Source organism: Ursus arctos, unplaced genomic scaffold, assembly GCF_023065955.2.
Source record: "Ursus arctos isolate Adak ecotype North America unplaced genomic scaffold, UrsArc2.0 scaffold_4, whole genome shotgun sequence".
NCBI lineage: Eukaryota > Metazoa > Chordata > Mammalia > Carnivora > Ursidae > Ursus > Ursus arctos.
Genome location: NW_026623056.1, coordinates 25,274,561 through 25,416,621, shown reverse-complemented (window position 1 = coordinate 25,416,621; position 142,061 = coordinate 25,274,561). Strand labels below are relative to the sequence as shown.

General features: G+C 48.3%; 3 protein-coding genes across 4 annotated transcripts; 2 read left to right on the top strand and 1 right to left on the bottom strand.

The window, feature by feature from the left end:
• Nucleotides 1-49,396: 49,396 nt before the first annotated feature.
• On the bottom strand, nt 49,397-52,597 carry FAM43A (family with sequence similarity 43 member A). The gene has a single exon (XM_026496200.4). It carries the CDS (start codon nt 51,598-51,600, stop codon nt 50,320-50,322), a length of 1,281 nt encoding a protein of 426 aa, XP_026351985.2. The 5' UTR covers nt 51,601-52,597; the 3' UTR covers nt 49,397-50,319.
• Nucleotides 52,598-65,425: 12,828 nt separating this feature from the next.
• On the top strand, nt 65,426-98,401 carry LSG1 (large 60S subunit nuclear export GTPase 1). The gene is made up of 14 exons (XM_026496227.4): nt 65,426-65,575; nt 67,069-67,195; nt 72,187-72,307; nt 72,487-72,573; nt 73,094-73,180; nt 77,049-77,109; nt 78,389-78,565; nt 82,379-82,795; nt 85,742-85,843; nt 85,986-86,129; nt 87,679-87,802; nt 90,448-90,527; nt 92,075-92,248; nt 95,195-98,401. Exons 1-14 carry the CDS (start codon nt 65,477-65,479, stop codon nt 95,372-95,374), a joined length of 1,980 nt encoding a protein of 659 aa, XP_026352012.2. The 5' UTR covers nt 65,426-65,476; the 3' UTR covers nt 95,375-98,401.
• Nucleotides 98,402-106,526: 8,125 nt separating this feature from the next.
• On the top strand, nt 106,527-138,971 carry TMEM44 (transmembrane protein 44). 2 transcript variants are annotated; one of them, XM_026496235.4, is made up of 11 exons: nt 106,527-106,886; nt 109,349-109,475; nt 111,266-111,359; nt 112,460-112,626; nt 112,818-112,904; nt 116,643-116,813; nt 118,362-118,490; nt 120,434-120,538; nt 125,231-125,389; nt 133,967-133,999; nt 136,906-138,971. In XM_026496235.4, exons 1-11 carry the CDS (start codon nt 106,744-106,746, stop codon nt 137,071-137,073), a joined length of 1,383 nt encoding a protein of 460 aa, XP_026352020.2. In that variant the 5' UTR covers nt 106,527-106,743; the 3' UTR covers nt 137,074-138,971. The 2 variants fall into 2 exon arrangements, with proteins under 2 accessions (XP_026352020.2, XP_026352036.2); XM_026496251.4 differs by lacking the exon at nt 133,967-133,999.
• The last annotated feature ends 3,090 nt before the right edge of the window (nt 138,972-142,061 follow it).

The following is a 142,061-nucleotide window of genomic DNA, read 5'->3' as shown; positions in this document are numbered from 1 at the left end:
CTTTATTGCTCTTGGGTAAGGGCTGCTTCTTTCTGAATGAGTAAAAATTCGACCATGCTGAGAATCACTTGCTCTGAAAAGCATCTACCAAGCGTGGGCATGGGTCCCCTTCAACGATAATCATTGCATACAGTCTTATGAAAGTCAGGTTCTTTATCTCTCCCAGACAGAAATAATGACTGCAATAAATTAAAGTCAGCTTGTTTTAAACCAACAAATAGCATGGCTGACAATAGAAGTGTAAATATGATTACGGTTAATGGATTTTTTTTCTGCTTTGCTCCATTTCAGCTCATTAGACTTTTCACTAATAAAGGGCTGGCCAGCATTGCTCACTAATTGCTCTCCAATTAAATCAGGGACCAGGCCCCTGCCTTCTCTGCAGACCTCAGTCCCTAGGAGTTCTGAGCATCTAATAATGCTCAGGAAACACTCGGTGGCCGCTTGATAGAAAAACACCAACGAGGCAGCCGAACTAGGCAGTGTCCTCTACATTCCGGCTGGAGATGTGAGTCCCCACGGAGCACCGCCCAAGAGCTAACCCCGGGCAGCGCTTCATACCTGGCGAGGAGCTTTGCCATGCATTCCTCACTCACAGTATGGCGAGGCACAGGTGAAGGGAGTGGTGTCCCTATTTTCATGATGAGAAAACTGAGGCTCAGGGAGGTGAGGGGGCTGTTGCAGAATCAGTGGGTCCCATGGGTGCAAGGACTCTAAACCAAGTGTTTCCATTCCCTGGTCTTGATTCTTTTCTCCTGCACCACCTCCACTTCAGCTAGCTTATTCTCTCGTTTCATTATTCGCTCATCAATTGATTTGATAAATGCTGGCTAAGCACACCTACTTTCGACACAGCACAACATAGGCACTGGGGCACCAATGGTGAGCAAGGCAAAGTCTCTGCTTCCATCAGGCGTGTAGTCCAGAGGGAGAGATGGCAATAAATATCTAAACAATTATATAAATAGGATTTGGCGTAATGGCAAGTGCTGTAATGGGATGGAGAATGGCCAGGGTTGTTGGGGCAGGGAGGTAAAGAGGGGGCCCCTTAGCTAGGATGGCTGGGAAAGGCTTCTCTGAGAAGGTGATATTAGAGCTGGGACCTTAGTAATGATGACAGGGAGCCAGTCATTTAAAGATCTGGGGAAAAGCATCCCAGGAAGAGACTACAGAGGGTGCAAAGGCCCTGAGGCAGAAGTAGGAATAGGCTGTTCATGTTAGAGTGACAGAAAGGCCAGTTAGAGTGGAGCATCTCGAGCAAGGGAGAGAATGGAAGGGACAAGAAGGTGTAAGGCCTTGTAAGCCATAATATAGTCTAAACAGGCACTGTATTAGCTGCCTCAGTACAGAGGTGAACAAAACGGGTACGGGCCCCACCCTTCCATGAATGGCTAGCCCCAAGGCTCTGTGAACCCGCTGAGCTTGATGTCAATATTGCCTCTGCCCCTGCATCGAGGCAACCCTGGAACCACTCTAATTCTCTTGCTGGCAGGATTGCCTGAGGGATGTGGTATACCTGGGAAGAGTTAAGAGAGGGAAATCTGGGATTCCCAGAATCTCTGTTGGATTCAGTCTGCAACCTGCCCATCCCTTCTACCCATCACCTGTGGATCCTGGAACTGGAGGAGGAATTGCCTAGAAGTCCACAATTCCTTCACGTGGTTCTCCCACCTCCCTCACCACTTCCAACCCAGAGCCACCTGAAGCCACACACCCTGGCCAGCCTCAAGGGAGGGTACCAAGAAGCAAATAGCATCCCCGGGGGCCTAAGTCTTTTTGCAGCATCAGATGGACAGGTGCACTGACAAGGAAAAGACCTGCAGCATGAAAGTGATTGTTTCCCCAAATTGAAAACAAATTCTCCTGAAATACAGGAAGCATGTCCAGGAGTCAACCCCGTTAAATTAGAAGAACAGCTTACTCTGTGTCCTTTTCAGTTCGAAACTTTAACTGGGACCCAGTGAGAGTACCCCCAAGTCATGGCAAGGACGGATAGGTGAGAGGGAAAGAAGAAATTCTTTTATAACTCTGCCCTTTCCATCTTCTACCCCCCATACTGGCCTAGTCACTCTTTCACTCACTCTCTCTCTCTCTCTCTCTCTCTCACATACACACACACACACACACACACACACACACACACACACACACTTACTTTTCATTCCATTCTCTCTGGATTGCTGTGGGCATGTGCTGTCCCTCCCCCGACCCCATCCCTGCATCAAACCAAAGACCATGTTTACTCATAGGCTGACCTTTGGGAAAACAGACATCCTGAACTTGCTTCCTAAACTTCCTATTATGCATAAAGAACACATTGTCCTTTCAAAGCCAGGACTGAGACCTAATATTTGTCCCATGCATCACCACACTGTGTGGCTACCATGAATGTGGACAGACTGTAAGCAGCCTTGCAGCGCCCTCAAGGATCTGAAGCCACTTCTGCTCTGGCTGGACACTTCCAAGCTGAGAGTCCACATTTCTTGTTGACTGAGGAGCTTGGGTCAGCCCTGTGAAGCCACCAGCGGGCCCGAAGGCAGCTCTCAATACGGCGCTCCTCTGCTAGGGAGCCACTTGCGGGCAACACGCATGTCCACCCCAGGGGGTGGAAGGGCTCATACAGCAGATGTACTTCCCACGGCACTATTCTAACTAGCAGCTACAAGTCGTTGTCCAGACGTGCATCTTAAAACCATAGTACCACCTAAAAAGTCAGAAGCAGAACAAGGTGGGAAAACACAAAATCATGTACAGCCATTAAAACGATACCCATCTAAACAACAATGCACCTTATACGAGAATATGTACACATAACAAAGACAAATGTCAACCGTTTTAGAGCGTGCTGTGTGTGGATGGGGAAATGAGAGTAAATAAGTAAAACCGAGAGGACTTTGTAGGGACCAATGATGATAAGGGGTCATGAACCAGAGAGCGCGATAAACTCTACCCTCCCCCGGAGGTCAGAAAAATGAAAAGGAAAGTCACAAATCTCTGAGCTGGTCTTGGTTGACATTTCCAACCTCAGCGGCCACTTCCCATTCAAGTCACATAGGATGCCCTGCTCTACACAACACTGCTGGCTCCTGGCCTCTGCTGATGCTGCCAGGTCTACCCCGCCGCTCAAAGCCCAACCCTCCTGCCACCTGCTCAGGCTCTCCCACCTCTCTGGCAGCCATGCACTTGCTCCGCATCACCCTGCAGGCGTGGTCAGCGTGCCTGGAAGCGTGTCCTTATCAGTAGGAAGTGCTCCCGATGGAGCCCCGAGGGTAGGGCTGCTCTTTTCCCGTGCGGCCCTGGCGCTCTGTGCCTCTGGCCATCTGTACTCCTGGATTGCAAGTCATGCCTTCCAAGGACTCCCTTGAAAGGACTGACCCAGGAGAAGCCCTTTCTCTCCACAGAGGCACAATACTTCCCCAGGAAACTTATCACAGAGAAGAGGCACATAGATGTTTAGTGACTGGCTATGTGATAAAACCGATTCCACGAGCCCTTCTACAGTGAAGCCCCCAGCCCTGTCTTCCCATGCCCAAGACAGCTCTCTGGGGACCCCTTTCCTACCTGCGAGCCCAAGGCACGGCCCGCTTCCCTCTCCCCTTTAAAACTACCTCCACCCCTTTATCTTCTGGGCCTGCCTGTGGAAGCCACTTCCCTGTTACTCCTGACATCCCACCCCACCCCAGATGCCAGGCACCTCATCGGAGCCCACGGAGAGTCCCACGCACATGAAGGGGCTGAGTTGGGCATTTTAGGAAGCAGTGAAAGCGCCCTTCCTTGGCTTCAGCGCGTATGCAGTCAGTAAACAAATATTTCTAAGCACCTGTTCTGTGCTCAGTGCTAGTCTTAGGTTTGAGGATTGACAAAGACATCCCCCCCACCTCTGACTTCTTTCTTTTTCTCTGCATCGTCCAATTTTAGCAAAAATCCTGCCAAGTCAGCTTAGCTAAAATCCCCCATCCTCCGTGTCTGGTTACTCTTGATATCTAATCAGAGTCCTTACTGTGATATTGTGATTGATAATAGAAATATATAGATGGTCTTCATTCCTGTTGCTGGCACAGTGCACCTCAAATTCTTGGAATTTCCTAAGTGATAAGAGTGATAAAGGTATCTTATTATGCATAACAAACCTTTCCAGCCACTGAGTTTATGTCAGTGAGGTAACTTTCAGAAAGCATCTAAGGGTGGGGACCAGTTGCCAGGGGAACCAACCACGTGATTGGAGGTTTGGAACTTTCAGTCCTTGCTACCCCCATCCCCGCCACATCTCCAGGGAGGGGAGAAGGCCTGGAGGTTGAATCATTCACTGATGGCCGATGTTTACTAAATCGTGACTATGTCATGAAGTGTCCATAAAACCCCAACAGAACAGGGTTCAGAGAGCTTCCAAGTTGGTGAGCACGTGGAGTACTGAGAGCGGGCATGGAGGGTCCTCCCCCGTCCCCACACCTTGCCCTGTGCCCCTCTTCCATCTGGCTGTCCCTGACTTATATCTTTTTATAATACACAGCTAAGGTAGCAAGCACGATGTTTTTTCTGAGTTCTGTGAGCTGCTCTAGCAAAGGAGGGGGTCCTTCCATGATTTACAGCCAGTCAGTCAGAAGCATGGGTGACAACCAGGGCTTATGAGTGGCATCTGGTGTGGAGGGCAGTCTTGTGGGACTGAGGCCCTACCCTGTGGAATCTGATGCTATCTCTGGATAGAGTGTGAGAACTGAGATCAATTGCAGGACACTCACCTGGTGTCAGAGAATTACATGGGGGAGGGAGGATCCCACACACTGAAATTGGTGATCAGAATTCTACTCATCCCCCACCAGCCCTCAGGTGATATCTGATCACCCCGGTCTCCCATCAGCAAGAACCCTCTTAGGTCAGTTAAACAGAACCCCCCACTATCCCTGATGTTTCCTCTTAGGAATTTTCTATCCACGGATCCCCTCGCTGCTCATGGCTATGAATTCCCACTTACCCGTGCTGTATTTGGAGTTGAGCCCAATCTCTCTCCCCCACTGCAAAACCCCATTGCAGTGGTCCCTACACTTATCGCAATGGTCCCTCTGGATAAGATCTGCCCTGTCTTCTTTAACAGATGCCATTGAATAGTTTTTTCTCCAATAGGATAGATGGTTAATAAGAGCAGGCGAGACCTGTCCTCGGAGGGCTGATGAATAATCCACTACTCCCTACACGAGGGTGCCCCTCCCACCCACTCTCCAAAGACAAGATGCGAATTCTACCAAATTCTATTTCCATTCTCCTGGGGCCTGTGCGGCGCTGGCAGCAGAGGCAAGCGGCTGGCTGGGACCCAGCTGCTCAGTGCAGCCCTGCCAGGACTAGTGTAGAAGGGCCTGGCTCCCAACCAGGGTGGCGTCTGCTGCGAGTTTGGAGCCCAGCATACTCTAATTGTCCCGCGGCCTTGTGGCACTTACAGCCCATCAATTGAATCTCTCTGAAAAAGCGACTCCTGTGTTTATTGGTTTCCTGCCCTGGATTTGGGTCACTAGAATTTTCCTTAAGGATGGAAGAGCTCAAAGAACTGGATGTGGATGTCTCTCGCGTGCCAGGACCTGAGAAGCAGGGGAAAGCTGGACCAGTGCCTGCCCTGCCACTCACTGCCCATCTGCCTTTCTGAATGGCACTGGCCTTTTCTAAGCCCTTGCACAAGATGTTGGGGACCCTCCCCCAGGCAGATATCACTACACTGCTGTGTAGCCACAGCCGAACCCCCTCCCTCTCTGGGCTGATATCCTATCTAAGTATTTCTTGGACAGATGAAATCACAGATGCAAAGGGGCTTTTTAAGCCTGAAAAAATGTAAGGTCCTGTGGGAACTCTCTGTACCTCCATTTGATTTTGCTATGAAACTCAAACTTATCTTTTAAAAAAATGGCCTATTAAAAAACAGACAAAAATATTAGGCCTTATGGTGAACCCTAGGCAAGGAGTAGAGCCCTAAATTCTACTGAAAGCTCTTATCTCTTCGGTGTGGCCTTGGGAAGTGTGGAAACTTCTCTGAGCCTTAGTTCCCCCGTTCCACCCACTGTGACTACTATGAAAGTCAAACTAACGGGTTTTAAATATTGAGTTAGGGACACCTGGGTGGCTCAGTCAGTTAAGCACCTACCTTGGGCTGGGCCCATAATCCCAAGGTTCTGGGATTGAGTTCCACATCCGGCTCCCTGCTCAGCAGGGAGTCTGCTTCTCCCTCTCCCTCTGCCTCTTCCCCTGCTTGTGCTCTCTCTCTCTCAAATAAATAAATAAATCTTTAAAATATTGAGTTAATTATAGAGCAATGCCCCTCCGTGAGGGCTTCTTGTTAATATCTGTTGTTTCCTAAAGAAACCGTACTGAAGGCTGACCAGTGAGTCCCAAGCTGGCAGAAATTGTGCAGCTCTTAGGGAAGCCCTAGAGACAGTATGAACAGTTGTCTCCCAGGCACTGAAAACTTAGCATGTTCAAAGGTGAACAGGAGGAGGAGAAGGAGACAGAGGAGGAGGAGAAGAGGAGGGGAATCCAAAAAAATAGGAGAAGCGGAAGGGAAAGAAAGAGGAGGGGGAGGAGGGGAAGGAGGAACAAGGCAGAGAAGAAAAGCAGAAGCAGATACAGAAGCAGCAGAAAGGGGAGAAGGAGCCACAGAAGAAGCCGCAGAGGCAGCAGGAAAAGAAATGGAGGAAGAGAAAAGACGAGGAGGAGGGGACGCAGCAGTGAAGGAGCAGAAGGGGAAGCGACAGGAGCAGGATAAAAAGCAGAAACAGAAGCCATGCAAGTTAACACAGCAGAAAGACCAGGAGCAGACGTAGGATAGGAAGAAGAAAAGCAGAAGCAGAAAAAACGAAAGTAGGGGACGAGAAGCAGAAGGAGAAGCACAGGCAGAAAGAAAGAAGTGAAAGAATGGGGCGGGAAGAAAGGAGAAAAGAGAGCAGGAAGCAGAGAGGGAGAGAAGGTGGAAGTAGCAAAAGTGGAAGAGAAGCAGCAGCAGCAGAAGCAGAAGCAGCAAAAAGCCAAAACCAAAGCCAAGAAAGGAGAAGCTGAAGCTAAACCAAAAGTGGCACAAGGAAGGCAGGAGAAGGAGAAAGAAGAAAAAGCAGAAGGCGAAGTGGACGCACATGTGGCAGAAGCGGCATAGCCAGGAAAAGCAGAAGCCCGAGTAAAAGAAGCAGGGAGGGGAGAGGAGAGGAAAAAGAGGGAAGCGGAGGGGGGAGAGAAGAGGGGGAGGCAGGAAGGGGGAGAGGGGAGGGAGGAGGGGGAAGGACGAGGGGAGAGAGGGGAGAGGAAGGAGGAGGTAGAGGGAATGCAGAGGGAGGAGGGGGAGGCAGGGGGAGAGGGGAGGGAAGAGAGGGAGGGAGAAGAGGGGAGGGAGAAGGGGATAGGGGAGGGAGGAAGGGAGAGGGGAGGAGGAGGGGGAGGGAGGAGGTGGGAGGGAGAAGGGGATAGGGAAGGGAGAAGGGGAGAGGGGAGGAGGAGGGGGGAGGGAGGAGGTCGGAGGGAGAAGGGGATAGGGAAGGGAGAAGGGGAGAGGGGAGGAGAAGGGGGGAGGGAGGAGGGGGGAGGGATGAGGGGGGAGAGGGGAAGGAGGAGGGGGGAGGGGGAGGGAGGGAGGAGGGGAGAGGGGAGGGAGGAGAGGGAGGCAGAGGGGAATGCAGAGGGAGGAGGAGGAAGCAGGGGGTGGAGAGGAGTGGAAGTAGCAGCAATGGAAGGAGGAGGGCAGCCGGGGAAGGGGAAGCAGAAGCAGACCAAGTAACTGGGGGCGGGGGCGGGGGGGGGGGGAAGCAGCAGTGCAAAAAGCAGAAGTCAGTACAGCCGAAGGAGAAACTACAGCCCACCCACCCGGCAGGAGCAGAACCCGGAGCGGCAGCAGCTGAAGCAGAGGCTGGGTGTCCGTGGAAGATTATGGAAGACAGGACACAGAGCCGGCCGCTATGAGCTGGCCGCTCTCCCAACAGCAGTTTCCCCCTTGAGACAAATGAGGCAGGTGACCCAGTGAGATGCTCTTGCAATTCTAATAGTTTGGGCCCTGAAGATGAGACTGCACCCCCGCCCCGCAGGACATGCACCCCCCCCACCCCATTGGAAAGGAGAATGAAGGAATGCACTTCGGTCTGCACAGACGTGGGGGAGACGCAGCCCCTCCCTTTCCTGAGCTCATGGTCTGAGGCAGGACCACACTAAGGGTCAGGCCAGGGGCAGAGAGTGAGGAAACATCAGAGAGGCTTTAGAAAGAGATGAAGTTCGAGTTCAGAGTCAACGGGTAGAGGTGGAATTAAATAGCGGAATTGGGGTGGGGAGGAAGGGCTCCCCTCCCAGGAAAAAAGGTGCTCCAGGCTCTCGGCTTCAGCCAGGCTGGTGGCCGGCTCCAGGCACCGGCTGTTTATGCCCAGGGCTGAGGATAAAAGGCATCAGACTAGGGGACCCCGGCAAGCCCCTGCCCACGGAACAGTTCCTCCTCCAGGCAAGAGGCCCATGATGCGGAGGTCAGGCCTGTCCTAACGCGGACAGATGGCCACCTCGCCGACTAGAAATGCCTGTGATGTGACCACCTCCAGACACTGGAGGACGAGGTTCCGGGGAAGAGATAGAGCTGGGCTGGCCAGTAACCCCGTAGCGTCCCCAGTCTTCTGAGGGGTTGCTGCTGCTGGGAAGCCAGCCAGGATTGAGGGTGGCCTCCGAATCTAATGAGGATATACAGCCTGTCCCCAGAGCAGATGCTGTCCAGACTAAGTGAGAGTCAGGCTCTGAGCAGAGAATCTCAGGCCCTGTGAGAAGACAAGAGAGGGTGAGCGTCCCTCAGGCCTCCCCCATTTACCCCAAAAACCCCAGCTCTCGTTTCCTGAACACAGCCCTAGCCATGGCCTGCGATGATGCCCCCTCCCGAAAAGCATGGCAGCGCCCCAACCCCAGGGGCGATCATGTGATAAGGCAGCGTCTGCATGGACTGAGGGCTTCCCCTTCCCCTTCCCTTCAGGCCACCACAAACCCCACCACAAACCCCAGTACACAGTGTGAGATCAGAGGGTTTCTTGTGGTGGCGAGGGGAATCAGGGGAAAGATGGGCTGGGGAGTTAGGGAGTTCCAAGAAGCAATGGGGTCTGTCGCAAGGGGACATTTCAAGCGATGGTGAAAGTTGGAGTCAATGGGGAAATCAGAGACGATAAGAAAGGACAGAAGGAAAAACCTCAGCCCTGCTAATACTGAAAGCTTCCAAAGTCTGAGAAATACTAGTTGGAAAATGCCTGATGATGTGTTTCTCTCCACAGCATCCCACGACGTGCTGGGCACGGGGAGAAGGTACTAAAAAGCAGCACACTGTGATGGATTAGAACACCGGTTCAGCAACCAGGGAGCCACTCTGAACTTGAGTCTCATCATCTATCAAGTTACCCACGGTTGTATGTGAATGGCTTAGAGCAGTCCTGGTGACTGCTCAATAACCCCTAGTTATTATATTATTATAGGAAGCATGTATAAACGTCTGCTAATGGACTGATTAGAAAAATTCTATTAAAGCCTGAGTGGGCAGTAACAATATATTCTGAGCTCCTCAAAGGTGAAGGTATTCAGGGAGGCAGAGCTCGTCTGCTTCGACATGATGGCAAGAGGAACTGCGACCATTTTCCTAAACCAGTCTTGTCCTTGAGCCTTACTCACTTTGGACGAAACAACAACCACTACTAACCTTGTATGCACTGAGTTGTCTCCAAGTTTGCGATTAAGTGACGTTTCAAGTCACTTAATGGCAGTCAAGCTGTCTGTCCCACCCGTCCCAGGCTGGAGCATCTTTGGAAAATACTTTGAGAGCAGCAGATGAAAGAAATGGTTACGGTGATAATGCTAAGTGAAATAAGTCAAGCAGAGAAAGACAACTATCATATGATTTCTCTCATCTATGGAACATAAGAACTAGGATGATCGGTAGGGGAAGAAAGGGATAAAGAAAGGGGGGGTAATCAGAAGGGGGAATGAAACATGAGAGACTATGGACTATGAGAAACAAACTGAGGGCCACAGAGGGGAGGGGGGTGGGGGAATGGGATAGACTGGTGATGGGTAGTAAGGAGGGCACGTATTGCATGGTGCACTGGGTGTTATACGCAACTAATGAATCATCGAACTTTACATCAGAAACCAGGGATGTACTGTATGGTGACTAACATAATATAATAAAAAAACATTAAAAAAAAAAAAAGAAATGGTTACGGTGTAGGAGGATCAAGGCTCCGAGGCTTCTTTGAGCAAGAAAGGAAGGAGGCCCAGCTCCTGTGCATTACACAGTCATGATTCTTGAGGTCCCCCGACTCACCTTCCCTGGCCAGGGAGCCAATCCAACGTTTTCTTCGGACGTTGAAATGTCAGCTAGCCATGATGGAGAGAAGGGATCTCCCCAGACTCTCTCAAATCGGTCTGTTCCTCTCCATCTCCACCGCCACTACCCTGGCCTAAGGGGCTGTTTTGGCTCTTCTGGAAGAGACTTCTTGGAAGTCTCATATCCACAGTGGACAGACAGATCTTTTTTTTATTATTATTGTTATTTGGTTTTATTTAAATTCAAATTAGTTAACATAGAGTGTATTATTAATTTCAGGGTAGAATTTAGTGATTCATCAGTTGCATACCACACCCAGCGATCACCACATCACGTGCCCACCTTAATGCCCATCCCCCAGTTACCCCATCCCCCCACCACCTCCCCTCCTGCAACCCTCAGTTTGTTCTCTATAGTTAAGAGTCTCTTATAGTTTGTTTCCTTCTCTGTTATTATCCTATTTTATTTTTCATGCAACTCTGATCGTGGCAGATCCCTGCTTGAGATTTCCACTGCCCTTAAATAAAAGGCAACCATTTTCCTGTGCTCCCACAGACACTTCCACATGGTTTGACGTTGCCTCCCCTCAGCCCCTCTCTTGCCCAGCCCCCTGCACTCCAGCCACACAGGCTCTCCTTCATTTCTTAAGCACACCAAACCCCTCGTGGCCTCAGGGACTTTACACAGTTATTCCCTCTGTTGGGAACATTCCCCCCAACACACACCATTCCTACCCTTCACCTCCACCCACCCCTGCTCTTCTTTGGGGAAGTCTCCCAGACTTCCCTAGACTAGATTAGGTCTCCAGGCCCCAAGTGCTCATCATACCCTATGTTTCCCTTCATATCATATCTCCCGATATCCGGCAGGAGCCTGGAAATACATGAATGCAAATGATTTAATAAATTTAATAAATTACGTGAATGATTTTCATTTTCTAGGCAGCCAGGGGGTTAAAAAGCCCCATTGCAAAACGATTAGAGCATGGGAATTGTATCCAGAGATCTGCCTCTCAGTCCCACTCCCTTCCAATCAGCGCTATGACCTTAAGCAAGTCTCTTCCCATTTGGGGACGCAGAGTCCTTAGGGCGATACCAAGGAGTTTGGGCCATTTGGTCTCTCAGGGCCCTCTCTGCTGGGCCCACGGTTTTGAGTTGCTGAGAGCGCGGATTGTGGACTCCTCCTCCCGCAGGCAGACATCGGACCCAGCAGTGACATGGTAGGAAGTGGAGGTGAGCTTGAATACCGCTAGTGAAACAAACTCTCCTGCTCCCTCCGTTGCCGAAACCCTTGCACTTGACAGTGACTTTCACAACCAGAGCCAAGGGAATACTTTGTCACCTGTAGTTTAATTTTCGGTTCCATTACTAAAACTGGTGACTGAAACTTTCCATTTCCTCTTGAAACAGCCAGAAACTGGGCACAGCTCACCACAGCCTGTTCCAAAGGCTTAATGCACAGTCTATAGGTCATGTCTTTAAACTAACACAGGCAGTCTTTCAAATAAGCCGTTCACAGTGTGTGATGCTGTGTTCAAAAATAAATAAGGGCATCTTGGGCTCATGAGCTTGGGGATCTCCTTTCTGCCCTGGGATATATCCCTTCCCCACTTCACTTTCATTCCTTCTGAGTTCCGTCCGTAGATCTCCAGAGTTAGAATGACTAGCCTTCTTAGGCTCAGGACACAAAGTAATAATTATTCCCGCTTTGTTTCCACAGTACCAGCCCGCGTCTCGAATTTGCCCACTTTATTTCCAAACACGATTTAAATGCAACAGCGAGAAAATAGACTAGTTCAAGAGGATCAGATAGGAACCCGATTCCAGTCACTCTCTGGACAAGACATTTTCTCTCCACAATGCAGAGGCCCTCGAAAGGTGCACGTTCCCACACAACATGTTTTCTGTGCCAGCGGAACAGTCTCTTTGTGGAGAACTAATTGTATGTGCATTCACTCTTGTTGAGATTACCCTCCAAGAAGCCTGGCAGACTGCCGGGGACCCCAGCCTCTGGGGCTGACACTGGGGTAGGGACTTCTCAGTGACTCAGAATCTGAGAGGCTGGTGTTCGCACAGCCTTCCTGCTGAAAGCTTCTCTTTGCTGTGAACACGACTCAAGAAGTCATCACAGTGCGGAGCAGTGTACCGCGGACAACGAGCTCTTCGCTTCCTGCGAAGTCACCCCATTGTCACTCTCAGGGCACCTTTTTGCACTGGGGCACATCAAATTAGCTTGAGAACAAGATCGTGGCCTGTGGCCCAGCCCTGGATTGTGAGCACACTTAAGGGCAACAACCGGACACAGCTCCTGCCACGTGGTCATTCATACTTCAAAGGATCAGCCCCCTCTCTGGAGGGTCCTCAGGCATTTGAAGACAAGTTCCATGTAATCAGGCTCATAAAAGCTCTTCCAGCTTAATTAATTAGCTCCAGGTAACTTGTCTAGAAGGCCTGAACACAAAAGAAAATTAAAATACATCCCAAAGTGGTGTTACTCTCCATCCCTTGTTGAACAGAGTAAAGAAACGTGGACATTTCCATGAAAGCGATAGCCGTTTAGATTTTAATCAGAGCAGTAACTGAAATTCTGAATATCTCCACTGTACACTAGGGAGAATGGAGAATAGTTTCTCGGTTGAAAATCTCTGTTGCCAAATTTCTATAGGATCACCGTGGGGGGGGGCAATAATCCGTGATGTTGCGACAGCTAGTCTCCTCCCAGCACACATCAAACACTGACGTTCATCTCTCAGATCTGAATGGTTCCTGGCCGCGTACGAATAGCTCGGTCCCGGGAGGACACCAAGAGACAGACCGGTGAGTAACATACGCCGGGTCAAGCAGCTAATTGGGGCGCCGGCTCTTAGTTGCCACCTGGGGTTACTCCATTACCAAGCTGATTGACATCCACGTCCCTTGTGGTAAAGTGAGGTTTTGAGAGGGAAAAGGAGCACAAAATGATTAAAACAAGCCAAAAAAAAAAAAAAAGTTAAGTGTTTGTTCACTGGCTTAGTCTCTTTGAATGTGGCTTTGGAAAATGGTTTAGTCAGCATTTTTCCTACCAATGGTTTATTTTCCTACCTCTAACATTTCAGGTGTTGACAAGAATAGGAGAGAGTTTTAGAACACTGGAAGTTCTTGGCTGATGTTACAGCCCACCTCGAAACAGAAAGCCCCAGTACAGGGGCGCCTGGGTGGCGTCATCAGCTAAGCGTCCTGCTCTGGATTCTGGCTCAGGTCCTGATCTCAGGGTCTTAGGATCGTGCTCTGCCCTCGGCATGGAGTCTGACATGCTCTCTCTCCCTCTCTCTCTGCTCCTCCCCCTGCTCACATGCCGGGCTCTCTGTCTCTCTCTCTCAAATTAACAAATAAATAAAATCTTAAAAAAAAAAAAAAAAAAGAACCACTTGGGATGCCTGGTTGGCTCAGTCGCTTAAGCATCTGCCTTCGGCTCAGGTCATGATGTCAGGGTCCTGGGATCGAGCCCAGCATCAGGCTCCCTGCTCAGCGGGGAGCCTGCTTCTCCTTCTCCCTCTGTCTCCCGACTTGTGCTCTCACTCCCTCTGTCAGATAAATAAATAAATAAATAAAATATTTTAAAAAAAAACCCACAAGAAAGCCTCAGTACAGTCCAGGTTTCTCCAGTCCCCTCCTCCTCCTCCTGCTTCTCTCGCTCTCTCTTTCTCTCTCTCTCTTTCCCCTCTCCACACAGACACAAGATCATTCAGCCAGAAGGAGTTTGGGGAGAAGACAGATAAGCCAGCAGACTTTTAGGTGCCTTTCACATTTCCCTTTCAATGAACTTAAGTAAAACATCTGTCATTTTCGGCATATGGCCCAGAGAGTCACCTGCTAATCCCAGGGGTCTAGCAGGGGCTCTTTAGCTGATGCAAAGTGCGAGGAGACTGGAATGAGCAGGTGATTTGTACTCCCACAGAGATGGATCACTTGGTAATACATAGGGTTTCCATCTGTAATGTGCAGGAGACAAACACTTAAAACTCTAAGTGTTCTTTTTATAAAATAATAACAAAACAGGAAAATAAAGAGCTAAGCCCTCACAGCACGAGTAATTTCAAAATAGTGCAAATTCATCCACTGTTTTTCAAAAATCCTAACAGTAGCAGTCCACAGACACAAACACCCCTCCCACCTGCTTTCAGGAAACCCTACCGATGGCAGAGAAGAAGCCGAAGGAGGGAGGGTTTGTCAAAGAAGATGCAGGGAGGCCAGTTAGAAGTTAAGGCAAACCCTCCAGCCGTGTTGTACCGTGCACTCTGCCATGCCCGGTACCCTCCAGCACCCACGCTCTCCCTGACTCTCTCCCTCTCCCACTCATCTCTTCTTCGACAGATCATTTCAACAGATTTCAGTAAGAAAGAAACAATCCCTCCTCTTTCCAAGGTGGAGGGTAGGGGAGAATTGTCCTCAAGAATGCAGGATTCACTTTGTCAGTTTGCGGTGGTTGTGATAAATTGTGAACACTCCCAAACGAATGATTAAAAAAAAATTCTTAATCAAGGGGAGGTATCAGTCAGTAAACACACACTTCTTGTATGTCCACGCATCACGGCAGCGAACAAGGCTAGGGCATAGCCGCTGTGCCGGCCCCGGGTGACACCCTGGCTCATTCTCTTACTGGAAGCCATTGGGCAAGTTATCTCATCTCTTGGGGCATCCAATTCCTCATCTGTAAAATGGGGATAATAGATGATAGATAGATAGATAGATAGATAGATAGATAGATAGATAGATAGATAGAATGGGGATAGTAATAGTACCTCTTTCCAAATGTTGTTGGGAGGACTGAAAGAGGTCATTCCTGTAAGAGCAACTAGTCACACATGGCCCCAAGTATCTTTTTTGAGATATCATACACGATATGGGATGGGGACAGGAGGTGCATATCTATAAAGATTCTCAGAATAACAAAGCCCATGTCCTAGCTCCCCTGAAATGGAGTCAGTTCATTTCTGAACATCAAGGGTCCCTATCCTAGGGACTTCTGGGGAGAGCTTGGGGAGCAAGTGTTCACCCCTTCCGTGGCTTATGGACAGAAATTTGTATCATCAGGATGGGTTGGAGCAGCCCTGCTCTGGACCAGTCCTTACAGGGAAAGTTGCAGGTGCATGAAGTGCTTGCCGTGTTGAATTGCCTTCTTTTAGTCCCATGGTCCGTGATGGAAAACTGGACTCTCTATACTTGAAAGGCGTCTGAGGCCATGAGGGAAAGAGACGTGCACCTGTGCCGGAACAGCGGTGACTTCATAAGGAGTTCGCTCCTCTGTCTCCCAAGTGCTTACCAGCAGAGTTCAAATCCCAGCTCTGTCACCTCCTGTGGAAACCTGAACAGGTTATTCATCCTCTTTGAACTTATTTTCCCGTCTGAAAAATAGAGTTGGTCCTGCCTGCCTTGAAGCATTGCTATAAAGACTAGACGTAATAGATACTGTGGGCACGAGACACGTGGAAACGTATCACACACCGCGCACAGTTGCGCATACTTAATAACAATAGCGCTCATTATGCAACCTGGAATGGCATGTGATCATTCCTGGGTCAGAGAGGACAGTTTTCTCATGGGAATCCTAAGAGGTATTTGGCCCATGCGAGCCTGGAACTGAGGAGACCTGGAGGAAGCACCCACTTATTTGCCGTGTGACTTCACTCAAGTTGCTTGCCCGGCCTGAGTGTCAGGCTTCTCATATGAAAATGAAGGGGCTGGACAAATCCTCTCGGAGTTCTTGGAGCTCAGAGACTTGAATAGTGTGGCTCCGGTGTCTAGAATTACGCTCCTGGGCTGGTTGCATAACAGAAGATATGCAGCCCTGAAATATATGACCCAGCGCCCCACTCTTGGGTACACACCCAGCAGGAAGACGTACACGTGCGCAACCGTGCGTGCAAGCACGTGCCTCCCGGGGCTATTCGTAAGAGCCAGAAGCCAAAAACAAACTAAATGTTGAGCCACCATAGAATGGGTACATAACTGTGGTGTCTTCGCGCAATGGAATACTGCATGGCAAAGGCAACGAGCTTCGACCACTACTACACGCTAACAAAGGGAAGGGGGCGCAGAAATACAATGTGAGCCAGAGAAGTCAGACATGAAAGAGTGCCCACTGTGTGTTTCCATTTACACAAAGTTCAAAACCAGGCAAAACGAATCCATGATGTTAGAAGTCAAGACCACCGTTCCGTTTCGGGAACAACTGCAGGGGATCAGAGGGGAGTTTCAGGGGTGCCGGTAAAGCACTGTTTATTGATACACGTGTGTTTGCTTTGAAAACACGTAGAGCTTATACACGTACGGTTTGTGTGTGCGTACATACACGTACAGATGTGATAGAGTTCAATAAAAAGTTTACGTAAAAGTACGCACAGAAACATCATCGGTCTCCAGGGTTCCCAATTTTTATTTCCTCCTCTGTGTGAGACACTGTCCTGGGGAAGGAGTGCATACACGGACAAATGAAAAGACAGAGCATCTACCATCCAAGAGTGCACGGCTCTGAGGGAAGACAGATGAGTAAACAAAAAATTACAATGTGGGTTTGAGCTGGTGAATGTGGGAACCCGGAGAGACAGAGGAGTGACGCTGGAACTGGGTCTTGAAGAGCACTCCAGGCAGAGAAAACCATGTGTGTAAATGCAGACTGGGGAGGAGGATTGAGAAGGCTCAAGCATGGATGAGGAAGGAGATATGGACTTAATGGACTCTGTAATATAGGGCACCATAGGGAGTCACCGAAAGGTCTTGAAGCAGCTGAGATCTTCCAAAAGCACCCCCCATCACATCATCGTACCTACTTTTATCTTCCAGTCTTAGGCATGAGCTGTCCTCTCCAGGCACAGACCGGCCTCCTCCACACTTACCCTCAGCCCCATTCCCTCTCCCCTACCCAAGAACAGGGCTGCAGCAATGCTCCTTCTCTCGCGGGCATCATCAACATTTTCTCTTTATCGAGCCTTTGACATTAGCACACAATTATGCAATTAGGTCTCCGTTCTAAGAACAAAAGGGGCACTCAACCTCATTTTTCCCTCCAGCTACCTTCCCTTCTTTCTCTGTAGGGCAAAACTCCTAAAAACATTGTTTATGCTTAACACTTCCACTTCCCACCCTTCCCTTCTCTAGTAAACATACTTCAGTTGCGCCTTCACCCCCAGAACTCCCGCAAAAGAATGATCTCCACACGGCCCCACCCAGTAGCTGGTTCTCCAGTCTCTGCCTTGCTTGACCTTCGAGCAGCATAGACTTAGTCAATGGCTCCTCCTCAAAGCACTCTCTTTACTTGGCTACCAGGGCACTCTGCTGGCTTTCCTCTTATGTTACACCCTGCTCTTTCTCAATCTTTGCTGGCTCCTCCTCTTTTCTGGATTTCTTTGTGTTGAAGTTGCCCCAAAGCTCAGTCTTTGGATCCCGTCTCTATACTTATTATCCTGGTGATCTCATTCATTTCCACGCTTTTAAATTCCATCCATAAGCTGATGACTCCCAGATTTATATCTGTGGTCTGTTTCTCACCTGACTTCCAGACCCATAAATCCAACTGCTACTGACATCTCCCACTTGGATAGTTAGCAGGCATCTGAAACTGAGCTCATGACCAGTCCCTCAGACCTGCTCCTCATACAGTCACCGTCATCTCAAAATGGCCACTCCATCCTCCCAGGTCCCCTGGTCAGAATGGTCCTCCTGACTCTTCTCTCATACAATACATCCAATCTGTCAGCATCACACCACTGAACGGTAGAAAGGAAGATGTAGAACGATAATGTCATGCGCAGCTTTCTGAAGGAGTGCTGAGCACGAGCCTGGACATGAGGGCTAGACCTTGACCGTTGCTCTCTGAAACAGGGTGTGGCCTCTTGCACTATAACACCTCACAAATAACAAAGTTCTTCACTATGAATGAAAAAAATGGAATAATTGGTAGTAGAGAGCAATCATTCAGCGGGAGATGGAAAGGATCGTGCAGATCTTAGTTAAACTAAACGCTTCACTTTATTAGGGAACCCCTCTATTGGAACTCCTCACCAAAGGTCACTAGGCTCCGTACCATACACTTAATCTCCAACACGGGCATATAGCTGTTCAGAGAAGGAACAGCACTTCCTATGACTAGTATAAGACCTATTGGCTAACCCAGGGTGCTTGTCTGTCAAAAAAGGGGGGTAAACAGAAGGGGGAATGAACCATGAGAGACTATGGACTCTGGGAAACAAACTGAGGGCTTCAGAGAGGAGGGGGTGGGGGAATGGGATAGGCTGGTGATGGGTAGTAAGGAGGGCACGTATTGCATGGTGCACTGGGTGTTATATGCAACTAATGAATCATCGAAATTTACATCAGAAACCAGGGGATGTACTGTATGGTGACTAACATAATATAATAAAAAATTATTATATTAAAAAAGGGACTAACAAAAACCATATGATTTCACTCATATGCTCATATGTGGAATCTGGGAACAAAACAAACAAGGAAGCAAACAGAAAACAGAAATAGACCCATAAATACAGAGAACAAACTGATGGTCATCAGAGGGGAGGGGAGTGGGAGAAGAGCAAAATGGGCAAAGGGGAGGTACAGGCTTCCAGTAATGGAATTAGTAAATCACAGGGATGAAAGGTCCAGCATGGGGAATAGCGCCAACGGTACTGTAATAGCATTATATGGTGACAGGTGGTAGCTGCATTTGAGGTGAGCACAGTATAATGTATAGAGAAGTTGAATCACTACATTACACCCGAAACTAATATAATATTGTGTGTCAACTATACTCAAATAAAAAAATTTTTTATTCTAAGATGATCTTAACAAATGCTTGGCATTCATGCTTCCATTCCCTTCCCGCATGTGCTCTAAGACATTACTAATCCATCTTGCTACTCTTTACCTCTCATCATAGATTTGATTTCAGAGCTCCTTTCAACCCACAGCCTAAGCTAAGCAATCACCACTAATTGATCTATTAGCTTTGGCAAACAAGATTAAACCTGATTATCCTCCCTTGTCTTGTCCTTGACAAGTATCTGTATAGTCACATATACATACTCAAAAATGAAAAAAGAAATTATAACAGTAATGCTATGCCATGAAAGTTAGGCTCAAAACCCACCCACCTCTAGGATGGGGGGTATTTCCACCCAACACTCATCTCTCCCTCAAACTATTCACATACCCTCTAATAGTTCATGTGAGGATGGGCAACTCCCACTGTCTGTGAAAGTCTATTTCTGAAAATCATGTTATAAGTGGGCTGTATTTTCTTATAATAACAATAGAATCATTGGAGGTTGTGCTTCTTTTTTTTTTTTTAAATATTTTATTTATTTATTCGACAGAAATAGAGACAGCCAGCGAGAGAGGGAACACAAGCAGGGGGAGTGGGAGAGGAAGAAGCAGGCTCATAGTGGAGGAGCCTGATGTGGGGCTCGATCCCGTAACGCCAGGATCACGCCCTGAGCCAAAGGCAGACGCTTAACCACTGTGCCACCCAGGCGCCCCTGGAGGTTGTGCTTCTGATTAAGAAGTTGGCAGTAAATAAATCACAAAGATGATCAACAGTATGTCATTCGAAGTTATCCAACAACAGCCTCTTATAATTAATTAAAGTGCAAAACTTTAACGTCCCTTAAAATGGGCCTCATATAGTACACGTACGGGTGAGTCAGTGTTTATGAAGTGCTCATGGACCACGTAAAAGCATCCAGCTCTCCTGAATCACCAGTTAACCCATCTAAAATGCACACAGGAACTTCAATAAATGGTAATTAACTTCTTAATTTAAAGAATTGGGTTTGCCTTCTTAGGAATTAAGAAGGCTTTGGGGGATAAGTTGGATGATCCAGATTTCTTTGGAGAAGAAAAGAAGCTGCCGAGGAAAATCTGAACCATGGCTTTCTCTTTTTCTTAAAGAGACATCATTGCCCAATGTTTCTTGAAGCCTTCTTTGTGCCAGGCGTGATGCTGAGGGCTCCAACAAGCAAAATGATTCAAACTCATTCCACTGACCTCAGAGCTGCACTGTGGGACCATTCTTTCCAAGAAAGCTGTTGCATTGGCTGAATATTTGCAGACCTTACTAGAGAGTTTGAGTATAGCCTGGATGTCACCTTTTTCCCCCCTTAGATTTATCTATTTATTTGTTTGAGAGGCAGAGAGAGAGAGCATGAGCCGGGGGGAGGAGCAGAGGGAGAGTGAGAAGCAGACTCCCAGCTGAGCAGGGAGCCCGATGCTGGGCTCGATCCCAGGACCTTGAGATCATGACCTGAGTCAAAAGCAGATGCTTAACTGACTGAGCCACCCAGGTGCCCCTGGATGTCACCTTTTGTTTAACTTCTTTGCTCTCTTTAATATATATTTTAATATTTTTACTAATTGTCCTTGATTTGCAGTAATACAGTAAACCAATCATCTGGAATCTACAGGTGCTTCTGTTAGTGCTTCTCAACCCTAACTGCACGTCAGAATCACGAAGGGAACCTTCCCAAAATGCTGATGCCTGGCAGCACCCCAGACTCCTTAAATCAGAAACTCTGGGGTGGGAACCAGGCATCAGGACTTTTAGAGCTCCCAGGTGCTTCTCATGAGTCCAGGTGAAAAGCAGGCAGGTATCCTTCCTTGCCACTCAGTAAAGACCTTTCCCAGGGCTATTGGATTCTGTCAGCTGCATTCTCTAAGAAGAGCCTTGTTTTCCCCACGGAAAAGTGGTAGTTTTTCAGTCTAGAGGTATCAGTTAATATGGTAATCAGGTAACAGGAGAAAGCCTTCATGGATGTTGCGTATTCTTGACTTCAGCCGCCACGTTCTGTTTGGGTTCCTTTTTCTCACCGCTGAATGACAGGCACATTCCACCCACATCAAGTCCTTAACACAAGGGTCTCCGAAGAAGGTAAGACGAGTGTCGGTCCAAATTCCACCCCAAATTCCCTTATTACTTTTGTAGGGTTGCTGTAACAAAGTATCATAAATAGGGGGACTTAAATCAACAAGCTTATTCTCATAGTGATTCTCTCATAAGCTGGAAGTCCAAGAGGAAGGTGTCAGCAGGGCCACACTTCCCCAAAGACTCTAGGGGAGAATGCATGCCTCGCCCAGCTTGTGAGGTTGCCGTGTCCCTGCTCCCTGGCTCCCAGCTGTGCCCCCTACCCTCCCCTGCCCCCAACATCATGTGCCCTCTTCTCTCCCTGTGTCTTCACATGGCTGTCTTATAAGGACAGCAGCCATTGGATTTGGGGCCCACCCTCATCCAGTATGACCCCACCTTCACTAACTACATTGGCAAAGACCCTATTGTCAAATAAGGTCACATTCCCAAATTCCAGGCGGACCTGAATTTGGGGGACACACAATTGAAGCCAGGACACCTCATAAACTACTCATGGGTATTCTTTCATTCCTAGGATGCAGGCAGTGGAAACATTTTATCCCAGTCTACCTGTACGTCTAGCTGGTAATTAACCCTTCTCGAGGATATTAGAAAGGAAACCATCTGCCCATAGCAAAAGAAAACAATTTAGCTAATTAGGTTGGCCTTTTAAATGTTTTTAAGACAGAGAAATGAAAAGGGCAAGTATTATGCTTGTATTTTTCAGGTCTTATGCCACATTTTTAGTCATTTTGCTAGTTCCATGGTTGTTAAGAAACAGCAAACATGTAATATTTAAAGTGTAATCAACTCATTTTTTTCTCCTAATGAAGCTTGACAGACTATAACACACACACACTCACACGGAAGACCTGAACAGCAAACTCCTAGGATTGTTCAAATTTAACATTATAGGGACGCCCGGGTGGCCAAGTCAGTTAAGCATCTGCCTTTGGCTCAGGTCATGATCCCAGGGTCCTAGGATCGAGCGGACTCCTTACTGAGAGGCAAGTCGGCTTCTCCCTCTTCCTCTGTGATCTCTCTCGCTTTTGCTCTCTTTCAAACAAACAAATAAAATCTTTAAAAAAATTGAACATTGTAACTATTGATTTGGATGGCCACGGAAGCTCCAAGGGGAGCCCAGGCTGACGGTCAGACTTTGTAGGAATTCCTGCGAGGTGATCATTCAACACAGCTGCTTCTACTTCACTGGTAACTTTCTTCCACAAAATCTGAGGCAGGTTTCAGCCAGCGCTGTTGCTTATGGCGCTCTTTAGCCACATGCCCTACGTGTATTTGCAAAATTAAATGGTGTTAGGCTTTGAAGAATGAAAAGAGGCATTTATAAAACCCCAAAAGTCCCCAAAGTTCCTGGGCTGACCTAGAGGTCTGGGTTTGGGAATTCATTATTCCCACTCCCATTTCTTCCTGTCATTTGAGCTGTCGCCTGAGAGATGTCACAGCCCATACGTGCTTCCTTCTGTGAAATGAGGCCCATGATCCCTGGCTATGGAACATCAGGGGAGCTGGAAGAGCAGCCCGGAGAGGTCAGCTTATTGTCACCCCCAAGTCGCACTGGCCCTGTGCTCAGAAAGGCAGCAGGCAGGAGCAGATCAGAGATGGAAAACGGACAGCAGTCAAGAGTCAACAATAAGGATGCAGGCCCTGGAGTGGGACATCCTCGGTTCAAATTTTAGATTCATTGTGGGGAGGGAGGGAGCTACGTAACTTCTCTGTCTGCTCATCTGTACGAGGAGAATGACCGTGCCTGCTCTGTGAGTTGTGCAGAAGTGATGGGACAGTGAGTGTAGCAGAGCACCCAACACATAGGAAGCACTTAGCAAAGGCCAGCAGGTCTTAGGAGTACATGAGCCAAAATGAAGTAGAAACACTCCTTGAATACAGATTCTTCACTGCCGGCTTTACCTAGCTGGCTCCGATATCGGCTGTTTATTTCAGGTCCGTGGCAAAGCAAAGGTGAGCCCTATAGGCAGCCAGGTACCCAGGTCCCAGGACAGGCAGAACAGAAATACACATCAGGTCTCGGAGGAAACCTCAGTTTGCCCTTCGGGGCAGCTTAGGCGTGACTTCTGTCCTGCCTACCACACCGGTTATCCAACGTAGAAGTTAAGGAAGGACTCTGCAAAGGACCTGTAAATTATTAGATGTTTTCTAAGAAAGAATTTGGGAAATGGCAAAAATGAAGGGGTGGTCATTTCTTCCCACTGTTACGATGACAGGAAGCATCCTAAGGAGGGAAGGAGCCCAAGAGAAAGTTGTGTTGCTTATAGAGATCAGTCTTAACATGGACTTCAGGATCGACTGCCTGGGGTAGGCATGGTGAGATAAAGAAAATACAGTGCCTGCCCCCTCCCCAGACTACTTGAATCGCATTCTGTGGGGTAGGCTGTGGCTTGGGGCAAGGAGTTTGGGGCAGGAAGGCTGTTTGGGGGCTTGGGTTGTTGTTTTTCTTAGCTCCCTAGGGGGTTCTAAGGTTTTTTACCAGGTTGAGAGCCACTGTTAGAAAGTCTTTTCCAGAGCTGGAGGCTGGGGCTTGGGCTGTTCTGTCTGAGCCAGAGCTTCCAGAGATTACCTGGGGGAAAGGAGTTTGGGAGGAGAGAGGAACAGGGGAAGGAAGAGAGGAAGTAGTTTGGTGGGAAGAAAGAAATGATCTAAAGCTGAAAGGCCGGCCAACGTTAATTGCTGAATTTGACCCTAGGAAAAGGTAATGTGTTGTGTCTTGTGCAGACACTGTGCTTGGAACCTTGACAAGTGAGACATTATGCAATCGTGACATCATGCCAACCCCGTGGGGCAGGCATCCCTGCCCCATTTACCAGAGGAAGAAAGGGAGGTCCAGAGAGGTGACATGGTTTGCCTAAAGGCATCTGGCTACTGGCTGGCTGAGCTGGGATCCCAGATCAGGTCACCTGATCCCAAGACCTGACAGGAGCACTGGTGAGAAAGGCCCGGCTTGGATTTTCTTGGAATGTTGGCACTGACCTGGACTGGACTCATGTCTGGGAGGAATAAAGAAGATGAGACAGACAGATGAGTAAGTACGTGAAACCAGGACACTGGAGACCCAAACACCTGGGAAAGCCTAAGGAAGATAAAATAATCAGGATCTCCAGGCCTCCGAGATTTCCCCGCCCCTTGGCAGGAGGTGGGCATGAACTTGCGCTGCTCTTGCACAAGACCCTGGAGTCCAAAGGCTGTGGGCACCCAAGGAGAGGCACGGGGGCAGAAGTACACCCATGCAAAGGTGGTCAGGAGCCGACTCTCGCTACTGAGAGCTGCAATTCCCACGCAGCGAGCAGCACGTCCCCTCCGAGGAGCTGCCAGATAGGACTTGGAAACAAGAAGGGGAAAGAAGTGTGAAGAAGCGCAGCACGCGCTGGCGGGCGGGGCGGGGAGTGTGCACCAAGCAGGACGGCATCGGGGCTCCGGTGCAGCCGGTGTGACCACATGGCTTCCCAGGGCTCACCAGCCCGCCTCTCCATGCTTCCCTTGCCTGTCTCGCTCTCAGAGCATCCTGCGTTGGTGTCCTACTTTCTCTCTGTTACTCTATTTTCTTTTTAATGAAATATTCCCAAAAGGCAGGAGTGTATAGGGAATAATATAATTTGTGCCCACCACCATGCTTTGTCAAATCCTAACATTCTTTTCCATATTTGCTTCGGATGTATTTTTTTTTTTTTAAGATTTTATTTATTTATTTGACAGAGAGAGAGAGCACAAGCAGGAAGAGCAGCAGGGAGAGGGAGAAGCAGGTGCCCCAGGATCAGGGAACAGATCTGGGTCCTGGGATCGCGACCTGAGCCAAAGGCCCATGCGCTTAACCAACTGAGGCCCCCAGGCGCCCTCAGATGTATTTTTTTTAAAAGCAAAACCTCTCCGATACCTTTAAGCCTCCGTGTAGCCCTCCCTGATTTCTTTTCCCTTCCTCTGATCCCAAGGGAAACCACTCTTCAGAATTTGATGTTTATTATTCACCTGCGTGACTTTTTACCTTCACCACATGTAGACATCCATAAATAATCAGTGGTATTTTCACATATTTTTAACTTAATCTTGCTGGAATCCTACTGTAGACTTAATAAAACTGATATAATGTTAATAGATTATAATAACAAATTTTATATAAAATAACTAAATAGGTACATAATATATGGAATATGATTTTTAAATACATATTAATATGGATGAAATCAAACAGCTGCTTTATTTTTTGCTAACGCTACTGATTTGGGATTCATCTATGTTAACGTTAATTCATTTATTTGGATGCTGTATAGTATCTTATTGTATGAAAATACTATAATTTATGTATCCTTTGATGGACAGGCAGTTTTTCCACTTTTTTTTCCAATGTTCCAATTTTTTTTACTGTTGCAAACAGTGGCGGAATGAGTATTCAAGCTTACGTGTGGATTTGTCCAGGCTGTATACCTGGGAGTGGAATTGCTGGGTCAGGGGGAATGTATATCCTTCGCTTCTTTTCAGCCTCTTAGACCTACTCCTTGCTATCACGAGGATCTCCCCAGACAGGATAAGATCAGGAACCGAGGGGCACTCCCGAACTCCTGTAATCAAGAATAGGATCCAGAAATGCAACCCACTCCGACAGAAAGTGCTAGACGTGAGCACGCAGTCCATTTGAGTGTCCACTCTGAGCTAGGCTGCGCGCGCTGGCTGTGTGAGCCGGGGCGTCCGGCCCAGATGATCTCAAGGAGCCGAGGAAGGCAAGCTCCTGGGCGGAGAAAGAAGCCTGAAGTGGCCCCACCAGCTGTGTTTGGGGGTCCAACCTCAAACGGACAACTGCCCTGCCTTTATTTTTTCCCTTTAAAATACTTAACTTCATTTTCCCCTATCAAAGTAATATGTACTCTTGACATCAACTTTAGACATTTTAGAAAAATATTTTTACATTAGTCATGCAAAATTTCACTCTTCAGAGACCTTCACTATTCACATGTTAACCTATTTCTCTTGTCTTTTTTCTTAGCATTTTCCCCTTACATATATATTCTATTGTACTCCGATTTTTAACCTAATATTGTATTAACTTCCATATTGTTAACACACTATAAACATAATTTTAATTTATTCAGATTATTTTATCTTTTACTTAGTGTTTTATTATCTACCTAATAATTCCTATATATTGGATATTCAGATTATTTCTAATTTCTATTTGCACAATTAAAACACAGTGGGCATCTTTGGGGATAAATATTTGATGGCCTTTCAGATCCTTAAGAGAGAATCTTAGAAGTGTAATTCTTAGAAGGGCAAAGGGCATTTTTTAGGCTTTTGATAGGTATTACTGAACTGTTCTAAAGAGACAACCATATTGCAGGCCCACTAACAGTGTTTAGACTGCCCGGCTGACCCACCTTCACCCGGTCAGCTAATTGTAAGCTCTCCTTACACCAGGCTCAGATGTGGAAGGAAAGAGAACCTTTAAATGCTGGCAGGTTTGGTGGAGAAGAACATTTGGCATCCTCCCAAACAGTGTGTATTAAGCTGCTTCCTTCCATGAGAACCAATAAGACAGTAAAATGGATGAATCATACTGTGGGAAAGTCAGTCTCCAGAATGAGGTCCCTTATATATAGTAGACAATTGAAAGAGGCCACTGGGACAGAAGATGTGCTATTTAAATGTCCTTAGGTTGAAAGCAACAACAACAACAGTAAAAAGACTCTGGCTAATTTCTGCAAAACAGAGAGGACTTTGCTGGAAGGATACTGGGGTCAAAGGGCTGTTGGGCAGGTTGTGCACTGTACAACTCAGACCAGGGGGAATCATTCATGTCATCTAGGTGAATGGCACTTCTGAGAGTTGTACAGTTCACTGCCTACACAACCATATTCAGCAGCCCTACTGGAATATCTGCTAAACAGTATTTCTCAAATTATCTGTGCTGAAGGACCAGGTTTATTATTATTTTTGTTGTCAAAATCCATCGTAGATCAACACTTGGGTAAATTAAATAAATGTAAATCACTACAAAAATGAAATACCACTTGGTGTCTCAGTAGTGTCAATTACAACAAAAGTTCCTAAATGCTCAGTTTCTGAATTTATCTCACGTTAGACGGGTAATACATAGTTTGGGAAACAGCACTGGCCCACAAACCACACTTTGATTACACTCTGAGTAGTACTTACATAGATTATCCAAATGCACAGAAGTGGGAATGGAATGAGAAGTCCAGAACAAGTAGAACCGAGAAGTCAGTCTCCCAGCCTCTCCCACGTGGTTTCCTCTCTGCCTGTTGGTGCTATTAAATCTCACAGCAGAACGGCTTTCTCCAGATGGTAAAACGCATACCAACTCACAGCTCTTTACATTTTATGCTTTATGGCCTCAATCAGCAGAGAAAGAATTATTGGTTCCCAAATCCAAAAATTCCACGGAAGAGGCTTAGTGGCCAAGCCTGGGTCTGGGGCTCACTCCTCTGGCTAGAAGGTGTGTCATTTGTGGCCAAGGGGTAGGACACATAAGAAAATACCAGCTCCTTTGGGGACCATGCAAATGGTGCTGGGAGCAGTTCTTAGAAGAAGGGTACAGTGTTCCCAAAATAAGTGAATGTGCCAGGCAGATAAAACAGTAGGCTTCCAATTATTTGGTCTCTGTTTTCCTGTATCTATATTCTACTGCATTCTTCTTCTGAAATGTATTTCCCCCCATATAAAGGACTGATTAACAAATAAATGTGGGAGAAACTACAGATTTCAGCACCCTCACAGAAATTCAGAAGACATGTTAGTATGTATATTAAAGGCTCTGAGAAGTCCTACAAGAAGGACACCTGTTTAACTGTGTTTAATCCAGTGTTTCCTGAGCTCATTTGATCACTGAAACCTTTTTCAGTGTAACATCCAGTAACACCCATGGCTTAGTGTTTCAGGAACACATTTTGGGAGAGCACTTCTAGGTGATGGAAGTTCTCCAGAAAGATATGACTCAAATCCTTAAAAAACAAGAAAGCAAACAAACAAAAAGAACTTTAAAACAAACCAAAGAGGTGAGTATTTACAGAAACTGGTAAATTATTCGCAAAGAGTCATTTTATAACAGAAGTTAAACACCATCCTAGCTCCCAGTTTGTAGGCTCAGAGTTTTGTACACTCAACCTTATTAACACGGGGTACACCTCTGCAACTCCAGACCTTCCTCTCTGGGACATTCCTTTCCCAGGGCAACGTCCCAGGTTGTTCAGAACCCTTTTCATGTGATGTCTGGTGCCCTGCCTCCTTCGAGGTAAGGTGTACCTTTATACCATTATGTGGTTGGTCACTGTGGTTTGCAAAACCAACTTAGTGGCATGGGGCGTCTGTTCTACCCCGTGTGCTTGTATAATAAAAGGCCCCACTGGGGTGAGCAACACACTTGAGAGCAGCGTTAACAACACCCCACATCTGGGGAAGCTTGGAGGTGGGGCCCATATTAATAAGTAGAATGAAGGCCTTCTCCTCTTTAAGGAGAGATGAGAATCTTATCCCAGATCACGCAGCTGGATTACCAGCACAACTCAAGGACAGAGGAAGCCACCTGGGCGATCAGGATCAGAGGGCAGAATATAGGTTGGCCACCAAGTCTGGAAACCCAGGCAAATATATCATCAGAGGGTTGAGAGGTATTATAATGATATTGATTGATGTTATAGTGTATGTATGATAAAATATTATCTGCGTTTCCAGACTTTGTGGCCAAGTGGCCAAAGCCAGTAGTTATATTAAGCAGTGACTAATGTCAGGAGGCACTGTTCTAAATGCTTCACCTGAATTAGCTGATTTAATTCTCACAACAACCCTGTGAAATGGGTACTTTCGGTCATTCTCAGGGGAATAGGTGAGGAAGCAGGCACACAGGGATTCAGTACCTGGCCCATTGGCGGGCAGTGGAGCTGAGCTTTGAGCCCAGAAGGCCTCACTCTAGACTGCAAACTCGTACCCAGCACACAGCAGCTGCCCCCCACCCCCCACCTCCCATTCCCTGGAGGCCCACGTACCGTGCTTTGCTGAAAAGCCATCAGTAAGCAGGGTTCTTTTTTTTTTTTTTTATAATGATTTTTTATTATATTATGTTAGTCACCATACAGTACATCCCCAGTTTCCGATGTAAGGCTCGATGATTCATTAGTTGTGTATAACACCCAGTGCACCATGCAATATGTGCCCTCCTTACTACCCATCACCAGGCTATCCCATTCCCCCACCCCCTTCCCCTCTGAAGCCCTCAGTTTGTTTCTCATAGTCCATAGTCTCTCATGTTTCATTCCCCCTTCTGATTACCCCCCCTTTCTTTATCCCTTTCTTCCCCTACTGATCATTCTAGTTCTTATGTTCCATAGATGAGAGAAATCATATGATAGTTGTCTTTCTCTGCTTGACTTATTTCACTTAGCATTATCTCCTCCAGTGCCGTCCATGTTGTAGCAAATGTTGAGAACTCGTTCTTTCTGATTGCTGAGTAATATTCCATTGTATATATGGACCACAACTTCTTAATCCAGTCATCTGTTGAAGGGCATCTCGGCTCCTTCCACGATTTAGCTATTGTGGACATTGCTGCTGTGAACATTGGTGTGCATATGGCCCTTCTCTTCACTACGTCTGTATCTTTGGGGTAAACACCCAGTAGTGCAATGGCTGGATCATAGGGTAGCTCAATTTTTAACTTTTTAAGGGACCTCCACACTGTTTTCCAGAGTGGCTATACCAACTTGCATTCCCACCAACAATGTAGGAGGGATCCCCTTTCTCCACATCCTCTCCAACAATTGTTGTCTCTTGCCTTGTCTATTTTTGCCATTCTAACTGGCGTAAGGTGGTATCTCAGTGTGGTTTTGATTTGAATTTCCTTGATGGCTAATGATTTTGAACATTTTTTCATGTGTCTGTTAGCCATTTGTATGTCTTCATTGGAAAAGTGTCTGTTCATATCTTCTGCCCATTTTTTGATTTGTTTATTTGTTTCTCGTGTATTGAGTTTGAGAAGTTCTTTGTAGATCTTGGATACCAGTCCTTTATCTGTAGTGTCATTTGCAAATATCTTCTCCCATTCCGTGAGCTGCCTCTTAGTTTTTCTGACTGTTTCCTTGACTGTGCAGAAACTTTTAATCTTGATGAAGTCCCATAAATTCATTTTATCTTTTGTTTCTCTTGCCTTTGGGGATGTATCATGAAAAAGGTTAGTAAGCAGGGTTCTCTATCTTGCTTGCTTTTTTTTTTAACCACCGGTGGCATAGGAACAATCATCGTAACTGACATCCATATCGTTCTTTGTGGTTCGGTCCTCATCACAAGCCATTATGGCAAACCAGGCAGAAATTACAGTTCCACTTACGGATGAGAAAGCCGAGCCTCTACCCAGATCCCTACCTACCAAACGGCCGAATCAAGTCCTCTGACTTCAAGAGTCCCAGGGGCTTCACTCGTTTCCTGTGTTGGGTTCTGTGGTAGCCAACATCTAAGATGGTCCCAATGATCCCTGCCTCTTGTGCCGTCCTCCCCCGTACTGAATGAGACTCACTCGTGTAACCACTAAGATGTTGGGGAAATGGGGGTGACTTCTGAAGTTAAGCCATAAAAGATGTTGGAGCTTCTGCTCTGATCTCTCTGGACCGCTCACTCGGGAGGAAGCTCGCTGCCGCGTCGCGAGGATGCTCCAGCAGCCCCACAGAGGTGTCCCCAGCGAGGAGCTGGAGCCCCTGGCCCGCACCAGCACAAACGTGCCAGCCATGGGAGTGAGCCCCATGCAAGGGGGGCCACCAGCCCCCGCCAGCTGAGTGCAGCCCTGGCTGACATCTTCGCAATTTCACGAGACCCTGTGATGGTTAATTGTACACGTGTCAGTTTGACCAGCCATAGGGTGCCGAAATCAGACATTATTTCTAGACGTGTCTATGAAGGTGTTTCTGGATGGGATTAGCATTTGGATCGGTGGACTCAGTAAAATATTCTCCTCTTCCCTGCATGGCTGGACTAATCCCATCCATCGAGGGCTGGAATAGAACAAAAGACGGAGGAAGGAGGAGCTCACCCCTTTTTCTCCTGCCTCACTACTTGAGCCAGAATGTCTCATCTCATCTTCTCCTGCCCTCAGCCTGGGATTGACACCCTTGGCTCCCCTGATGCTCAAGCCTTTGGACTCACACTGAGCTACACGGCCAGCCTTCCCAGGGCTCCAGCCTGTAGACAATAGACTGTGGGACTTACTATCCTCCATAGTCGTGTGAGCCGACTCCTCACAATAAACCATGATTTCTATACTACATTCCTATGTGATGCTATTCATTCTGTCCTATATTCAGAGTGTATGTGTACTATTGCTTCTGTTTCTCTGGGAAACGCTGACTAGTACAGACCTCAGGCCAAATCCACCTGCTAAATCGCTCCTGAAATCCTCACAAAAACTAGGAGATAATGTTTTTGTTGCTGTAAGTCATTTTTAACTGTTTTCTTTTTGTTAGGTTTGGGGGAAATTTCTTCTGCAGCTCTCCATAACTAATACAAGTTCCAACTCCAAAGCTCTGGTGCGATGAGGGTCACTAACCAGCTGTGATCTTGAGAACGTCTCTGAAGCACTCACTTGGACTCCGTTTCCTCCCCTACTAAATAATAATCTAGGAAAATCTGAGTCATCTTAAAGTAACTAACCAACCATGACAACTGGATTCAGGGAATGCTATCAAGATGAACTTCCGGCACAAATAGGCCAGTGCATGACAAACCTGCATCATACACTGCATTTAGGGAACATTCCATTTGTCTATCTGATCTATCAACTCATAAAGATCTAATTCAGGACCCTGCTAACAACCGCCCACAAATGGTCACCAAGCATCTCTTCAGTCCCCCGCTCTGTGCTGAGGCTCTCCAGAAATAGGTGGATCTTTGCTCACACTGTGTGGTCCACTGAAAATGCCTTCCCTACCCTCCACCTCCCCAAACCCATCCCTTGCCCAAGGCCCATCTCAGATGCCTCTGACACAGGACTCTGGACCACCCACAGCAGGAGAAGCTGCAGGTGTCTCGGCAATGGTGGGTTGGTAAATGTTGAACAACCAGCTCTCTGGGGAGAAAAGGCCATGATCTGCCCTCTTTCTTGATTTCTGTGGCATTGACACTCCTCCCACAGCCGGTTTAAAGCTCCCAACATGGCAGCCCTGAGTGCACACCTGGGAGGGGACTCACACTGTGAGCCTACTCGGGCAATACGGGCTGGCCCCAGGGCCCCCCTGCATTTTGGACGCCTCCCCTTCCCTGACTGTCCTCTTGATCATTTTGGAGTGTCCCTGAGACCTGCCCCCCGCCCCCATCCCCAGCATCTCTCCCTCAGCCCAGGCCTTCTTCATCTCCTGCCTGGACTACAGGGACAGCCTCCTCCCTGTTCTCTCTGCCTGCAGACGCTCCTCACTCCCATCCCTCCTCCCTGCCACCACTGAGCGAGCACTCCTATACTGTCACCTCATGGCCCCATGCTGCCTATCCTCAAAGTCCTTCAAACCCATGAGTTTCAATGGAAAGGTCAAAGTTGTTGAATATACAAGCTCTCTATGACCTGACCTCTGTCTACACACACACACACACACACACACACACACACACACACAACCCCAAAGCACTTCTCTGATGAACCATGGTGCTCTTCATGCCCCTGATATTCCTACAGCCTAAAATGCCTTCTCTCCAGTCACAACTCCCACTTCCTCCTCTGGGCTCATCAGCATCATCCTCTTTCTGCAGCCCCTATGTCTCCACATTCTTATGCTGTTTTATTGAGAACTCAGTGGAGTTCTCAATTTCATGGGAAATCATGGCCGATTCTGTGGACCTCTGCCTTTCTCTCCCCTCTCAAAGCCACAAGCTCCTGGAGGGCAGAACCCTAGAGTAAGTCTCCTACTCTTCAGTGCCTGGCGCCATGTCCTGGCCTGATGGGAAAGCCTCTCTGGGTCTGGAGGGGGGTGGCACCAGGAAGTCAATGGGGTGGGGCAGTGGGAATGGGCACAGCCAAGGACCTCTCCCACCAAAGCCTAGGATGGCTCCCGGCAAACAGGGGTATAGGTTGCTGAGGCCAGGGGGTGTGGAAGGAAGAGACTGAGAACTGTCGGTAGTGGCTGAGGCTCCCAAGACCCCACCCCTATCTGTTCTCCCCATCCCTCTTCCTGGCTGGACCGAATGCCCCACTCTTCCTAGTTAAAACCCCATCTCTTAGGCTCTGTGTCTTTTCTGTTGTTTTAAATTGAATAATTATGGGTTCAAAATAGCCACTGGACCACATGTTAAAGGCTCTGGTCCAGGCCTGACCCCAAGGGTGGAGGGCAGCCACTCCCCTTTCCCCCAAAACATTCAAACCTAGGTCATGGATCACATAGACAGTGTCTTGGATTTTAGGTAGTTTCCTTAAAATAATTGCAAAAACAAAAAAACAAAACAAAAAAACCCCTCACCCTTGGCATGTCAGCTCTGCTCCAATTACTAAGAGACCAGTTTCTTTACTCCGGCTGGTTTTCCATCTGAAAAAGGAAGTTAGTGACCAGGTGATCACTAATACCTTTGACACCGTGATTCCAAGTCAGTTCCCCCTCTCTGTGTCATAACTTTCTCATCCGTAAAATGGGAATAATAGTATCCACCCCTCTCAGAAGGCTGTTGAATATCAAATGAGATAATGGATATAAAAATACCATTGTAGGGATGCCCAGGTGGTTCACCAGGTTAAGCGTCTGGACTCTTGATTTCAGCTCAGGTCGTGATCTCAGCATTGTGAGACTGAGCCCCGTGTGGGGCTCCATGCTGGGAGCGGAGCCTGCCGTAAGATTCCCTCTCTCTCCCTCTCATTCTTCCCCTCACCCACTCTCTCCCTCCCTCTCAATAAATAAACAAATAAATAAATAAATAAAACAAAGTAAAAAAAATAAAAAAAAATTAAATACCATTGTAGCTATATTTATTAGTTATTATTTGGGAAAGTTAATTATTGCGCTAAAAGTCCTTTATAAACATTCCTGATTTAACTAAATTTTAACATGACCATAGTCATCTCAGAAATGTTAATTTAGAAGAAACACAAGAGGGGCGCCTGGGTGGCACAGCGGTTAAGCGTCTGCCTTCGGCTCAGGGCGTGATCCCGGTGTTGTGGGATCGAGCCCCACATCAGGCTCTTCCGCTATGAGCCTGCTTCTTCCTCTCCCACTCCCCCTGCTTGTGTTCCCTCTCTCGCTGGCTGTCTCTATCTCTGTCGAATAAATAAATAAAATCTTTAAAAAAAAAAAAAAGAAGAAACACAAGAATACATTAAAGTATTCTTCCCATCGTTGGGCAAGTGCAGAGATGAGACACCCACTGCATCTAACACCGCCGACCAAGCCTGTGTGGGCAGCAGCATTACTGCATTTTTATTCCCCAAGATCTACACGGAGGCCTGGCCATTAGAATCCAGGCATGTCTGTTTATCCTAAGGCTTGTCCCGAATGTTCAGTCAGCCTTTTAACAGAGCTGCTGAAGAGAATTAAAGTAACTCGTGCCTGTTTGCCTTTCCCAGGTAGAGCATAACTAGGTCACTCTAAGTATTTCAGAACATCCTCTTTCCATCATCGTCATTTTATGGCTGGTGGAGTTATTATTCAGCCCTTCGGAAGCAAGGCCTAGGTTCAGAAGTAAGACAGGTCTCACTCTGATCTTGGCGATCGTGGCCACGCTCTGCCCGCGGCATGCCCTTCGTCCCCAGGTCTCCAAGCACAATAAAAGTCTAATTAGGAAATCTTTATAGTGTCCTTGCGAACTGGTACTCCTGGAGTGGTTGAAGCCAGGGACGGCAGGGGTGACACCATGGCACTCCACAGCTTTGGCCTGAAAATTACTGCTGACCATTCTCTCAAGCTGCCAACCGAAGAATGACGCTCGCTTTAATTTTGCTTTGTAGATGGGCGCAGAAGCTCTTGTTAGTGAATACCTGTGAGTAGATCGCCATTGGCTCAAGCCTCCCTGAGCCCCTGGCCACCCAGGCCCTTCCTCTGGAATCCCTCCGCCCTCACACCCATGATTTGAGGAGTTCCGTTTCTCTTACAGTCATTCCAACTGACGTTCAGAATAAGAAGTTGAATTCTAAGCAGCTCACTTTTTCATCAGTGCATGGTTGCTTGATCTGCAAAGGTAGACAGGAACGGACAGCCAGATGACCGATCTACAGGTGACCATCTTTTTTTTTTTTTTTTAAAGAATTTATTTATTTATTTGACAGAGAGAGAGACAGCCAGCGAGAGAGGGATCACAAGCAGGGGGAGTGGGAGAGGAAGAAGCAGGCTCATAGCGGAGGAGCCCGATGTGGGGCTCGATCCCGTAACGCCGGGATCATGCCCTGAGCCGAAGGCAGAAGCCCAACCGCTGTGCCACCCAGGCGCCCCTACAGGTGACCATCTTATCTCACAACAGCGTAAAAACCCGTGCTGGCGGAAGGTACTGAGTACGGTAGAATGACTTACTTCTCCCCACCACCCCAACGCAAGAGTAAGGCAGGGCCGGAAGTCCTCTGACTAGCAAAGAAGAAACATCCTCTTGGGATTGGGAAGGCAGCTCGTTAGAAAAGAGGCATGAGAGCAGAACCCACTGGTGCTTCTGTGATGGGACCAAATACCATTATTAATAAGAAAATATTATTATTATTGCAAAAGCTTTGATATTTGCCAATCAATTTACAGATGAAAAAACGTGCCATTCTCATGATTGACATCCTGCTGATATAGCCATACAGGCTGGTGAAATACTGAATTGTTTCCATATCTGTTGGTAAACAGTCACTGAACCAAGCTTCCCTGAGCTCCTTCTTCTTGTGTCACCCTGGCTGTCCAGCCCCCTCCTCTGGAATCCCCCTGAAACACACACCTGTCCAAGACCCAGCAATCAAAGACTCAACATTTGGCCCAACAGGGGCCCCCAGGACGTGTGCTAGGCCAGTGCTGTGGCCCATGGCCATTCCAATGGGTGGGTGAACGTGCCACACTGGTTGTTAGATATTTTAAGACCTCCCCTGCCCATCTGCACTGAGATATTTAGGATGGACCAGCCTTTGGGGTTCTTGCACTCTGCGCCCCACGCTCTGCTCTCTGGCTCTGCGGCAGCCCCAGTCTGGGAACACAAGTCAGGTGGCTCCAGAAAACCACCGGGCAAATGCTGAGTACCTGGTCAGGCCCTTTAACTGTGAGGGAGGAGTGGGAAATGTCCCCGGGGACTAGCACTTAAAAGTGGCCTTCCCCCTCAGCTGTGCCCCAAAGCCTCGGGTTGGGTGCCTCTTAAAAACCAGAAATAATAACACATCACAGCCACATGGGCAAGTCCCCAACCTGCCATCTGCATCCATTTCCCTCTGTTCAATCCAATGGAGAGAGATAATAACCTATCTTCGGCTTAATTAACATCTGGGCCCGCTGCTGGGAGATTCCCAAACCCACGTCTCCCTGTAATTGCAAACCTTTATTCATTTGGGCACTTTGATGAGAGCCTCCTAATGGGAGCTGTGGCCCCAACCCCACCCACAGCCTCTCCCTTGCCAGCTGCCCACCTCCCCTCCGCCTTCCCCCCTACCGGCCCCTCTCTATCACTCTGTTTCCTGCCAACTCTCAGGACCCCAGTGTCCCTTGCCCCTAATGCCTCTGTCCTGTGCCATTCTGTGCTTTGAGAGCACTCTGAATCTGGAGACTGGGGCAGCAGTCCAGATCTGCCCATTACTGAGTCCGCCACCGTGAGACACCTGCACTTGAAGTGCCCAGCACTTTGCCTTGCATGCAGTAGGTGCTAAACACTTGTCGGCAGTCTTCCTTTCTCCTCCATTCTACTCTTTAATCCCCAGTCTCTCATCTGGAAATTGAGTGATTAATGCTTCCCCTGCCTGCCTCCCTGAGTGGTAATGAGCATCAGGAGAGAACGTGGCTAAAAACTTCCTCTATAAGTTAGATAAGTACCACACAGAAGGGCAGTCTTCTCGGGAGAGGGGGTTAGATCATGGCCAGACATGCCTCCTGCGGAGACAGTCCGTGGTGGAGCCACCCCAGGCCAGGGTCTGGCCTCCCACAGTGCAGATCTTGAGGAAATACTGGGTCTCCATCCCCAAGAAGGTTGGGGGAAGCAGCACTCCCAGGAATTAGCTAGAAAAGGACAGAGCAGCCTCAGCCACCATGGGGCCCAACCTGCCTGAGACCCAACCCAAGCCTGCCCTTCAGGTCCCTCCATGTGAAAATTCCTCACCTTTGTATCACACTTTTCCACAAAAAGTGGCTCCTCGTCTTGACAGTCTTTGAATTGCACAATGCCATAAGGGAGCAGTAGGATCCCTATTTATAAACGAGGGCGCTAGACCTCAGCAAATTGACCTTCTTTGTGCAAGGTTACACAGGGAGCCTTGTAGAAGGGGGTGCAAGCCCAGGCCTCTGAGTTGGAATCCGGTGCTTCTCCCCAGTAGTGGTTACTTCCAGCAAAGACACAACTTATCGCCTTTCTCTTCCTCTTTCTTTTCTTCCTTCCTTTCTTCTTTTTTTTCCCCTTGGTAATAGTACATTTATTCAACTATTTGCAGGTTTATCCCTGAACTTATCAAAGAATAATGACTAAGAAACTAATACCATATTCCATTAGCACCTGTAACAGTAAATTTCCAAAAAATCCTGTTAGGGGTGCCTCGGCGGCTCGGTTGTTAAGCGTCTACCTTTGGCTCAGGTCGTGATCCCAGGGTCCTGGGATCGAGCCCTGCATCAAGCTCCGCGTCGGGCTCCCTGCTCGGCGGGAGTCTGCTTGGGGCTCTCTCCCTCTCCCTCTGCCGTTCCCCCTACTCGTGCTTTCTCTCTCTCTCTAAAATAAACAAATCTTTAAGAAAAATAAAATTAGATCAAGGGTGCCTGGATGGTTAAGCCTCTGACTCCTGGCTTCAGCTCAGGTTGTGATCTCAGGGTCATGAGATCAAGCCCTGGGTCAGGCTCTGCGTTCAACATGGAGTCTGCTTCAGATTTTCTCTCCCTCCCCTTCAGCCCCTCCCGCTCATGCTCTCTCTCTCTCAAATATATAAATAAAATCTTTTTTAAAAAAATAAAATAAAATTAGATTAGGGTATTATAAACGTAGCATGCTAATAAACAAACAAACAAAAAAAACCCACAATCCCACCAGTACAGTATAGTATAAAGTAAAAGTTCCCCTATCCTGCCCATCCCCTGGGCCAGCGTGCAGACTTGGCTGGCCCTCTCTCAGACCTCCGGCGGGGGCTTGGAATTCCCAGAACACGCAGCCACCACTCACACATCTGGCCAGGTCGCCCTCTCCCCTGGAAAGCAGAGCTGTCCCTCTCCCCAGTGTCTGGGCTCTCTGGTGGGAGGGGCTGAGCCCTCCGTGGGGGAGAAGAACCCAGGCATCCCCCCTCAGGTGGCCGGAAGTGAGTGGAAAAGGAGCCTCCTGGCAGGGCTTCTGCTCTGCCCTGCACTTGGGGAAGAGGGAGCCCACCCACTCTCCCCAGTCTCACAGGAAGTGTCACAGACTGCAGGGAGGCAAATCTGAGGAGAACTTTTCAAGAACCAGAGCGGCCCCTCCAGGTGGGGGGGTGTCTCAAGAGAGATCTGCTCCCGAAGATGGCGGGAATTCCCAGACCCCCTACCTAGGAGACAGCCCACCTCAAACGTTTCGTTTAGTCTTGAGCAAATGTTTGCAGCATCTGTGTCTGAAAAGTTACTTGAGCTGTGGGTCCTGAACTATTCAAAGCGGCCCTTAGGACCAGGTGCCAACTGAATGATGCATGCCTTCACAAACTTTTCTAAAGAGCAATTTCCCCTTGATCCTCCTAAGGTCTTTGCTCAAATAAACCTGAGCTAAGCTGCATTTCCCAGCTGCTCTTGCAGTTCCACGTAGCTGTGAGCCGAGTTCTGGCCAATGTGACATGGTCAGAAGTGGTGTGTGTCACCTCTAGGCCTGCCCATTAAAATCTCGAAAAGATCACCCACGCTCTTTCTCTGTCTGCTGGAGAACCTTGTCTGGCAGAAGCAGACAACCCAGAGAGACTTCCGAGGCACTGGCGTAGGGGGTCAGCAAACGTTTTCTGTGATGGGCCAGATAGTAAATATTTTAGGCTGTGGGCTATGCGGTCTTTGTTGCGAGTACACATCTGTGCTGTTGTCATACAAAGTCGCCATAGATCATACGTAAATGAAAGAGCGAGATTGTGTTCCAATAAAACTTCAGATACAAATACAGCCAGCAGGCCCATTGTGGCCAACTCCCACTCTAGAAAATGGTGGAGTCACAACACAGACAGAGCCTGGGCCCCTGACTGATGGTTTGACCACCAAGACTATTCATTCAGAACAGTGCATAGGGGAGAAATAAACTCTTCCGATGTTAAGCCAGTGAGTATGGGATTTGTTAAAGCAGCTAGAATTCTTTACCCTATTTAATTATGCCCACCATACTCCATTACTTCTGGTTGCCAAGTTCATGGGTCAGGAAATAGACCAATGAGAAAGAAAACCCAAATATTATTCTGGCCTTTAGAAGTACAGGGCTGGAGAGAGGTTGCAGGTAGGAGATCTGCAAACACATCCTCCAACCACCTCCTCCCTCAAAAACAAAACAAACACAAAAAAAGTTCTAGAAAACTATGCTTCCTCCAGAACCTAGATCAGGCGAGGTTTTATGACTCAATCAGAGCCTTTGAGGAGACCACCTTGATGATTGAAGAGAACGATCATCTCTTATGTGAAGCCCTCTGTGACTACCCCCTTCCCTTGGATGGATTGGCGTGGGTGGGCTCCCCGTCCTCTGTGTTCCCTCAATACTTTACACATAAACGGACCATACCTCTTTTGATATTGGATAGATATCACATGCTTTGGTCTTTTCCACTGGATCATGAGCTCCATGAGGGCAAAGACTGCTTGTGGTTTCCATCCTCGTTTCCTTCTTGTTTCCCACCCCCATCTCCCCACCTCACCTCCACAATCAGCACAGTACTTGGCATACAATAGATGCATTATAAATGCACACAGTAGATACATTATAAGTATTTCTTCAGTGAGGGAGAGAACAGGAATGAATGAATGAATGAATGAATGAATGAATGAATGAAGACCTGTGAAGGTTAAGGTCAAAATTACCTGGGTAATAGGTGGGGAAACTATATAGTTTATCATCCAAACTAGGACACTTTGAGAGTGGAGAGTGGCTCTGCTATAATTATGTGTGACCTCAGGCGTAACTGGGACCGTCCTGAGCAAACAAGAATCAATGGCCATCCCAGCAGTAGGCTTCTTTGGATCAAGGTCTCCAGCAATATAGAGCATTCTTAAAGGAATTTGAAGACTTCTGTTAGGTTAAGGACCTTTTAAGATTAAAAAGAAACAAAAAGGAAAACTCAAGAGTACAATGGAAAGGAAAGAGTGATGTGATTTGAAGTTTTTCTTGGCAGGAATGTGGGAGGGTCAACATAGCTCTCTCACTGCGCTATGAGTTTTCACCGATCATTTCACAGCAATGCCAACCGCACCAGCTTGAGTTCACAATACAGCTCATACCCTTGAGCAGAGTCCCAGGCATACCCGCAGGAACATGGACACACACAGACTCACACAGACACACAGACACACACACACAGACACACACACACACACACACCAGTTCCATCAGGACAAGAGGGTCCTAAGTATTCCTGTGTGTACTCTATCTACATAGAGTGTTTCCAATAAAAACCTAGAACCTCCACACTTCTTTTTTTTATTGGATTTTATTTACTTATTTGAGAGTGTGAGCGAGAGAGAGAACATGAGTAGGGGCCGAGGGAGGGGGAGAAGCAGACCCCCCTATTGAGCAGGGAGCCTGACATGGGGCTCCATCCCAGGACCCCAGGATCGTGACCTGAGCCCAAGACAGGTGCTTAACCTCCTGAGCCACCCAAGCACCCTGCACCTCCACATTTGTACATAACAGTCTAAAGAATTACTTTAAGAGGACTGTGGCCACTTCCGAAACATCTATCTGAGAGGTGAATTAAATTATGATTACAAATATTTGTGGAAAGTTTTTGGGAAAGGGGTGTGCGTGTGAGCGCACACATGAGCCCGAGTATAGAATACTAATCATAGTCGAAATACTGCTCCGGGCTGATAATCACATGCTGACAAACGAATCCCATTACAAAGAACAAATAAAAACCCGGCCAGAGAGCACAGGCAGCTGCCGTGCCCTCCTGTCACACCTGATGGAAGAGATTGGGCTGGAGACAGAGCCACACAGTACATGAGGATATCTAGAGCTTCAGACGGAAAGTTAGCCCATGATCTTTCCACATAAAGCCTGCCGATTCGGTACCCACCTACTGTTTCCTATTCTTAATAGATTACTTCTCGTTTTGCCTGTTTTCCCTCCTTGGGTCCTGGAATATGTTTCATGGAAAATGTTCCTGCCCATGACACATTTGCACTAGGGGGGAGCCCCCCTGAGGCTCACTCCTCCCAACTGTGTTATTACAATCTGGATATTCCAGTAGCAACCACTCCTTTCCTGTACTACACTTGACGAGACACCTGCTCATCCAATTTTTAGATTTTGAACCTCAAAACAATCGGAGAGAAAGTTTAGATATTCCTATCTCCATTTCACAGAAAGGACTGGCCCCAAAAGGAGACTTGCTCAAGATCAAAGAGCTACTATACATGGGGCGCCTGGGTGGCACAGTTGTTAAGCGTCTGCCTTCGGCTCGGGGCGTGATCCCGGCGTTCTGGGATGGAGCCCCACGTCAGGCTCCTCCGCTGGGAGCCTGCTTCTTCCTCTCCCACTCCCCCTGCTTGTGTTCCCTCTCTCACTAGCTGTCTCTCTCTCTGTCAAATAAATAAATAAAATCTTAAAAAAAAAAAAAAAAAAAAGAGCTACTACACAGGAAAACCGGGGCTGGACCCGAATCTCAAGTCCGGTTCTCTTTCAGCCATACCTTATAGCCCTGTGCACAGGAATACTGCCTGCCATCCACCCTAGCCACCCAATCCCACATCTGTCAGATAACATCGGACATTGGCTCAGACCTGGGCCAACAAATGGAATGGCGGAGACAGAGCGTAAAACTCAAATCTCTTTTGACTTCAGCAGTGTGAACATCTCCCAACAGGTCTGACCTGCCACGGACTCTGGGAGCTTTCTTCCATGGCAACAACTGCTGCAGGTATGAGAGGAAGGGCCCCCCAGACCCTGGAGTGTCTACACATCGCTTGTGGACAAGCATTGTGTGGTTTGGTCTGAGCACAGGCAGGAGCACCTGATCACGTGGTGCTCTTTTACAGAGATGAGCTCCTCTGCCGGAAACCAGGTGGTGAACGGTTTTCCCTGGGAATCGGGGGCACTGGGGGCAAGTTGGCATGCAAAGGCTAAGACAAGTTTCTCTACAGAGGAGGCCTTGGGGGAGGACAGACAGCAGCCATAAATAAGGAACCGCTGATGCTTTGGCAGTTCTGTAGACGGTACCTGGGAGTCATTCTCAAGCCCTGACCTGGAACACAGAAGGGAGAGTGTGCTGATGCAGGACCCTGTGGCCCTCCCCACCCATCCTCCTTGAACTCACATGACCTTGGAAATATCACTTTCTCTTTTTCTGTTGAGCAGTTCAGCTGCCAGAGTGGAACCTTCACGAACATGGCTTATGGTGTCAGAACACTTGTAATGGGAAGAGAGGTACTCCCTGCACCAAAATATTGCTTCCTGCCTCCTTCCATCATGGTGCCCAAAATGCCCTTCTTATTTGCCATCTTATATCTCAAAGGCTTTGAATAGTCAAGAGTCCCCTATTAAAATGTTAATTCCCTAAAAACGCCATTTAGGTAAGAGACATCCACTGTAGGCTGAGGACCAATAGCTTGAGAAGACAAAATTGCGGACCTTACCGCTTGCAAGAAGGAGGGGAGCCCTGCACTTCGGGCGCACACCATGGGCCCATCGCACCAAGGAAGGGGGACTCCCCACATGACTGTTGTGAGTTTCTAAAAGAGGGCAGTGTGGTGTCTTGGAAAGAGATTGGGGGAAAGTAGAAGCCGGCTATAAGCTCTGCTCCCTGTGACACCCGTCCCTTCCCTGTCTTGGGCCTCAGTCTCCTCATCTGTAAAAGGAAGGGACTGAGCTGGAGGAGTGCTAATGCTCTGTCTGGCTCTTAGGCTCTCAGGGCTGGGGAGTGAAGGAGACCTTGGCGTGAGCTGGAGACCCTTTGAGTGGATGGTTGGCTAGTCCTGGAACAGAGAGGAAGGAGAATCCCCAACAGGCAGCTAAGAAGAAACTCTCCTAGGAGAAGGATCTAGAATTGGGGTGGGTCCTGGCGCGGGGAGTAGCCTGCCACTAGGGGAGGTGGGGAAGCATGCCCCAGGTTATCAACTCCCTCTTATTCCCAGACTTGCTGCAGGTGGGTCCTGGTCTCTGTCGTTAGGAGAACAAGCACCCTACTGCCAGGTGCCCTCATGGCCTTTGATCAGATGCCTGGGCTCTGCCAAGTTTCTCTTAATAGTGGCTGGGCTGCTTCCAAATGTAACTGATTTCAGCCCAAAAGACACAGGGAAAAGAGTATAGGAGTCAGGAGACCTGAATTCTGGCCCCATCTTGCTGAGTGATCGATCTTGGGCAAGTCCTTTCATGGTCCCTTACCTGCCCCTAACCTGGTCCTTAGATTCAATGTGGGTCCCCAGCTCAGGACCCACTGTAACCTCCAAGCTTTGAGGTAGTGAAAGGGCTGCCTAACAGGCAAGTTCTGCTCTGGCTTGGTCAAGAACACCTCCACATTAAACTCCAGAGGGTGGATCAGGCCACAGGGGGTTCCAAAGATAAGCCCTGGTCCCCAAAGCCCCAGGTCAGAGGTTTCTTCTATTCTGTCCCACTAGGGGAAGGAGGAAGGCAGAAACACACTTGAACTTAACCTTTGCTTCTTCTTCAGTTCAGAGCATTAATGCTGAAAGTCTTGCTCTTATATAATCTAACACACCCATTTTACTCATGAGGATCCTGAGGCTAGAGGGGGGAAGTGACTTGATTAGGTTAATGCGGAGGGATTCCTGGTCAGTTCAAGGTCTGCATCCAAGGCTCTTCCTGAAGGCTTTCTGCCACACCACATTCTTTGAGCCTTCATTTGACTCAAATTAGAGGGATTGGGGTCATAACCTTGCGGCTGAGAGGAGCAAGAATGGGACTCCAACTCCATGGCAGAGCCAATTTCAAATAAACCATCCTTCTCCAAACCAGAACCACCCCTCCCTAGGAAGGTCAAGGAAGTTCCAAGGAAACTCTTGGGAATTGAATCTACCTCCTGTAGAGATGAAGAGTCAGTTGAACCCCAATCTTCCCTCCTTTCCAAACATATGTCCTCAAAACCTTGAGGGGCGCCTAGGTGGCTCAGTCGGTTAAGCATCTGACTCTTGATTTCAGCTCAGGTCATGATCTCAAGGTCATGATCTCAGGGTCATGAGATCGAGCCCCACGTCAGGCTTCTTGCTGGGCCTGGAACCTGCTTAAGATTCTCTCTCTCCCTCTGCCCCTCCCTCCCACCTCAAGCCCACTCTCTGTCTCTTTCTCTGTCTCTCTCTCAAAACAAAAAAGAACACCAACAAAAACCAAAAAACCTTGACTCCTCCGTCCAGGTAATGCCCTTGAGCTTTTCCAGACCTATTCTCCCAGCCTGAAGTAGAATCACTCCTTACTCGTCCCATAGTGTTTCCTGAGTACCAACTAGGTGCAAGTTTCTGTGTTAAGTTTGGTGAATCAGAGACGCCTGGAGACACATGCCTGTCCTTGGAGTATTCAGCCAACCAGGAAAGACACGGATGATTAATAATCATGATGCAATGGGAAGAGCTCCCCCACCCTCAAACTAGACCTGCTCTTCTAGGGTGAGATCTTGCCAGACCAGATCTCAGGACAGAAGCAAGAGGAGACCAGGTTCCTCTGGGGGCCGCCACCCCACCCACCAGGAGCATTCTTGCTAGGAAGGCATCACCTGCCCTTTCTACCTCCAACATCAGGCAGCTAGTAGATACTCATTCACACTTGGTGGCAGGAGTGACATGTTTCGTAAGAATGGCATGACAGGTATTTATCATCAAGCATCTACCATGCATGAAATGTAGAGGTACAAAAGAAGGGGGGATCAAAGAGAAATTCAACTGCCAGTTTCTGCCATCCCAAAGCTAAAAATCTGGTTGTAAGCCATAAGAACGGGAGGAGTGTGAAAAGAGCTCGGGTTTTAGAGTTTGGCCCCTTGGGGTCTTGGGCCCTCTTGTGTAACCTTGCGCATGACATCACCCCTCTATGGCTCAGTTTGTTCATCTGTAAATGGGGGACAGGGCCAGCGCATGACCAGGGATTGCAGGATTAGTGCTGACTGATGACGGCGTGTTTGATTTGTTTGTGCTTAAAGTTTGGGCTTTCTTTTCTTTTAGGTCTGAGCTAGGCTTGTGAGAAGGAGAAGAAACGAAGACAGGATCGGGTGGGGAGCTGGGCCATCAGAGAAGCCAGAGGGAAATGATGCCTCACAGGAGGACATGGGATGGGACAGAGATGAGGAGGGGACGCAGAAGGGTTACCCTCTGTTGGGGTTAGGAACTGGTGCCACTGAACAGGCCTAGAGAAGGGAGGGAATGGGTGCCAAGTTCCAGGGCCCACCTAGCCATTCAAGCCACCAATATGGTGGTCATTCAGGGTTGCTCAAATTGGCTCACCTCAGAGCAGGTCACAGGGGGCTGGCCCCAGGCACACTGTGGCCTAGGAACACGGATGAGCCATCAGGAGCAGGAAGGGCCCCAGCTGACAATAAAGCCAGATCCAGATGTGGCCGCGTGCAGGAAGACCTGGTGCCCCGGGTCCAGAGTGCCCTGACCCCGCGGCCTCCTGGCCCTCCTGGAGCCTGGAGTAGTTTCCCGCGTGTCAGACGTGGCTCCTGGGCGCCCGGTGCGCACACGCTTCTCGCTCTGTCGCGTATCACTTGCCAGCAGACGTGGGGACCGCTGATGCGTACCACATGGAGGGAAGGGTTCTGCTGATTAAATTACTCGATCCTGCTAGAAATGAGGGCAACTTGCCCCTAATAGGATTTTTATGTTTCTCATGATGCTTGCTGACTCCCACGAGGTTTTTCCATCCCCAGTGTGGTGCCAGGGGTGAGTTCTACCAGCCAGCTCTCTCCCCCTTCAAGAGCAGGGCCCTTAAAGGCAACTCTGTTTCTGGGAGGGAATTGTGCTTTCTCAGTCTAACAGAACCTTTCTAATTTGTTTCCAATCTGTTCTGCTGACTGTGGGGGCCGTGAGTGGGAGGTTTGCCGTAGGGAGGAGCCTGCGTGTGCGTGGAGTGGGTGTTCTCGGCAGCTCTGAGTGTTGAGAAGGTCTGTCATACTATTGTTTATTTTGTACTGTCCTAGCTTTCCCTCGCTCCCCGTCAACACACACCACAAATGGTACAAACGGACATGGGAGGATGTTCTTGCGGTTGATGAAACGCCTCCTCCGTGGACTTGTGCTGCCACCTGGCAAGACCTCTCCTGCCGACGGAAGTCACTTCGTTTTTCACGAAGTCAATGGTGCATTGTTGGACACAGAGGATTACTTAGGCCGGGGAAGAATGTGGAAAGTGTCTCACTGCATTTAAAGTGCCATCAGGTTACGCAAAGGAGAAACATGAACCTCACCTCGCAAGAAGGAAAAGCTAGATGTGATGAGTGAACCAGACCTCAGGTGCTCTCTGGAAGGTGTGTTTCATCCAAGTACTTAGTTTTGCTCTGGGCACACCACTTTTTTCCCGCCGAGTGTCAGGAGCAAATTAGTGTTCGGTTTTTGTTTTTTTCATTCAAATTTCTCTTCTTACACTAGTGATATCATCCCTGGAAGACTGAGACGTAAGAAGAGGTGAATCATGTATCACCTTCGAATCTCTTCTAGAATTACATCAGCCGGAGGGCGATGGTGTGCAGTGGGGATAAAAGCCAAAAAGTAGAAGGGAGGAAGGAGGGAAGGGGAAGGCACCAGGAGTGAGGGACGGAACTGGTTCTTTTGCAGTCTGCTTATTTTCTTCTTCCTCCTTCTTCCACCCTGAAACCCCCCTTCCCTATTTATTAATCAGATAACTGGAAAAATCAGACTTTAAAGAGACAGTTGCCTTACATTTATTGACAATGTTGGTTTAAATGTCATTTGTCTGAACTTTCTGACCAATACGCCATACCCCCTTCAGTCACAGATAAAAGCCAACCTTGGCATTGTCACTAGACCATTAACTGGTTAAGAATGAAGACACACAGGGGCGCCTGGGTGGTTCAGTCAGTTAAGTGTCCAACTCTTGATTTCAGCTCACATCATAATCTCAGGGTCGTGAGATCGAGTCCTGCATCAGGCTCCGCGCTCAGCAGCGAGCCGGCTTGAGATACTCTCTCCCTTTCCCTCTGCCCCTCACCCCCCCGACACACACACTCTCTCTCTCAAATAAATAAATCTTAAAAAAAAAAAAACAAAAACCAAAAATGGAATGAAGACACACAGACCCTGCCCCACCACCACGTATTAGCCATGTGATCTTCACCCTCTTTAATGTTTTTTTTTTTTAAGATTTTATTTATTTATTCGACAGAGATAGAGACAGCCAGCAAGAGAGGGAACACAGGCAGGGGGAGTGGGAGAGGAAGAAGCAGGCTCCCAGCGGAGGAGCCCGATGTGGGCTTGATCCCAGCAACGCCCTGAGCAGAAGGCAGATGCTTAACGACTGAGCCACCCAGGCGCCCCCCCCTCTTTAATGTTCTTATCAGTTTCAAAGAGCAGAGGAACTTGGCAATGTGTGAAAATAATTTCAAATGTGAAATCCAGTCATGCGAGGTAGTGATGGGCCACACAGCTGCCTGCCAGTGCGGTGAGAGCTGTCTGGAAGGCGTGCGGGTGAGTATCTGGGGAGGGAGGATCTGACTCTCCTGACCTCACTCTACCTGGGGGTTTTAAATTTCATGCAATGGTGTGTATCTGAGGTATTTGGGGAGAGGGGTAGGGACTCTCAACCAAACCAAAATATAACAGAGTCAAAGGCCTGGAGCTTGTCCTAATGCCCTTAAGAAGTGATTCTGAATATTTTTTAGTTATTTCCCACCCACCCCTTGTTTTTCGCTTCTAAAGTTAATCTTATGCCCAAACCACTCCTGTTAATTCGGAAGAAAATCTTTCACCCTCCCTCTGTGGTTCCAACAAATTCCAGACTCCTCAGGATCTGTGGTTCTAGCTGCTTCAAACATAATTATGATGAAAACAAAGCAGAGTGGCCGAAGGACAGCAGGGAAGGCCAGGAGTGGGATCATTTCTGCAACACAGGAAATGGAGCCCAAAGGGGCAAAGGGAAAAAAATAATTTGAGGAAGGCACAGTTTTGGCAGCGTCTTATTACAACTTCCAGCTGATCGGCTGTAGCCAAACCAGAGACATCTGTTTGGAGTTTACAACAGAAACAAGCTCCCAGAAAGCCTGAAAACTCTGAGACACACACACACACACACACACACACACACACACACCCAAGCTCTAACAGTTCTTGTCTGCCTTGACCTCCACACCATGCCCCCACTGGGTCACGCTGGGTTGTGGAAGGGAAGGAAATAGGTTCTTCCGCTGGCCTCCCCACCCGCCCCACCTGCGCCATGACTCATTCACGCCATGATCAGAACTTACCAACCTTCCTCTCTCCTTGATTTTCCTCCCAGGAAAAACAGAGATGGCCCCACTCCTCACAGAGCCCCAAGGACACTTTCCTCAGGTCTCTGGTTGATCTTTAAAGCCCCTTGAGCTGTTTGTAAAGGAAAAGGTGAACCACAGAAGGCCGTGGTAAAACCTCAGAAGACCTTGAAAGTCACTCTTCCCTAAATAACCTCCCAAGTCTGGGAGTGAGGAACAGAACTCACCCTGTATCCCCAAGAATTAACTAGGAGAGACCAGAAAAAGTCCACAGCCCCACAGTTTACTGCGTGAAGAATATGGGAGGGCGCGCTCAGAGAGAAAGCGAGGGCTGGCCCCAGCCATGGCCCTATGGTGGTGGAGGGCGACAAAGGCCCGGGGCTATGCAAACAGCGGGGGTCCCCTTCTGGAAACACTTTCAAGCACCACACCATCCCACCAATGGCCAGGCCCTCTTCCAGACCCCTGGCCCCCAGCATTTTCAGCAGCACTTCCAGACGCTCACCTGTTCTGTTACATTGTCCTCTTTATTCTCTCCCCACTGGCGGCAAACAGAAACAGAGCAGCGCTACTCTTAAAAAATAACAATGTTTTATACACATTTCTGTATATACAACTGAACAACATTTTACATGTCCCTTTTGCACAGCAAAAGATATAAACATTTAGCTCTGAGAACACAGTTATGTACAAAAAAAATTTCAAAAATACTTCACAACAGTGCAAAATATTTTACACAGTATCACGGAGGGAGATCTTTAGAGCAGGAGGAAGATGTGTGTATTTTTAAAGGAAAACTCCTTTTTTATTTTAAGATAGATGTCTTTAACTGTAAACAAAATGCAACTTTCTTTCATTTCCCCCCACCACCCCCCCCAAACAGTTATTTGAGGAATTTGGCAGAATTTCAAGGGTCTGAGTCTGAGGTAAACAACCCAAGCTCTCGCACCAAAACGACTGGGGACAAAGAGGTGGCATTACAGCCTCAAACGCTGTGAGAGCAAAAAACAAAGATGTTGGTTAATGACATGTCAATGACAGCGCTAGGCCGCTCCCTGTTCCTCGGTCTGGTCAGGGGAGGAAATTAACCCCTCCTCAGGCCCGAGCTGCCCCACAAACAGGAAATTGGCCTGCAGGCAGGCATGGCTTGCTGGTAGGACTTTGCTAACCAGCGGGCCCTTCCCTCACCCCCTCCCCGCCCCCCAGAGCCCTGCCTCTCTCTCCCTCCGTGCAGAGTCCACCCGCCTCGCACGTCTCCACGAGCAACCTGAGCCCAGCTTCAAACAGAGCCAAATGTGCAGAGAGGGCCAGGGTGTCTCATGTCCCCTTTCCTGGGGTCTGGCGGGGGACGGAGGAGAAGGGGGGTTGTCCAAAAGACGGGTGGGGAGTCACGGTGGGGCGCGAGGGGCACACGCAGGGAGCTGCTGAGATCTCAACCCGAGTGGGGCTCCTCTGGGTTGGCGCCGTCGGCAGGGCCCGACCGGTCCCCAGCGGTGGCAGAGGTGGCGTCCGGGCCCCCGCCTTCGATGGAGCTCTCGCTGCCGGTGCTCTCGCCGGACAGCAGGCGCGTCACCCGCAAGTCGGCCTGCAGACTGCGCACGTCGTTGCCGAAGCTGAGCTCTCCCAGGTCGTTAATAAGCTGGGACAGCTCGGCCTTCATGTCGGAGGCGCTGCCCAGCAGCAGAGGCGGCGGCCCAGCCCCAGGGCCCAGGGCTACCCCACCGCCCCCTAGCGCCTCCTCGCGGCCACTCTCCAGCGTGTCCAGCAAGTCCCCGCATTCCAAGTGCATGGCCACCATCAGCGCCCGCTGCGCCTCGGCTTCTTCCGCTGCCGGGTCCCCCTCCTCAGCACGGTCCTCCTCCTCCTCCTCCTCCTCCAGGCAGCCCTCCGTGTGCTCCTCTTCCTCTTCCTCCTGCAGCTCCTGCTCCTGCTGTTCGCCGAGCAAGTCCTCGGTGATGGAGCCCAGCTTGGGCGCGCTGCGGCTGCGTTCCACCGGTGGCTTGTAGCAGCAGGGTCCGTGTAGGAGCAGTTTGCGCAGCGGCACGAGCGGGATGGTGTGCGCGCCCACCAGCTCCTGCTGCTGGTGACGCGCATCGTCCCTCCGCTTGAGCCGTTTAAATTCCGCCAGTGCGTTGGCCGACGTCTGGTACAACAGCAGGGCCATGGCCTGAGCCTTCTCGGGCTTGGACACCAGCACCGCGTGGCAGCGCAGCATTACCGCCTTGTGCTTGAGCTCGTGCCGGTATACCCAGGCGAAGACCTTGGGCAGCCGCGCGTCTGCCACGCAATAGGTAACGCGGTGTAGCAGGTAGAGGTGGCCCGGGCGGCGCAGCGCGCGCTCCTCGGCGTGCACCATGCGGATACCCTGCGCGCTCACAGTCAGCTTCATCTTGGTGCCCTGACGACCTGCCTCGCTCTTGCTCCAGATCTTGCCCACCGCTAGGTCAGTGCAGCCGTCCCCGCGCGCCTGAATGGTGGTGGCATTGCCCAGGTAGAGCACGGTGTAAGTGGGGTCCTCGCTGGTGATATGCAGCTTCTTGCGCTTGGAGCGAAACATGCTGCCCACCCGGCTGAGCGCGCCTTCGGGGCACGCCCGCGCCAGCGAGCTGAGCGCCGAGTAGTGCAGGCTCACCGCGTAGCCCTTGGGCTTGGACGCCTGCCGTGGCGGCGCCTCGGCCAGCAGCTCGAACTTGTGCTTCTTCCACGGCAGCATCTCCGGAGGGCGCCCCCGCGCAGCTGGGCGGCGGCGGCGGCGGAGCGGCGGGTACGAGCCCCGCTGAGCCACCCGCCCGGGCCGGGCTCGGCCGGGGCAAGACAGGAAAAACAAAAAACAAAAAACACCTCTGCTGGGAGTGGCCCAGTGGTAGAGAGGGAGTTAGGGAGTATCGTGCTCCGGGACCCCGCCGAAGAGGGTACGGGTAAAAATTTTAAGAGAAGAAAATATTCAGCTGCGAGTGTGGGGAGAAAAACAGCGGGCACAGATTTACCCCGGCCAGGGCAAGGATGAGGGCAAAGAGTCTTAGGCAAGCAAAATGAGAGAAGACGAAATCAGAGTGGAACGTTAAAAAGAGATGCGCGCGCGCAAACAGAAGGAGCCCCCGCCAAAGCAGTCGGGACGGGGCGAGAATATGCAGGAACTCCTCGGCGAACCTGGAAAGGGCCCCCGCGCGCGCGCACACACACACGCGCGCACACACACACTCCCCAGGGCTGGGACTAGAAGCCGCGGAAACTCGATAGCGAGTGTGCCCAAGGCCGGTGCTCCCCGCCCCCAAGGGGTGCCGGAGCCGGAGAGCCCCTCGGCTGGGCTGGTCCCAGACCCTGCGGCTTGCCCGGAGTGCAGTCAGATGCTGCCCCGGCTGGCCGCGGCGGGCCCGGCGCAGCACTCCCGCTGTGGCTCACTGCATCTTCGCTCCGGCCGGACGCGGGGACTCGGGCTCGGCGGGCTCACTGTCCCGGCTGGCTCGGCCGGGGCAGCGCGGGGCGCCGAGAGCGGGGCGCGCGCATGGTCGGCTCCTGGGACGGTCGCTACCTCATTTCTTCGCTTTGGGGGTGTCCGACTCCGCTCCCGAGGTCCCCGAGGTCTGCTGCCCGCCTTTGCGGCGCGTCCGTCCCGTGCTGCGAGCGGTAGCCGGCTAGCCAGCCTCACATCCTTGCGGTCCGGGAGCAAGATCTCGGGTAAATATAGGCCGGCGCGAACCATTCGCCGCGCGGGGACAGGGGAGGAGCAGAGAAGAGGATGCGTTTCGGGCTCGGACGCCCGGCGGGTTCCTGGTCTCTTAAAGGGACCTAGTTGCAGCCATTTGTTGAGGGAAAGGGGAAACCGGTCCAATCCCGCAATTACATCTCAGATTTGCCAGCATCTCGTTTATCTACAGGTATCGCCAAGACCCGGGGTTACCCCTCGGGAAAAGCAACTTGAATTCTGACACTCCACCCTCAGGCTGAATTGCAACTCACTAAATAAATGTATGTCTACATCGAAACTTCTGGGGGAAGTGGTGGAAGGTGGGATTTAGACTAATTTACTATGCAAAAAGGTTGGGGAAATAGTGGTTCTTTCTTTGTGTGACAGCTCTCTGAGAATGAGTAGGTGCTGTTTAATATTATATTTTTTCACAATTTTCATTAAAGGAGACAGAAGCAAGGAAAACAGCGAGACTTATCTTTTAGGATCTTGGAGCCCTTTCTCCACAGACAAGCAGATAGTGAGAAGTGAGATGAGTGTAATGCGGTGATTGGAGTGAACAATATGGTATATAGTCCATAAATAAAGTGCTTCCTGCGCCGAATCCCTAGCAGTGGCCCCTCCTGCTCTCAGGCCTCAGAGAAGAGCAGTTTTCGGAGACCTCTAGGATTTCTAGGTAATGCCTATGTGTGGTTAGAACTCATTTTACTTTGGCAGGCCAATCATTCAGTTTTATTACATCATTGACACATCTTGGGATGAGAATTCCTAGTTAAAATCCAAATGACCTTTTTTTTTATTTCAGTGTCTAATAATGGTCAGCCACCCTCCACTAGGAATGGCAATCCCATCATTATGCTTTTCTCTAGTGCTGACCGAACAGCATAGCTTTAATCATCTGACCAGCTTGACCCTTGGCTGGTAACTCATTTCTGGGCCCTCAAAATAACTTCCTCGCCTCTATGGTCTGCTCAGTGAAAGCAACGCGACTTCAGGCTGGAATGTGTGGTAAATGTCCAGGTGATGCTGCATGAAACTCCCGAGGTCATCCTGGAGGAGGACAGCGGAACCCCTTTCCCCCCTAGGCCCCAGGGGGTCTTGGCTATCTTTGGCTTCCGTGCCAAAACCACTGATTTCAGAACTACTGTAGCCCCTCCTGGGAATTCTCTGGAGCCCTACCTTTGCTAATTTTCAAACTTTCTTTGAAATTTAAATAACCTTTCTTTGAATTCTAACCCAATTTTCTCAGACTCAGTGGTGCTGAGTGTCAACGTAACTTTTGTGAGTACTTTTTGGTGCCAGGCCCTGGGCTAGGAGCAGACCCGGTTCCTGTCTCCAAGGAGCTCCCAGTCCCACGAAGGACGCCAACTGCACCCAGCTCTGGGCTTCCACTGCAACTATGAAAGCACTCTGTGTCCCCCAGTGCCTGGTACAAATAGGCACTACTTGATTGTTGAATGAATGAATGAGACGTGCGTGTGAACGGGAAGACAGGGTAGGCTACGTGCCCTGAGAAAGACCCAAAGTACTATGAGAAGTTAGAAGAAGAGAAGGTTCGTTGTGAGTAGGAAGATCAGAAAAGGCTCCACAGAAGGTGATGTTTGAAGAATGAGCAGGCTTTCTCCAAGCAGGGAAGAACTAAAGGGCTTTCTAGATCTAGAGGGCAGCAGAATTATAGAACCTGAAAATGCAGGCACATGTGCAGATTAGGATGGAGTTTAATGACTATAACGATGAGAGTAGAAAGTTTCCTGATGGTGATTTTTTGGGCCCCCCTAGTCTCTGAGGGAAGGAATGGCCTTTTCATGGCTGACTCTCACTCCAGGGTGTCATTAGACCAGAGCTCTGATGCCTTACTCCCCAGCTGTACTAATGCCCTAACGGAGGGATACTTGGCCTGGTGCTGGAATGAACTAGTTAGGACTCTAATAAGCCATTTAAGCCAAGGTGAATTCCTCTTCCACTCAGCTTTCTGGAATATCTTGCAGTGGCAACCACATAGACTGTATGTACTCCAAACGGAAAAGTCTGGTAAAAAACACACCAGATTAACCTGTGTTAGGTGACCGTTAGCTGGTGCATAATCTCGAAGTCTAAACTCTACAATAGTAGATGTCATGTTCAAGCAGGTACCATTTCCAACTTGCTCAGAGGTCCAAGGGTTAGAAGGGTTTGGGGCAGACAAGGAAGGATCAGTGGTGGGAGGTAAGGCTGGTCTCACCTTCTGCAGGGGCACTGCCTCAGGCATCACAGGGTAGCAGGGAGAGCCGTGGACCACAATGGCAGGGAGGATTCCACCAGCGGGCCTGGCTTCTCCGAGGCAGCGCGAGGGCATCCATTCTGGGTGCAGAGGCCCACTGAGCTGCTCCTGTGACTGGTCACTGCCATGCCTGGACAACCTCCTCAGTAAGTCTGTTTTCAACCTCGGGAGCACAGAAAGGTTCTAGGCAAATGTGAACACTCTGCGGTGTGAGTCACAGTCTGTGCCGGTGCTCACAGACCCAGAGGCGGAGGACCAGGCTGTCTCTTGCCCGCCTGGGCCCTGGGGGCCTGGAGCTGGTCCTGGGCCTGGGCTGGCCCCTGGGGCCTGCCTCACCTTGTCACCACTGAGGCTGAGTTTCTTCAGCCAGGGAAACCGGTGGCACCATTTATGAGCCCACACCACGGACCTGAGACACAGGGCAGCTCCAGAACAGAACATGAGCCAAGGCAGTTTGGGGAACAGGTCAGAAACTGCATCAGGCCGCAGACTGGCCTTTTCTGTGTAATGCCGCGCCATCTACTGGTGGCAGGCAGAAGTGCCATCAGGGGGGCCGGTTTCTCCTAGAACCGGATAAGGCAGTGGTTGAATCAACACGCAGCCAAGTCACAGCCGAGAAACCTGGCCTCTGACTTGACATCTGAGAGTCAGCCTCTGAGCTCACAGAAAGCGTTCAGGCTGGCTTTCTCCCACCTTATTTCTTGCATAATGATCCTCCCTCTCGGGCCTCCTTCCCCAACACCCTAAACGCATGTCGGCTTCAGAGACAACAAATGACTAATCTGGGATCCTCAAAGTCATCCAATTAACATTTGTTGTGAGTCTGTGGTGGATGCAATGCCGTTGCTGGGGATATTGTGTTAAAGCAGACAGACGGGTCTTTGCCCTCATGGGATTTATATCCTACAGGGAGGCAGAGAATAAGCAAACAAATAATAAAATCTCAAATAGTGATAAGTCTCAACACACACAAGAAAGCAGTGCTAGGAGCAGAAGGCGGTTGGTTGAGACCACATGGCCAGGGAAGGCGACTCTGGGCAGAGATCTCTAGAAGGTGGAGTCAGCCACGCAGGAACATGCTAGCCTGTGCTGACCAGGAAGGAGGTCACAAGCCATGTATGGCTACCGAGCTCTTGAAATGCAGTTGGTCCAAACTGAGGTGTGATGCAGGTGCGAGATACACGCTGGGTTTCAAAGACTTAGAAAAAAAAGAAGGAAAAAATCTCTCAATCGTCTTATAATAATTATATATTGAATGATAATATTTTGGTTATGTTGAGTTAAATAGACTATATTATTAAAATTAATTTGGCCTGTCTCCTTTTACCTGTTTAATGTGGATACCAGAACAACCACAACTGTAGATCTGGATAGCACTGTGCGAGGCTAACATGCAGGCCCGGAGGTGGGAAGGCGCTCAGCGGGTTCGAGCACTCTCCAGCTTGAAAAATCCTACCGTGTGATGACAGCCTCTGACTCTTCAGCCCTCCTCATTTCTGACTCCTCTTATATCAATTCTTTAATTAAGACCTCCAGGATTGACATCAGCATCCATCACAGAGCAAACTCACCCACGGGCTGCACCAGGCCAGTTTCTGGGTCCCTTAAATCAGGATCTCCGCTGAAACTCCTCTGTGGTTGAACAACACATCCTGAAGTTCGGGTAGCCCGCCCTGGCCCGCTTCATTCCTCCCACCATCAACTCCTTCCTAGCCTCTTCTCCTTCCCCTCTCCCCCTTCCAAGGCTCCTTCGAAGTGGAGGTGGGGGCCTCAAACACAGTATGCTGAGTGAGAGAAGCCAGACAGAAAAGGGCACATATCGTCGGAGTCCACTCATGTGAACTATAGGGAATAGGTGGGTCCACAGTGACAGAGCACAGGCGGGTGGTTGCCAGGGGCTGGGGAGAGGGAGGAATGCAGAACGACTGCTGAATGGTATGGGGCTTCCTTTTGGGGTGATGAAAACGTTTTGGAACTGCATAGAAGTAGTGGTTGCACGACATTGTGGACACACGAGGTATCGCTTCCTTGTTGACCTCGGAATGGTTAATTTTATGGTATATGCATCTCATCTCATCTCGACTTTTTTTTTTAAGTGGAAGGGGGTGATGTGATGTGACAAGGACCCCACTCTCCCTTGCTGGCTTTGAAGGTGGAGGGAGGCGCTCCATGCCAAAGAAAGCAGGCAGCCTCTAGAAACTGGAAAAGACCAGGACAAATTCTCTCCCAGAGCATCCACAAAGGAGACCCTGTGACACCTTGATTCCAGCCCGATGAGACCTGTGTTGGACTTCTAGCCTGCAGAATGGTAAGTTCCTATTGACTTATGCCACGTTTATGGTAATTCGTTACAGTGGCGAGACACCTCCCAGCCAGGCATCTCTTCTCCTGACTCCTTTTCCTCCCCACCCTTGCCTCAGTGAGCACCCTCAGTCCTCCCCACTCTTCCAAAGCTGCCCACTCCCCAGCAGAGCCAAGCACAGGACCTAGAGTTTCTTCTAGAAACCAAGGTGGTCAGAGCAACAGTAATTAGATAGATGGATAGATAGATAGATACACAGATAAAATCTTCTTTAAAAATCTCTTTTCCTTTGAACCTATCCCCCTCAAATCCACCCCCCCCCCACTGATACCAAACCACATATGTGACGGCACAACCCCTCCCATTAGAACCCCTTGGTGGCTTCCTACCAGCCACAGGCTGCAGCTTAAGCTTCTCAGCATAACACATGGGAATTTTCAGCTCTGGCACCTGCCTACCTCTCCAGCCTCATTCGCCACTTCTCTTGGCCTAAGTGCTGCTCCAGCCACGGAGAATATGCTTCTCCCCATGCGCCCGAGACCGTTTCCTGTCTTCATGCCATTGCTTAAGTGATTCTAACTAGAATGATCTCCTCCTGCCACTTCCCCTGGCTGATCCCTACTCATTTTTAAAAAGCCAGCTCAGGAACCATCTCGTCCAGGAAAGGGGCCCAGGCCTCCCTAACTCCTTCTCCATGCTCCTTTTATCTCTACCCCTACACTTGCCTTTTGTAACGTTATTGTCTTAAACTCTGCCTCCCTCACTGGACTGTGAGCTCTTGGAGAGCGGCAACTCTATCGAATTCATCTTTCTGTCCTTGGCTCCTAGCATAATGCCTGCCACCAAGCCAGTGTACGATAAACATTGTACAACGAACAAATATTAACCCCGTGTTTATTTTTACAGCAATTGAACTATCATAAACACAAGCTGTCAGAACTGGAAGGCCCTTCAGGACAGTCTTTTTTTTTTTTAAGATTTTATTTATCTATTTATTTGTGGGGGGGGGGGGACAAGCAGACTCCGTGCTGAGCATGGAGCCCGACAGAGGGCTCGATCCCACCACCCTAAGATCAGAACCTAAGCCAAAATCGAAGGTCGGATGCTCAACCCACTGAGCCATCCAGATGACCCCCTTCAGGACAATCTAGTCACCTCCCTGTCCTGGTTCCACAGATGAGGAAACTGAGGTCCCAAGAGTGCACATGCATGGCTATACCGGTATTTAGCAGTCAAGCCCAGATTAGGACCCACGTGGCCTGGATCTCAATTCAAGGCTCTCTCCTTCAGCTAAACATAAGGCCAGAGACTTTTTAAATACACGAATATGCAGAGCACATGCCCTGCTCCCTCTCCCCTTCTGTGAAGGGCTATGTTTGGGGGCCTCATGACTTCATTTGGTAGACTGGGCAGGCTCAGCCCTCATCAACCAAACACTTCCCCCCATAACCTAAGCTGCCACTCACGGGGCCCCTTAATGGAAAGTCCCCTTGTTACTGGCTGTCACTGCCACCAAAGAGGTTAGAGTCAAGCATGACTGTCATGGGATTTACACAGTGAGACTTTGGTCTCTCTAGCGGTCAAGATCACACCCAGGTCTGTGAGATCTGGTGGCCCACTGGGCTCCTTCGCTCTGCCCGGTGACCCTTCATCTCTCGGGGGTTTTCACTTCAAAAACAAGGAGAGTTATAATACTTCTTGTTTTACAGGAAATAGCGTAAAGAAGTACCGATGAAAGCAAATGTGTATGGTAAATGCTTGGGGGTTTTCACATTGAGAAAGGATATTATGCAACCTGTGTTTTCGTTTGTCTCTTGTTTGGAACTTCTCTCTGGGCATGGCGGCCTGGCGCATCTTTAGCGAGCCTATGCAAATCAGCTGGCCAAGTAACAGCTATTCCATCACAGATGTTAAGGGCACTGGCCTGTCCCCACTAGGTGCTGGGGAGATGCACTTGGTCTCACCTTTCAGGAGGTTATTGTCCCGTATCCATGGATTCAGAAAGAACTCGAGGACGTACTTTCAGTACGTTGTGGGAGAGGAGATAGAGGTGCAGGTAAGTGCGAGCTGAGCTATCCCAGGCTGAGCTTGACACAAAGCACTGGGGGCTCAGAGGGAAAAAGCACCGCCAACAGTGAGGACACCAGGGCACTTACCAAGGAGGGGGTAGGCTTTTTGCTCCACAGGAGGACGAGCAGGTTGCTGTGGACAGAGACAGGGGATGGAAGTCCAGAGGGAGAAAATGGCCCGTGTAGAAGGAGCTTAGTGTTCAGCACTACACAACTGGGCCCAAAGCAGGGCACTCAAGCATACTGAGCACCTCCTGGTGTCACACACTGTGTTATGCTTTGGGTCCTTCCAGATGTTTCAGTCTCATTAGAGTGTGGTGAGGTCCGCGATGTTCTCTTCACTAGAGGGAAAGGACTGAGGCTTGGAGGAGTTAAGAAACGGGCCTAAGAGTGCCAAAGCCTAGCTCTTTGTGTGCGAGTCAGGTCGGACCCTGGCTCTGGAGGGCCTTGAATGGTAGGTGGAGGCATTTCCCAAGCTGCGGTGAGTCACTGGGCATTTGAGCAGAGACTCGCTGTGATCAGAGCCAGAGCTCAGATACCCACATCCCCACCCTGCCTCACTGAGAGTCCCAGATGCTGCCCCTCTCTGGGCCCTGGCCTCCCAGTTTGTGAGCTGAGCAAATTCCCTTCCAGTGCTGAGATGGCAGGAGGCTGTATGGGTTTCCTAGGGCCACCACCACAAATTCCCATAAACAGGTGGCTTATGACAACAGAAACTTTTTCTCACAATTCCGGAGGCCAAAAGAAAGAAGCATCCTTCCTTGACTCCTCTTAGCTTCGGGCACTTGCCAGCAATCCATGCATTCCTTAACTCATAGACTCTCTGCGTCTGTCCTCATGTGCTGTCCCCCTGCCCACGCCCTGTGTTTTCTGTGTGTGTCCAAATTTGTATCTTCTTATAAAAACACATTATTGCGTTAGGACCCACCCTAATTCAGTATGACCTCATCTCCACTTGATTACATCTCTAAAGACCCTCTTTCCAAATACGGCCACATCCACAAGTATCCAGGGTTAAGACTATATCTTTTTGAGATACACCATTCAACTGAAAACGGAGGCCATGACAGGAAATTGCAGGAATGACAGAGGAACAATAAACAAGTCAGACACCTACAAACTCCCGAGGTCACCCTGTGGCCCATGCTGGCCATGATGCCCCTTCTTTCATGGACTGCTTGCCTACAGCATCTGCTGCCCAGACAACGCCCAGGCAGAAAAGCAAAGGCAAGAGAAAGATGTCAAAAGAAGCGAAACCTTGAGCCTTACGAGCGAGCCTTTCTCACCGGTGCCACCAGAGGCAGGAGCCAGATTGGTTTGTCCCCTCTGAAGTTGGAAGGAGGAGAACTCACTAGCCCCTGCATGGCTAGCTTTGAAACAAAAACCTAGCCCTTGAACATTTTTATGTGTGATAATAGCATTTGTAACTAATGATGACTGAATTTGCTAGATGGTGGTTCACAGTGCCCTCAACCTTCACATGACAAGCAGGGCAGGATGTCATCTTCTCCCCAAGCTACATGGTGAAGGCACTGCCCTGTTACTGCCAGCCTGAGCACCTTTTCTGAGACCATCTGTTGCCCTATTATGTCAAATACTGGGGTGACGTAGGGTAGTGTGAAGAGGGAGGAAATCTCTCAGGGTAAGAAGTCCATTAAGCATCTTAGTGATCATCTACTCCAACCCCCACCTTGGAGCATGAACCTGCTTTAAACATCCTGACATTTGGTTATATAACCTTTGCTCGAATACCCCTGGTGGCAGGGAGCTCACTATCATATAAGCTGTCCGCTCCATCTTTGAACCACTCTGATCGTAAGAAGGTTCAAACAAATTAAAACTAAAGTTGTAACTCTGTAGCTTCAACCCATTTGTTCTAGTTCTGCTTGCATTGTGTCTACTCAGAGCAATCTTCCCTCCCTTCCCTGTAACAGTCCTTCACATAAATAGAAATGGCCCCCACATACCCTTGGAGTCCCCACTCCCAAGGCTAGTCACACTTCCTTTGCTTTTTTCTCATTCCCTCAGCATCCAAGTTGACATGCTAACACTTCTTAGTGTATTTATTAGAGTGATTTAAGGGAAGTGGTCAGAAGGCCATTCTGGGAAAGCAGGATCTAACCGGTGGTGTGGTTCGTGGCTCCACCACTGACCTGAGCTATTTAACCTTGGATGAGTCCCTCTGCAGGCTGACAACCACTCAAATTTAAGCTCACAGGGACTGGGTGTTTGTCCAATGCTGAATCCCTGGAGCCTAGCCATGAATGAGTGAATGAATGAATGAATGAATGAATGAGAAAAGCCTGGCACTTTCTAGCTGCAGATTTTAGAGTTGGTCGTTATTAATTCTACTTCTACTCTCCTTTACTTTGCTTCACTTTATTGGGTCTCAATTTCCACAACTAAAAGTTCAGAAAAATAGGGGCACCTGGGTGGCTCAGTTGGTTAGGCGTCTGATTCTTGATTTCAGCTCAGGTCCTGATCTCAGAATTGTGAGATCGAGCCCCTGAGTTGGGCTCCGCCCCGGGCAGGCATGGAGCCTGCTTCAGATTCTCTCTCTCCCTCTGACCCTCCCTCCCCAAAAAAGAAAAACAAATGCATAAGGTGGGAATGTGGAGTTATTGTTTAATGAGTACAGAAGAAAAGTTCAAAAAAACACAAGTTCCCTTTCTCACTTGACTATCGTGAGGAAAAGAATAATTACGAAGTCATCTGTGAGTAAAAGACCCTGGATATTCCACATAAAACTACAAGAGTTGTGGGGGCACCTGGGTGACTCAGTCAGTTGAGTGTCTGACTCTTTACTTCCGCTCAGGTCATGATCTCAAGGTCCTGGGATCAAGCCCCCAGTTGGGCTCCATGCTTAGCAGAATCTGCTTGTCCCTCTCCCTCTGCTCCTTCCCCTGCTCTCTCTCTCTCTCTCTCTCTCTCGCTCTCGCTCTCACCCTGTCGCTCTTAAATAAACAAACAAACAAACAAACAAACAAACACATTCTTAAAAAAGAAAACTACAAAAGTTTGGGGGAAATTCATAGGTTCTAATATAATATATATAGACTCTTGTAGCCTTTATGACCAAAGCAAAATGTCTTTTACACTTTTCATTGCACACAGAATGACTTGTGCCAGCGGACAATCCATGTTTGGTTGAGGTGATTTAAGTTAGTCACTTACAATAACCACAAATAAAGGGCTGCTAAATTTTTGACACTCACTCATGGGTGAAAATCCACCCATTTTCAACAGGGATAAATTGAGAGCGGCAGATAATCGAAGGGAGCTTTCCTTGCTGATTGAGTGGCTGCAGAGACTGCCAGGCTTCTATCTTCACAACCCTCAGCCTCGTGCGAACTGCTTTCCTGTCCTGATGGAACGAGGTGCTGCAGAGAACCGGTGAGAGGGAGGAGTAAGGCTGCAAGCTTGCCTTGGAACAGGGTTTCTGCCACTGCCCCATTTTTGGCTAAGGGGTGAAAAGGAAAAACAGAAACCCGCCCACTCTCCCATCTCCCTCCCCAGACAGATGTGGAGCCCAGGAAGGCACAGCAGTGTGGAGATGGAGAGCAGAAAGCCACTCCAAAATTCGTTCCTGGGTGTGGGTTTCAGGGTTTGCAACCACGTTTGTTTAGCCACGGTAAATTAAGTATTATGCAACACCGTCAATGAGGAACACTCACTCTCTGTTGCTATTTGGAAGCTGGATATGAATCAAAATCAATGCAACCTCCTCCAGAGGTCAGCTGTGCAGACCCTGTTGGCTTCATCAGAAGAGCTCAGCTACGTGGGGAATCAGGAGGATCTGCCCAGTTTTGAGACACAGCCCTGGTGGAAGAGCATTTCCACTGTCGTGACAAAGTGAAGAGAGGAGTTTGGCTGGGTTGTGTCGTTCCCCGAAGTGTGTGGGTGGAATGGCTTCTATGGTCGGAGGGCAGGAACCTGGGCTGATTCATCTTTGCAACACCCCACACTTGGTCTGCAGCCAGCATGGCGCTCCACCCTTCACCACCACCATCATCACTCCCCACTCAATCTCACTTTTTGCTCTCAATCTGGAACCCATAATCTTGCCTCATCAGCACCCTCAATTGCCTTCCTCCTTCTTCTCAATGAACTAGTCTCATAATCCCACAACATGGATCAATTATACATGTGGATTTTTACCTGCATCATGCAGTTGTTGGGCAAAGAAACTGTTCGGTTGTGGAAACTACTATGAACTACTAGGCAATGATCTTTCAGCATTATCTCATTTGCTACCTCTGCAGGACAGGGATTATTATTATCCCATTAAACAAATAAGAAAACTGAGCTTGGATAGTTCTTTTTCAGTGATAGAGTTGAGAAATGTCTTGAGAGAAATATTAGAATTATTTATGCCTTACTTATTTGTCAGCTAAGAATAGTTGCTGCTATTGTAATCCTACAATGTCAGTGTCTGATTGACTCTCTACTAGTTTCGATTAAATTATCACTTTACTTGGTTAAGATTTTTTGGAGCCCATGAGAAGAATGACAATAGAAACCCAAACTGCTTGCTTTCTCTAAATCTCTGGGGATGACAAAATCTGGAAAAGGAAACAAGGGTGCAATCCCAGATTCCTGATTGAGTTCTAGGAATGGATGTCAGGTTTCTTTATATATATAATCTACTGTTGTTCATAGAATGTAAAATCCATATGATCTTACTTTTATGAGTTAGTTTTATTTTTAACCACTAAGCTTCAAGAGAATTCCAGGGACTGTCAATTTACTCTTTCCCATATTTTACTATGGAGAGTATGGAGTATTTAAAGATAAACTGTTTCTATGTAGGGAAGTGGGAGAAAACACATTCTGATTCATTCCTTCACTGAACTTTGGTCACTGACTTCCGGAAGCCTTGCCAACAACTACATGGCTTTTCATCAATCCCTTGGTTGTTTCCCTAAGTTCACACCAGCTCAGTAAGAGCATTAAGGGGTAGCCCACCGTGATCTGGGCTGGGAATCCAGAAATGGGTGGGTGATATGGTACCAGCTGGGCATGCTCCTAACTCGCTGTGATTGACTTTTCAGCTAGTCCAGTGCCTTCCTGCACCAAAGGGAGTGGACTCTTCTTGCTATTCAAAATGTGGCCCCTGGACCAGACCATTTTCATCGGCGTCACCCAGAAGCTTCTTAGAAGTACAGAGTCCCCGGCCCCATCCCAGACCTCATCAATCAGAATCTGCATGTTAACGCGATTCCTGGGAGGATTCACAGGCATGATCAAGTTCGAGAAGCGCTGGGTTCTGAAATGCGCACTAACGACCTGCATGCTTCCCTTCTCCCAGAACATATACGATAGCTGATGAGATCTGGGGTTTGACACCATACATATTCCATCTGTGCCTTGAGCAAACTTCTTCCTCTCTGAGCACGGTAACACAGAGGTGGTTCTCATGATTAATGAAATGTAAGCAAAACGCCCAGCACCCACACAAGTCTCACCCAGCATTCTTATGCCCGTCGCTGGGAAATTATCGATGGAGTGAGCACCAAAAGCCCAGGCCGCAGAGTGGAGCAGGCTCACTGTTTTCACTTTAATTACAGGAAATTTTAATGCAATGCTAAGTAGAATTTTAAAAAATAATAATAATAAAGCATTTAAGTCAGGTCCTGTTGGCTCTCCTTGCAACCTTGCCAAGCTCTGGAAACTTCGCTCACGCTTCCATTCCGATCTCCCATCCAGGCAGGGACTTCTCTCCCCAGTTCGCAGCTAGGAAAGACTAAGTAAACAAAAACTATTTAGATTCTGGGCTTGAAGGCGTTAGGACCACACCTTGAGGCGCAGGCAGAAAAGCAGCGCCAGGAAGCAACGCCACTTGGCTGGGCAGAAATAACTTTCACCCGTTTCTCCGCCTCCTGGTGACAAAAGCAGCTGGGAGGCGGGGCTAGGACCCGGATTACGCACGGCCATGTTTTTCAGGTCTCTTAGCTCCTCACCGGACGTTAAAGATCGACGCACGAATCTGGAAGATACCATTGTTTTGATTCAAGTATTCTATCCATATTTGAGATATCCCTAGAGATAGCTATAGAAATTAGGTTCTTGGGCCATTTTCTTATTTATATTCTATAACAGGGGCATTGAGAGACATACGAAGGGCAGTTTGGAGCAAGTTATTCCGCCTTTTCTTCAACTCGGGCCTCCGCTACTTGGGCTAGCTTATACGTCACTTCCTGGGACCGAGCTCTTGAATACCGGAAAACGCGCGTGCGGTGCCGGGAGGTTTCGCGCGGGGGTTGTGCTGCGATGGGCCGCCGGAGAGCGGCAGGTCCCGGGACCCTCGGCCGGACCCTTATCCGCCAGAAGACTCAGCGGAGCCGTAACCATCGTCACAGCGACTCTTGGGTAAGACAGAGCTTACCGTGTTTCTCAGCCTTTCTTTGTAGCTATGAGAGTCTGAATGCTGCGAAGCCTGGGGTCAAAAGTCACAGGAAAATTGTGTAGGGAAAGTGACGCCTAATGAAGGTTTGGAAAGAGGAATATGTTTAAGTTCCTGTCAGGCCGATAAGCAGGCCCTCCTAGCAAGGCACAGGTCACAAAGGTAGGGGCTGGAAAGGAGGGCTAGCGTGATGATGAGGCTGTTGGGAGCGCTTGAAGGATCTTGAATGTAGGGAGCGTTTGAAAGTTTCAAAACATAAAAGCTACTTCTTTTGGTATTGTTCAAAGCATGAATTCTCCAAGAGCGGCCGGTCGCCACCAGAAATGCAAAATAACTCAAATGTTTGCTGCATCCTTATTATTCTCTAACGGTTTCGCTGGAAGATGAACAGTGCGTCTCCAAAACGTGAGCGGGCCAAATACGCCCCTGGCCCGAGGGATGTACATAAGTTCAGGATCCTTGAAAAATGGATGAAGTAGTTGGAGTTTTGTTTGTTATTCTGATACACGCCTAGGTATTTGAGATTCACTGAGTTCTCAGTAAGAACCTGTGCTAACTCCGTGCCACTATGATATCTGATTTCCAGCCATTTCATACGCAGAATAAACGGCATACAGGGCTCTTCCATTGTCTTCAGGTCCAAGATACTCTAGACGTTAGATTACTGATCATTTTCATTGATTTTGAGGGAACTTGTTATAGTATGGCCTTTAGGAAGTGGTAGGAAGATTGAATATGAATTCTTAAGAATTGGATTCTAATCCTTACTCTGATTTTTTTTTTTTTTTTTTTTTTTGCTGACCTGTGGCCTTCGACCAACCACCTACTGTTTTAACCTTCATTTTTTAAATTTATTTGTATCTGTAGTGAGCATGTAGCTAGAATAGTGTTTATCAAGCTCTGGATTACATCTGAGAATCAGTTAAGTAGGTCCCAACTAGTGACTTTTTAACCCAACAAGATAGAACTCAAAATGTCCAAGTGTATTGCATGTGATAAGGCAACTTTGTTTCAGTGTTCTTTTTTTCCCATATTATTCTACTGAGTGGCACAGAATTGTATCATTGTGTGTATCACAGCATTTGAGTCACTATGTGACATGTATTTTTTACTGTGGGTCTCCATCAGAAATTTTCAACATAGAATTCAAATTCTGTGTCTACCATTTATTAGCAGCAACTATAGGCGAATTATTTTTATCTATTCAAGACTGTTTCCTCGTCAGCAAAATAGGGATACAATAAAATTTATTTCAAAAAGTTTTGAAAATTAAACGAAATAATGAATGGAAAGTGCCTGTCGTGTTTGAATGTTTACTAGTTAAGTGTTAACTAGTATTAGCATTGACTAAAGGGGCTGACACCAACCTCAAGACCACAAAACAGTTCTTTGGGAGGTTAGAGTTTGTTCGGAAGTCAGAAGAGAACAGCTGTGTTATTATCCTGTGTTTTATTCATAGTTGCACACAAGTGAGCTCAATGATGGCTATGATTGGGGTCGTCTTAATCTTCAGTCAGTGACTGAACAGAGCTCCCTCGATGACTTCCTTGCAACTGCAGAACTTGCAGGAACAGAGTTCGTAGCTGGTAAGTTGTTTATTCCTGAGTACATATGACACTGGTCACCCTTTTTTGCTGACTAGATACAAATTTGTCTGCTTGGAAGCTCTAAACTCATAAATGGGCTGTCTTTAACCCAAAGGCAAATATCCCAGAAGTGTGGGAAGGTCTTATCAAGCTGTGAGGTTCAGAATGTGCCACATTTTTTAATTAAGCTCTAAAAACCTTCAGATTATGCATCATTGTATCAAGTTCAAGAAACTCAGTCCCTTGTAGGAAAAAGACCAGTCAGCATAATGGCGGGCAATACCAGAATTTTCCAGAAAATGTTTTCTGATACCGTTATTAGAAGCCAACTCCCTATGCTGCGCTGTTATGTAGGCAATTTGAATTGTATTTTAAAGCACTTGTTGACACAGTATAGTGAATTTTCCATGCATGTAATTTGTTTAGTCACTGTTTTCCCCATGGTTTTCTGTCTTTCTTTCTGTCTTCTGAGCACTTAGAAAAGTACCTGGCACAGGTAGCATTATAAACTATTTCTACTGCTCTTTTATTATAAATGTTATTGTGCTGTTTAACAAATTCATTCATTTATTTAAATGCTCTTATTGGGCCCCAGCTACTCTTCAAGGATTGTATTGGCTACCAAGAGTACAGTGTTGAATAAGATAACTTTGTTTCTGCAAAATTTTGTTTTAGGTGCTATGATAGAAGTCTGTAGCAAACAATGGGATCATAAAAGATGTAATTAGTATTCATTCTATCTAAAGGACGACTAGGGCCAGTCAAGGAAAGCTTTATGCTGGGGCTGTCTCATAGGATGAGTAGATATTAGGACAGGTGAGGTGACACAGGAGGAATACACAGGCAGGTGGAGGGCTCAAGCTAACATGTGAGCAGCAGCTTACTTTGTTCAGAAAACGGTTAGAAGTTGGCCTCGAGTGTGTTTGAAGCACACAAGGACAGGATGTGATGAGCAAACACTGGGGAGATGGGCAAGGGCTAGAGCCTAGAGAGAATAAGGTCTTTAAAGGAATCTTTCAAGAGGTTTAAGCAGGTGTCAAACATGATTTTAGATTTCATTGTTTTGAAAGATCACTGATGCATTTTAAGGAGGAATGATCAGTTACATTAGTTCATCAAGAGAAGCCAGACTGAAATAGTAGTAATAGAAGATGGCACAAAGAATCAGAGCAAGATTAATAGGGAGACGGAATAAACCAGACATTGTGGAAAGGGGTGGAGTAAGTGCAGAAGAGTGAGGAGTGGTGGAGCCATCATTGGAGAGAGGAAAGGGCATAGAAAAAGAGAGACGAAGGTGAGGAAGTAGAGTTCATGAGCTTGTTGTATTCGTGTGAGATATTTGACCATGGCAGGGAGAGGTGTGTGTGTGCATGTGTGCTTATGTGTGTAATCAAGGTTAATACCGGCATGTGTGTAGGTTATGGGGTGAGGGCCAGCACAGAGGGAGAAGTTGAAAATACAGCATTTGGTTTCACAGTATCAAAAATTTAAAGTACATATTTTATGACCTGGTGTTTCCACTTTTCAATACCTATGCTGGAGCAGTGGTTCTCAGATTTTAGTAAGCATCAGAATTACCTGGAAAACAGATTCCTGGGCCCCTCCTCTGGAGATTCAGTAGGTGTGGGTTGAGCCTGAGAGTTTGCATTTCTGACAGGGTCTCAGATAATGCTGTATTTTAACAATGAACACTTGAAACAACCTAAATGTGCATTAGATGGACAAATGGCTAAACCGTGGCATAGACACACTATGAAATACTATATGGCAGTTAAAAAGAATGAGGTGAATTTGTGGCTAAGGCAAAGGATCTCAGTGGCCTGTTACCACATGAAAAGACCAAGTTGTGGAATAGTGCATATGTATGGTATCATTTGCATTAAGAAAATAATCTGACCAGGGCCTCTGGGTGGTTCAGTTAAGCAACTGACTCTTGATTTCGCTCAGGTCATGATCTCAGGGTCTTGAGAGCGAGCCCTGCATTAGGTCCTGCACTCATCAGGGAGTCTGCTCGAGTTTCTCTCCTCCCATCCCCCACAAAAAAAAATAATCCAACCAGTCCATATATCTATGTGTATGTTAGGAAAAAATTTGGAGGCCTACACAAGTGATCAGTAATTTCCAGGGAAGGAGCTGAGATTGCAGGGGTGGGCAGAAGATTAGGAGTTGGTCAAAGAGAATGTTTTTGCCTTTATTGTTGAATTTTTTTAAAAGGAGAGTTTATATATTGTGTAATTAAATTTTTTTAATTTTTAGAAACAAGGGAAAATAGAGATTAATGAGGAAATGGAACAAAGTTTGAGTCTGGAAGGAGATGGGACTAGAATGGGGTCAAAAGGAAGCTGAAGGTGGGGACACACATTAAGGAATGCTAGGTGAGGAGGTGAAATGGTGGGTATCTCAGCTTCATTTTTTCTATTAAGGTAGACGACCGTCTTCCGAAAGGAATGTAGTTACAGTTCAGGGAATAAGAGAACCAAGAATATAGAAGGATTTTCTTCCTTCTGGGGCAAGTCCTAGGACTTACCTGATGTTGAGCCCATACATTTTAGTGACAGTGTGAATTGTGTTATAATTAATATATATTTTTGGGATCTCTGGAATGATAAAAGTGTCCTTCTGTATCCTAATAACGTAAGTGGTGGTTGGGGATCCCAGGATAGCTTCAGGACGAGGGTTGGTCTCTAGACAGACCTAGGTGGTAATTAGAGGCTTGGAATTTTTCAGCACCACCTCTGGGTGGAGAGAGGGACTGAAGATTGAGTTAATTACTAAGGGTCAATGATTTAATCAGTCGTGCCTACATAGTGAAGCCTTCATAAAACTTTCAAAAATCCATTAAAATTTCTCATTAAAACTTCTCTTCCATTCCTTTAATAATGTAGAGGTGATAGGATTTTGTTTCAGTTTTCTGTAGCCTGCAGACACTACTGGACACACAGGGACAGGGATTATTAACCTGGAAACTGCACATTTCACTTGTCTGTGTGAACCCTACAGATTGCATGCCAGATTTGTGTGTGTGTGTGTGTGAGAGAGAGAGAGAGAAAGAGAGAGAGAATGCATGTTTTTGGGTGGGTTGATGGTAAGTGGTTTTTAAATAAGTTTTCAGATGGGTCCCTGACCTTACAGAGGAGTGCAGAATAATAAGAATAATAAGAAATGCTAAATGTTCTTTGGGAACTCTTTATTTTTAAAAGATGACACAGGTAGTACTCTTTATTTTCAGCTACTGAAGAGTAAGTGTGATGTGCTATTTTGTCTTCACCCCTGGTTCTTGGTAACTGGAGCTTCTAACACCCTTGTTTGTAACTTCCTAAGTCAGGGGTGAGAGGAGTGTCTTATGTTATTCGTTATTAGCCCCTTACAACCATTCCTGAGTTGATGCTAATGGGGTTACTTGTGGGCCCTAGGTAGCTTCTGCAGGGGGCTGGTTGCAGTAGGAACCAACCCTGTGATTAGAGGGGTGGAATTATCAGGACTTCAGAAGAGCTGCTAGAGTTTGGGCTTATCACCAGTAACCAGTGATTTAATCAGATGTGCCTATGCAGTAAAGCCTCCATAAAAACCCTTTCAGAGACTTGGTAGCTGAAGTGCAGCAGTCGTGTGGGACCGAGCCTTTAAACCTATGCAGTCTGATACCAACTCTTGATAGTTAGTGTCAGAATATAATAGAATCATAGGACATTCCCTTGTTGTCCAGAGAGTTGGAGAACACGTTGCTGGTGTGGGAAGATGTGCCCATTTGGTGTCAGAAGTGTTGTGAGTAAAAACAGTTCAGAGCCAATGGCTGCATTATTATGTTATTTGCAGCAGCCCTCAGAGCAGTGCTACTGAAATGAGATGAGAATGGATAGTTGGCTTTATCTAAGGTTGGGACCTTTGGCGGTGGGTGCTGCGGGGTAAGGAATTTTGATGTTTAGTTGGAGAGTGGTTGTACCATGTGGTTTTGGCCAAATAGGGAAAGAAATGAAGCCATGAGCTGGATGAGGGACTGGTAGAAAAGGAAAGAATCAAGGGTCTAGAGGCATGTACAGAGGTTGGACAAAGCAAAGTGGGAACATCAGGTGGGAGAGCACCATTGGAAGGAGGAATTCTGTGAAAGAATTACCAGATACAGGGCTCGAGGGGGGGTTTTTTGACTATCGGTTGAGGATGGCGTGAATGAGAATAGTGGTTGGGTGGACTGTCCTCTAGGTTACTGGACCGTGCAGACTGAGGTCCTAGATGGTGATGGTGGTCTCTGACAAGGGTAGCAGCCTGGTCTGCTTAAAGGTCAAGAGGAGCATTGCTGAAGGTATTCTGTTTGAATAGGACCTTTCCTTAGCAGTTAGGTAAGAAGCTTAACTGGCTTCTCGATGCCAGTTCTTCTGGCACTTCTCTCTCTAGTCCATGGAGACTAGGTGGCTCTGCGGTGAAGTAGACCTAGAACAACCTGAGAGGGGTAGAGCCCTAGAGCACAGGTCTCCGTAGTTCGTACAAGGACATGGCTTTTTTTTTTTTATTATTCCTTTGAATTGTTATGTAGCATTAATTGTGGGCATTCATTATAAACATCCTACATAAACGATGGCTGTGTAGTCGTTCATCAGTTTGAACTGGAGCGAGTCTCTTTGCTGAATCTTTGCTTCCCTACCCACTCCCATTGGATGACAGTTATTCCTCATATGTAAAATGAGATTGGTTGTACTGAATCTTTACAGTCTTACTGCTGCTGTTTCCTTGAAATGCATTCAGTATATGGAGTTTTATAAAATTAGTATTTGAAAAAATGATTGGCCTTTTGAAAGCTTTGGGAAAGATCTTTTTCTTTCCTTCTTTTTTTGGTAGATAACTTCACTTGGAAATTATTTATCCAAGGCTGGAGGCATCTGCATCAAGAAAGCTCAAATTCTGTTTTCGGTGCTGCATTTTTCATTTTCTAAGTAATGACCAGTATCCACTTGTCTAGATTGCCACTTCAGTTACAGTACTTTCTTTTCTCTAAACAGAGAAGCTTAATCTCAAGTTTGTGCGTCCTGAGGCTAGAACTGGACTGCTGTCTTTTGAGGAGAGCCAGAGAATTAAGAAACTCCAGGAAGAAAACAAACAGTTCTTGAGTGTACCACGAAGGTGAGTTGAGCAAGAATGTAGGACAGTACAAGGCATAAAAAGACTCCTGAATATAACATTTTTTATTTGGTGTTCTCTTTTTTCCTGTTTCCTTTTCTCAGCTGCCGTTATTAAATCCAAATCTGTTTTATTTTGGTTAACTCACTTGGAATTTTTTTTTTTCTTTATGGTTGTTTCAGACCAAAGTGGGACAAAAACACTAGTCCAGAAGAACTCAAACAGGCAGAGAAAGATAACTTTCTAGAATGGAGACGTCAGCTTGTCCGGTGAGTGTTAGAATATATGAAGATTTGTCTTGAAATTCTGAGCCTGGCTTTTGGTGTGTTTGCATTGCTGTTTGCATTTTGAAGGCTTGATTCTTTTAAAAAGGAAATGGTAGATTTCTTCTTTCAAGTGCAAATTCTGTGTGTGACCAGCATTACTTGGTACGTGTGCATCTTTGCACAGAGATGGTAAATTGATTACTACACTCCATTCCTGGCCTTCTCTCCCTCATACCCTTCTCTAGCCATTAGTCACCCTGGAGTTGATCACCGCTCTCTCGAGCATTCTTCCAGAAGGAGGTGTGTGGGAGAAATGTCATTTTGTGGGATGAACATCTAGGACTTAAATAGATTAAGTATAAAATTTCAAATTTGATTTTCATATTGACTAGGAGAAAGTGATAAAAACAGTTTGATAGTTAATATTTGTGTACTTTTCAATGCAATGAATTTGAGTGTTTCTACGACTTGAAACCTTCGATTATAATCTGGCAAAGATAAAAACTTTTCATTCTAAAGCCAGGCTAGAAGAGGAACAAAAATTGCTGTTAACTCCATTTGAAAGAAATTTGGACTTTTGGCGCCAGCTCTGGAGGGTGATTGAGAGAAGGTAAGTTACCATTTTCCTTTTGTGTGATGAAGACATCAGTAGTGTTATATTAGATTTGGGTGTTGATGAATGCTCACAGACCCCGGGGGCCGGGGTGCTCAGGGATTAAGCTGTGCAAATGGCTCTTGAGAATTATAAAAACTGAAAGTGTGATACTATATTTCTTTCAATGTATAGATTTTTTTTTGATGAGGTGAACATGTTGTTAAGTGGGTAAGAATGGTGAACATTTTCTGTAAGATGGGTTCTGAAGTACCTACAGTTATTTTAACAAATGTCTGTTGATTCCTATTGGACATATGGAAAATATGGTTGTGAAAGGGAGGTAGATGTCTGTTTGCAAAGAGAAAATATGTTGTGGGGGAGGCATGAGGGTCACAGGAATGAAGTGCAGTCTTTGCACTCAGATCATCAGTACGTAGTAAATCCAGAGTGTGATTCCTGCTGTGTTAGATAGAAAGGCAGTGGGCTGAGTTAGAACAGAGGAAGGAGCAGCTGACAAGGATGGGGGGAATCCAGGAGTGATTTGTTTTAATTGTAATGGGTGATGGTTGCACAACTTTGCGAATATACTAAAAACTACTGAATGGTTACTTTTAAAAGGATTAATTTTATGATATGTGGATTATTTCTCAGGTTTTTTTTTTTTTTTTTTTTTTTAAGTCACTTACATTCCTTCCCCACCCTGCTCCCACAGGGGCAGAGAGAAGGCTGTTGGGCTGGGCCATGGGGAGCTCAGAGTAACAAGGCAAATCTCTAAGCCTGAAAAAAGTAGAAGCTTGCTGCTGATTCCCAGACTCAGTGCAGGGCCTTTTGATTCAGTTATACTTGAATGAGGCTTGGGAAGACCCACTGATTGTCCTGGGGAACTTCTGTAGAGCACAGTGGATCTCTTCTTCAGGCCCTCTTGAGCAGTTGAAGATGTGTACTGCTGCTTCCAAAGAGAAATGGTAACAAGGTTTAACATATTGAAACCTGGCCTTGGAACGCCCCCATCTGCATATTTCACAGTATTGGGTTTTTTTTTTTTTCTGTTCGTTGGGGTTTTTTTTGGTTTTTTTTGTTGGTTTTTTTTTTTGATTTTAGGTTTTGTCCTACTTCCTATATAGGGTCTGTATTTCCTCTCCGTTCCTTTTTTTCTTTTTTCCATTTATTCTGGTTTCTGACTTTTATGTAAGAGGCCTTCCTCAGATATCAAGTGATGTTTGTTGTCTGTTCATATTTTTTTTTAAGATTCTTGTTTATTTATTTGAGAGAGAGAGCATAAGCAGGGGAGAAGGGCATAGGGAGAGGGAGAAGCAGGCTCCTCCCCTGAGCAGGGAGCCCAATGCAGGGCTTGATCACAAGACCCTGGGATCATGCATGACCTGAGCTGAAGGCAGATGCTTAACCGACTGAGCCATCCAGGCGCCCCAGTGTGGTCATATTTAAGAATGAAGCATTATAATATGCTGATTGACAGGAACACCTGTTTGGGTGGAATTTGCCATCTGGTGGACTTCACTGTACAGGACCAAGTAGGGATCAATTTTATTTTGTTGGAATACCCCAAGATGTTAGGATCTATAGGGATTTTTCCTAGAGCCAGTCAGTTTCTTAAAGAGAAGAACGGTCTCCTGCCAAGAACATGGCTAAAGGTGTGGTGGTATAATGCAAAGAGCTTGCGCATTTTCTCCACTTGGTATGTAGACTTGTTTAATCTGCCCTTTTTCAGTATGGTACCTTTTTCCCATGCTCTTCTGTGCTTGAGGTCCCAATTCTGCAGCCTCTCAGGTTCATTTTCTCCATAATAAACCCTAGCCTTCTGCCATTGGGGTAGGAGATTGAGGGGGTGTAGTTGCCTGGTTGATTGGAACAGGGGAGGAGACCTAAGAGCTCCTCATTCAGGTTGATTTCAGCCCTACGCTTCACCCTTGCCTAGAGACCTTCATCTCATGCTTTTCATCTGCTCCCTCGGGGCGGGAGCATGAACAGGCTTGCTTCTAGACTGGGCTGCTGTGTCGCAGTTGCTGTTCTTTCTCTCTGTTCTAGTGAGCTTCAAAGTTTGCTTTCATTTGTATAGGTTTTGAGAGGGAAGTATATGTGTTCATTTCACATTTGACAGAAAGGCCCTTTACACACTTTTTATGTCCCTAAATAAGCTACTGGTTTCCCTAGAGGGAGCCTGTACTTGTTGAAACTCCTCACTTCAATTATAGTGTTCCTTGCTCTGTACTTTTATTATGAGGTATTTCTCTGTTTATAAAAGAGAGCATGTATTGTAACTTAAGGTGTGTAGTTTATATCACATGGAAGTGGATCTGAATTACATAGAAATATTAATAATAAAGCTACTATGCCACATTTTTTAACAGGAAATATTTAGTGATGTGTTGCAGTACAGCAGATGTCTCCTGTTTGGTAACAGGCTAGCCAAGCCATCTGCCTCTTTAATTTCAAGCGTAGTTATTGGAAAAGATTTGATGTATACCCTGTCATTGAAATGCAGGAAGCGCGGGGGCGCTGAGGGCAGTACGCTGTATTCCAGGAAGAGAAGGCACTATTGTGCTGCGGAAGCCTTTCCTGGTACATGGTCAGCAGTTTGCTCTGCAGCCTCGGGCAGCACACGGAGCAAGCGGTCTTAAGTTTGTCTTTTCTTACCGGTGTCTGCTTGTTTGCGGGTAGACCTGATGTTTGTGGACCTTGCAATTTTAGTTTATTAGGCTTTGTCCGTGTTTTTGCAGTCACTGTTGCATTTACTGTTAAATCCTCACAGTTTGAAAGTGGTAGAGACTACCTTAAGGAGGAGATACCGGGACCCACTTAATTAGAGAACTTAACAATTTGTCATTAATTAGCAAGTCTGTGAGTTCCCCTGAATCACAGTCTTATGCTGGAAATTTAACTATTCTGAAAGAAAATGCACTTTGATTGTCAAAGCCCTGCCTTAAACGGTGAACTTGATTTAATACATGTCCTCCGTGTCCAGCCTAGTTGCATCAGCATTACCTCAGAACAGGCTAACCACACATGGGTTTTTAGGAGACTGCTGTGAGCACGTCTGCAGCTTATTTCCCTCCAGTGGCAGCTGGCCCTGAGAGCATCTCTGCTAGCCACGGGGGCAGAATGAAAGGAGGACCCTCCCGGAGAAGTGGGAGATTTATTCTTGCAGCGCTCGGCTGCTGTGGTCCCCTCTACGTGCGTGAGGGCTCTGAGGAACTTGCTGTCCGCTGCAGAAAGTTTTCTTATTGCTGCATCTTCCATGTGACAAAAGAAGTTGGACTCCTCATTCCTGCTTCGGTTGTGGCAACTTCCCTGTCTTGTATTTTGGCCATTTAAACGCATTGCTGGAACTGGTGGATGTTGATTTGCTGGATGTGTGCTTTGTCTCATCAGCCCTGGGTTTGACTAAGATACAGGCTTTGATAGTGGCAGCTGTCAGGAAGTGATTTATTAGCTTTCTTTTGAGGCCTGAACGCCAGTGTAGATTAGGTACTGAGTATACATTAGACCCCACCTTGGACTGAAGTATTTGGAATACTCTTTTTGCCTCACCAGGAGAGTTTACTAGAAGATACAGTTGAAGCTTTAACAATGAAATATCAGAGGCTCTCTCGGACATGTAACAGCAAGAGAATGTTACGATTATAAGCATGTCCTCTGGTCCAGACTGACTTCCCATTATAGCTCCGTCACTTAGCAGCGGGTGACCTTGGACAAGTGACTTTGCTGTCCTAAGGTTCAGTTTCCTCATATATAAACTGGGGTTAATTGTACCTTAAAACATTAAAAGTGTCAGATGTTAATATGTGGAAAGTGTTTGCTATTGTTATCATATGGTCAGTGTTTCACTTCACAATGATTAGAGTATCTCACCTTTCTTTTTCAGTGATATCGTGGTCCAGATAGTAGATGCTCGAAACCCACTTCTGTTCAGATGTGAGGATTTGGTAAGTAAAGTGTGACAGAATTCAAATGTGCAGTCCTTGGAGCCGCAGCGGGAGGACAGCATCACTAGTAGCCGTCACTGCCGCCAGGTTCGGTTCTCTCCTCTAGCTGTGTTTAAGGAGGCCGCCTCTCCTTCCAGCGGCAGGTGCGTGCATCCTGCCGCTGTTTAGACTGGTGTCTTCCTTCGAAAACAAGTATTTCCATCTGCAGGAAGGGCAAACACATGAATTTTCTGGCTGGTAGTTTAGAAGCCAGTTTGTTAATAGTGTTTCTCACTTTGTAAGAGACAGCAGTTGAAATAGCATTGTGCTTATTGGTCACATCTTACCCATCCTGTTAAGTTTTCTCTTCTCACACCTTAGTTATTGCCTCCTGTGATCTTTTACAAGCAAACTAAGTTTGTAAAACACCAGAGGGAGTAACAGTTAAGGAGTGAAGACTGCATGAAATAATGTAATACAGGTTTTAAATCAAAACACTGTGCACATGTGAAGTATTCCTATTAGTGTTTGAGTCCGTAGTAGTAACAGGGCAGAATAGTTTCTTTAAAGATTTTGTTTATTTATTTGATAGAGAGCACAAATAGGGGGAGCAGCAGGCAGAGGGAGAGGGAGAAGCGGGCTCCCTAATGCGGGGCTCAATCTCAGGACCCTGGGATCATGACCTGAGCCGAAGGCAGACGCCCAGCAGCGCAGAATATTTTTAAATCCACTGGTGAGGGACAAAAATCTTAATGTTGAAACTCTTATGAAGTCAGCTTTTATAACTTGGGTGTGTTTCCTAATGAAGAGCTGTGGTTGGGAATTAATTTCAAGTACTGGATCTTGTTTTTCTTTTAAACTTCAAAAAGTATTTTTTATGTGAAAAGATGAGATTATTATCGGCTGTCATCACTTGGCTGAAAAATAGTCCCTGCTGGCCGACAAATCTCCTAATTTTGCAGTTTTTAAACTTTTGTGTAAAAAACAATTCAGCCCTATTAAAGAGAGGAACTACATTATTTAAAGGAAAAGAATCTGTTATACTTCCGACAGGGTAGGAGAGCATTTCCTTATACCCTTTCCAATTCTTTATGTCAAGGGTATGTCTAGGTATTTATGATGTGATATTTTCAGAGCTTGTTGAGAGGGTCAGTAGAGTGTACCAGGATGAAAAATCTTTAAATTAGGATGACTTAAAATTGAGGACAGTAAAAACTTTTAGTTTTGGGGGCTTTCAATATAATTAGCCCAATTGTTACTTGTTTGAAGAGGCCTTTCTAAATACCTTTGTCTCGCCTAGGAATGTTATGTGAAAGAAATAGATGATAATAAGGAAAACGTCATTCTGATAAATAAGGCAGATTTGTTGACTGCTGAGCAGCGGAGTGCCTGGGCCACATACTTTGAAAAAGAAAATGTGAAGATTATCTTCTGGTCAGCTTTGGCTGAAGCCATTCAGCTGATTGGTGACACTAAGGTAACCTGGGGGACTTTTTCAGGTTGCATTTCTGGGAGCAGGATTTCAGTTTCTGGTTAGTAAGCTTTGTTTTTTCTTACTGAAGATTTCTGGGAATCCAGGGCTTTTGTCTGTTCCCTAAATGCTCTGATAGTAGCATGACCTATAGAAAAATGAGTCAAGGTTACTTTCTCTGGTTGTCAAAGAAATTGACATCTCTGGGGCTCTATGGTGCAGACTGATAATTAGCTATAATTTTTAATTTTTTTAGATTTTTGGCAGGAAATTATATAGGAAGTTTCATAATGACTTTATAATTGTTTTTAACAGGAGGCAGGTACAACCAAAGCACGCACCTCAGGGCTTGATTAGAATCTCTTTGGACATTGTTTACAAAACAAACAAATGAAGTAATCCTAAAGATATACCATGTTATCTTGGGGTTTTTTTAAGATTTTATTTATTTTATTTTTTGAGAGAGTGAGCAAGAGAGCACGAGCAGGGGGAGGGGCAGAAGGAAAGAGAGAAGGAGAAGCAGACTCCCCACTGAGCAGGGAGCCCAATGTGGGGCTCCATCCCAGGACCCTGGGATCATGACCTGAGCCGAAGGTAGACATTTAACTGCCAGCCACCCAGGCACCCTATACCGTGTTATTTTTTAACCTTAATTTTACAGAAACAGTTTGGGCTTCTTTTGTGTGTGTGTGTTTTGTTTTGTTTTTTGTTTTTTTAAGTCATCTCTGCACCCAGTGTGGGGCTTGAGCTCACAACCCAAAGATCAAGAGTCACATGCACCACCAACTGAGCCAGCCAGGCCCCCCGGGGTTTATTTTCTAATAAAAAATATAGCTATTAGCTAATAGTAGCTATGAAGTGAAATTAGTAGTAGAATCTTAGAGCTGAAAGAGACTTAAAGTAATATCTTTTTTCCTAGCCTTTTCCTTCCTTTTCTCTTATCTCTGCTTATCTCTGTTACCCATCTACGGACTGTTTTGTACATTGAGCCGAGTGCCAGTAAATACAGTGCCCTCCCCTTGATGAGCTCTCAGGTTAGCCCTATGAATTCCTTCCCTCACCTTCGTGGCAGACAGTCCTGTAATCTCTCTGTTATTTATCTATGTTAAATGATAGAGACTAGGTAGCTCACTCTTTCTATCTACATTTAGAAAGTTCTTCAGTTCAGTGAAGCTCAGTCAGCCTACTTAGCCTTTGATCTAAGGACTCTTCCTTTGTCCCCTTAGTTCTCTCTGTGTATATTTTCTGGTTTCATTATGGACATAATATCTGGGACGCTCTTCATCTCAAGTGCCGGTCTGCGTATGTCAAGAAACACTTACAACTGGTGGCACCTAATTGTATACATTAGGTATTCAGAGGGATGATTATTTCTTGTGATCACAATACTCCCAGTAATTCAGTTTTTGTTCATTCACCCCATTTCAGAGGAACTCTGTTATGCTTTTGGCTCATTTAACCTGTGAACAACCAAATCCCTCATATTTTTTAAAAAAGAAAAGACTTATGCAAATCTAATCCCCTATTTACATGTGAAAAAAGTTTTTCATTTTGTATTTACCTCAATTTAGAACATACAGTTACTCTGAAATATTGTTAGTGATTTGGGGCTAAGATAGAGAATTCATTTCGGTTGTACAGTTTGCTTTTCTCTAGCTTTGAATCTGCAAATTTTGTGTGTTTGTCCTTCTGTATATTCTTTCCAGTCATTGATAACATTGTTAAACAGATTAGGACCAAGGGGAGAGCTCTGTAACCTTTTGTGAATTTACTAAGCCTTCTGTACCAAGCATTTTGATGTGATGAATACAGTTGTGTTCACAAGGATATAACAATAATAATTGTTCCTTTGTTTCTATCGTTAATAAAAACTAACCCATAGAAAGCTTATTCTGTGCCAGGCACCACTGTCTGAAGCACTTTATACATTGTATTCATTGAATCATCTCAGCAGTAAGTTAAGTGCTTATTATCCTCAGGTAGTCAGGCTTCATGGCTTGTTCTTAACCATTATTTCTGTTGTTTCAACTCTTTCCTGGAAGCCAATGTTTTACTGAAGTTTTTTAGTAAATATTTATCACCGTATTACTTAGCCCTGATGTACCAACCCAAGAACTATCAAAAATGGAAAAAAGATCAGTTTCTACATCTGTGGTATTCCCTGACTTGTTAACCGAGTAGTGCATGGGTGACTGTCTTTCTAGGGCTCACCAGCTATCTTGTAGACTTGCTCCCGTACCCAATTCTGAGTTCACAGAGCATGGTTATGGAAGATACTCTTTCTCCCTTTTTAAGTTAGCCGTCATTTACTTCTCCCAAGTCTTCTGAAGTGTCTGCCGTTTTTCATGATTTCCCAAGACCAATAACCAGATACTGTTGTGATATCATAGCTGGAATCACATCTGTCATTTGAGTATCAAACATGAACTTATTAGAGATAGTTTAATAGTCACTGTTTTCTCAGCTATCTGAAATTTGGTTCTTCCTTTATAGTTGTTTGATCACTTCTTATTTGAAAAAAAAAGTTTTCAAGCTGAGTACTTTGGTTTTCTCTTGGCCATCTGTTAAATTGCACTGTGTTTCCCCAAGGGATTGACTTTTCCCTCTTTTTATTTTTAATATAAGTGGCACAAAGTCCTTTTGTTGTCTTCATCATTTTTCCTGAACCTAAACTGCTTCTGGTTTTAGTTTTTTTAATACACATCCACATTCAGTTCACATTACTGTTTTCTGTTTCTTTCATATTTTGAAATGATCCAGAAGAGCTCACAGTAAAGACACACCGTCTTCTTTGTATTCATTGCTCGTTTCTCATAGAAATTGCTTCCAGTTCTGTGGTTCTGTTATAAGCCTTGCTGCCATGTTTCTTTTTGACCTGCCAGACTTGATCATGAAATCATGCCTGTTTTCCCTGACATTTTGTTTATGTCTCTACTTCCCTAAAATGTAGGATACTTGTTTAACTGAGATCATTGTGTCTTCTTCTGTGACGGTTACTCATTCTAACACTAGGTAACTTAGAAATGATGCAAGGTTTGCATCACTTCTAAATCCAAACCCACTCACTCTTGCTAATTCAAATTAGTAATACTGTAAATTGTCTTATTTTTACTTTATTATCAGTAGGAATTCAGAAGAATTAACACATCCTTGAAGAGTAAATGATTTTTATCTTTTTCTTTGCATCTATGAATGATTTTCACATTTGGAGTTGAGTTTTGTTGCTTCTGCATTTCATCCGGAGGGAGCTATGCTCCACAGTGCTTTGATTTATTAAAGGCAATTATAAAGGAATAGCAATTTCCTTAAACATGCAAATCACAGTCTTTAAAAATGCAAATGTGTGAAAAGGAACTCAAATTATAAACCATGCCCTTCTTGCTTTGTGCAAAGAAGAGAATGTTAAATATTTTATCGTTAATGAGAAATGCTTTGTTCTACAGCCGGGTGCAAATAATGTACTGCCATTAAGAATTCAGCTTGACACGGGCTTTTCTACATTCTTGCTTTTTTTAAAGATGTGTCTGTTACAAACGTAATGCATATTGTTTGTACACAGTCCAGATAATACAGAAATGTACAAAGTGAAGGTCCACTGCTCCTGCCGTCCCCAGAGGGCACCACTGTTGATTGTTTGTTGTGTCCTTTCACCAAAAGGCTTACCTTGTCTCCCTGTTTTCACCTTTTCTGGTCTCCTTTGTAACTTGTCTCATATTTTGTAACTTCATCTGAGATAACCAACTCTGAGTACGTTCACTAGAGTGAAAGGTGCCGTTGTCGTACACTTCTGAGCTTTTGTGGTTTCTGTCATCTCTTCAGGAACAGGGGAACGGAGATGCTGGAGAAGCCAGCGCAGCCGAGTCTGAAAAGTCCAGCAGTGATGAGGCTGCAGTCCCGCTCAGTGAGCCCGGAAGTCTCCCGGACAGCAGTTCCCTCGCACTTAGTGACGTTGCCTCTAGCGACGAAGACTCCAGTGAGTACGAGGACTGTCCGGAGGAGGAGGAGGAGGTTTGGCAGACATGTTCGGAAGAAGACAGCAACCCTGACGAAGAGGCGTGTGGCCGGGACTGGCCAGGAAGCTGCACTGCGGATTCTGAGGCTCAGGGGTGTGATGTGATGCCGAAGGAGTGCACACACAATTTTAGCCACCTGGTATCGAGGCGGGAATTGTTGGAGATCTTAAAGCAGCTGCACACGGGGAAGAAGGTGAAAGACGGACAACTTACAGTTGGACTGGTGAGATGACATAGGTCCTAAGATTGTTACCACGTGGGTACCTTTTTTTCTTTTTTTTTTAAAGACTTATTTATTTGAGGGATGCCTGGGTGGCTCAGTTGGTTAAACATCTGCCTTCGGCTCAGGTCATGATCCCAGGGTCCTGGGAGATCGAGTCCTGCATCGGGCTCCTTGCTCACCACGGAGCCTGCTTCTCCCTCCACTGCTCCCCCCACTTGTGCTCGTGTGCTCTCTCCCCTTCTTTCTTTGGCAAATAAATAAATAAAATCTTAAAACAAATATTTTTTTTTTATTGGAGAGAGAGAGCGCACAAGCAGGAGGGACAGAGGGAGAGAGAATCCCACGCAGGCTGTGCACTGAGTGTGGAGGCCAATGTGAGGCTTGATCTCAGGACCCTGAAATCACAAGCTGAGCTGAAACCAGGAGTCAGACGCCCAACCAGCTGCACCACCCAGGCGCCCCACTACATGGGTGCCTTTATTTCTAATCCATTGGTAGCTACCCTGGAACCCAGGGGACCACCAACCTTCTGGTGTCATAGGGAACATTATTGCCCTCTTGTTGCCCGCTGGCATTGTGGGAGGAGGTAAAGCCCAACTCAAAAGAGTAAACTCTCTCAAGACTTATATTGGATATACCCCTATTTATATCAGTTATCTTCTGCCGTCTTCCAATTCGGCCGTACCGGTCCTGTGACTTACCAAGAGGTAGCAGAATGAGAGTGCTTTTAAGGTTGTCTTCAGACTTCCAGTTCAATAATCTTACCTTCTATAGGCTTTTGGTGTCACGTGATCCTTGCCAACTTGTACTGTAAATGTTCCACATGCATTTTAGGGAGAATCCCAACATCTTTGGACCAGGCAAAGCATGACTGGTGCTTTAATTGCAGAAGAACAGGGAAAGGAGATCACATCCCTGCCTACTAGAGGTGATTCTAGAAGTGGCTATGAGAAGTGCTCAGACCTCAAAGACGTACAGCACGGCTCCAGCGGCCCCATCTTTAGCTAAGGAAATGTAAAATGTTAGAGAAGGTATTTTAAAGGCCTCTCATCCAAGAGAACAAAACCGTGAGGTAACATAGATTGTGGCAGGTTTAAAATCTTCTAGCTCTTAAGTTACATGCCAAGTATAGCTAATCCTAATTGTTTTGAAGCGCCCGTCCCCGAAGCCTACTAGCAATGATTGTAGCAGATCAACATTCCACCTCGGAGTGCTAGTTACAGGAGTTGCCCTTGGAGCCAGGCGGACCTGGTGCTACAGTGGGATGGACTCGCTGTGAACCTTGGAGAACTTGAGTCGTTCCTCTCAGCTTCATAGCTTCAACTTCATTTCTTTATGTGATTGCTAAAAATTCATTTTCTACATGCTCCCAGAAAGTCCAGCTTCCCTAAAAGCTAGTCTCTTTCTTATATTTATGGACATGCTAAGCAGCCTCTCCACTTTCTGAATGTTTTACTCTAGAAAGCCTGAGAATAGGTTAATTTTCTCACTCTACGAATATTTCCGATCACGTGCCACAGGCCAGGCATCCTGCTGGTCCGTAGCAGTGTATCAGGGGATCAGACAGACACAGTCCCCACCCTCCCAGAGCCTGGAGTTCCAGGTGTGATAAGTGCGAGAGGACATCCAGTGGCCTATAGGAGTATATAGTGAGGGAGCCTGATCTGCAGAAGGTGGGGGAGATGACAGCAACAAAAGGGCCCTCCCCCCAACAAATGACATCGAAACAAATCATAATATGTCATGTAATCAAGATCTAAATAAACAAGACAGAAGATCTAAATAAACACAAAACATGAAGAGAATATTGAGAATAATGAGCAGTTATTGGAAATCTTTATGTAACAGATTGTACCTTAAAGTATAACGTGAGGTTTCAACAAAGTGACAGTGGAACAGTGCCTTCCAGACAAACAGAAGGAAAATGTTTAAGCAAAGCCCCAGGAACAACAGATAACAATTAGCCAGAAATATGTTCTGGCTAAGTGTGGAGAGGAGTGAGAGTGAAGACTGAAACAGTGAAGTTGTCTGTTGTGAGGCCTGGAATAGAGGTGGAAGGTTTGGGGTTTTATGTTCGACGGAATCAGTATTTATAATCTTCCAATCATACTGATAGAGGATTCTTAAAAGTAAGACGGAATTGGATTTAGAGGCACAGGGGAAAGCCTGAGAAAAAGTCTGGAGCAAAGCTGCCATGATTTGAGCATTTATTTGAGAACCTTTATATGGTCCTGCTAAGAGTAATTGAAGAGCTTTAGTAGCTTGTTAACCCACTATCAAGTCAACGTGCCACTTAAAATTTTCAACCCACAAGACAGAAGCTTCCTAACAAGTTATTAAAAATTAAAAATTAGGGGCGCCTGGGTGGCACAGCGGTTAAGCGTCTGCCTTCGGCTCAGGGCGTGATCCCGGCGATCCGGGATCGAGCCCCACCTCAGGCTCTTCCACTATGAGCCTGCTTCTTCCTCTCCCACTCCCCCTGCTTGTGTTCCCTCTCTCGCTGGCTGTCTCTATCTCTGTGGAATAAATAAATAAAATCTTTAAAAAAAAAATTAAAAATTAATTGTATGTGGTGATGATTAAAATATGTTTCTGATGCTCGATGTCACCCACAGTGTGAAAAATACAGTGGAAACAGTGAAATGCCTGTAAGATGGGACATTGTGGGGAGAGCTGGGAGCGGGGGGCTAAGGTCTACTGTAACATCTGCTGTTACAGCGAGACCTATAAAAATAAAATGTGCTTAGCTTGACTGTTATCACTGGAAACATGTCTGAATAAATACACCCCCACCACAGGGGAGAAAATTGTCAACAAACAGCATCTATTTCAGATAATCTTTTGAAGCCACCAAACACTGACACTACTGTTGTGCCATGTGGGTATTATCTTTGGGTTCGATAGATAGAGTGTTTGACTCTTGAGTAACTGAGTTGTTTCTTACAGGTGGGCTACCCGAATGTTGGTAAGAGTTCCACAATCAACACCATCATGGGCAACAAGAAAGTGTCTGTGTCTGCCACACCTGGCCACACCAAGCATTTCCAGGTATTTCTGCAGCATCAGCTTCTGGATTTCCTTCTCAGCCAGTTGCTCCCTCTGGGTGTTTCTCTGAAGTTCTTCGCCGCTCACGTGCTGGTCTTTTCTCTTCTTCTGTGTGCCCAACATAAACTTCTCACTTACCTTTCAGACCCTCTATGTGGAACCTGGCCTCTGCTTATGTGACTGCCCCGGCCTTGTGATGCCATCCTTCGTCTCTACCAAGGCAGAGATGACTTGCAATGGAATCCTCCCAATTGACCAAATGAGAGACCACATCCCCCCTGTGTCACTAATATCCTTTCTGCTTTTGAAAGATTGGTTATTACGTGTATATTAGGGCTTCATGTCTGTTTGGGAAATTGCATTGGATGTATTCACGACTGCTGTTGAACAGAAAAACCTGAAATACTAGTGAACGATCTGCCCAAGTTTATACAGTGAGGTAGCATCAGGACTGCGGAAGTAGAAGCTCATGACCTGATGGCAGCAGTGTCGCCTGATATCAGTGGGAGAGCCCAGGCTTTGGATCTCAGCCCCCAGTTGAATCCCGACACTGGCGTTTGACTATTTGCGTGACCTTGGTAAGCTTGCTTAACCTTCCAGAAACATTCCTTTTCTGAAAAGTTCTGAAAAGTTATTTCGCAGTCGATTGTGAGAATTTAATTGTTATAGCCGATACTTATTTCATGCTTACCATGTGCTTCACACAGCACTTAACCAAGTAATCTCATTTAATTCTTAAAGCAACCCTTGACGTGGGTACTGCTATTGTTCCGATTTTTTCGAGCTTGAGGAAAGTCAGGCACAGAGAGGTTAAACAATTTGCCAAGATCAAACAGCTAGTAAGGAGCTAATTAGGAGCTCTGCCATCTCCCAGCATAATGAGTTACCTTATGTGAAGCCTCTAAGTAGTGTCTTAAGATTTTACCCTCCTTCAAGCCAACGCATTCATCTGACTATTCCGTGGGTGCTGGTGGAAGACAGGAGACTCCGTGAGACTGGCACACTGATTTGTTAGTTTGTAAGTAGGCAAAACTATAGTTCTTGACAAGATCCTTCATGACTTCCCTGAAGGCTACAGCTTTTCATGCACACCAATTTAATTTCTCTTTCTGTAAGAAGTAATGTTTACCAGGATAGATAAAATACAGTGTATCGCTAAAATAGAATAGTGTACAGAAGTTAAAAGTACTGCACTCAGTCTACCTGTAGTGACCTGGGTAAATCTCAGACATTACATACACAGTATGACACCATATCTGTAAAAATTGTCATCTCACAGAACCGTACTTGGTAATAATAGAGCCTCGTGAATGTGAACGTCTGGAAAGTGGCCTGGTGGCTGCACCACACACTTCCCTTACCTCCACGTGGCAGGAGGGGCTGCTACAGTGTTCGAAAGGTTTGCCTTTTCAGTAGTTTTTTAATAGATGACATTGTTACTACCTCTTGATAGTTGGGAACACAGGTGTTTCGTTACTGAATGGGTCTCTGTATATTTTCCACTTCTCTGTGGATCAGTAATCAGGTGTGTACTGGCATTTATTACAAGCCAGGTTAGGTTCAGTTCTGTGGAGGCTACAAGCACGAATCAGCCGTGGGTCCTGCCCTTGCCGGATTCAGTCTGGGGGGCAGATGGGGCATGTGTGTGAATAACTGGTACAAGGTAGCATGGTGTTTAAAGAGGAAAAAAAAGTATTCAAAAATTAATGAATAACTACCCTTCTTTCTGGAGAGGTAGAAAGGCATCTGTCCTACAAGCCGTGAATTAGGAAGCATGTGTCAGAAGGTGTGGTGGGGGAGGGGGTCAGTTCAAGGGAATGATTCCTTGACAAGCTTATGTTTGCCAGAATATTCCGAGACATGTCTTAGAAAGTACATACGGCATTAATATCATAAAGCCTAGAGAGGATGAAGACCCCCATCGACCTCCAACATCAGAAGAACTGTTGACAGCATATGGATGTGAGTTATGATTTATTTTAAAGCATGAACAAAAAAGTAACAACATAGTTAACGAACTACTCCTGCAAAGATACGAATTCACATTTTTCCTTATATTTGTCCATGTTATCTTACAGCCTTGAAGTTATCTCTGTCGGCCTTGGCCACAGGCAGTTCTGGCGGTGGGTTCCGAGTGTGACAGGGAGGGAGGGAGAGCTGGCTGCTGCCTGAGTAGTAGATGACTTCAGTGTGTTAAGCGCTTTCTAGAGTTGGAGATGATTTGAGGCCCTGGCCTCTTCCTCAGGTCTGCCCTTTGTGGACCCTCACAGTAGCAATCAGTCCCGCTCCAGAGGAGACGTGTCTTCCATATGCTCCTGGTCTCGAGCCCCTGCCTATAGGAGGCCTACACTCGGATGGTGTTGAAACCTCCCACAGGAAGCATGGCCTGCCCGCAGCTGTCTTGTGCTTGGAAGAAAAGGCCTTTGGGGCATTCACTGTTTTGTCCGTGCTCAGGTGTAGACAATGGATTGTGACTGAGGCCATGTTGGCTTTTTCTGGAGTCTTCTCCCAAACAGAAGAGAAGGGATGCTGGAAAGAAAATGAATATGCTGTCCTTGCAGGATAAGAGAGTTGTGAGGGCAGCATGGGAAAGGAAGGCCCTCAGAGATTGGGACAGAGTGGATCGAGGTCAGGATGGGGATGCAAAACAGCCTCCTTCCCCTTCCATCAGTCCCTTGGAAACCTTGTTTGACATTAAAATGAGTCCACCGCTCTCCCACCTCTGTGTCTTACCCCAGTTCTGCGTGGGAGCTATCTGCCTATCATTCTTCAACTGATTGTGACTTATTTCCCTTAATACAAACTTTAAAGGTTGTCTGGAAGAACTTCCCTATGTTTTCCTAAAGAAATAGCAATGTTGAAACATTTCCATGCATCTGTGGCATGTCTTTAAAGGAACTGCCACCAGCAGGGAAGGAGTTCAGGTTATTTGATTTGATAAGAAGAGGAAAAACTTATATTTTTCTCGCAGAGAAAGGTGATTTGATACAAAGCACACTTAAACCAGAACTTGAACTTAGTTTAGTTGGGAGACTTTAAAGAGGATAAATATGAAGCCGTTGTGATGAGACTGGTGTAGTCACAAAGTCATGGAACTAGAAAAGACCTTAAAGATCACGCCACCTTTCACCTCCTTTTTTTAAGTGAAATCTGAAATCAGAGCATGAAATGACTTGCCCACGGTGGTGTCTGGTCCGTGGCATAGCCTGGATGAGAACCCGTTTCATAATCCAGACCTCTCTCTGGTGCCAGAGCCTGAAAGATGGGAAAGGTGGACTTCCACCAGACTTTCCATTTAGTTTGACTTCCAGATAAAATGAAAAGTAATTGAGTTTGAGTTTCTTAAGATTTCTCATCTAAATCTGCTAAAAATCAAAATAAAAATGGATGACCGCATACGTACAGTTTCTAAGATCATCTGTAGGTCTGTAACGAATAGTTTCTGACAGTTCATTTTAAAAGATGTTGCTAAATAACTTCTAATTTGCATTTCTTTCAATACTAGTGAAATGGGACATCTGTCCGTATGTTAGCCATTTCTGTTTCTTCTGGGAATCACCTTTTCCTATGCATCTTTTGTTCTCTTAATGATTTGTAGGAGTTCTTTGTGGTTTCTTTACCCTTGTAGACTTTAACAATTTTAATAGCTTTTTTTTTTTCCCTTTTCGACTTGATTGCATTTGGTGTTTTGCTTGCGAGGGCCTTCCCTAGCTCAGAAGGACAAAATTGTTTCCCTCTAATATCTTTTTTTATACCTTTTTTATACCTTTCGATTTTAATCTGCCTAAATGTATTTTTGTGTATTATGTGATCTAATGGGTTCTCACTATTTTCTTCTAAACTAAAGGAGCCTACTACACAGCTAGTAGGCGAGGAAGCTGAGTTTTGAACCCCACGTGTCTGCCAAAGCCCATATTCTCAACCACGATGCTCTGCTACTCCCTCTAGTTGAGTCAGTATTAGAGGGGTCTTTATAGTGTGTTTGAGAAACGGGAAAAAGCACAGATACATCACTAAACAAGAAGAGACTTACTGTGTTTTGCTTTTGGATTTGCTAATACTAGTGACAACATAGCATTCCACAGGTAGCCTCTGTGATTAAAGGTTTTTAAAATCAAGAGATGAAAGAAGTAACTGGAGTAAAGAGAGATTGAGTGTCTCTGTTACTGCTTGGTGCTAGGATATCAGAACAGTATCGTCCGATCGCCTGGATTGTCAGATGTCTTTATAGTGCTAACCAGAATATCTTCACAATGATAGTTGCTTTTTTAAAGCTGGCGAGTCGGGCACCTGGGTGGCTCAGATGGTTAAGTGTCTGCCTTCGGCTCAGGTCATGATCTCCAGGTCCTAGGATCGAGCCCCACGTTGGACTCCTGGCTCAGCAGGGAGTCTGCTTCTCCCTCTGCCTCTCCCCACTGCTCGTTCTCTCTCTACCCCCCCACCCCCCGAATGAATAAAATCTTCTTTAAAAAATTAAAAAAATAAAGCCAGCAAGTCACTCTGCACAGTTAGTGGGGTAGCAGACTAAACTGCCATCATCTCGCTTGTCTTTGTTGTGACGTTCCGGCTTCTGACTTGGGTTTTGCACCATTCATTTCTCCTCACAGACATGCGAGGATTCATGACGGCGCATGGGCAGCCAGACCAGCCTCGGTCTGCTCGCTACATCCTGAAGGACTACGTCAGTGTAAGTGGGCCCGGCTCCTTGTCGCTCTGGAGTAGACAGGCCTTCATTCTCACAGTGTGCTCTTAGATACCGGCAACCTGTTGAGTTAGAAAGGAGATACTTCCTCACCCAGGTGGTGTCATCATTGGCGAGAGGCGGTTGGCAAGGTTTGCGTGGCTCTTTTGGGCAGGGGGGCATCCGCAGCCGTGGCCGGGCATCCATGATCCGGGGGAGCTAGCATCGTCTGGACCGTGCGTGTAGCGAGGCAGAGGGCTCTACACATGTCATCAGTGCAAGTGAGAAAATGTGTGCCTCTGGTTTTTCCATCAGTTTGTGACAGCTATGTCCCTGTCCTCCCTGCAGCGTAACTGGTCATTGGCCTTTCTCCCTGTGCTTCCGCTCGTAGCGAGAGCACTCCCAGCGAGCCCTGCTGAGGGCAACGCGAAATGTTTTCCGTATGTCCCCTCATTAAAAATATACGAGTCTATGAGGTTATTATTCTCGTATTACAAATGAACACGTGCTAAGTTTTGGGTTTTCCTCATCAGTAAAATAGGAATTAATCGTACCTATCTCATGAGTTTATTATGGGAAATAAATGAGAAAAATATGTGTATGTGGAGACAGGCACACCACTAAGCTCAGTGCCTGGCGTATAATTAACCCCCGATAGTTGTTATGTATTAAGCTTAATTCTTTTCACAAACAGGCATTCTGGGTGTCCAGTAATAACTGGCGCTAAGGATCTGGCTTTGTTCCCCCTTCTCAGTGCCACATCTGCATGGCTCTGGGAAGCACAGGAGTCGAACTGCGTACTCTCTTGCCTCCAGCTCAGGAAGAAAGGAGTTAATGGAATATTTGTATGGCTAAATTATTTATTCATTTACAAAACCGTGGCAGATGAGAAGATGAGTTAAAACCAACCACAGTTTATAGAGCGTTTGCAGTGGGAAGTAGAAAATGTGTGCCCAGTGAGCAACCACAGCCACTCCAACATCCGCATTAGTATCGTCCTGCTGTCCAGTTGTGTCCTGGCTTGTTTTGGAAGATATTTATCCTAAGTATAGTCGTGTCAGTGTATTAACACTTCAGTAGAAATGCAAACAAGGTAAAAAGGAAGGAGCACAGAAGAGAAAGATTTCCTTCTGGTCTGGGGCTGTGGGCTGGCGAGGCCTCCTGAACACGTTAAGGAGCACAGTCAGTGTCTTCATTAGGACTCTCCAGTTGTAGGTGACAGACAGCTCAGCTTGCTGTGTCAGAAAGCAGGAAGCTAGGGGCGCCTGGGTGGCTCAGTTGTTAAGTGTCTGCTTTCGGCTCAGGTCATGATCCCAGAAAGGGCTCCCTGCTCAGCAGGAAGCCTGCTTTTCCCTCTCCCACTCCCCCTGCTTGTGTTCCCTCTCTCGCTGTCTCTGTCAAATAAATAAATAAAATCTTTAAAAAAAAAAAAAAAAAACCCGGAAGCTTGTCAGCGGGTGCCTGGCAGAGAGGTCTTCTCAGAGGACTTTGTCTTCTGGGATAACACAGACAGCACCTGTGATGGGCTGTTATGCTTCTTGTTGTCTTCGTAGGGTAAACTTCTCTACTGTCATCCTCCTCCTGGAAGAGACCCTGTGACCTTTCAGCATCAACACCAGCGACTTCTAGAGAACAAAACAAATGGAGGCGAACTAAAAATACATCTGGGCAGAAATAAAAAAGCAACACAGATTGAAAATATAGTTGATAAAACTTTTTTCCATCAAGTAAGTTTTAAAGTTTTTCTTTACTTTCGGATCCAACATTTTATATAGCATTTTATTGAAACACCCATTCACATAGCACAACATTCACCTTTTAAGATACAGTTCAGTAGTTTGTAGTATATTCAGAGTTGTGCAGCTAGCACCATAATTTTGGAACATTTTTTCTCTCCAGAAAGAAACATTGTAGCCATTACCAGTGACTCATCATTCCCCTCACCTCCTTCCCCCCGACAACCATTTGTCTACTTTCTCCTAGGTAGATTTGCTTATCCTGGACATTTCATATAAATGCAGTCGCCCGCTCTGTGGTCTTTCATGACTGGCTTTTTAACTTGGCATCATGATGTCCAGGTTCATCCGTGTATCGGTACTTTATTCCTTATTATGGCCAAATAATATTCCATTGAATGCATAGACCACATTTTGTTTATCAGTAGATGGAATTTGAGTTGTTTCCCCTTGTTTCTTTTATAAAGCTGCTTTGAACATTCATGTACAAGCTTTTGTGTGAACATAGATTTTTCAGTTCTCTTGGGTATATAATTAGGAGTGGGATTGCTGGGTCCTGTGGTAACTCCGTGTTTAACATTTGAGTTACTGCCAGACTGTGAAAGTGGCTGTGCCGTTACACGTTCTCACCAGCAGTGTGTGAGGGCTCTAATGTCTTTACATCCTCACCAGTATTTCTTTCTGTCTTTCTTTTTAGCCATCCTAGTATACGTGAAGCAATAGCTCATGATTTTGATTTGTATTCCTTAAGGATCGATGATGTTGATAATCTTCTCATGTGCTCATGGGCACATGTAAGTCTTCTTTGGAGAAGACTTCTGTTGAGTTATAAGAGTTCTTTATACATTCTGACAAAAGCCTTTATCATAATATGCAAATACTACTTACCATTAAGTGGGTTTTCTGAGCAAGTACATTGTAATAACTTGAGTTATTTACATCGCACCTACAGTTTGTGTGCTGCATCTTAAAGAGCAAATTTATATGCAGAATAAGTTCCATCCTATAACTGTACTTAATACATAAAATGCTTTTGTGAGTGCTACAGCCATAAAGTTGGGGTGCGGTGGGCGCTATCTGTATCCAGAGAATGATTCTTGCTATATTTATATGGTGCTTTATTTTTGTGCCTCACTCAGTGTGTGTGTTAAGGTGGGCCAAGCAGATGGTGTTCTCCCTATTTATTATCTACCACTCAGGACATGGAGGCCCAAGGAGGCTACGTGACTTATTCAAGGACACTTGTCTTAAATGGCAAAACTGAGATAGAACTTAGATCGTTGTGGCTGCTGGTCTAAGTTATTTCCAAATCTGCCACTATTTAGAAGGAAATTTCAAGATATGGAGAACGATTACAGGTTCTTCCTTGGGCCTACTACTGTCATGCTAGACATGTAAATGGAGGTTTTAAGTGTTTTCAGAATGTTTCTAAAGGTCATGTGCAAGAGAGCTGAAAACTTACAGGTACCAAAGCTTTAGCCTCTAGAGTAACATTTTACTATTATAAGATCACGAAATACCGCCTTTCACTTAGAGAATCTTACAGGATTAATTACTTTTTAAATTAACCTTAAAATTTGTTTAGGTTTTTTTTGGTTTTTTTGTTCCATTATCTTCTACTTGAATAAAATCACAAGTTGTCTTTTTTTTTTTTTTAATTTATTTATTCGACAGAGATAGAGACAGCCAGTGAGAGAGGGAACACAAGCAGGGGGAGTGGGAGAGGAAGAAGCAGGCTCCTAGTGGAGGAGCCTGATGTGGGGCTCGATCCCAGAACACCGGGATCACGCCCTGAGCCGAAGGCAGACGCTCAACCGCTGTGCCACCCAGGCGCCCCAAAATCACAAGTTTTCAAACACTTTTTTGAGCCCTTACTGTGCGTGCCTACTGCACTAGGACCTAGGATACCAAAACGAGTAAGACACAATTGCTGTTTTCAGGGAGCTCACATTGTAGCGAAGGGGAGATGGGAAGTTAACAAATAACATGACAGGTTAGGTCTAGGACAGAGGTGTAAGTCAAGTACTTTGTGAACCCAGATTGGGGAGCAGTTCCTCCTGGGGCTGGGAGGAGAGTAGGCGAGTGAAAGCCACAGAGAGGAGGTGATATCTGAGCTGGACTCAAAAGGGACAAATAAAAGTGTGCCAGTTGGAAGGGGTGGTGAGGACATTCTCCAGGCAGGGGGAGTGGTGTGAACAAAGGCATAAAGAGATGGGGGTGTGGGCTCTGTCCGTAAAGAGTCCGTGCTGTGAGTGGCCTTGTGCACTGTGTGAGGGAATAGGAACTTGATTCTCCAGGCTGCAGGGAGCCACCAGAGGTTTGTAAGGACAGGAAGAGGGACATGTGATTGGAGAACTCTAGTGGAAGTGTGGGGCCTGCGTGAGGGCAGTCTTGCAGTGCTGCAGTGAAGGCTGGAGCAGGGTGGCGGGGAGGAGGGGACAGATGCACAAAATCCTAGAGCCTGGAAACCGTAGAACTTAGTGGCTGGCTGTATGTGATAGGTGAGGAAGGCACAGGGAGTGTTGTCTTGGTGGCTAGTGAGAGATGGCATTTGCAGCTATGGGACTAAGCAAAGTTGAGGACAAAGAATGCACTGAAGACAGAATGCTGAGAAACTTATTTAAGAATGGGGAGAGAGGGGCGCTTGGGTGGCTCAGTGCATTAAGCACCTGCCTTTGGCTCAGATCATGATCCCAGGGTCCTGGGATCAAGTCCCACGTCGGGCTCCTTGCTCAGCGGGGAGCCTGCTTCTCCCTCTGTCTGCTGCTCCCACTGCTTGTGCTCGCTGTCTCTCTTTCTGAGAAATAAATCTTAAAAAAAAAAAAAAAAGGAACAGGGAGAGAAAGGAGCAGTGAAGGAAGTGGAAATCTGCTCTCTTGGAGTTCTCCATAAATAATCCTGTGCTTACATCTCAAATAATGCTGTCTCACTCCCTAGGAAAATGTGAGAGCTTTGACCAAAGGAGTCCAGGCTGTGATGGGCTACAAGCCTGGGAGTGGCCTGGTGAACGCAGCTGCTCTGAGCTCTGAGAACAGGGCTGGGAAGGCCTGGAAAAAACACGGCAACAGAAATAAAAAAGAGAAAAGTCGTAGACTCTACAAGCACCTGGATACATGAACTTGGGCTGCAACAGAAATGGCATCTGCATTGCGCATCTGGAATAGAACAGGAGCTGCTCTGGCCTGTGATGCCGTGGAACAGACACTGCTCTCGTGGCACGCAGCCCTGCCAAACAGTCCATTGAGACAGAGGGGCTCCTTGGAGCACCGGCTCTAACACGGTCACCTTGGAGCCCCAGAAACCTTGTCCTGTAGAAGGCTGAACTTAAGATGAGGGAACAAATGATTGTGTGTGTGAACAAATACACAGACGCATACTAATTTGTAAGTTGGGGTTTTTTTTGAAAAGGTACTAAAATTAAATTGCCACTGACAGATGTTTTATTGGTTTATGTAGATACACTGCCATTTGGACATTTCATGTTCTTTAAACGGTTTCAGTTTGCCCAGACATGACTGGGATTTTGGATGGCTTCTTTGCAGAACAGTATTTAGGTTAATGATTCTCAACCTCACACATGCGCAGTACAGCCCTGGTAGGGCAGAAGGCACATCAGATCTTGGAATGGGGGGCTGGTGTGCGTAGTTTTCAAAAGCTTCTGGAGAGCACGACCTACTATGGGAAATCACCATCAGTATGAGCCCCCACTACGGAAGGAAGCGTGCGGTTTTCTGTAGCTAACGACAGGGGTGAGAAAACGGGGAGATAATCAGCTAGTTTTTGTTTTAGGCACAGGGATCCCTGATCTCCTTGGTACTTACAACCATCAAGAATGACAAGGGTTGCATTTTAGAGTTTACCTTTCACAGTGCCATTGTTTGTAATAAATACACGATGGCTGTTTTAGCCTCTCACTTTACTTTTGTCTCCCTTTTTCTGTGAGCCTCGTTATTCCCTTAATTACCTTGTTTTGTGTGGTAGATATCTTTGGAAATCTAATGGAAGTTAGGGATGCCTTCTCCAGAAAAATGCACATTCCCATAAAAAACACAGTCTCGAGACGTGTCCAAAGAACACAAGACCCTCAAAGTTCCATCTATGAATTCACGGTTAAGCCTCGCCCTGTGTGGCCATAATGAATTTAAGATATACTTGAAAGTGTCTTCCACCTGGAGAATTAAAAAAAAGTACCCTTGTTCATTTAACAAACCCCTCCGCCAGTGTGGCAGGAAGGGCACTGGGAAATAGCCGCAGCAGGAGTCGTGCCTGAAGCAGGAAGGATGTTAGCAAGAACCGTCACACGGGGCCTTCGAGCCTGGGGGTGGGATTCTGGATGCTTTCTCAAGTGCTGGACAAGCCAAGGAAGGGTTTATAAACAGGTAAGGGGTTAGTGTTCTGATTCTTTAAATACCGAGTGAAAGGTTACTCCAGACCAAGGCCAGGGCGGACTGAGGGGAGGCAAAGCTGAGGAGGTTCTAAAATGGTGTTGGTCCATCTGCAACAGTCTACCTCTAGTTATTCCCTTTTATCCGAGAAAAATGAGACTGTGTCAGTAAAAGCTCATGATAGAGGAACAGCATTGGCATGTAGGATATACTTTGTTCCATTTACTGAAGAACAGGCACAATCGTGTGGGAGAAACTTCCATGCTGAATGAACAAAGCATGTACTGATGTAGAATGTTTTGCTTTGCTGATAGTGTAATTCTAAAACAAGACTTTACAGAAAAAGTAGGTACATATGCTTCCATGCTCTTGCTGTTTTTGAACAGTTTTAGTGAGATTCACATGCCGTGCATATTCACCAATTTAAAGCATACAGTGTAACGGTTCTTAGTATATTCAGAGTTCTGCAGCTATCACTGTGATCAGCTCTACACTGTTGCCACAAGAAGAAACCCAGCACCCTTTAGCTACTGGCTGCCAATCCTCTCCTTCCCCCAGCCCCATACAACCACTAATCTACTTTATGTATGGATTTGCGGCTTCTGTACATGCATATAAACGGAACCATAAGCTATGTGACCTATGACTGGCTTCACTTAGCCTGATGTCTTCAAGGTTCATACATACTCTAATACCTAGCAGTACTTCATAGCTTTTTATTGCCAAATAATACATTGCATCAAATGTATATACCACATTTTGCTTATCCATTTATCAGTTAAAAGACATTTGGGCTTCCAGGGGCACCTGAGTGGCTCAGCCTGTTAAGAGTCTGACTTGAGCTCAGGTCATGATCCTGGGGTCCTGCACTTCAGCCCCACGTCAGGCTCCGCGCTCAGCAGGTAGTCTGCCTCTCCCTCTCCCTCTGCTGCTCCCCCCACTCATTCTGTCTCAAAATCATTAAAAAGACATTTGGGTTTCCACTTTCGATTATAAATAATGCTGCTATGAACATTTGTGTGCAGGTTTTTCTGTGGACGCAGGTTTTTTAATCAGGTATATATCTAGGAGTGGAATAGCAATGTATTTAAACTTTTGAGCAGCTACCCGAATTTTTCAGAATGGCACCATTTTACATTTCCCATCAACAGGTTCTAATTTCTCCATATCCTTTTTTTTTTTTTTTAAGATTTTATTTATATATTTGAGAGAGAGAGCAAGCCAGGGGGAGTGGCAGAGGGAGAGGGAGAAGCAGGCTCATTGCTAAGCAGGGAGCCCGACATGGGGTTCGATCCCAGGACCCTGGGATCATCACCTCAGCCGAAGGCAGATGCTTAACTGACTGAGCCACCCAAGAGTCCCTAATTGCTCCATATCCTTGTCAACACCTGTTAACACCTGTTACTATCTCTTTTTATGTTTTAGCCATCCTAGCGGTACAAAGTGGTTATCTCATGGTTTGGGTTTGCATTCCCTTAATGATGAATGATGTTGAGCGTCTTCTCATGTGCTTACTGGCCACTTGTATATCATCTTTGGAAAAATGTCAACTAAGATAGATCCTTTGCCCATTCTTTAATTGAATTATCTTGTTATTGAATTACAGAAGCTCTTCGTACATTGTAGGTATAAGTCCCTTATCAGATCTGTCATTTGCAAACGTTTTCTGCCATTCAGTGGGTTGTCTTTTCATTTTCTTACACTGTCCTTTGGAGCAGTTTTAATTTTGATCAAGTCCAAATGTATCCATTTTTTCTTTGGTTGCTTGTGTTTTTGGTGTTGATTTTAAGAAACTATTGACAAATCCAAGGTTACTAACATTTACCCCCCCTATGATCTTACTAAGAGTTTTTATAGTTTTAACTCTTAGATTTATGTCTATGGTCCATTTTGAGTTATAGTATATGGTGTGAGGTAGCTGGACGAACTTCATTCTTTTACATGTGATATCCAGTAGTCCCAACACCGTCTTTTGAAAAGACTAGTGTTTACCCATTGAACTGTTTTGGCACCCTTGTCAAGAATTGAACATAAATGTGAGGGCTTATTTCTGGATGTATACCTTTGGTATTTAACTTTCGTGAATGTGGAACAGTTGTGAAGAGCCTCTGACTCAATTTCCTAGCAAGTATTGCTAGTGAGAGATGTCTGTGTGGATGCCCCACACCACTCCATAGCCCTTCGCCCACTTTGAGTTCACCTGCCGCCGCAGTGGACAGTTCTGGGCACGTCTCTCCACCACTAGCCCTGTACTGTCTGCTTTCCTTTCTCCTGCACCACAGCGGCTTGCTCAGCCTGCACACGGGGCCATCTAGAAGGGCTGGGGATTGAACACCCCCAGAGCAACCGCCAACTGGTAAAGCATGGGGGCTGGTGAGTATGTGCCCCAGCTGCCCCGTCACTCGGTGCAGACATTCTGCATGTGCCTCACTGCGTCTCAGGGGAACTGAGCCCCGCTTGTCCACAGCTGACATCACTCATTCACCTGCGCCCTTCCTCCCCTCCCTCACTTTCTCCACTCCCTCGCTTCTGCTTCATGGGATTGCCTCCCGAATAAACAGCCGAAGGGGCGCCTGGGTGGCTCAGTCATCAGTCAAGTGTCCGACTCTTGGTCTCAGCTCAGGTCATGAGTTCAAGCCCCGTGTTGGGCTCCACTCTAGGTGTGGAGCCTACTTAAGAAAACTAAACCTAAGTCCTCTGCTTAGAGTCCGAAGAACCGAAACAAGGACACCCTGAAAGGGGGCTTTCTATTTTCACCTTTGCTTCTGCCCAGAATGTGTCTTGTTAAGCATCCTTTCAATGTTTTTAGGTATTCTCACCCTTGTAGCAGTTCGTACTTTGGACTTACAAATTCCATTCGTTAACTTTATCACTTGTTTTGAATTTTTTCCGCATTCTATTTTAAGAAACACACTGCCCTTTTAAAGTAGAATCTGCTCTACGTCTGTCGTCCGTTTACTCTTCAGACGAAGAAGGAAGTTAAGGTTTTGGTCAAGATGTCAATAGCAACATACGCTTTCTTCGTAGGTAAGCTGGAAAATATGGCGGCAAGCCAGCAATCCGCTTAATGCCACCCCTCTAACTTCCGTGGAGACGTGAGGAGAATCATTCAAAATAGCCACCCGTAACCATTTGTTGTCTGTCGTGTTCATCGTACTGTTGACCAGTTGAGGGCGAAGAGAGGGCCCCGCAGAAAGGAAAGGTTTTGCTTTCCAAAGACTCTGATCTGAAGGGAAAACAGCTCTGAGCCATCTGAAAGTGAAAGGCATTATGCGAGTGAAAAGTGCCCGGTACACCGTCTACACAGTAGACTCTGAATACATCTTTTCAATGTCGTATTGAAGTGTAATATGTATACGGAAGCGCACAGTCGTGAGAGTGTAGAGACCCGACTTCTCACAAGCAGCACACTGATGCAACCAGCACCGTGACTGACACAGAAGGCTCAGCATTTCGTGCTTTCAGCCCCAAGTGACCTGCCCGAGGGTAACCACTACTCTGAGCTTTTTGGCAGATTTCGTAGGATACGGACACACGCTACAGTGTGTACTCAGGGGTCTGACTTCTTTAATTCAACATCGTGAGATACAGTCCTACGTATGATAAATAATAAATCATTGTCACTGCTGTCGGGTAGTCCATGGTTCTATTGATGGACATGTGGATGTATTTGCAGGTTTGTGGTTTTTTAAATTTTTAATTAACTTTATTTTCTGGAACCGTGTTTGGTTCGCAACAGTATTAAGCAGGAAGGACAGAGAGTTCGCATATCCGTCAGTCCCCACACGTGCACAGCCTCCCCCACGCTCGACACCCCACACCACGGTAGTGCATCCGTTACCAGTGAACCTGCACCGACACATCGGTAATCTCCAGAGGGGTTTGATTTTTTTAGATATTTTCACAGAATTTGTAATCCTGTATTTTTTTTTTAAAGATTTTATTTGTTTATTTGACAGAGAGAGACAGCCAGCAAGAGAGGGAACACAAGCAGGAGGAGTGGGAGAGGAAGAAGCAGGCTCCCAGTGGAGGAGCCTGATGCGGGGCTCGATCCCAGAACGCAGGGATCACGCCCTGAGCCGAAGGCAGACGCTTAGCGACTACGCCACCCAGGCGCCCCGGGTTTTGATTTTTTTAAATAGTGCTGCCATAGATGTTGTAATAGAGGGTCCTCAAATAGAGCTTTCTGGCTACAATGGAAATAAATGTTCTAGAATCTTCTGTGCCATCCTATAGGTAACTAGAGCCAAATGTGACTATGAGGCACTAAAAATGTGACTAGTGAACAGCTTCAGAAGGTAACCGCTAATAGTAACGACTTTTAACTCTTGCCTGACCGAACAATCAGAGGTCAGAATGGTGAGAATTTTTTCCAGGAGAGTGGGGGAAGAAAGGGGTGGATTTCGTATTTATAATTTGTACATCTTGGCTACTTCTAACGTAGGTAACTAAGAGTTGCAAATATTCAAGTACTGAATTCTATTTAGTTGGCTCTTTAAAAGGTGAGTAACCTGGGGCACCTGGCTGGCTCAGTCCGTAGAGCATGCGACTTCTTGGTGTCGGGAGTTCGAGCCCTACATTGGGGGTAGAGATTACTTAAAAAAAAAAAATGTACGGCTTTCCTTGACATGATGTGTCAACATCTGAGCTCCATTAGCCCTCGCCTAGCTTCCGAGAAGAGAGGTGTAAGGGACTTTCAGCAATAGGATGGTCTGAAAAACTTGGGGAACAAAAAGCAACACTTTCGACAAGGCCAAACAGTGAGTTGATAGAGTTTTAAGTAGAACCCAGGACCCCACCAGTCCTACCACCTGCTTCTGTCATGACACGCCTGCATGTCCACAGTGCAACAGCTGCAGATTTGGAAATGCCATTATTTCAAAATGCATCCTCTGAGAAGTGATTTGTCTATTCTGGCAGGAGGCAGCATGTCCTCGGGAGGGAGAGCGGCCGAGCTGCCAGCCTGTCCCCCGGGGGGCTGGGCCTTCCAGCGGCGCCTGGCTGCCAGCTCCTGCAGGCCGGTCCGGGCTGCCGCAGCCCTTCCTTGTCCAGGACAATGCCTGTGGGCCCAGTGCCCCTGCCAACAGGAAATGCCTCTGAGCCTCGGAGGGAGGACCTGTGTGACGGTCCTCTTGTTAGCTTTTCCTTTCGGTAAACTCGGGACCGTGGCCAAAGAAACATTAGCTTTAGCTTCTGGGCAGGGCAGCTGCCGGGCCTTGGAGGAGCCTGGTAAAGGCACTGATTCACTTCCTGAGGGCCGACCCTGTGAAAAGCGCTCTGGAAGGTCCTGGCAGAATTTGGGAGGGGTCCTCACAGCAGGGAGGGCGTGGGTTAGCCTAGATAACCTAAATGTTCCCGACCAGATGAAGTCCCGGGTCCCCGAACACTGGGTGGCGGGCCTGCCCTCTCCCGCCTGTCTCCTCCCTCGTGGCAGGACCTCTGTGATTTGCGGGTGTCCGCGGGCCTGCCCCTCCCACCACAGCGGGGCTTTGGCTTTTGCTCCTGCCACACTTAGTGCAAAAGCAAGCTTATTCTCGAAAGCCCCGCTCGTGGATTTCTTAAAAGCTCTCCCAACACACCCACACGCACGATGGTAGGGCGCCAAACCATCAGCAACAGGCTCTCACTAAAGTACGTGTCACATCTGTATGGCCTGTTTAAAAATCCCTTCAGTCCGGGGCGCCTGGGGGCTTGTGAGGTCGGTTAAGCTTCTGCCTTCAGCTGAGGTCATGATGTTGGAGTCCTAGGATCGAGCCCCAAACTGGGCTACACACTCACTGGGGAGTCTGCTTGAGACTCTCTCCCTCTCTCTGCCCCTCCCACTCGAGCTCCCTCTCTCTAAAATAGATAAATAAATCTTTTTTAAAAAACCCATTCATTCGCTCAGTAACTGTTTTCCTTCTGATGTGCTAGGGACTGAGTCGGGTGCTGGGGACACAGACAGGAACTAGACAGCCCTGGCTGAAGACGCTCACAGCCTGGCAGAGAGATGGCCCTCATCCCGCTCTGAGGGGTGCCCTAGCTGAGGAGTGCAGGCCCAGGGGCTTGTGCCCCTACAGGATCAGGACACAGCGCGGCCGGGGCTGGGGAGACCGCTTCAGGAGGCTCCAAAGCCCAGTTCCTCCCACTGCATGTTCCTGTGAGCCAGCGTGTCCAGGGACAGGCAAGAGCTCCCCACAACCCGTCCGCCCCACCGAGGGTCATCTCCACTGGCCCACATTTCTCATAAGAATCTCACAGGAAGCTTGGGATGGCAGTGCCGTAGGCTGAAGAATGGCCCCCCAAAATACCAGATCCTAAACCCTGAACCTGTCAGTGTCACCTGATGTGGGAAAAGAGTCCGCAGACGTGATTCGGTTAAGGATCTTGAGACGAGGAGAGTAACGTGGGTGATGTGAGCAGGTCACAAATGCAGCCTTTATAGGAAAGAGACACAGGGAGGTGTGACACAGGCCGAAGACGAGAGCGCAATGTGAGCGCAGACAGAGTCGGAGTGAAGTGATGAGGCCGCAAGCAAGGAGCGCTGGCAGCCTCCAGACGCTGGATGAAGCAATTCCCCTTCTAGAGTCCGCTTGATCGTGGTCCCGTGAACCCGCCTTCAGAACCGGGAGGGAACGCATGTCTGTTACGTTAAGCCGCTGAGCGCATCCGTTAGAGCGGCCGCAGGGAATGAACCCGTGCGGATTCCAAGCGCACCTGCCCAGAGCACTGGATTCAGCAGGGCTGCTTTCTGGCAGGCCGGCTCGGGGATCCCCACTCCCCCGTCTACGCACCACACCACCCCAGTGCTTTGGGAGGGGACTCCGGACTCAACCTCTTAAACGACGAGGTTTTAGTCTGGGGTCTTATCCTGCATGAAATCCACACTGCGTTTGAGGACTTCCACAAATTCCTTAAGCTCCTGTGCACAACTGCGTGGGTGTGCACACATGCTCGGAGTTTTTTTAGGGATGATGTTTTCTCCAAATTCCCCAAGAGTTCACAGAAAAGGCTGAGAACCAAGCACTCTAAGGAAGAATGGCTGAGGTGTGCAAACCTGGTCCAGGGTGGGGTGGGGAGGAATGAAGCAGTTTCTTCAACTGGGCCCCAGCCTCCGAGGGCTTTACTGAGCCTGAGGGACAGGGAAGTCCGAATAAGAAGCAGTCAAATTAAGTTCTGGTCTCTTCAAGCCTCAACAAAGCAGAGCTTAAGGAAGCCCTGCCTTACGGGAGCCCTGTGAGAGGGTGATGGGACACAGGCAGGCTGTGTCCTCATTTTAGCGAGCTAGTTCGTGGAATGGATTCTCTTGTGGGAACAGTAGGTAGGCCATGTCACCAGAGGAGCCCGGGATCCAGGCAATCACACGTCAGTATGACAGGTGCACCAGAAGACTGTAGACTGTGGCTATTTGTTTATACTCTATGAGAAACTTGGCTACTGTATTTTTTCCTTTTAGTTTTTTTAGAGATTTTATTTGAGAGAGAGTGAGAGAGAGAGAGCATGAGCAGAGGGAGCTGCAGAGGGAGAAGGAGAAGCAGACTCCCCGTGGTGCAGGGAGCCCAACGTGGGACTCGATCCCAGGACCCCGGGATCATGACCTGAGCTGAAGGCAGACTCTTAACCGACTGAGCCACCCAGGCGCCCCTATATTTTTCCTTTTAATTTAACCTTTTAATCCTCCTTAGCTGGTATTCACTTTGTATCACTTTATCTTAATCATTTCTATATTTTAATTTTGGCCCCTTCTGTTGAATAACATATCTTCATTTTACCTTTGCTTGTTCTATTGTTTTTTTAATGTCTCTCTCTCCTACCGGACTGTAAGCTCCATGAACGTAGGGACTTTTCTATTTTTCTCAAAAATGTGTCCTCAGAGGCGCCTGGGTGGCCAGTGAGTTAAGTGTCTGTCTTCGGCACAGGTCATGATCTCAGGGTCCCGGAATTGAGCCCCATGTCGAGCTCCCTGTCCAGTGTGGAGTCTGATTCTCCCTATCCCTTTGCCCCTCCCCCTGATCGTGCTTTCTCTCGAACTCTCTCCATCTCAAATAAATAAAATAAGATCTTTAAAAACAACAACAAAAAAAACCTGGCCTCAGCTCCTAGCCTGACAATGTCTGACAAATAGTGTTTCATTTCTCCTGTGAGTGGGCATAACTTTAAATATAAATGGATCTGTAAAATAATGTAGCCACTTTGGAAAACAGTCTGGCAGTTCCGCAAAACCTTACACATAATTACCAGGAGCCCCAGCAATTCGACTCCTAGCAACATGCCCAAGAGAACTGAAAACCTCTGTCCACACAAAACCTTTACATAAATGTTCACAGCAGCATTGTTCATAATAACCAAAACGAGCAAACAACCTGAGTGTCTGTCAACTGATGAATGGATAAATAAAATGTGATACATCCACACGATAGAATATTATTCAGCCATAAAAAGAAAGGAAGTTCTGACACACGTTACAGCATGGATCGACTGTAAAAACATTATGTTGAGTGTGAAGAAGTAAGTCACACAAAGCTCACCTATTGGGTGGAACTGCCTTTAGAATGTCCAGAACAGGGGCGCCTGGGTGGCACAGCGGTTAAGCGTCTGCCTTCGGCTCAGGGCGTGATCCCAGCGTTATGGGATCGAGCCCCACATCAGGCTCTTCCGCTATGAGCCTGCTTCTTCCTCTCCCACTCCCCCTGCTTGTGTTCCCTCTCTCACTGGCTGTCTCTCTCTCTCTGTCGAATGAATAAATAAAATCTTTAAAAAAAAAAAAAAAAAGAATGTCCAGAACAGGACCGCCTGGGTGGCTCAGTCGGTTAAGTGTCTGCCTTTGGCTCAGGTATTGATCTCAGGGTCCTGGGATCGAGCCCCGCGCATCAGCCTGCATCTCCCTCTGCCTGCCGCTTCCCCTCCTTGTGCACTCTTTCTCTCTCACAAATAAATAAATAAAATCTAAAATAAATAGATAGATAGATGATAGATAGATAGATAAACAGACAGAATTTCCAGAACAGACAAATCTGTAGCCACAGCAGGTAGATTTGTGGTTGCCTAAGGCTGCGAGCCTGGAGGGGAAAGTAATTGCTAATGAGTACTGGCTCCTTGGCAAGTGATGACAATGTTGCAAAATGAGATAGTGATGGCAGTGGCACAACTCTGGATACACGAACAACCACTGAATTGAACACTTTAACAGGGTGAATTTTATGGCATAACAATGAGATCTCCATAAAGCTGCTATTTTTAAAAATGAAAAAACCAAAATGAGACGTTACCTCCTTTAAGCAAACTTACTAAAATCAACAAGGAAATTTTGAAATGATAATAGCTTGTTTTCAAGAACAGCTCTGTGTACCAGCCTTGTGTGGCAATGTGGCTGGATGGGACAACATGATGGCCAAGACCACCGGCCGCCTCCGCTCGCTGGGGCACCTTCTAGGGTGACTTCTGGAAGTCTGGCTTGGGCGACTGCGTGGGGGTGGGGGTGTCGCTGACGGCTTCCGACAAGGGAGTGAGACAAGATGTGAGGATGGGGGGGTTGGGGGGGTTGTGTCCTCCTGCCTGGCCTCCCACCGCACCCTTTCTTTTGTACCCTCGGAAGGATCAGACCCTCCGCTCACCCCCGGGATCCCCAGCACCCAAGAGCTGCGCCAGGCGTGAAGTAGGTGTATTGTACGGCTCAGAAAATGGGGTGCATTAATGAGCGGACAAAGTGCCTCACCGTGACCCGCGGGGGGTCCCGGGATTCGGCTCTGGCCGCCAGGTCGGGGGTGGGGGGGCGGTGACGGCAAGGGGTCGGGGAGCTTCGCCACCGTGGCTGTCGGGGGGCGGGGGCCGCAGCCTTTGTGCCCAGGCCGCTGCCGGCTCCCGCCGCTGGGGGGCGGCCTCCGGCCCGCCGACCCCCGACAATAGCGCGCCGGGTGGGGAGCCGAGCGGTCGCGGAAACTTTTCCCTCGCGCAGCCGCCGCTGCCAGCGCCCGTCTCAGGACCGCGGCCGTGCCCTCTGTCGCCGCCGCCGCGGGGTCACCGGGCCGGGGGAAGGGGGCGCGGGGCGGCGGCGCGGGGAGGCGGCGCCCGGGCCCGGCCACGCGGGAGGCTGGGGCGCGGGCCGGGCGGAGCCGGAGAGCCATGGGGGAGGCGGCCAGCCCCGCGCCCGCGCCCGCGCTCTGGGACTGGGACTACCTGGACCGCTGCTTCGCCCGCCACCGCGTCTGCATCTCCTTCGGCCTGTGGATCTGCGCCTCCTCCTGCTGGATCGCCGCCCACACGCTGTAATGGGGACGCGAGCGGGCGGCGCGAGGGCGGGGGCCGGGTCTGCCGCGGGGGGCGCGGGGCGCCACCACCCCCCGCCGACTTCCACCTGGAAACCTGGAAGGAAGGGGGCAGAGAGGGAGGAGGCGGGAGGCAGCCCGGGATCGAAAGGAGCCTTCGGCTGCGGGGCGGGCTGAAGTCGGACAGGACTTCTTTCCGGATTCCGCGCGCGGGGAGGCTGGCTGGGGGCCAGCAGGAGGAGGCTGGGCGGCGCAGTGCGTGGGGCCCGGGACGGCGGCCGCGAGTCCTGAGTGCCATTGTCAGCCTCTCCCTGCCGCCTGGCGCTGTGAGCTGGGCAAGCTGCAAAACCTCTGAGCCTCATGTCCCTCACCCAGATGGGAGGATAACTCGCGGGTCGGATGGTAGGATTAAACGAGTTAGTCCCCGTAAAGCTCTTAGGCTGAGTTCATTAAACATCCTTACTATTGCTCCCGCCCGGCCACCAACCTTTGGCAGAAGGCAAGGACCGAGGACAAGGCTCTCGGTGTTTCTGGCCTCCCTTTACCCAAGGCCCTCTGATCTGCAAGGGGGTCTGGCGATGATCTGACTCTGGCCACAGCCTTTGCCCTGTCCAGCACCTGGAGCCAGTTGGCCAGGTGGTCACCCTAACCTGGGTTCTAAGCCGGCTGAAGTCTGGCTAAAGATGGCCTCCCAGGTCTTCTGCCACCCTGTCCCAAGCTGGTACCACCCAGGTGTTCCCTGGCATAGAAGAAAGGACCAGCACCCCAAGGGAGGCTGGCATCAGCTCCTCTTAGGCCCTTGGTAGGCATTCCACTCCCTCGTGTGACATTGCTGCAGAGATTTGGCCACCTCCCTACCCAGTCACCGCCCCCCCACCTAGTCACCGGAACGCGAATAAAAAGACCTGTAGAACATTTAGTGTGGGCCCAGTGTTGTATTTATTAACTCATTTCATCCCTGCCACAGCCCCATGAGGGAGAGACCGTTATTACTCCCATTTATTCATGAGGAAGCTGGAGGTTCTGACAGGTTAACTAACTTGCCCGAATGAATGGAAACAACCGAACCCCCAGACCCTTACAGAAAGGGGCAGACTTGTGAGGACGAAACTGTCCAGTGGACACTAAGGGGTCACTCTACCTGCGTTATTAGACATTTCCTGACCGGGAAACTCGAGTTGGGAGAGGTTAGGTAACTCCCCCGAGAAAGCCCAGCCAGCCAGTCTGAGAGCAGAGGCTCTGCCTCTTCAGCCCGCCTCAGGCCTGGACACCCATTTGTTTTCAGAACTTCGCCCTCCCTGAGCCCCCTCTTGTCTTTGGGGAATGTATGTCCTCCGAGCTGTGTGTGGCCCGGGGTAGGGTCAGCCCGGGATCCCCTCCACATGCGAAGCCAGAGGGTCCGCCATGAACTCACCTGGTCACCACAGGCCTCACTTTTCTCGGCTCTCCAACTCGACGGTTGAAATCAACTATTTCTAATCCGAGTCCAGAGAGTCTCTAGTCTTTGCTCTTCGGCTTCAAATTGGTGTCAGGAGCCCGGGGCCCAGATGAAAGGTTTCTGTTCTCACTGTGAGCTTGGGGCTTCCTCGGGTAGATCAGGAAATGTCTGAGAACACAGCAGCCTTCCCTCCTCCTCCTTCTCCATTGTTCCCTGGGGCGGGCCCTCAGAACCAGCCAAACAGTCCTAATGATGTGGAGTGAGTACCACCTTGTGGTTGAAGGAAATGAAACAAGAGCGGCAACGGTGCCTCAGTTTCTCCATCAAATGTAGCACAGAAACATCTAGAACAAAGTGTTTCTGAGATCCGATCAAGTGTTTCTGAGACATCTATGACCCCTTCTAGCCTGTTGTGCCTTTCTGTGCTTGTTCCTGGGGAGTGGGGCAGGGCAGGAAAAGGGGAGTAAGGGAGAGAAGACAGCAGTGGGGGCCTCTAGGGAGAGGTCAGCCCAAAGTGCCATGGCATCTTTGAGCAGTTTTGCTCTCTATGTGTGTAAAGAACATGCTTAATTTGGGCAAGGGCTGGCGGAGGCCAGGCCACCCCCCTGCACGTATGGCTTTGAAGGATTTCACGTGAATTTGAAAAAAACAAGTTGCCTTTTTAATTTAGGCAATTACTTTTATAACCTGCATGTTTCCTTTCAATAATCAAACCTGACAGCTAGTTTGTCAGCACTGAGTGGTAGGTCATGAACTTGAGTTGGCCTGATTTGTAGGAGGAAAGAAATTCCTCTTCATTAGAGAGGCAGGTCTGGCTCCTGCCATGGGCTCGTGCTGCAGTCTTTGATCCTTGATTTTCCCATCTGTAAACCAAGTTCAAAAACACCTGCTGAATCTCCGGGGGAGAGAGTGCTTCACAGGGACACAAAGTCACAATTGCCCTTTTCAGACACCTGCTTCGGGAACCCACTCATGGCTCCCGTGTTCTGTCCATACCCACCTACACCCCTGTCTGTCACCACAGGCTTCTCTATCTGAGATGTGCAAAGAAATCCGGACGGGACCAGTCAGCGCTGTGTGCTGCCTGCTGCCTCCTGACCAGCCTGTGTGACACCATCGGGGCCATTCTGGCCAGACAGCTCACTATCCAGGTGAGTCGGGCCCACAGGTGGCAGTGGCTTCTGTCTTGTTCCTTCACCGTCGAGGTGCGGGTTCGCCTCTCGCCTGTGCCCTTGTCGGTCCTTCTGCCCCGCCCCTGCTCCTGCCCTGATAGCCGCATGACTCCCTGCTCATCTCCTTCGAGGCTTTGCCCAGAGATCAGCTGCATGGTGAGGCCTCCCCTGAGCACCCGTGTGAACCTATGCTCTACGTCCATCGTAGGGGCTGCAGACCTTTCCCATAGCTGAGCCCCTGATACCCCATCTATTTTCCTTACTTCTTATGCTTGTTGCTTAGGGTATGTTAACTCCTGCTAGAGGGCCAGCTCCCCAGGGGCGGGAATTTGTATTCACTACCTTATCCCCATCACTTCAAACAGCAGGAAATAGTGATGGTTGTGGTGATTGGTTTTAGAGCCTGGAGCCCAGCCCCGGCTCCCCAGGGCTGGCTGAATGCTTTCCCAAGTGGTAATGCAGGCTTTGGGGCAAGTGAGAAACAGTGTCAGGCTTTCCCAAGGTGTAGGCCCTCAATCCTGTGTAGAAGGGGCCTACCCCAAGGGCATATGCCCCGCAGGGGCACCTCATGGGGCTGGTGCCCATCCAGGTGGACACGACAGAAGGCAGCCTAGTGGCTGTGACACACACCGGGAGAATTCTAGACCCTGCTTTGAATAGTATTGTCTCACAGACAACCCACCTTTCATTTTGGGTGCCCATTCTCATTAGCTGGTGGAATACAGTGTTATCCCAGTAATCATAGCTCATGTTTATCAAATACCTCACTATGGGGCCGCCTGGGGGGCTCAGCCTGTTAAGCGTCTGCCTTCTGCTCCGGTCATGGTCTCGGTCCTAGGATCAAGCCCCAAGTCTGGCTCCCTGCGCAGTGGGGAGTCTGCTTCTCACTCGTGTTCTCTCTCTCTCAAATAACTAAAATCTTTAAAAATAAATAAGTACTTCAGTATGTTCTTGGCACTGAGGGCTTGTCTCATATGAATTCATTTAATCCTCGAATTATCTTATGACCTAGGCTCTCTTCTTATCCCTGTTTTATACATGTGGACACTCAGGCCTAGAGGTTGAATAAATTTTATAAGGTCCAGTAAGCAACAGTGCCAGGATTCAAACTCCAGAGTCTGCTTTTTTTTTTTCTTTAGGATTTTATTTTTTTTTTGAGACAGAGTGTGTGCATGAGCTGGGGGTGGGGGTGGGGGACAGGGTAAAGGGAGAGGAAGAGGGAAAGAATCCCAAGCAGACTCCACACTGAGCATGGAGCCCCACTTGGGACTTGATCTCAGGACCCTGAGTTCAGGACCTGAGCTGAAATCAAGAGTCAGACACTTAACCGACTGGCCTGGTAGCTGGTGCATCGGTAGGTAGGAGCTTGTCCGTTCCGCCAGGTGCCGGTCTAAGTACTTTCCATGTTCGTGCCACCTGCTTAGCATTGAGGGAGGCACTGTTGCTATCCCTGTTTCACAGAGGAGGAAACTGAGGCCCAGAGGAGGTCAGTGGTTGGACCAAAGTCACACAGCAGAGGCTGACCCAGTACTGGGAGGAGTGTGGAGTGGGAAGTGGAGGGCTGGCTCTGCTGATGGGCCTCTGCCTAAGGGATCGGTCATTCAACGCCCTGCCTCCTCGTCAGTCAAAGGGAGTTGATAACCCCCCTCTCCTGGGGGCGGTAGGTGACTTCGCTGGGAGCACATAGCGGGAGAGGAGACCCAGGATGAGAGGGGCTGTGGTCACCGGAGAACGTTCCGACACCAAGACTCTATCTCCTTTGCTCCCAGGTTTTCACAGGTGCCTACCTAGCAGTCGTTGACTTGGTGAACTTTGTCTTCATCCTCTTCCCCATCTGCGGCTGCCAACTGAAGGCTCATTTGGGTGAGTGTGTGGTCCTCTGTTCCTGTGCGCGTTCGTCCAGTCTCATCCGCGCGCTCAGTGCCGGCTCCCTGTGCCTGAGCCGGGCCCCTGGCGGGTGCAAAGGAATGAGCTCCCTGACCCCGGCCAGAGAAGAGAGGCAGGGCCCTAAAGAGTCCTGGGTGCTACTAGTGAGATGGCACACGCACACCGTGCTCAGCCAGAGGGAAGGCGGGGCCTGCAGGTGTCAGGGAAGGATGGATGGGACCCTGGAATGCGGACCGCAGGGAAGGGTTCTCCAGGTGAACCGATCAGGATGAGCAAAGGCCAGGAGGTTGGGTGGTACATGGCTGTGGGGAGGAACAGTGATATCTCAGTGTGCAAGTCTAGGATGGACAAACAAACCCCGTAACTTCCGGAAATGGATGCCAGGAATGGGCCTGGGCCACCTCAGGCAGAGCGGGGACTGGAAGTCACTGAGCTGGGTTGGGTCACCCTGCCTCTGTGGGACTGGGCCTTCCTGAGAAGGGGCAGCAGCGTGCCCGGACCCATGTCCAAAAAGAGAGTGCTTGCGTCTGTGGGGTAAGGTAAGACGTGCCCCGCTGCTCAGCACCGCCCAGAGGAGACATGTTCTTACTAGAATTTTCGGAGGACTAGCTGTCTTCTATTTCAAAGAGACTTCCAAGACCGTGCTCCTTTCTGGCTCACAGTTTCGGGCCCCGGCGGAAACACATTGGTGTGTTCCCCCAGGCCGGGCCGGCTCCGCTCTGTGCTGGGCTCTGCGGAGACTACGAAGCTGCAGGCGTGGTGCCTGCCCTCGGGGGCTCAGTCTCACAGAGGCAACTCTGTGCACAGATACCCGTGAAACATAAAACGCTCTGAGAAGGCCGAGGAAGGAGAAGAGCACCGGTCGGGAGGGTGGATGGATGGGGTGGTGGGGAGGAAGGACTTCTGCAAAGAGGAGGCACAGCCATGGGGCCTTGACGGGTGGGGAGGACCTGGCCTGTAGCAGAGCTTGGGAAGCCGTTCTGGCATCAGGGCCGGGTCGACAGCTGGTTTTTGCATGTCGCTCTCCATCGAGTTCTAGATCCCAGGAGCCTGTGGCATTTTGCTGTGTGTTGCAGGTCGGGGCTCCCGGAAGAGGAAGAGGAGGCGGCGGCTCAGGGCCAGTGTATTTGCTCTGGCCCTGCCGCTGAGCCTGGGGCCAGGCTGGGCTCTCTGGGCCGCCGTCCCCAGGGCTTCGGGCCCCATCCGAGGGCCCCAGCGGAGGCTGCTGGAAAGCCTGCTGCAGGTGAGGCTGAGCCCAGGAGGGCGTGGGGGTGTGCGTGTCCCTTCCCTCCTCATGGTCCCAGCAAGTGCCCTGGGTAGGGGTAGGGTTGGGGCTTGCCGTTGTTGGGAGGAAACTACTAACATTGGAAAGGCTGGGTGTGGGATGTGTGGGCTGTCCCCTCAGGGCGCTGAGTGTGTCACCTCTTCCCGCAGGACAACACTGAGATCCTCGGCTACCTGCTGGGTGGCATCGCTGCCTTTGGCTCCTGGGCTTCCCGGATCCCCCCGCTCTCCAGAATCGTGAGGCTGGGTCGGGGCTGGGACTGTGGGTCCCCGTGGCGGGTCTTAGGGCCCCTGGGAGCACCCTCCAAGCTCCAGGTCCTGGGGCGGAGTGTTGTGTCACGTGTATATCACGCATGTAGGGGTGTGTGTGTGCATTTGCGCATGTGCAAGCGCTGGGCAGCCCACCCTGGGGAGCGTGTGAGGCCTTCTAGAGCCCCTCACGGGACAGCCCATTGTGTTCTCTCCATAGCAGAGAAAAGCAGGCTCGCACGTAGAAGCACTGGGGTTCAGTCAATGAGCGTGCCGTTAGGAAATGAGAAGGTTTCAGAGGAGAGCGTCACGTGGCTGCCGGGCTTCTCACCGCAGAAATTTCCAGGCATCTAGGCTCAGGGAAGCCCCGTGTTGGCCGGTGCGGTAGGGGACGCAGCCACGACTTGAGATGCTGTGCTTGCCCTTGGGAAGCTCAGAGTCTCATGGAAAGACACGGAAATGCAAAGCAGGATATTTTAATGCTCCAAGAATCAGATGTTTGGGGTTTCAGAAGAGGGAGAGAAAGCTCCCACACTAGTCAAATGAGTGAGGGTGCAAACGTCACCCTGCCAGGTGGGGGGTGCCAGGGATGCCTCAGGCTGACTCCAAAGGGAAGGTGAGGCTGGGGGAGGCAGAGGTGAGGGAACACGGGAGCCTGCAGGAAAAGCCATCGAGGCAGGAGAGCCCCTGCGTGCCGCCTCCAGATCAAGGAAGGGGAGCATGGGGAGCCCCTGGGACGCGGGGCTCGAAGGCCTTCAGAGGGGCTGGTGCAGTGCCTGGCTGTGTTAGTTCCCTGGGGCTGCCGTACGAAAGGATCATAAACTTGGGACAATAGAAACGTCTTGTCTCAAGGTACCAGAGGCCGGCAGACCAGTACCAAGGTGTTAGCGGGGCCATGCTCCCTCTGAGGGCACTAGGCCAGGAGCTCTTCCAGGCCCCTTTCCAAGTTTCTGGAAGCTCCTTGGCTGATAGCTAAGTAACTCCAGGGTTCACACGGTGTTCTTTCTCCCTGTGTGTGTCCTCACGCGGCCTTCCCTCTGTACGTGACCGTGCCTAACTTTCCCCTTTGTAAAGACACGGTCATGTTGGGTGAGGGTCCACCCTGATGACCTCATCTTAACGTGGTCATCTGCAAGGACCCTGTTTCCGGAGAAGGCCACGTTCACAGGCTCTGAACCCCTAACACCACGCACCTAACATCGCCCCACAACTGTGTCCTTCCTTCTGCTTCCTTTTATTCACAACATTTGTCACAGCCTGAAATTAGCTCCTGTGGTTATCAACCAAGTTGCTGGTCCCCGGTGAACATCAGCACCCTGAGAGCAGTGGTCTTGTCTGTTTTATTCGGGGCTTGGAGTCCGCCTGTGGTAGGGTGCCAGCAGACACTTTTTAATGATCGACCTAATCTGGTCTGGGAAAAAGGAAGCTCATGGACGCAGGAATTAGAAGGGCTTTCTCGGGGCAAAAAGAGCAGCCCTGTTCTCTGTGATCTTGGGGAAGAGAACCAAAACCAAGACTGGAAAGAGGTTATGGGGAGGGGGGCACACCCCATTTATAGGTTAGTTGCTTTGCGTAGTTTCTGGAACGTTGAAAGCAATCAGTATTGTTATTCTTATTTTAGGAGGTAGTGGGCTCCCCATCACTAAAGGCATTCAAGCCTGATGGCCCCTGGGCACGCAGAATAGAGTTAGATCGTATTAGGGATTAGGTTGGGCAATCTCTGAGCCTCTGTCTCTGAGCCCAGAGCTAGGATCCCCTTACTGGGGGAGAAACTCAGCAGGGTTTGGGGTGTTCTGGGAAGCATCGCCAGCATGGCCTTGAACCCTAGAACCCCCAGAAGCTGCTTCTAATTTACCCCTGGTGAGGGCACTGAGAAGCAGAACAGTTGAGTGGCTTTGGTGGACGAAGTCCCCGTTCTGACCAGTACAGCCTATGCTGGCAGCACTGGGACCTGTCACCGTTGCAGGAGCTGAGGCACGGCCTGCTTCCAGCCCCCAGCGCAGATTTGCCAGGCAGCCACTGGGCTGGACATCCCACCTGGGTTCTCTGTGACCAGCCAGACAAAGCCTGTGTGTGCCGGCCCTGCCGTATCTCGAGTCACCAAGCCAACCCCAGCCTACGGCAGTTGCTCAGCACCTACAGTGTGTCTGGCGTGCAGGCAAATAGAGCCCCATAGGCCCTAGTGCCGAGCAGGAAGGGAGATTGAGTTTTGAAGTCAGTGGGTTGGCACGTGAGTGACAGCAGAGGGCTCCCCCAGCTTGAGCTCATCAAGAGCAGCGACAGGTGCAAAGTCAAGAGGCAGAGGGCAGGTCCCAGCCCTGGCCCTGCAAGTCACCTCCCCTCTCGGGCCGTCAGTGTCCGTGGTAAATGGGGCTGGGCAGGCTTGGGGGGTCCCCGAGGCTTTCTCGTCACAGCAGTGCTGACTGGGACAGAGCTGCTTCCCGGGCTGAGTCAGGTGCGGCCGGCAGGTCAGGGGCCACCCTTCCCAGCCTGGGCGCTGCCTGTCTCTATGAACAGTCTTCAGGGCATGGCCAGAACAAAACAGGGAGCCCCAGGAACCAAACTTGAAGAAATGCAGAGGGAAATGAGACACTCGCAAAGAATCTTTGTGAGAGTTAGAATAAAAATGCGGAAAATCAGCCAAACCTTGCTTCCTCCTCTGAATTTCTTTCATTCTCTAGCCAAGGCCTGTATATCTCTAAATTCAGTTATTTAAAAAGTAAAATGAATTATATATTATTTATATTTATATAAATTTAAATATACCATGTGATTAGATATAATTGAAAATATATAGTATTTGTGTATATACATATAAATGTATATATAACGTGACTTCATTCCTATAAAGGATACGTAACATGTAAATATTGAATATGGGTTTTTTGGCTTTTGTATTGTTTTGGTTTTGGTTTTTTAACCAATATTTTTTTTTAATGATTTTTTATTATATTATGTTAGTCACCATACAGTACATCCCCGGTTTCTGATGTAAAGCTCAATGATTCATTAGTTGTGTATAACACCCAGTGCACCATGCAATACGTGCCCTCCTTACTACCCATCACCGGTCTATCCCAATCCTCCACCCCCCTCCCCTCTGAGGCCCTCAGTTTGTTTCTCATAGTCCATAGTCTCTCATGTTGTCATTACTCATTCTCCAAAAATATCCCCTGACTTCAAAACTTCCAGAATGTTGTCTCTCATGTCCCTGACCTTTCCCCACTGGCCAGATTCAGCATTGGTGGTCCCAGGAAGAAAAGTTAGTCCTTGGCTGTTCATAATTCATCCTAATTCCCTCCCTTCTCCCAGCTGACATTCATGCGCCCCTACCCAGTGCCAGGTCTCAGGGATGCTGAGATGGTGAGGACGCCAGCCCTACGCTCAGGAGCCGTCTGTCTGTTGGGATGTGTCTTGTGTCATGGGGCCTGGAAGTGGGAGTGACTTGCCCCTGTTAGGGTGGGAGTGGTATGGGAGGCTTCTCAGAGTTGAGTTTAAGCCAGGTTCTGAGGCATGAATAGGAGTTCACCAGGCAAAGGAAGCAGCTCGAGCAAAAGCCGGAAGGAAGCCTAATAGAAACAGCACTTTTGAGGACTGGCCATGGGCAGCGGATTTGCCCTCCAGCCTGCATGCCACCAAGGGCCTAGGTCTTAGAATCCGGCTCTGAGGAAGCTGGGGGGTGGCAGTGCTTCTCCCTGCCCAGCTCCCTCCTCTCTCTCTGTCCAGTGCCAGGGTAAGGCGTTTCCCTCCATCCACCTGTGGACCCGGCTCCTGTCGGCCCTGGCTGGCCTCCTCTATGCCTCGGCCATTGTGGCCCATGACCGACGGCCTGAGTACTTGCTCCGGGCCACGCCCTGGTTCCTGACCTCCCTCGGCCGAGCTGCGCTGGACCTCTCTGTATCCACCTGGGGCCTAGGGGGCTTGACCGCTTGTGTCTCCTCTCCTCCCTGCCCCTGGGGTGTCCTCCTTCCCTCTTGCTAGCTGGAGCTCTCTCCCAGGCGCCAGAGACGGGGTTTGAGGCCTGGGGCAGACAGGTGCAATTGCAGTTACTTGCAGTTTTGTATTTCGTTTCCTTTATGTATATCTACAGGAAGGCATGATCTCTTGGCTGGAGCTCTGTGGAGCAGCAGGGGGGAAGGATGCAGGTTCCTGGCCCTGGGAGCAGAAGACCTGGGCGCCAGTCTCACTGCTGCTCCTCCCCTGGGCCGGTCCCCACCCTCCCGGGAACCTGTGTTCCTCATCTTTGCCCTGCCTTTCTCACAAGGCTAGGAACGAGCTTTGAGCTTTGTGAGCGATGCGCCACGCAGGGGTAAGCATCCCCGCGGAGATGGGGAAGCAGAGCTGGGGGGGCCTGGGCTGGGAACAGAGATAAAAGCTGACAAGGGCTGCTCTTTGTCAGTGACCGCTGAGCACCTTTTTGGTTCCCCAGGGCGTGTTGCCTGATGCACAGACAGCCCAGCAACCTTGACAAGAGAGCCTCAAGGGCAAGCTAAGCTCACACGGGGGGGCGCATAGACGGGTGGACAGTGGGTAATTTGTGTATGAAAAATCTGTGGATTTATCAAACATAGTTCAGAAATAGTTAAAAACGGTTGTTCTCTCATGAGCTGTGTTAGTTTTCTAGGGCCGCCATATTAAGTTATCAGAAGTTGGCTTGAGACAGCAGAAATGTATTCTCACAGTTCCACAGGCTGTAAGTCTGAAGTCCACGCAGGGCCACACTCTCCTGAAGAACCTTCCCTTGCCTCTTCTGGCTTCTCATCGCCCTGGTGCTCCTTGGCAGCGGTAGCCTAGTTTTATTTCCTGCCTTAGTCTTCACAAAACCTCTTCCCTTCGTGTATCTCTGCGTGTCCTCTTCTCTTACAAGGATTATGGGATTAAGGGTCCATCCTAATCCACTATGACCTCATCTTAACTGTGTCTGTAAAGACCCTTTAAAGAAAAAGAAAAGATTTTATTTTTAGGTTATCTCTACACCCGGCGCGGGCCTCGAACTCACAACCCCCAGATCAAGAGTCGCTCGCTCCACTAACTGAGCCAGCGAGGGGCTCCAAGACCCCATTTTAAAATAAAGTCACTTTCTGAATTTCCAGATAGATATGAATTGGGGCGGGGGGGGGACACTATTCTGTTCTGTCCCTGTAAGCGAAGCCCTTCAAGGAAGATGTTTTTCAAAATGCTATTGTTTAACAAATATCTACTAAGTATTTACTAAATTGTTAGAGGCAGGATCTTGCTGGTGCTGGGCCCTTGCGTGAGAAATGTCGAGGAAGTCAGACCCAATTCCATTCTTAAACGAGCTCATGTCTGTTCTGGGGCCGCCCCGGGCAGGATCGCCCCGGGAGGGAGAGAGCCCAGGCAGCGGGGCCCTCGGGGTGCAGAGCTCAAGGTAGCCCTGGGTGGCTGGAATGCTCTGCTTCCTTGGACCTTAACTCTCCCTCTCAGATCATACTCCTCTCCTGGGTGATGAAGAGCAAGATGAGACGGGCCTTGGGATTTGCCCCCGAAGCCAGGGAGAGCCCCGACACCCAAGCCCTCTTGACCTGCGCGGACAAAGAGGAAGAAAGCCAGGAGGCAAGGTCTCGCCGGCTGGAAAACTGCGGGTCCCCCAGGGGGCTGCATGCGGGACCCTGGGGGTCCCTCGAACTAGGACAGTTGCTCACTTTAAAAAACTGTTTATGGAAAAAAGAAGCTACTGGTTTTGCCCAACACTAAGGGTACCCTGAATAAATAGGACCCTCCGCTTTTCCAATTATGACGCACTTTTAAGGTTTTTTGATCATTTAATAAACTTTAATGTATTTTTAGCAACATAGATGGAATACTCAATGTCCGTGTATGCTCTTTAGCAGTTTTCTTCCTCATATATGTACGTTCCCGTGTTACATAAAGTAACAGGTTCACTAACACAGCCTTTTTCCGTTGATGCGGCTCAAAGCTGATCTTTCAAGGTGCTGTTGACGGTAGCGCCCACCATTTACAATTACGTCACACCAGGCCCCGCGATTGTCTCCTTCTGCTGATTCGAGAAGGTGACCTCCGTGAGGAAGTAGCGCTTCTTCCAACTGAGGCAGTTTGTCTTTGTCAAAAGTCCTTGGTTCCAATACCTGAGAAATGACTTCATTATACAACCATGCTTATCAGGGCTGGAATAAAGCAGCTCCCTCTTTTCTAAGATCATTTCTTGAGGAGAAAAATCTCACCTATTGCCTGGGCTCCTCACTATCCTCGTTTTTCTCTCAGAGACTGTAAATGAGACTCTCTGTGAGCGAACTGGTCCACGCCTTCGAACGTTCTAGGTTTAACAATGGAATCTGACCGAATTAATGAAACAGAAGGTCGTGGTGGGCATGGCCAAGGGAGAGGGGGTTTTTGCAAGGGCTTGGACCAGAGCTCCACATTCCCACCAAGGCTCTAATGGGGGGTTATTTTCATTCCATTCTAGAAACTAAGGAAATTACATCCCCAAAGGGAGCAAAAGTGTTTCAAGAGAGCCCTGTGTGTCTTGGTGTTCTGAAGGGAGGAAGTAGAGCCTTGGCGATGTCTTCTGTCGTCTGTAGTTCTTTATTTTTTTTTTTTAAGATTTTGTTGATTTGAGAGAGTGAGTGGGGGGGGATGATCAGAGGGAGAAGCAGACTCCCCGCTGAGCAGGGAGCCTGATACAGGGCTCGATCCCAGGACCCCGGATCATGACCCGAGCCCAAGGGAGACGCTTCACCGACGGAGCCACCAGGCGCCCCTCTTCTGTAGTTCTTTACAGTGCTGGTTCTCAAGGCGTGGTCGCTGGACCAGCATCGCCCACGAACTTGTTGGAGATGTAATTCTAGGGCTCCACCAGCTCTACCAACTCTGAAGCTGAGGGTGTTTTCATAAGTCCATTGAGTGCTTCTGATGCACACTAATGGCTGAGAACCACTGGTTTACAAAAGCGTTTATTTAGTGCCTACTGCAGTGGTTCCTAGACTTTGCCACGCTTTAGAATCATCTGGGGAGGCGGGGGGCTCTGAAACTTCAGGTCGCATCCCTACCAATGAATCAGAATGTCTGCTGGGGGAGGGCAGAGCTAAACATCAGGGTTTTTTTTTTTTTTTAAGATGCCCAGGTGACTCCACTGTGCAGCCACGTTTGGGAACCACTGACAAAGAGATAAGACAGGCGCCTGGGTGGCTCAGTCGGTTAAGCATCTGCCTTTGGCTCAGGTGGATCCCGGCGGGGTCCTGGGACCGAGCCCCAGGTCAGGCTCCCTGCTCAGCGGGGAGTCTGCTTCTCCCTCTGACCCTCTCCCCTGTCATGCTCTCTCTCTCCCTCACTCTCTCTCTCTCAAACAAATAAAATCTTAAAAAAAAAGAGAAAGAGAGAGATAAGATAACATCTTATAGGAAGGAGAAAGTGAAATGTGCCATGAAAGAACAGAAAAAAATATTTTAAGGATTCTTTTGAAGAAAATGGGACCGTGTTTTGGGAAAATGTCTCCTGACTAAGAATTCTGTTTTTGTCTCCCCATCTCCACTTGAAAGAATTCAGATTGGGTGCCTCTCACCACACTACCACCCTGCAAATCACTCAGGACAATGGCTGCCATCAGTCGCTACTTGGAGCTGACCATCGAGCCCGTGCAGCAGGTAAGTGGCTGTGGGCCACAGCCAAGGGTCCAGAAGGGTGGGAAGTAGTCACAGAAGGCTTCCTGGAGAAGGTGACACTTTTGCTCCCCGATGGCCAGAATGAGGCAAGAAAGCATGTAAAAGGAGGAAGGAGCTCTCCAAGGCCTCAGTGAGGGAAGGGTGGAAGGCTGGAGAGGAGGCAAGGGACAGATCGTCCCACCGTGGAGCCTGTCATCCTGAGGGGCAGGAGTCCAGGAGGCATCAGGACTGGAGACTCAGGGTCAGATGTGCCTTTTAAAGGCATCACTGAGGCAGTGCTGGGCGGCAGACTGGGGGAGAGGAGATAGAAGCAAGGCCATCTGTGAGGGACAGTTGTAAGTCCAGGAGAGAGGTGGTGTGGCCTGCACCATGGCTGGGACAGGTGGAGAGGCAGAGACTGAGTGGAAGGGTGGCAGGCAGAGCAATGGGGGAGTGAGGGTGGAGGCAGAGGGAGGCGGAGGGAGGCTGAGGGCTCCCAGTGACTCCCAAGGTGCTACGCCTGTGCGTGGAGGGTCCTCAGGAGGAAGAGGTTTAGAAAAGAGATAGGAAGAGGTGACAGGAAGTCTACCCCTCATCCCACACCCACTAAGACTTCCTGTGGCGGCTTCCAGTGACCTCCAAGTCTGTAAATCCTGGGTCTGCTCTGTCCTTGTGAGATTCCACACACTTGGCCACTGGCTGCTTCGCATTTGTGGGGCACGGGCGCTCCCAGCCTCTCTGCCACCTTGTGCAGGCCCCTGATGGCCGGCTGGCCCCCGAGGCCGCGGCACCCCAGCTCTGTCCCCTTAGGGCTCCCTTCTCTTGGCGTGCTCGCTCAGGCCCAAGTCCATAGCGCTCAGGGCCAGCTCTTGCTGCTGTCCCTGTGCGTCCCCATGCCTTCCCCTCCCTCCGTTCCAGTCCTGCCAGTGTCACCACAGGGCATCCCACACTTGCCGTGTCCAAACAGAACTTGGGATTGCCATGCCCTCTCCCTCCCCCGTCTCCTTCCCTGCAGTTGGTCAAGCCCCAGATTCTTCTCTCCCCCTTACCGTGTGCCAGCGCCATCCTCTCCAAGTGCGCGAGTCTCCGAAATGCTGCTTTTAACATAGAGCCAGCGGCCTCCTACCTCATTCCCATCTCCGCTGCTCATCTTGGCTGCTCATCTTGTCCCACCCCCTCCACCTGCAACCAGCGGCCAGGAGGGGCCGTTACATCGTGTTCCTCCTTGGTCTGAAACCCCCTGGCTTCTCATCTCATACCGAAGAAAATCTCAAGTTACACAGACTTTCAAGACCCCGGAGCCCAGCGCTTGCTCCCTCCCCAACTGTCCCCTATCCTCCTCCCTCTTCACTCACTCCCAGCTGCCTGGGATTGCTCTCCATGCCTGTGCCTAGAATGCTCTTCCGCCCGATTGCTTTTATATGGCTGCCTCCTTCCGGTCTTCCGGACTTCAGTTTAAATGTCGCCTTCTCTGGGTGGCTCAGTCAGTTGAGCATCTGCCTTCAGCTCAGCTCATGATCCCAGGGTCCCTGGGTCGAGCCCTCCGAAGCTCCCTGCTCAGCGGGAAGTCTGCTTCTCCCTCTGCCCCTCCTCCTGCTCATGCTCTCTCTCTCTCTCCCCCTCTCTCTCCTTCTCCCAAATAAATAAATAAAATCTTTATAAAAAATAAAATCAATGTCACCATCTCAAAGACCACCCCTGACGACACACTCAAAAGTAGCCCCCACCTCTCTGTCATATTTCTTTATTTTACTGCCTTTTTAAATGCTCTACAAAGCGCTTCTCACTATCTTTTACTTTTGTCTGGGATGTAAACTTTGCCCGCTTCTCTCTTGTCTGACTAGACCCTGGTGCGTGTGCGGCCCTCGGTGAAGGCTGTTCGGATGTTGGGAGCGTGGCGCGGAGCTCCGCGGTAGCAGCCCCCATCCAGCGGCCCGCGGGACGGGCTGGTGCTCAGAGAGGGTCTGGGCCTGAGAGATGGCTTTGACTCTTTGTTGTGGTTCCTTGCAAAGTGGGCACGAGTAACCCCAGGATGTCAGTGGCGTTCAGAGAGACTCAGAGCACGCTTTCACAGTTAAGAGCCCACTTGGGCCAGTAAACCCTTCTTAGGATGGGACTCTGGGGAGAGCACAGGGAGCCCAGCAGCATCTGGCAGCATTTTGCACGAGTCATTTGTAAATCATCGAACTTCTGAAAAATAAGAGTGCAAAACTTGCCTGCACTCTGACCCTTCCAGTACCTGAATCGTGAATGGATTCCTGATGCGAAACAGACTCGTGAAAGAAAAGTGTGTCCCTTCTTCCTTTTCTGCTGAGGCCTCCAGCACATTTTTGAGCAAATAGTCCCATTTGGCTTCTTCCTTCTGTGTCCACCAGAGGGCAGTGGTGTCGCTGAGAAAGCTCCCAGGAGCAAGCTTGCAGCCCCGCCGTCCAGCCCGGCAGGAAGCCCCTTCTAGGGACTCCAGGGCCACCATTCCCACAGTAGTGTGTTTCTTGAGGGCTAAGTACTTGCCAGTCTTTGAGGCAGTAATAACAGCCATCGCTGTCATGATGCTTCTTGCACTGGTCACAGTGCTTGGAGTACTGGACTAAGTGCTTTGTAACCAACCATAGAAATGATCCCTCTGGTCTAAGTGCTTTGTGTACTTGAACTCATGTAAAGCTCACAGCCAACCCCTAACGTCTTCCACAGATAAGGAAAACGGGGCACAGAGAGGTTAAGCAACTTGCTGAAGGTGACACAGTCTGTCAGTGGCTGAACCAGGATTCAGACCTGTCTCTGCCCGCGTCTGTGCCCTTGACCACTAGGCGACACTGCCCCTTACTTGGCATAACATTTGACACCAAGTAAGCATTTGATAAATGGTTGGCTTTTAAATTATTATTAACGCAAATTCTTATAACTATTATTATTTTTATTGTTATTATTGAATAATTAACCATTGTATTATGTTTTTAAATTGAGGCACAGGGAGGGTTAAGTAACTTACCCAAGATCTCATAGTTAGAAAAGCACAGGAATGGGTTTCAAATGAAGCCTGTCTGATCCTGGGACCTGAGCTTTTTTTAAAGAGAAAATGTCTTCTGTGCTTAGTTCATGCCTGCTCAGGTAGCCAATTTTTTTTTTTCATGACAGCGTCCCAGGGGGCAATGTTGTGGTGAAATACTGCCATGTGCATTGCTGTGTATCCGGTCTGCACAGCCATCTGGAAGCGGACAAGAAGGGCCATGGGGATGCTCGCTTGTCTTCCCAGTGGTCCCTCCTGGGCGCTGGTCCTAAGGAGAGGTTTTCCAGGAGATACAGCTGGGTTCAGGGTGCGCTCAGGGGCTGAGAGCTGTGGGGTCATGGGGATCAGTGACTTGGAACATTTAAAAACTCCATTATCTCTCTCGATTCAGGTGTGGTCGGAATTTACAGACTCTATCGTTGTTGTCTGGGGGGACCTGTGCCCCCCCCCCGTTCCCCAGCCCGTCTAGCCAGCTCTCAAGTGAAACCGTGCACCTGACCCCCCCAAGGCAGGAACCCTATGTGATTTGGGGTCCAGTACGAGTAGCTATTCTTATGTGTCCGCGGCATTTACATCTGAGCCCTGTGACCCCCCTTCAAAGGAGGCAAGGCAGGGATTACTACCCCCTTTGCTAGATTAGGAAACTGAGACTCAAGGAGGATGTATTTCTTGCCAATGCGTGTGGTTCATTGTGGAAGATGTGGCTTTAGAAGGCAGGCTGTTCCCCTGTGCTGTGTCAGTGGAACGACCCAAATCCTGCCTGGTTCTGAAACCCCGGCCAGCAGGGCTTCAGGGATCTCTGGCAGAGTCCCCTGAGCCCTGTGCGGGGAAGCTCTCTTCTGAGATGGATGGGTGGATGAATGGATGGAAATCTTGCAGGTTTCTTCCTCCCTTTACCCTCCACAGCTGCTGGTGGGTATGAGGCCGTGCAGTGCATTTTAGCAGGAGCTTTCCAAATTACAAATGCACATACCCTCTGATCCAGCAGTTCCGCTTCTAGAAATCTATCCGTTAAATACTCTGAGACCTTGGATGCACAGTAGACTTTCCTACAGCCAGTGCTGTAAAAGCAAGAGATGGGAAACGCCCAATGTCTGTCAGTAGGGGACAGGTTTGCCACGAAAGGAGCAGAAAAAGCAACAAAGCCACTGCTGTGGAACTGTCTCCAGGACACATGGTGAAGTGAGAAAAAGCAAGGCGCCTAGGGGCGTGTCGATGTGCCGCCACCGTGTGTGGAACTAGGGGAGCTGTGTGTCTGCTTTTGATTGGGTATGGATGGGCCATCTGGAACCATCCGTACACAGGAACCCGAGCCCTGGCTGCCCCTGGGGAGGACTAGGTGGCTGCGGGATTCAGGTGGGGGCCAACCTTGCATTCTACACCCTTTGTACCTTTTTTTTTTAAGCTTTTACTTCTTTATTTGAGAGAGAGAGAGAGCACGCGAGCAAGAGCATGAGTGTGGGGAGGGACAGAGAGAGAGGGAGAAGCAGACTCCCCGCTGAGCAGGGAGCCCCATGCGGGACTCGATCCCAGGACCCTGAGATCATGACCTGAGCCGAAGGCAGATGCTTGGCCGAAATAGCTACCCAGGCGTCCCTTGCACCGTTGGAATACTGGAGTATTTGAATGCTTTGACAATTCAAAAGTAAGCTAAGTCTCCCTGCCTGCCCTTCCCCCACACCTCGCAGGCGAGCTGCAGCACCACCAGGCTGCCCGGCGATGGACAGATGAGCCCTGGAGACGCCACCCTGCAGGAGCCCCCCTCGTACCCTCCCGTTCAGGTCATCCGGGCTCGCGTGTCTTCCAGCAGCTCCTGCGAGGTCTCCTCCATCAACTCGGACCTCGAGGTACACGCTGCCACCCTCCAGGTGCATGGCCGTCCCTCACTGCCACATGCCGGGGCCTCCACTTGCATTGCTGTGCTCGAGGCTGCCCACGCTAAGCTCACGCCTGCGGGATGGTGACCGAGCATGCATGGTGCTCCCGCCCCGGGAGGTGCTCATGCCTTCCGGATGGTGACCGAGCATGCGTGGTGCTCCCGCCCCAGGAGGTGCTCATGCGGGGCGGGACTGAGAAGAGCTTCCCATGGTCAAATGAGTCAGGACGGCAGGGCAGGTCGCAGTGCCATCTTAGAGTCACTCCCACGTTCAAGTCTCAGAAAGAAATGCATGAGTAGTTAACTTTCAGAGCCGGAGTGTTCCCCGAACCCGTTTGACCATGGAGCACCTCTTCCCCGGGAGGAGCACCAGCTTCCGCGTGCCGCTCTCAGGGTCATACGCAGGAGCCCGTGCCCGCCCTGTGCCCCGTACTTTCGCAAACTCCACCTCATTTGGAGATTTTGGATCTGTGAGCAAAACACAGGTCCCATCTTGGATGCCGCAGATGGCGCTAACTCTGCGGTCCGAGCTGTTGGGTCACTGTCGGTCCCCAGCTGTGGCTCCCAGCCCGGTTTTAGGAGGCAGCTTCCCGTTGCCTGTGGAAAAGGAGAATAAAGACAGCGCTGTGGGTGTGGGGGGGCAACACGAGAGTGTCCGCTGTCTTTGGCAGGGCTTGGGTGGGGAAAGGAGGACTGTCCTTCCTCCTGGGTTTGTCTTCTACTCTCTCAGAGTTAAAATGCCCTTTTATAAAACGATGATAATAGCAAGTGGTAGTTGGTGTTGAGTTTGTAGTTTGGGTTTTTTTAATGGCCTTATCCGGCGAAATAGTCAGTTAGCCATCTTGGATAAGTCCCCTAAACTTGTTGAACTTGCTGTGGACCCCAAAATCCAAAAGACTCAGAACCACCGATCTGTGGGATACAGTCCCGATCCCTCAGTGTGAGGTTCCCGACCTTTCACTGTGACCCCAGCCTCATGGGACCTCCGGGCCTTTCTCTCTGGAGTTCCCCCTGGCCCATGTGTCCGAATCCTACCCAGATGCCACCTGCCGTGGGACATTACCTTCATCCCTCCAACACGCACTCGAGATTAATGGCTCCTTGCCCTGGATGCCGGAACCTACGGCTCTCTTCCACAACTTCCACTGTTGACCGTGTTACCTGGGGAGCTGTCAGGGCTTGTCTCCCCACCAGGCTGGGCATGAGCTTTGTGGGAGTAAGGCCTGAGCCACCTTCACCTTTCTCTGCCCCTCGATTCCGGAACACAGCGGGCCATTGAGAGCTGGGTTTTGAGCGATGAATTATGCAGCAGACCGAAGACCGTTTGGCGTCCATGTATCCCCATGTCATTCGGTGTTGTTCACTTCCTGGATCCAGTCTCAGAATTTGTAGGACACCCAGAGCACATGGCTTGGCAGCCTGGATCCAGCAGTCTTGGCAGAAATCTAAGGCTGGGGGGTGGGAAAGAATGAGCTTGACTGGCCAAGTGTGTTCAGTGAGGAGAAAAAAAAAGTGAAGTCAGTGAGTCAGGGAGGGGCTGGGGAGACCCAGGAGCACTATGGGCTCTGTGGAAACAAGGGCAGCCAAAGCTGAGGTAAGGGTTGGACAGTGACCTTGAAAAACTGGGAAATTTGTCTTGATGGCAGGTTTGGGCCGTTCTGTGATTTATGGCCCTTGTCCTTCGCTCGTTCTATTACCTCTTTCTAGACATTGATTTTGTTTTTTAAATTAAGTACCAAGGGGACAGAGTCACACTTTTGAGTTAGGCAAATGGAGGGCATTTGCTCGTGTTAAAAGGAATATAGCTTTTGAAACTCACCTGCCCCAGCCCCGCCCGCGGCCTCCTCACCCGCACCGTCCTTCGGCCTCATTCCCCAAAGCACACACGCACCACGAGTGACACGTCTACTGAGTCCTGTAAAGAAATAACTCCGAATTTCACTAGATGTATGCGCTAACAGATCAAACGGGACTGGAAAACTCCCACTACGATGGCTCAATAGACGAGCAGGAGACTGTGGCTTTTGTCAGCTGTGGGATCCGTGGGGCCTTCTGGGCGTCCACATGTTCTGTTCTTGAAAGGAATACACACGTTGTGGAACATTTGGAAAATGCAAAGAACAAAATCGAAATTACCCCACAAGCCTACCAACCAGCGGCTGCCTCTGGGTGGTGGGATTGTCCGAGCTTGACAGTGTCCCCTTCTGAAGCGATGTTCTTTAAAGATCCCAGCGCCCCGATGGCAGAATATAAGCAAGAGGGTGTCTGTTGGCCGGTGAGTAACTAGCACTGCACCTGCCCGTTTGGTCACTTATTAGGCAAATATTCTCTGCGTGTGGGAATTGGAAAGAAAAATGTGTGAAGGCTGGCCTGAGATGGGACGTGGCAGGCAGTTGGTCAGTTGGTCACAGATGAGAGCATTACTCCTCCAGACCACACTCCCGAGGGACCAAAGCCTGGGGACAAATGCCGGAGCCCCAGGCTGCGGCTGCCTCTGGGTTAGGACTTCTTGCTCTCTCAGGGTTGCATGATTCAAATATTTGCTGGCATTACGCTGAGACAGCCATGTCATCTGTCCCCACTCTTGGGTTGCACCACCCTGCCCATCTCCCCTGGACTCCCCCGAGGTGGCCTCCTGTGCCCTTTTCTGCCTCGCCTTGTCTGTCTGTCTTGATGGCTTCTGCTTGTCCCCTTGGGCCCCTAAGTGAATGCGTGCCAGCTCCCACGGTGGAGGCCCGGGAGCCCCTCTGCGTGGTGAAGGTGATGTGTTTATCTCTTCCGTGGTCCTTTATGATGCCGTAACTCTCTCGGATGGTGTCTTTATGTCCATGTGCCTGGCTCACCCCAGCTGCGGTGAATCCCTACTTCCTGCAGTGCTGGGGAGGTGGGGGAGCGGGGGGCTGTCCCCATAGCACGCAGTTCACCCCGTGTCTGCACGTGCATCAGTCAGGATGATGGCTGTCATCGCTGACACTGACAGCATGCGGGTCACGTACCCGACGCTGCGAGCTCTGTGCTTTATAAACGGTGCTCCGTGTAATCCTCGCAACAGCCCCAGGGAGGCACCTCCGTTATTCTTTTTTTTTAAAACTTTATTTATTTGAGAGAGAAAGAGGGAACACTTGAGAGAGAGCTTGTGGGGGAGGGGCAGAGGGAGCCAGAGAAGCAGACTCCCCGCTGAGCAGGGAGACCCCTAGGAGGGATTTGATCTCAGGATCTTGGGACCATGACCTGAGCTGAAGGCAGATACTTAACCCACTGAGCCACCCGGGTGCCCCTGCCTTTGTTATTCTTTTTTTCCAGAAGAGGGGACTGGAAGTCAGTGAGTTTAAGTAACTTGCCCAACAAAACGTAAATAATAATAGTAATGATAATAATAATAATACAAATAATAGGGGGCAGATGTGGGGATTGACCCCAGCTCTGTCTGGCTCTGAAACCCCTGTGGTGAACTGCTTCACTCCACTGCCTTGGCAGGGACTCCTACCCAGGGAGGTATGCAGGACCAGGCTTATTTCCCATCGTTCCCATTTTACAGATGAGAAACTGGACTCTGTCCAGCACTCTTGCTGCCCCCTGTGCTCTGCCTGGGTGCTCAGGGCATGCCCTATTAGGAGACAACCTTGGGGCTTGCAAGTAAATGCAGCGATGGCAGAACAGAAGGGCCGAGACAGAGACGGGTAAGGCCGGGTGAGCTCACATGCAGGGAGACTTTGGATTATTTTCACCTTTCCTCAAGTGTGCAGGGCTGGGTTGGTCAGGGCACCAGATGAATGATGCCGGAGGCTTCAGCGTGACCCATGACCCTGTAGGGAGGCCGTATGTTTGGACCATGTCGGATTCTGGACATCTCCACAAGAGATGGCAGGCACACTGCAGAGAGAGACAGGATCCACTCGTTCATTTGCTCGCTCGCTCGCTCACTCGCTCACCCACTCAGCACAAGGCAGCCCGGCTCTGCCGAGCCACCCGAGGGCAGACTGAGCAGATGCTGAGGAAGGCTTACTGTCCCCGTCTCTACGGTGGGGGCCACGGCCCAGAAGGAGCAGGGCTTTCCAGAGTGGTCTTTTCCCTTTCTGGGGCAGCCAGCATCTGACTTTCCTCCAGTGTTGAAACTTTCTGTGCCTTTTAAAGCCCTTCCCATTCCTTCCCTTCCCTTCCTTTCCCTTCCTTTCCCTTCCCTTCCCTTACCTCCACCCCGCCCCCCCCATGCAAGAAAAGATTTTAAGTCCAGCTTTGTGATGAAACAGTGTTTAGTCATTTCCCCCTCTGTGCTCTCCTGAAATGCCATAGACCTGCTGGAAGAGGCTTTGTAGACATTTTGTGAAGAGGTTATTTCCGTCGTTGGAACAAAGTCTGTGTGGTGTGTGCATGTGTGTATGCGTGTGTGGGGGATAAGAACAGGACCGAACACCAGATTGCTCTGTCTGAAGAGGGTCAAGTCCCTGTGTGTCCCTGCTAATTCCGTGCCTAAAGCTGTTGACAGCCAAGACTGCTCCTTCCCTCTCCAAACCCTGCTTCCAGCACCAGCGGACCAGGACAGATTCCTTTGGATGTTTGCCATTCTTAAGGCCAAATCGTTCTTTTAAAAAAAAAAAAAGTATATGTATGTGTGTGTATATATACATATATCTATAACAAAATATATTTAAATTTTTAATAAATTATATTTTAAATATATATTTATTATATATAAATTTATATTTGTGTATAAATGTATTACCTATATTTTTAAAATATATATTTATATTAATAGGCTATAAAGGTGCTAATTTTAGAAGAAAATACATATAAGTATGAAGAAGGAGGCCAGAACATTCCAATAAGTACCAAAGGTCAAAATCAAGCTCAGGACATGCAGCCTCCACGAATCTGTGTCCCTCTCAGAGAGGTGGCGCCATTTGCAGTGAGACCATGAGAAAGAATGCTTCCTGCAATGTGTGCTCAGTCAGCTGCTCCCCCGGGGGAGCAGAGAGGCTCCCCGGGGCCCCAGAGGGAAATGGACTGAGCAGGGCACAGCACAGGCTCGGGCTTCTCTGGGCTCTCGCTGACCTGCCAGGTGACCTCGGACCCCCACTGGACTTCTTGAGTTTTAGCTTCTCCTTCTGTACATAGGAATCTTGAGACTTGTGCTACCCGTGTCCCAGGGTGACTGGGAGGATCAGGTGGGGGCAGCTGGAGTGCTACTCAGAGCCTCGTGGAGAGCAGGCTGAAGTCGGGCTCGGATACGACCTGCTGGCCGTGCCATCCACCGGGCAGCATTCGTCCTTTCTCTGCACCTGCCCTGAAAGTGGAGACGATGATTTCAGGGAGGGTGGTGAGGCTCCGCCAAGGTCGGGATGTGAAGAGCACTGTTCGCCCAGACGCTCGCTCTGAAACCCCAGCTTTGGACTGGGCCATCTTTTAGGTCCCGCATAACACCATGCCCTTAAGTGTAGAAGTGTATTTGAAGGAGGCAAGTGAAGTTCGGGCAGGTGGAGAGGAAGCAGGAACGCAGGGGGAGGTGAAACTGCTCCATTGAGGGTAAGTGCTGTAGAGTGGCTTAATGAACTAGAGGTATAGGGAGGGTGCCATGTGGAAGCATGTGGTGTAATTCGGTCAAGTCTGTAAGGCTCCAGGTCAAAAGGAAATCTACTTAATGAATTCTGGGAGAGAATCGTAGCTGGCGTGTACCTGGCCGGTCTTACCACTTTATAATTAGATGAAACAAAAGACTTTATAATCGGTCCCGCGTCCCACACCGTGTCACCTCCCCAGTCTTGGGAAAAAGTCGCTTCTCCCTAAATGTAAGAGGATGAAGTCTAAAATGTAAGCCTGGAAAGTGACCCTGTTTCCACGGCTAGGACACACCTCAAAGCCTTCAGGAACAAAGGACGATTTGAACCACATGCCTTGTGGATGGGGAGGCTACATGTTGCTCCTTGATTTCAGAAGCGCAAATAAGTGTGCTTTTAGAAAGGAGCAGACCTGTCATAGTTCATGCTGTGGTTCACGGAAGGTGATAGAACCACGGTCCTCAAGACAATTTCAAGACGCGCGGCAATGCTCACAGAGGTTAAGGGAGAAAAGCCATTTGCACATTTTGGTTTGTGTGTGTGTGTGTGTGTGTGTGTATTTCAGAAGGCTGTTCAGTAACTGTTCGTGGAGGCTCTTTCTTGGGGTAGAATTATGGGATAGAATTTATTTTGTTTTTGAAAAAATTTCTGTACAAAAATTAACACATTTTGCTCTTGAAATGGGGAAAACAGCAGAAAATTTTTATTTCTTTTCACTTTTGGGGTCGTGGAGTGAGATCTCAGAGACATTTGGGTTGGTTGCACTCCTTGGGCACATTGTCATTTTGGGCTTGTTTGTTTGCTTGGCTTTAAAGAAACTTTTAAATTTTGGAATAATTTGAGATTTAGGGGAAAGTTGCAGGGGTAGGACAGAAGGTTCTCGTGTGCCTTTGCCGAGTTTCCTGCAGTGTTAACATCTTACACAAGATGCTCTTTGTTAAAACCGAGAAATTAGCACTAGTACGTTACTATTAACTAAACTACAGACTTTATGTGGATGTCGCCGGTTTTTCCATTCATATTCTCTTCCTGTATGTCGCACTGCATTTAATAATTTTTTTTAACAAACGCAGCCACTCACTGTGGTAGCATCAGGGTTTTTAACTGCTATTTTGCTTGAACACCTGTATTTTCTAAAGAAAGGTAAAAGTTAGCAATTTTTCTTTCATCTCTCTTCTTATTTCTGTTTCATTTGTGAAAGTTGTTTCACTTTTCAACCCCTAGTCCTCTCAACATTTCTGTCATTTGCAGTGTGTAGAACTATCATTTTAGTAATTTCATATCTTCTCCAATTAACCCTGGTTTTTTTTTTTTTTCAATTCTGGTTTGTTTGTTTTTTTTCAGTTTGTTTTTTTTTTCAATTTCTGGTTGTTTTTTTTTTTTTTTTTTTTCATCCTGCATCAGGATGTCATTAAAAGATGAATGCTATGGAATTATCACTAATTTTGTTAGGTCAAATAATGCACTGTTTTTAGGATTTTTTTAAAATGTCCTTATCTGTGAGAGACATACTGAAATATTTTCAGGTGAAATTCTTTATTTTAAAATACTTAAGCAAATAAAAAAAATTGGAGAGCTAGAGCAAACAAAAAAGGGTGTGGCTTGGGTGTTCATTAGATATTCTTTTATTGGTGTATGGTTGAAATCTATAATTAAAAAGTTGTTTAAAATGGAAATTTAAGGGGCGCCTGGCTGGCTCAGTCAATACAACATGCAACTCGTGATCTCAGGGTTGTGAGTTGGAGCCCCACATTGAGCACAGAGGTTACTTTTTAAAAAAGCATTGGACCTTTAATTTAAAAAATAATAATAATTTTAAAAATAAATTTAAAAAAATTTTAAAGATTTTATTTATTTGTCAGAGAGAGAGAGAGACTGAGCACAAGCAGGGGGAGCAGCAGACAGAGGGAGATATAGGCTCCTCGCTGAGCAAGGAGCCCGATGTGGGGCTCGATCCCAGGACCCTGGGATCATGACCTGAGCTGAAGGCAGACGCTTCACTGTGCCCCTAAAAAAAATTTTTTTTTAATTTTATTTATTTATGTGACAGAGAGACAGCCAGCGAGAGAGGGAACACAGCAGGGGAGTGGGAGAGGAAGAAGCAGGCTCCTAGCGGAGGAGCCTGATGTGGGGCTCGATCCCAGAACGCCGGGATCACGCCCTGAGCCAAAGGCAGACGCTTAACGACTGAGCCACCCAGGCGCCCCCCCCCCAAAAAAAAAAAACTTTTTTAATGGAAATTTAAAAGAGTTGAGCAGTAGAAGCTTTGGTTTAATGTGACAATGCCCAATCCTGTGGACTGTGCTGAGCAGGAGCTGTTTGATTCGAGGGACACTGGTGGATCAGTAGAGCAGACATCCGTAGGGGCGTAGCTCTGTGTCAGAAACACACATGTCCCAGGCACTGCACCGTGTGCCCGCTGAACAAGCACAGACCATGCTGCCCTTCAGGAACCTGAGTCAGACATATCTGAGCCTTGGGGAGGAATCACCCATGCAGTAAAGGCTAATTAAAAATGAATCTTGGCTGGTAGCAAGGACCCTGTATTTTCAAGGGGATTTTATTTGCATCTCTCTTAGTTTTATGGGTTTGAGTTGACTCATCTCAGCCATGTGGCTACTAAATGGAAGATTTATTGTTATGCCTGATAATAATAATAATTTCTAATAATAATAATTTTTTAAATCTTGTGCAGATTATAATTTTTCCAAGGACCTGTAGCCCTTCATAATTATCACAGTTATCCTATTGCTCATTTAGCTAAATCATAGCCACCAGTAGCTGCTGCCTTTCTGCTTGCTGAAGTCAGCTGTTCCCCTGCCCCCCACCCCCCACCCCGATCCCTGAAGGGCCCTGCCGCCTCGCTCCCTGAGCACACAGCGCTGGCACTGAGCTCTGCTCCGCTCTGCTCCGCTCTGCTCCGCTCTGCTCTGCTCTGTGATGCTGGCAAAATCGAGCCAACACTTGTTTCCATCTCTCCTTCTATTCTGCAGCAGAAGTATTGGGAAGCCCTAAACTCGGAGCAGGTATGGACAATCATACTCTCTCTATTCCAGAAGGGACGTCCTGTGGCTTGATGCCATTTCCTGTTTTTATGAGCCCCCCTTGGATGGCAGGCCCGTGCCACATTCCTTTAGGTAAAAAAAAGAATGAAAACGAGAGGCCAGTCTGAGGATCAGGGGATTTCCCAGCCTCTCTCAGTTCAGAGTTCTTTCTGCTCACGTCAGAAGATGTGTAACCCGAGGAGAAGCGTGCTTTGGAACAAAAGCCCGAGGACAAGCGGAGTGGCTGCAGGTAGCAGTGATGGTGGTGCTGGGGGTGGCTGCATCCCCCCTTCCCCCGGCACTGTGGTCCTGGGACCCTGGGCAGCTGGCGCTGTCTCCCTGCCTCCCTGGCCTGCAGGGGAGAGTTGAGCTTGTTTTGTGGCAATGACCTGTGCCCGTCGTCTCCCAGGATTCTTTCTGGTAAGAGCGGAGATCATCTTTGGCTCAAATGTTCTTTAGGCCTGGATTCCATCAATGTTTTTGTTGCTTAAGATGAGGTTTCAAAACGCAGTATTCTGGGGATTCAGAAGAAAGAGATGTAAAATGTTTTCATAGGCTTAACCCGCTTCAAAGAGTGCCCTTGATCGAAGTGGCTGACTGGCGGCGGCCGAGCTGGTCAGGGGTAGCAAGAAGAGCTCTTAAGAAGCCCTTTCGGGAGCTGGCGCGGTGATTCTGAAATATCGCGGTGGCTAAAAATCACCCAAGCACCTGTTAAAATGTCAAACCTTAGGTCTCAAACCAGAGAGGGTCAAGGGTGGGTGCCCGGTGTCTGTCTTTTTAATGAGCACTTTGGGAGCTTTGGGTGCGGTTGATCCGCAGCCCACTCTGAGAGCTGTGATCTGGAACATGGGCCTCAGCCTGAAGTCAGCATTCATCAAAAAGTATATTCTCCACCCTCAAAGAATGGAACAGGCCCCTACTTCTACCACCAGGCACCTGGGCCATGGAGGCGGAAGGGCCTGGGAGCTCTTTGGGGATTTGCTTGTTAACCCCTCCAAGCCTGCAACCAAACATGGATAAGTTAGCGCTGGAAGGGGCTGGCACAGCCCCAAACAGGTATGGGGGGGCCGAGCTGCACCAACCCAACCAGCTTAGCCCCTGGCCTGCAGGGTTCCCGGGGAGGAGGTGGCCTTTTTAACGTGATACTGTGTTTAGTCATCAAGTCCTAGAACTCAGTGATCAGTAAATCACCAATTGAATTGGGCTCTTCCTTTCTATTCAAAACAAAGCCACATTTTGCATTTTATAACTGGCATGGTGTGGGCACTTGTCTCTGGCTCCGGGAACTCTGCAGACCTTATCTGGGACCCTCAGACTGGCCCGTTGGACTGAGCTTCAGTTTGAGCAGTGGGCGTAGTGTCTCTCGGAGTGCGGGCCATGACTGGCTGTTTCCCTGCCTACATAGATCGTCTGGCCCAGGCGGACACATCTTTTCCGACGTTATTTCCTGGGTCTCTTGATACTGTCAGAGGTGACCTTGTCATTCCAAGTTATCAGTCATAGAAACTCAGGAAGTAGGGGTGCCTGGGTGGTGCAGTCGTTAAGCGTCTGCCTTCGGCTCAGGGCGTGATCCCAGCGTTCTGGGATTGAGCCCCACATCAGGCTCCTCTGCTAGGAGCCTGCTTCTTCCTCTCCCACTCCCCCTGCTTGTGTTCCCTCTCTCGCTGGCTGTCTCTGTCAAATAAATAAATAAAATCTTAAAAAAAAAAAAAGAAACTCAGGAAGTAAAGAGCTCGTATTCAGTTGCTGATCCAGCACCCTAGCTTACCCCTGGAGAAACCGAGGCCCAAAGAACAGAAAGCAAGTTAGTTGCAGATGGAGGACTTGAGTCCACCCCCCCCCCCCCCGCTTGCCTCCGTGGCTGGACTCACCAAGAATTCCCTCCTCTTGGCCATGTGCAAAGTTCTCTCTCTCTCATTGGTCACATGAGAGCAATAGGAGGACTTCGCAAACCGTGTCATCAATGCTTATGTGACTGTTTCTCTTTTTTATTTTTTTCTTTTTTTTTTTTTTAAGATTTTATTTATTTATTTGACACAGAGAGAGACAGCGAGAGAGGGAACACAAGCAGGGGGAGTGGGAGAGGGAGAAGCAGGCTTCCTGCTGAGCAGGGAGCCCGATGCGGGGCTGGATCCCAGAACCCTGGGATCATGACCTGAGCCAAAGGCAGATGCTTAATGACTGAGCCACCCAGATGCCCCTGTTTCTCTTTTTTCAACCTTTTACTCCTAACATTTCCCATACTTGTGGGAGTCAGAATAATAAAATATTCACTGGCAGTACCACCATTCTGAATTAAGTTTTAAGTGTTTGTTTTGAACAAGTCTGCTGAGCCTCAAGTTTAGAGGAAATGGCATGGTGGGGAGGAGGGGCAGGTGGCAAGGGCAGACCGGTGCCCTGCTCTTGAAAGGACAAGGCGGTGCCCATGCTCAGCTACAGGTGAATGGCATGGGCAGTACAAAGAAAGTCGGGTGTGAGAGCTCAATGAGTGCAAGCAGTCAGAGTAGGCTTCCTGGAAGAGGAGGTACTTACCTGGGCCATAAAGAATGGTTGAATTTGCCTGGTCTATGATAGGAATGACTTAGGCATGGAGGTGGGAATTCTCGGGATAAAAGAAACATGACTCATTCTCACTGGAGTAAAGATGGAAAAAGGGGGTAGGAAGTGGGGCTGGTCTGTTCCAGGTCATTGACCATTAACTCCTTGCTTTAACATTATACATGTCCCATGAGGTCCTAGAAATGCAGGCCTGATTAACCTGCCCTGTTTCTCCTTGTCTGTGCCTGGGTCATGAGAACCAGAACTGGAGCTGTTGCTTGTGGTGGGGCATTGGAAGAGATGGGAGGTGTCTGTGCCATCCAGGTACCATTTGTGTCTTTTGTCCACAGTGGGACCCTGAAGACGTAAACCTCGAAGGGAACAAAGACAACGTGGAGATGCTCAGATCCCAGGCACATAGGAGCTCCCTGGGGCCAGTGGCCTTGACGTCTGAGGAGGAACATCTGGAGCCAGCCCATCAGCCCCGAGCCCCCAGTCAAGCGTTTGTCAGGAACTGAGCAGGGATCAACCTGCGGTGACACCCACGGCAGGAAGCTCAGCTTCCGCAGAGGCTGCTCATGACAGTGAGGAACCAGGCGCTGTCACTGAGCTTGGCCGCTCTGCATCGTGGCTCAGAACATAGCAAAGACTCTGGGTCCCGTGCACAGACCTGGGCATGCACAGTTTGTTCTGAAGATTAGAAGTTCACAGACCACTCTTGCTTTGAAGTAGAAACCTTTATCTAAGGAGCATGGAGCCCTCTCTTCCTTTTCCCTTCAGATCTATCTGCTAGGTGCCAGGAATGAGTTCATCTAACAAATAGCTCATGTGTTTGGATCTCCATAGAGCCCCATTCTGCAAGACCTGGCTAAGCTCAGGAGATGAGAAGGGTGGGCCCATATGCGGGAGATACAGGACACAGTCACTGGTACTGATGGGACCTGGCTCCTGGCCTCCCGGTCAGCCACCTGAGTTTTCTGCTGGAAGTTAGGGGTAGGACTGCTTTGTCAACCAGAAGTTTGTGAGCTCACAGGTGTTGAGAAGGCAAGCAAAGTAACTTGCTCTAGGGACTAGGACTTGCTCCAACCCGCCAAGGTGTGTGCTGGGCAGGGTACGCAGGTGCGGGGGACTGTCTGCTTCGGGAGCTAACATGAAAGCAGGCAGAGGGTAAGAGGCACGGTGGGAGGTGTTAAATTCAAGCACAGCCATCTCATGTTAGGATTATTTTGATACTGTGATCACGGGAAAGGGGAGGGGTGGAGGGAATGGGGCTGAGGTGGGAGGAACACTGGACTGAATAAATCACGATTGAGTTGAAGCATCTCCCTGTGGAGCACAGAGATGTTTGAATCCCAGCACAGCCACGAAAGCCAGCCATGAGGGGAACTGCGAGACACGCCAAGAAACACAGCTCTGCTCCTGGCTGGCCCCTTGGGGCCTGTGTGACTCGGCTGCAATTGCTCAGTTTCTCCAAAGGGGTAGGTGCAAATCCCAGCAGCATGAAGAAGGGGGTGCCTCGGGGAAGCGGGCGGGTTCCACAGATCTCTGTGGAGATCTTAATCTTTTGAGTGGCCTCCGAGCTAGAGGTGAACTTAAAGCCACCCTGTTTATCCCCTTTATCCAACTGCCTTGATCCCTGGGTGTCTTGTAATGGAGTTTGCGAAAGCCGGTTTTGCTTTGTGATCCAAACCACGGAAGCTGTTCTTCGAGAGAAGATGAAGATCTGAGTGGGGGGTGGGGTGGAGAGTGCATTTCAGATGAAATCACACAGAGGATTGGGGGAAGGTTGGAATCCAGTCAAGGCAGGAGGAACCTGATGTGACCGGAATCGATGGTGCAATCCTGGCTAGATGGTGAAGATGCTGGCAAGGAATCAGACCGTGGAGGCAAGGGAGTTGGCTCTTAATACTGTGGCTCATGACTGATACCAGAGTAGGAAGGGGACTGGGACTCACATGCCTCTGGTAGGCCACAGCTTTGCAGGAAGCAGAAATGTAGTCATGGCACAGTATGAACATGGAGAACATATTTCACTGGAGTGATAAAAGCAGGGCAGAAGGAGGGCTCTTCTTTAGAAAGGCAAGGCACAGGGATAGGATACCACCTCTGGAGTTTACCTTTCACATATCCTCCCTCTCTCAAGGGGAGGCTGGCCCATGCTCGGGGTGGCGGGGGGTGGGGGGGAGGGACGACCAGAACTTGGCTGGATCTTGATGGAAATAGGCCATTTACCCAAGAAAGTCAGTCTTGCTGATTTGAGCAGCACAAACTACTTGAGTGCCAGATGTTGTCTGTCTCCCTAGTTCCCATCGATCATCCCAGCCTTCCTTCACAAACCAGTTCCTCATGTCTCAAAGCTGAATCCCAAGTCTCTTCACCCAGAGTGAACTATTAAACTGAAAATTTTGGAAGCAAACTTTGGCCTCCTTGTTCAATAAGAATCTGCCTGTTATGTGAAGCTCTGGAAACCTGGAGCCTTTGTAAAGAGGTGTCAACCAAAATGCCGTTCTCCTGGTGGAGTGTCCGTCTCCCGGGCCTCCACTGCAGCTTCATCCCCATCAGACCAGGAGGGTAATGCGAGTTACTTGCCCTGAAGACTCACTGAGCAGTGAGAAGGGTTACCTACAAGGGACAAAGCTGGGAAACAAACCGTAATCATCTCCTGCCCACTCCTCTAGATGTGAGTGATGGTGTAATGTGCTCTGAGTTGTGCTGCCTATTATCACCATGGCTTGGAGCATGTTACCTGCCCTTTGTGAACTGAGGTAAACAGAATACCTATCTACAAAGCTTGTTGTGAAGACTAAGTCAATCAACATACATGAACTGTGTAACCCACCAGTGCCTGGACTCAAAGTAGACCTTGCAAAGGGATTAGTTTCCTTTCTCCCTATACGTCCTGGCCACTTATGTGCAGAAAGGCTATAAGTAACCCAAAATATCAGACCCACAAATAGAACGGTCTTCAGAGGTTTGAATCCCCTCGACAATCCTAATAAACGATTATCTAGCCCCCACTTAAGCTCTTCCAAAAAAGAAAAGAAAAGATTTCAATATTTTATATTCCAAAGTCTGTATCCTTTAGGGAGAGTTCTGATTACTAAGACTTTCTTAAAATCCTATCTAGATCCTGAAGAACCACTCTCTCCTTTTCTCCTGCCAGCACTTCGGTATGCTGGAGATCTGTGAGCAACATGTGATGTCACACTCACATCACGGGTGTTACAATGGGTATGAGCTCCTACAGAGTAAGGAGAGGCACTCAGCCAGGGAGCGTGGCTGGGCTCCAGCTCCCAAATATGATTCAGTGTGATCCTTGTCAAGTCATTTTCCTTTCTGGGTCACAGTTTCCTCATCTGTAAAATGAAAGGCCAGATTTCTTTCTTCCCTTTTATGAATATGCCAGTGAATTTGTTTTCCACAGAAGATGGACATCTTTATAAACTCTCAAAAAGATATTAAACTATTAAGACAAGTTTCAGATCTACTTTGAAAATAAGATTCAATATATAATATATACTTCCGTTTGGATTTTGCTATCCAATTAAGATAAAATTTGTCTTTGTAACATGAAGGGATCATAGCATTTGACATTTAAAAATTTTGCAGATTCCTTCCAGTACTGAAAACCAAAAACTATGCCACCTTGTTTCCAAATTTGGGGATTCTGGTGAGTTCATTTCATTTCTTTATTAAGAGGCTCTATTACTGGCAGTTCATTTTGGTCAAGTCTCATTCTTGCTAAACCATCTCTTATATTGAAGGACGTATGAAAAATATTTTCTACAGAGCGAGAAAAGGGACCTATATCAGTCATTGAGGAAAAGGATAGCCATGCCTTAGGAGTGTCTCAAGACGGACTTCAGAATACTTTCAAGATTGTCTCCACTTCTTTTTCTGTGCCTACTTGATCATTCTCCGCATTTTCCAACTATGGGGCATTGCTCTTCTCTCTCCAACTTTACATTGTTTTTTTTCCCCAATGTTCAGGTCGATGCTTTGGCAGAGAAACCTCTGCCTTGAAACAAGCCAAGATACAGCGCAATGCTGACGAAGATCTCTTCAAGTTTACACATCCTGTCCCGTATTAATCCAAAGGTCACCATCAGCTGAGAGGGGCGTTCTTAAACAAGAAAGAAGTTCAAGAAATGATGCTAAATCGAATTATCTGGAGAACATCTGATTTGCTTTTTCCTTAGCGAACTCTGAAAGCTAAACAAGGCCCCAGGCATCCTGGACTGCTCCTTCTGGGTTGGACACTTCAACAGCGCGTTAACTTTTAAGCGTCTTCAGATTCACTTCAAACTAATCGACTGCTTGGAGAACGCATCATACTCTCCCGATTCCACCAGAAATTTTCCACCAGCGGCCGGCACTGGCGGCAGAGGGCCCGGCTCTTCTCTTCCGGGGTCCTCAGGGTCTGCAGCTGCGATTGCAGCAAGGCCTAGTCCCCACGGGGGTCAGGGGTGCTCGCCCCTCTTCAATCCCTGCTGGCCGGATCAGAACTGAATCCTGCCTTCTACCGCCGATCTCTTTTCGGAGAAGCTGCGGAACCCCGGCGTCCCGCGGGCCGCTCAAACCACCGCCCGGGCACTTCCGGGAGGAGAGGCGCCGCGCGGCTTAGCGCGTGCGCACTGCGCAGCCACCGCCTCCCGCGAGTCGGGTTCCCGCTTCGCGGCGGCTGCGCCCCGGGCCGGGAGAGCCGCCGGGGTGCTGCTGGTGGGCGGCTCGGCCAGCTGATGGTTTAAGGGGATCGTTCTGAGATGATGTGACCGCGCCTAACGTAGTTGACACGACTCGACATCTTTTACGGTGTACTGTAAATCACCCTCGTCTTTGCTTTTAAATACACATATTTTTTTGAAATGAAGATAGTGCGTGCAATGGTTTTTTAAAAAAGAATCCGGTTGTAGCAAAACGTTTATGAAGAAACACAACAGTTGCCTGCCCCTCCCCTCCGACCTCAGCAGCCCTGCTTCTCAACCATCCTTTCCTCCCCTCTCCTCCCCTCCCCTCCCTTCCCCTCCCTTTTTTCTTTTCTTTTTTCTCTTCTCTTCTTTTCCTTTCCCTTCCCTCCCCTCTCTCTGTCCCCCGCCCTTCCTTCCTCTTTCTACCAACTTTAACTTGCTTGTTCTAGTAGTTTTCTCATTAGGTTTGATTTCAAACATGCTTTTTTGGCTCTGAAGTTCTAAGATGATACTTTTTCCTCTTAGCTGGATTATCTCCATCTTCCAGGAAGCACAGGCTCATGAGGCAGAGCAGCCCCACCTGTGTATTGAGAACTCCGTGTTAAGAACTGTCTTCTCATCCTGCAGGTTGCTGTGGGATCCTCCAGTGCCAGAGCCCCCTTGGTTACATGGTGAGCCCTAAACTAGCTTCCAGCTTCGGAATCCAGCCTTCTGCAATCCACATATCCCTTCAAGGCAGCCTGGCAAGTTCCACTCCTCTACTCTGGACTTGACCTTTCCCTTCATCCTGTTACCTTTCTTCCCACGGGTGTCTTAGC

What these genes read in the sequence shown, in the direction of transcription:
- LSG1 (XM_026496227.4), top strand. Translation starts at nt 65,477, where the DNA reads ATGGGCCGCCGGAGAGCGGCAGGTCCCGGGACCCTCGGCCGGACCCTT. An exon ending in ACTGTTGACAGCATATGGAT is followed by an intron (nt 87,803 to 90,447) that starts GTGAGTTATGAT and finishes TTCTCCTCACAG; the next exon opens with ACATGCGAGGATTCATGACG. An exon ending in TCCTGAAGGACTACGTCAGT is followed by an intron (nt 90,528 to 92,074) that starts GTAAGTGGGCCC and finishes TTGTCTTCGTAG; the next exon opens with GGTAAACTTCTCTACTGTCA.
- FAM43A (XM_026496200.4), bottom strand. Translation starts at nt 51,600, where the DNA reads ATGCTGCCGTGGAAGAAGCACAAGTTCGAGCTGCTGGCCGAGGCGCCG.
- TMEM44 (XM_026496235.4), top strand. Translation starts at nt 106,744, where the DNA reads ATGGGGGAGGCGGCCAGCCCCGCGCCCGCGCCCGCGCTCTGGGACTGG. An exon ending in TGCTGGAAAGCCTGCTGCAG is followed by an intron (nt 112,627 to 112,817) that starts GTGAGGCTGAGC and finishes CTCTTCCCGCAG; the next exon opens with GACAACACTGAGATCCTCGG. An exon ending in AAGAGGAAGAAAGCCAGGAG is followed by an intron (nt 118,491 to 120,433) that starts GCAAGGTCTCGC and finishes TCCACTTGAAAG; the next exon opens with AATTCAGATTGGGTGCCTCT.